This window comes from Maniola jurtina, chromosome 1 (assembly GCF_905333055.1).
Source record: "Maniola jurtina chromosome 1, ilManJurt1.1, whole genome shotgun sequence".
Lineage (NCBI taxonomy): Eukaryota > Metazoa > Arthropoda > Insecta > Lepidoptera > Nymphalidae > Maniola > Maniola jurtina.
The window spans coordinates 1,708,501-1,852,679 of NC_060029.1; the positions used below are offsets into that span (position 1 = coordinate 1,708,501).

Below are 144,179 nucleotides of genomic sequence, written 5' to 3' on the forward strand. Positions count from 1 at the left end.
CATTATGCAACCCACTATTTAAGGCTAGAGCGTATCCAGAAAAGATTTATGTGGCATCTATCATACTCAGCGAAGATCGACAAAACAGTAATTTCTTATAAAAAAAGACTAACTTATTTTAAAATGATGACACTAGAACAAAGAAGAGATTTGCTAGATTTAATGTTTTTCTATAAATTACTGAGAAATAACTTAGACTGCCCTAGCTTACTAAATAAAATCAATTTCAGAGCACCTAAAAGATATCCCCGCCACGCTATTACTCCTTTTGTACCTCCACGCACCCGAACTGTCTTCGGTGCCAACTCCATCATCCCTCGGTTATGTAAATTATGTAACAAATTCAGTCAGTCACTCGATATCAACATAAATACACCTGGTACGTTTCGAAAAATAGTTATTAGTAACTTAATCAACCAATCAAACGAATAGTGTTAAGAAACGTTCTCTGTGTACCTACTAATTAATGGCAGAAATTTCAATTTTTTCAAAAAAATTTTTTTTTTTACTATTCTTACTCCTAGGTTAACTTTACTTTATTATAGTTTTAGATTTATTCAATTACCATTGCACCTTGAATAATTTTTTTTATGTTTTCACTAATTCGGAAAGTTTTTAGCTACTTTTTGTATCATTTTACTAATGTGATTAATATAACTGTTCCATGTTAATTTGTGTGAATGTGCATGTAGTGTTTGCTTTAAAATGATTTTACATACAACGTCATGTAATTTAACTTTATTTAATTTAAGATAATTTTTGTAAAAATCGCTAGCGAACCTTATTAATAAAAATAAAAATAAAATAAAAAATTTTTTTAATTTGCTAATAAAACATCTGACTGACGCTAGAGGTCAACGTTGTGTAGATAGGTACCTATTGGGGTCAGTGCCACGAGGGCATTAAACCACGAGTTTTGCACGTACATGGGTTTGAAAAATACTAAATCCCTAAAACTTCAAGTACCTACCTATAATTATAAGGCAAATACTTATTGGTAGATATTGCATTGTACTTAGGCAGAGGTATACCTATCTAATAATAGCGCTAAGTTTTAGCTAGCGTTCTAATTACACCCAGTAGGTAGGTATATTTTGTAATTTTTTTTTAATTTGTAATGGTAAAATCGGGCATCTAAAACCGTTCAAGCTTACAATTTTCGAGTAAGGCCATAGTAATAAAAAAGTAAGTATGAAAATATAAACATTCAACAGTGATAAATACCGGACCTACTGTTAAGAATTAATACGGTTCAGTTGAATCAAGTGGAAAGTCACTCTAAATGGAGCTAATTTATTTATGCTTATCACTTTATCAATGCGCGAATTTGTAACGGTTTGTTAAATTCAGTTGTAAGCTACAATCGCATTTAAATCACAGTGGCAGAGCAATAAAATCGTACCTACCTGCGTACACATGTTATAAAATCTACATACGTAAAGGCCCTATATACCTATAGGTAGGTAGCATAGCGTGCCATAATCAAAATTGGTTTGTCCACGTCCCCATATGCAAAAATCATTTAGCAACATTTGAATTTCTTTTATTCGGGCACATGTACTGTGCGTCGCGAATCGATGAATAGATATTTTTTTATTGGCGATAAAAATTGTATGGTGCAGCAGTTAATTTGCGTATGGCGCATTGTAGACCGCATTGTGACGTCGCAAACACCTTCCACCGTTTGGGGCGCGACCCAGTGCCCTCGTGTCACCGAGGACATTTCATATAACGTCACATTTTACAATTCAATTATCGAACACGATTGTGCCATTCATAAACATTTTTTAAACGGCCTTGCATTTTTCGGTGGCGATGTAAATTTTTTCTGCTCATTTCAATCTGAAAAGACAGATTTTGATATGAATTTCGTTATTTCGTATCGATAACCGATTTGCATGTTTCGCATTGTCCTGTTATTGGATCATATTTTGGATGATAGACGTATGATAATTTTTCTTGAAGATTTTATTGTATGTTCAACGGTTAGTAGTTTGGAGTCGAAGGTGACTTCGTTCCCCATTCTCGTTGCGTGGATCAATACTCGAATGTTATTCTTTAATCTAGTTTCCGTTATGCCGCCTATTGATGTGAAAATTCTTCAGTATTTCTTTGTAAGCTACGCCTCTTGACCTCATATTGTAACCGTCTTTGATATGTCAGACATTGCAATGTTATTTTATTCTCCTTGCATTTCATGTGAAAACGATATCCCTACGAATGCAAATTGAATCGTCTAACTTTTTGCTTTTGTGTCTATTTAGAAATCAGAATATAGATTGCGATTTTAAAAAATAAGTAGGTATATAAAATATGCATTTGGATATGCAATCTTAAGTAGGTACCTAGTACCAGTGTATTTTATATTATTGGTACCATTTAGGTAGGTATGTTATGTATGTGTAATTAGGTATGGGTAGGTACTTAGGTAGGTGACATCGGACAGTTAAAAATTGTATAAGTTGTATTTGGTTACTAAATATTTCCATTTATCTAGTACCTAATTAGGTTGGTTTAGGTTGGTTAAGTAGGTAGCTAATTTAGTTGAATCAGCATTAGGAACATATAAAAATCTAAGTTACTGAAGCTGTAATCCAGTATTAGATATTAATTGGTGATTTACCAGTATGTACTAGCTATCTAATCTAAACCCGGAATTCAACCCCATAGTAAATCTTTCGGAAGAAATTCTAGCATTTCACCACAGAACGATTATGGCTCACGGTAGGCATCATTCACAAAAATTTGCGATTAAATAAACGTGTTAGCAATTTGTCTATAATATCTCCTGTCACAGATACTTATACCTATACCTACTTACCTACCTGTCATCTATGCCTGTCATTACGAAATTATTAATTAAAATTTAACTAAGTATACTTCTAGGTAGGTGACTACGTACATCAGTATTACTCTTTCCACCTATTAATAAAATATTAAACCGAATAAAATCATTAATGCCTTACCTATATCATCTAGTGTCATATTCGATTTATCTTCTTCTAAATACAATAAAAGGAAAAGGTGACTAGGTGGCACAGATCAAACTACCTACTGGAAGAATTGGGCTAGACATTCACAATGGATTTTTGAAAATTCAACCCTTAAGGGGCTAACCTAACTAAGTTAAGCTGACCCCTCTTTGGGTTTGAAATTTGTATACTTAGTTCACGCGAACGAAGTCCCGCGGATAAACTAGTGTAAGTATAAATAGAAATAATTTCTGGTTCTCAATGTACCTAATCCTTTTTTAACAATATTATTTTAAAGCAACTTTGTATTTAAGGTAGTTTGCAAAAATATTTTTTTGCTTTAACTGAACACAGTGAAATCCACTTTCAGTTAGCAGGTGTGAAAGTACCATTAAGTGCAATCTAGACGCCCACATTACTTAAGCTAAAGAAAACAAAGGGTGACTTACGAAGTAACTATAAAATATTAATGTCATATTATATTTATTTATTCAGGACTTTAAACAAAACGTTCAACATACAACAAAGCTCGGAGACCACGCCGCAACCAATTTGCATTGTGACTCGGCTGGTAAACGCTTAAATTCTTATTTTGAATTCCGAACAGTTGGTCTCCTTCTGCATAATAACATCCGTAAGGCAATGGCAGTTGCTTGACCAATGGGAGCGCTCGGTTCGTTTTCGTGGGCGTATTGCGGCGCTGTGATTGGTGGAGCCGCGCCGGTTTATCACTCGATTTGTTAGCAGCGCCGTCACCACAGTCGCGCCGCACGATTGTCGATTGTCGCCATTGTGGCGAGCGGCGTTCGTATGACGGTCGTACTGATTCGCGATACGCGTTTTTATCGATAACAATATAAATAATTGGTCTCTGAATACCCAGTTATGAATAAAAGTAATAAAATAATGGTACAGTTTCGTTTGTTTTGAGTTTCACGAACAGTGTAGTTAGCTAGCAACTAGTTTACCGAGTGAAGTGAAGCGAACTTTTTGACTAAACGTGATTTGAAGTTTTAAAAGTGGATCTAGAGTTACACCAACGCGCCAGCGGGCACTTGATGAGGTAAAGTACTCGAAAATAAGAACTGTTACAGTTAAGAGCATGTTTTTTAGACAGTTACATTATTCACGCCCCGTGGTTCTCCCATTTTAGAGTCAACGAACTTGTGAGTACCTACCTAGGTACCTAGTCTATCATAGTTCAGTGAGCTTTTGATCTTTTTGGTTCTCATGGAAGCTTATGTTTGAAAAAGAAGACTAGAATCATTGAGATTGGTATTACCTTGAGGGTAAATAAAGTAGATACCTACATTCTGTATTCTACAATACATAGGTAAGTACTAAGTACTACAATGACTTGAATAAAAGACATTACTTACTTATGCCTATAAGTACCTAGGCATTCACTCAAAGATCTAGGTACACTTTTAGCAGGTAGGTGCCTAGGTAGTTAAAAAAATCATAGGTTATAAAGAGTAATCATGCCTAGACTTCGAGTAAGTACCTTCTTACTTAAGTACTAGCTTCAGGCATCATTTTGTTACATACCTACCCACCAGACCTATTTAGGTATGATATTAACCGAAGTGAAAAATGTTTAAGTACCTACTTAGGTACTTACCTACTACTTATCTACTTTACTTCTGACAATAAGCCAGAGCTTGACAGGCCGGAGTAGGTACTTACAAGTCTTATTAGATTTAATACTTTTAATTTCAGTTCTTATTTAGGTAGGTAAGTGCCTACCTACTAGGTAGATTCTCATAAGAAATGTTTAAGTAGTTCTTAAGAATTTATTGTGCGTAAAGATAGAGATACTTCGGCCGTTCTGCCATCCTTTTACTAAAAGTGGCTAGGTACTAAGTAGGCACCTACTTATCTAGATCCTACTCTTTTTTTTTCTCTCTCGTCTGGCTTTACACAGATTAGCCACTGTCAAGTTTGTAGTTATTTACAATTTAGGGAAACTATATGTATAAGTATGGACTCCGTCTGTGCCGGCGCCCGCCGACATACACGCGACGCCCCTTTAGAGCGCTTTCCAGTCAGTTCCACCACCAATAAACACCAGCAGAACACAAAAACCGGCCACTTCTAACAAAAAAACACTCCAAAAAGGCACAACACGCGCGCCAGCTAACGCCATCACAGACGAAGTCCAAGATCCTACTCACTACCAAAAGAAAAGCGGTCAAGTGCGAGTCGAACTTGCACACGAAGGGTCCCGTAGGTAGGTACCATCGTAAAAGATATAGGTACCTACGTAACACTTAATACGTGCGATACTGCAAGTAGGTAAATTATGGACATCGCCATCTATGATGTGATTTAAGTAGTAAACTAATAATGATATTAGGTATGTTCGTGAACATCATAACAACGAAGTGATCCTATAATGAAAAATCGGCCAAGTGTGAGTCAGAGTCGCGCACCGAGGGTTCCGTACTCGGGTAATTTTTCCGACATTTTGCACGATAAATCAAAAACTATTATGCATAAAAATAAATAAAAATCTGTTTTAGAATATACAGCTAAATCCCTTTTATATGATACCCCACTTGGTATAGTTATCTTAATTTGAAAATTGAAACACATTTTAATTTTTTTTAATGATGTAACCACAAATTCACGGTTTTCGGATTTATTCCTTTAATTGTACTATAAGACCTACCTGCCAAATTTCATGATTGTAGGTCAATGGGAAGTACCTAGGTACCCTACAGGTTTCTTGACAGACACGACGGACGGACGGACGGCAAATGGGTTTATTATGCTGATGATGAGGTAGGTAGGTAGGGGACGATGGGGGAATTGCGGACGCTGAAGGGAAATTGCGTATAAAACCCATACTATTAGAAATAATCAATCAGTCTTTATTAATTATAAAACTTTAGTTATTCAAGTACAAAATTAACATTAACTATTCTAGGAGATCAATCAACGACTACAAATTTTCATTGAAAAACAAAACCTTGTCTGTCCGTAATTACCCGTAGCCCTTGGGGCAAATACGGACGTGTGTTTCTTGAATTTTTTATTCTTGAATTCTTGAATTTTATTAAAAGTTGACTTTATGCCTTTTTTGGAACAGCCCTTTTTCACTTTGTCAAGAAGTGTAGACTTCGGAATTCTGTATTCTCTTCCGCCTGACGAAAAGTTATATGTTCATCCTTTATTTCTTGTAGGGCTTTTTGCAAGGTTGCGATGGTGTTGTACGTTCGTTCTTTTTTTCTGATATACTTTCGAGGCATCTGAAAATGAGCAGTAAATTGGTTTAGTTTTTGACAAATTATCTCCATCCATCCATCAGCCTGTATGCGTCCACTGCTGGACATAGGCCTTTCCAAGAGCGCGCCACCAAACACGGTCCTCCGCCTTCCTCATCCACCCGCTCCCCGCCACCTTCTTCAGGTCATCGGTCCAGCGGGCAGGAGGTCGTCCCACACTGCGCTTACCGGTACGCGGTCTCCACTCCAGAACACGTCTGCCCCATCGGCCGTCGGTTCTGCGACAGACATGACCTGCCCATTGCCACTTCAGCTTGCTAATCCTTTGAGCTATGTCGGTCGCTTTTGTTCTTCTGCGAATTTCCTCGTTCCGGATTTTATCCCTGAGAGTAATACCCAACATAGCTCGCTCCATAGCGCGCTGAGCGACCTTTAGTTTGTGGACGAGGCCAACTGTCAGTGTCCACGTTTCTGCTCCATACGTCATCACAGGTAGGACGCACTGATTGAAGACCTTAGTCTTAAGGCTTTGCGGTATCGACGATTCGAAGACCTGACGTAGCTTTGAAAATGCTGCCCAGCCCAGCTGAATTCTTCTGTCAGCCTCCTTGTCGAAGTTGTTCCTGCCGAGTTGTATAATCTGGCCGAGGTAGTTATATTCTTGAACAACTTCGATGCTAACATTCCCGACGGTGACGGGTCTTGAGAAAGCGTGCTCGTTAAACATTACTTTCGTTTTGTCTATGTTCATCTCAAGACCTACTCGTCTGGAAGAACAGCTAAGCTCGATCAGCATTTCCTCAAGGTCCTGCAGCGATTCAGCCAATAGAACTATGTCGTCCGCAAATCGCAAGTGTGAGATATTTTCGCCATTCACGTTTATGCCTCGACCTTTCCAGTCCAATTCCTTAAACGCGTCTTCTAAGGCACAGGTGAAAAGTTTTGGGGATATTACATCTCCCTGCCTCACACCTCTTCGTATAGGGATTGGATTGGTTTGTTGGTCTTGGACTTGGACGGACATGGTGGCGGAGTCATACAAACATCTCAACACTTGGATATAATGCCAGTCGACTTGGCACCGCTGCAATGAATCCAGAACAGCCCAGGTCTCGATGGAATCGAAGGCTTTCTCGTAGTCCACAAACGCTAGACAGAGGGGTAGATTATACTCTTGGGTCTTCTGTATAATCTGCCGTAGCGTGTGGATGTGATCTACGGTACTGTAGCCCTGTCGAAACCCCGCCTGCTCCGGAGGCTGAAATTCGTCAAGTCTTCGGGCGAGACAAATTATCTAGTCAAGGGTAATTACGGACGTCCGTAAGTAGTGTTGAATTGGGGATCCTGTATCAAAATCCATGGGGATTTTGGATCACTCTCGCTAACGCTCGTTCGCTACGCTCACCGTGATACAAAATCCCCATGAATTTTGATACAGGATCCCCAATGTAGGCTACTGTCCACAACAACACATTAAATAAAATGGAGTATACCTAAATCCAAGCAACAATTAATCACTATCAACAGTGAGACAAAATCCTCAATGACTAGTTATTGCGGATCCTATATCATACGCCCGCACCGCACAGTGGATGATATAATACGATGAGTTCGACGAGACTGCGGCATTCATAAGAAATGCGAACGAGCCCATATGCATGATAATTTTACGTCTAAAAGTTTGCTCTCGCATAGTTAACCATTTGATTTGTTGCGCTCAAATTATTTTTGTATATTGATCGTGTTTCTGCTTAATCCGGCATTGCTGTATTCATTAGTATGAATTTCGATCGATTGATTCGAGGCTTGCGCATACTTATAATAGGTTGGATAAAGGTAGACTCTTTAAATGTTTATAGCTCATCAGAAATATATTCGTATTACATTAACGATTGCTTTTCCACATATCGGACATAACATTTTATCCAACGATAAAGCACATTTAGTACACGTTATAGCATGACCACATGGTATATAACACGCAGCTACTTCTTCTACAAGACAAATTTTGCAGCAAAGTGTTTCTTTAATATTTTCAACACATAATATGTTTCTGTCTGCAAAAGAACTTATTATATTGTTATTTACAAATTGTTCAGATACTTTTGATGCACCACAAACATCTTTGCTATCACTTTGTAGGTATGTTTCACCCTTCACAAGTAAAACATAGGGACAGGACGGAAACCAGCGTGCGTGCTCCGACCATGGATGATCTTCGATGCCCCAGTCTTTGAGCCTGCCATCACAAAAGTAACAAATCACGCGATCACTATCTCCTGTATAAAAAAAACCAGCATCAGCCATTTCTTGAGGTTTTTGATTTAAATCTTGAGGCCAGGTATCAAAACTTCGCAATCTTGCGATTTGAGTTGCATAGCGAGGATATTTAGGATATATTAACTCCATTCTGATCTACAAACAATGAATTTTGGATAAAGATTTATTAGTAAAAATATATTATAGCAGATTTCTAGTAAGGTGTGCAAGCTTATCATACATTATTATTTATCGAAAATTAATTCTTTAATGATGAATTTAGACACATTTCCCGCTATTTAAATATATTTCGATTGTTATAAATACTTTGATAAATAGAGATTAATGGACGAAAAAAATACGTACAATGCGTACTAATATAATAAATTCGCTGATGCCCCCACGACTTCATCTGCATGGATTTAGGTTTTTAAATCCTGCGGGAACTCTATGATTTTCCGAGATAAAAAGTTGTCTAGATCTCTCCAGTTCTTTTACTATACCCACGAAAAATCATGTCGATTCGTTGCTCCGTTGCGACGTGATTGAAGGACGAACCAATAAACAAACAAACAGACACACTTTAGCATTTATAATAAGTATGATTAGTGATGCAAAAAGGCGTCTGTCTAAACTAAAGACTAACGGCTGAATCTTGCCGAAATTTGATACACAGACAATTCACATCTTGGAGACGGATCCAGGATATTTTTTGACGTCGAAAATTAAAGGATTTCCACTCAAGTTTTAAATCAAATTCGCAAGGAAGAAGATTGAAGCATCAAATAGGAGCAAATATTATTAGACCTTTCACAAATTTTATACCTACCTATGGAAAGTAGTAAAATGTATAACCTTTTAACATTTTAACTATCGCGAGTCCGACGCATACCATTCCTTTTACGGTTAGATCTCAATTCACTGCGTAACTATAAACAACAGCGTCTTCCATGCTTCAAAATCGAACACCTATAGCTGATGCGGCAATAATTTATACGTAAGACAGTGTTCATACGAATGTATAAATCTAGTCTGATTACTTTCGCAAATATAAGTTTTATGTTGTGATGATTTAGTGTTTAAAGTTACATGCGCAAATGTTTAAATCTAATTTATTTCAATCCATTTCGTTTATTATGAAAGAGGTTTTAGAATTCGAGCGTATAAATAGGTCGATCCTAAGCGTCACCATTCCTTTCTTTCCGAGTTTTGGATACGACGACAACAACAGTCGAAATAAAGTATGTAAGTATTTTTATTTTATATGTTTATTTTTGAATTAAGCAACTAGGTACCTATTGAATTTTTATTTGGAGTTTTCATGTTGATAGTTACTTAAATTGTTTTTCAGGGCCTCTTCATCTTTCATCAATCCATTTGACGAAGACGAAGACCCCATCGCTTTGGTGCAGCCCCCATCAACATCGAAGTCTCTTAAGAAGAAACGTGAGGTGAAGCGGAAGAAGACGATCAAGAAAAAGGAGGTGACTTCTTCTGCTCCGAAGAATCCGTTCGAATCGAGCGGATCGGAATCTGAACCCGAAACGTCTCCAAATACACCTACGAGTCCATCTGTTAAGCGGAGGAGGTTTATTACCGAATCTGAGGTGAGTTGTCTTATTTATATTTTATTGGATTAAAGCTTTTAAAAGACTTCCCAATAAGAATGTTGTTAGGCAATTGGTCTGTATATAAATTTATGAATATAGTTTGTTAAAGTTATTATTTTGTTAGGGATCATATCCGAAGGGTACCAGTGGGATCCTATTACTAAGCTACCGCTGTCCGCCCGGACGTCTGTCTGTCAGCGGGCTTTATCTCATGAACCATAATAGGTAGAGAGTTGAAATTATCGCAGATGATACTAAATTGAATATTTTTCAATTTCAGGATGAATCTACTAGCAAGCCAGTGCGCGCTGCGAAATTGAGAAGTTTTCTCAGTCGGCGCGTTGCGTCGGGGTATACATCCCAATCAGACCCATCGAAGAAAGGCAGCTACTACTTCGAGCTGCGCGTCTACAACTCTGAAGAAGTGGAGAAACTCGCGAACAATGAGCGTTGGAAGCATGCCATCTGCACACTAAAACTTGCAACTGATTTAAATTCGGTGGTATGGAAGTCCCTCACCAAATTAATTGATGATAGTAAGGCTGAACTAAAAAATATTCAGCCCATTTTATACCCTGCAAATGAAAATAATTTCTAAGATAAATTTTGTAAATTAAATTTTGTAAATCTTAGAAATTATTTTCATAAATAAATTCAAAAAATATTTCATCTGCAACATATTGTATATAATAAGTATGACAATTAAATTACTATCTTTATGTTTGTGCCTGTAAATATTTTTTAACGTGTTTTTTTTACAGAAATTACAAAGCCTAAACCATACAAAGCCTAGACCATACAAAGCCTAGATCATACAAAGCCTAGACCATACAAAACCTAGACCATACAAAGCCTAGACCATATGAAACTAGAAACATAAAAACTAGAACCATATGAAACTAGAACCATATAAAATTAAATTAACGTGTTTTTTTTACAGAAATTACAAAGCCTAAACCATACAAAGCCTAGACCATACAAAGCCTAGATCATACAAAGCCTAGACCATACAAAACCTAGACCATACAAAGCCTAGACCATATGAAACCAGAAACATAAAAACTAGAACGATATGAAACTAGAACCATATAAAATTAAATAAAAATGTCTAAATGTTCATATCGAAAGATTTGAAGTTGGGATATTAATAACGTGATACTTACAGCCCTTATACTCTTACTAAGTCTGCACATTGTCTGAAAATAACTAGATTACTTTATTTTAATACAGTCATCTCATAACTATCCAAAATTTATAATCTAGAACTGAGAAACTAGAACCATACAAACTAGATACTTGACATGTTTGAATGTTGATATTGAAACATCGCATTACTTCCATTCTATTAATAACTGTTTACTGTTTATTAGCCAATAGCTTGATTTATTATTTAGCTGTATTTCCTTACCGATTTTTTATACACAGAATATTAAAACCAGAACTGAGAAACTAGATACTAAATAGATAAACAAGATAAGCAATTCTATGAAATTGAAAATGTTTTTCTGCAAAGAGTGTAACCTTTATGTTAAAACATCTATATCGTCACATAACAGAACAAATACTCATAAATCTAATAGTTTATTTCAATCTAGATATGAGAATGTGCAAATTATAAAAACGGCTTTTAGAAACAGAATAATCAGTTACAAAGTAAATCCGACCTCTACAACTTTAGTTCCAGAGAGTTTTTTTTCACAAATATTTAAAACCACACGCGAGATCATAAATATATCTCTAAAGAAACACACTGCCATTAAAGTAAATTTCGAGTTATTTGTTTCGTATATTTTACCAAAAAATTTTGAAAAGTCTATTAAATCTTTCAGTACTAAATATGGTATTATAGTCCAAAGTACTGATATTGATAATTTTTTATTACAATGTGCTCAAAAGTTAACTTGCAAATGCGCAGAATTCGAACAGTCAGAATCTGGTTGGACAATTGATTCTATCAGTCATTTGGAGATAAATATTAATAAATATAATCCTCTGAAAGGTGGATCATATTTGGCATTACCATCACATATAAGAAATACAAAATCATGTCTAAATATTCATAATTTCGATGATTGTTGCTTTTTATGGTGCATTGCTGCTAAAATGTATCCTACAAAACTTAATTCCAATAGAGTTTCATCATATCCTCATTATTCATTGCTTTTTGACATAAGAAATATGACATTTCCTCCGGGAATTGAAGATATTAAAACCTTTGAGAAGAACAATCCAACTATTAGTGTAAATGTTTATGGGTTAGAAGCCAATAATACAGTTACAGGTCCTTTGTATGTGACTTTAGCTCGAAAACTTACCCATGTTAATTTATTATATATTACTAAAAATGACAAAGCCCATTACTGTTTGATTAAAGACTTTGGCCGACTTGTGCGAAGGCAATTAACAAAACACAAGTCTAAAATATTTTTATGTGATGAATGTTTTTTATATTTCGCAAATGAACAAAAACTACACAATCACGATTGTGCTAAAAGACAAACTGTACTTCCAGAAGATGGTAGTAAGTTGCATTTTTCAAACTATGAGAGAACTCAAAGAATTCCTATCGTGATATATGGCGATTTTGAGAGCTTGCTTTGTAAATATTCAAACGAAAATAAATCTCTTTATACTGAAGATATACAAACACATGAACCATCTTGTTTCGCTTATTACATATGTTGCCATTCTAAACCTGAGCTTAATGACTTTGTAAGCTATCGCGGACCAAACTGTGGTAAAAAATTTGTTGAAAGCATTACGCGAGATGTAAAAAGATTGCACGGTATTTTAAATACAAATAATCCAATGTTTCCTCTTACTACCGAAGAGTTGACTTCATATAATGAAGCAAAAATTTGCTGCATCTGTAAAACAATGTTTAAAAAATATGATATAATAGTAAAGGATCATGACCATTTTACAGGTAAATACCGAGGCCCTGCTCACAACACTTGTAACATAAATGCAAAAAAATGTACGTTTATACCGATCATTTTTCATAACTTGAGTGGTTATGATTGCCACTTATTTATTAAAGAATTATCAGAAATTACCGGAAAAACGAGCTTGATACCAAAATCTAAAGAAAAATATATATCATTCACAAAATTTTTACCTATTGATAAAACAAATGCTGCTCAACTGAAGTTTATCGATTCATTTAATTTTTTGAGTTCGGGTTTGGATAAACTGGCAAAGAGTCTTCATCCGAATGATTTTCAGCATATGCGTGTATTTATTAAGGATGAACACTTATTCAATTTGGCCTGTAAAAAGGGTGTCTATTGTTATGATTATATGGATGCATGGGAGAAATATAATGAAACAAAGTTACCAAAACATTCGATTTTTTTTAATAAACTCACAGGTGAAAATATTTCCATTGAGGATTACGAACACGCTTTAAAAATATGGAAAACTTTTGGTATAAAAAACTTAGGAGAGTATACAGATTTATACTTACAATGCGATGTCTTATTACTATGCGACGTTTTTGAAAAGTTCAGAAATATGAGTTTAGACTATTATAATTTAGACCCCTGCTATTATGTATCATCTCCATCTTTAAGTTGGGACGCAATGTTGTTATATACTAAAGTTGAGCTTGATTTGATTTCTGATGTGGATATGTATCAGATGTTAGAAAAAGGTATTCGAGGTGGTTTAGCCCAGTGTTCATTGAGATATGCTGAAGCAAACAATAAATATTTACCATCCTACAATAAAAATGAGTCAAGTACGTACTTAATTTATTTAGACTGTGTCAACCTTTACGGTTTTGCTATGATGCAAAAAATGCCAATGCGTGACTTTAAATTTTTAAATGAAAATGAAATTAAAAATTTTGATGTAAGGAACATTTCTAAAAAAAGTCAGTGTGGATATATTCTCGAGGTAGATTTATGTTATCCGGATAATATTCATGATGCTCATTCAGACCTACCATTTGCTGCGGAAAAATATTCTCCTGCTCAAAATCAAAGCAAAAAATTGGTGGCAAATTTATATAATAAACATCGTTTTGTTATTCATTATATGCACTTGCAAGAATGCTTAAAGAATGGTTTATTGCTTTTAAAAATATACAGAGTGCTATCTTTTTATCAGGACAACTTTTTAGAGCCTTATATTTTTTTAAACACAAGTCTCAGACAAAATGCCAAGTCTGATTTTGAGAAAGACTTTTTTAAAAAGCAGAACAATTCTATTTTTGGAAAAACGATAGAAAACAAAAGGAAGCAGGTTGACGTAAAACTAGTAAACGTTTGGAGAGATACTACAAATAATACTAATAAATTGAATGGAGCGGAAAAATATATTAGTGCACCACATTTTCACAGTTTATCAATTTTTTCTGAAAACTTAGTAGCTATTCAATTGAAAAAAACAAAAATTGTCTTAGATCGACCAATATATATTGGATTCACGATTCTTGAACTGTCGAAAACGCATTTGTATCATTTTCATTATTCGGTCATAAAAAGAATCTATGGAAATAATGTTCAGTTATGTTATACGGATACTGATAGTTTACTATATCTTGTAAAAACTGATGATTTTTATGAAGATATGAAAGATAACATTCATTATTTTGATACTAGCAATTTTGAAGATGATAATATTTTTAATATGCCGAAAGCTAATATGAAAATACCTGGATATTTTAAAGACGAAATGGGAGGAGAAATCATTTCTAAATTTGTTGGTTTACGCGCAAAATTATATTGTTTACTTTCTGAGAAAAAAACTATCAGTAAAGCAAAGGGTATCACGAAGCCTGTGACAAAAAAATTAAACTTTGAGAAATATAAGAAAGCCTTATTTTGCAATGAAAATATAAGAGATGATATGTTTGTCATACGATCAAAAAATCATCAGGTTTTTACTCAGAAAATTAATAAATTAGTATTAAATAGTGATGATAATAAAAGGCAAATAATGGAAAATGATTTTAAAACTTTGCCTTGGGGGCATTACAGCACGATTCTTTAGTAAAAATATTATGCTAAGTACCTATGTATTTTACAAATTTTTATGTGTCTAATTTTAATATTAGTTTTAATGGTAATTTAGCATTTAATAAATTTGATTAAGTTTACCACAGTGTTTTATTTCAAATAAAATCACAACATATTTTATATTCCCTTTATTAATTCAACCAATTATTTACATTACTTCATAAACTTAGTACTTAACATAAGATTAACGTATTATAAAAACTTACTAATTACTTAATGGAAAATATTCGGACTACAACTTACTTGCATGATATGAAAATATAAAATATACTTTATACTTTAATTAGAACTCATTTATGCTTTTTATTTTTACAATCGCAAAATAACAATAAAATAATATTAAATTTAACTATTCAGGCACACTTAGCTTTTGTATAATCCTATTAATTAAATCTTCTGTAGCATCCATCATATTGTCATAATTATCACTCACTATGTACTGTACACTCAAATTAGTCTTTGCACTGTTCTCCTGTTCTTTACTATCAATTTCAAGTATTTCAATTTTTATAATGTGGCTTCCCTTTGCTTTATTTTTCCGTATAACAAAAGATGAATCTGGAGCTGGTGAAATCACATGATCTATTTTTGGAAGCTTCTTTTTTAAAGACAATTTATTTTTCTTTTTTATGGTTTTCAAACTGGTGTTATTTTCAAGTGTTTCATTATTTTTTTGCTCACGTAAAGCTTTCAATCTATTCTCTTCTTCTCTTTCTAAAATAGCATCCAAGTCTTGAGCTCCATAAAATGGATTATTCATACTTGTGTTTCTTTCGTCATCCGTGAAATAAAAGTCCGACATGATGCTGTAACAAAATACAAAATTTTATAAATATAACAATAAAACAACATTTATAAAAATATCAATAAACAAATTCTAAAATAGAAAAGAATACAGTCAAAATATTATATAAGTAATTTTTTTCACTAACCAGAAGCGAGTGAGTTCCTTGCGTGAGAAGATCTGGGAATGAAAATTGTTTAGTAACAAATCTATGGAGTCAAGTTTTCAAAACAATTGTATATACTTGTATGACATTCGTCCGCATTATGCAATCTCTAGCGACATGTTAGAACCTGTTTAATATTAAGTTCTTACGAATTTCAATTTCATACTATTATCACAAGGTTTAAATTAAAATGTATACCTACATTTTAATATAATCATCGACAAATAATAGTGCGCTAGACAAGTGCGAAGTGAAACACGAATGTGATACCTACAAGCAATACCTTAAAATTTAAATCAACTAGCAATAATATGAAGTTATTTAATAAGTTGCATTTTTAAAATTATCATCAATCAGTAATATGAAGTTGATAAAACAGGCTGAATCATTAAAAATAAATTATATAGATGTTGAAACACCACCACCATGCTTTAGCCGACATAGTAAACTTCTACCAAACACAATTCGATGCATAATTTGCGGACCCTCCAACTGTGGGAAAACAAATATTATGATAAACTTATTATTGCACGAAAATGGACTTAAATTCCAAAATGTTTATATTTACTCAAAGTCCACTTTTCAATCTAAATATTGTTTCCTACAAAATGTTTTTCAAAATACTCCAGATGTTAAATTTATTATGTTCAAAAATAGTGAAGAAGTTATTTCGCCAACTGAAGCCTTAAGAAATTCTATTTTCATTTTTGACGACGTGACTTGTGAAAATCAAGTTAATATTCGAAATTATTTTTCGATGGGCAGACACAAACAAATTGATTGCTTTTACTTGACCCAAACATATTCAAAAATTCCTAAGCAATTAATACGTGACAATGTTAACTTTTTAATTATTTTCAAGCAAGATGATATAAACTTAAAACATATATATAAGGAACATGTTAATTCTGATATGAGCTGGCATGTCTTTAAACAATTGTGTGCAAGTATTTGGAAAGATCCGTTTATGTTTTTATCAATCAACAAAGATTGCGAACTAAATAACGGTCGGTACAGAAAAACATTTGACATATTCGTGAAATTCGACTAACAATTTTACAATTATATACCACATACGAGACACAAATTTAGTCAGTCAAATGAGAGCACTGGTAAGAATACCTACCCATATTTAATTTAAAAATGGAAGCCGTTGTAAAGAAACAATTAATTAAATCAATTGAAACCATCAAAAAGAAAGCAAAACAAATGCGTGAAGAAGAAGATGATTTAGAACTAAAAAGGCGCAAACTTTTTAAATCCATAACGGATCCATTAGAATCCATAGTATTGCAAAAAAAAGAAAATAAAAACAATAGTCACCATGATTTACCAGATACATGTTCACCTTCAACTTCTGATAAAATTAAAAACATAGAAAATGATGATAAAAATTATGTAACACCAAAACCAATAACTTCTACCCAAAATTTTGAAGAAATCGAAGAATTCTATACTCCATCTCCAACGCCTGAAAAAAGCAATGAAATCTATAATTTGAATGTACCTTTTGGTGTACGTAATGAAAATAGTAATTTAATGATTGGAAATACAAAAGTAACATTTTCAGATGGTGATGCTCATAGCAAAAATATGATGGCTAAAATAGGAAATAGATCCTATGAAGTAACCCCAGGTTTGGCAGAATTATTATTTCAGAGTAAACCAGATGTAAAGATTGTATCTGATCAAGATAAATTAGTATATAAAGATATTTTATGCAATACTAGTGCACATAGGAGAGATTATAACCCTGCGAATCAGATTAAAGGCGATAAAGGGACAAAATATACTAAAATTGTGAAACCTCTCTTTACTGATAGTGAATTAAAAGAAAAAAAACAAGGTGGTTTTATGCCAACTCTTAAAACTTTGAAAAAAAATACAGATTTCATATACTGGGATGATCCGAATGAGTTAGTAGATAGATTGAAAATTTTAATTGCTTCAAAAGATGCTGGCAACACTAGTCATGACAATGAGATTATATCAATAATTGAAGAACTTAAAGAAGCTGGTATAATAAAATAAGTATATAAAAATAAAACCTGGTTACATTTTTGCTTAGTTCTATAAACACTGTTGAACATGAATGTCAACAAGTTTGGTCATCATGTACACAAGAAACTGAAAATGGATAGCTCTGCCTTAGAAAATATCTTTGATGCTCAACATAAAATCATCAAACATGTTGGTACACCCATTGACCCAAACGACTGTGCTACTAAACTATATGTTGACAAATTCTTAGATGGGCTCTATATACGATTAAAAACAGTAGAGGAAACATTGTTGCAGTTAAAATCAGAAATAAATAGTCTAAAAAGGAATATAGAAGGTGTAAGTCGTAAATTCAAAAAATGAGCAAAGATAGTGTAGTAAATGAAATACATAAAAATGTTAGGAAAAATTTTCCTCGAAGACATGTTATACTTAAAGACATTGATGATGTATGGCAGGCCGATTTAGTTGATATGCAATCATTCTCAAAAGATAATTCACAATATAAATATATTTTAACAGTCATCGATGCTTTTTCAAAGTATGCATGGGCATATCCGCTTAAACTTAAAAATAAAGAAACTGTGACTGAAGCATTTAGTAAGTTACTAGAAAAAGGTCGTGTTCCCAAAAATCTACAAACTGATTTAGGAACAGAATTTTATAATAGTTGTTTCAAAAAATTATTACAAAAATATGGTATAAATCATTATTCCACTTATTCCACTAAAAAGGCGTCAATAGTAGAAAGATTTATAAGAACGTTGAAAACTAAAATGTACAAGCAATTTAGCTTGCAAGGGAATTACAAATGGAATGATGGAACCCTCGAGCACATCATGAAAAAATATAACTCCACATTTCACAGAACAATTGGTACAGCTCCAGATAAAGTTAATGAAAAGAATAAACAAAATATACTAAAAAGATACAGACTACTACAATTATCAGCACCATCGCAGAAACGTTCAAAATTCAAAATTGGAGATTATGTAAGAATAAGCAAATACAAAGGAACTTTTGACAAAGGATATACTCCCAACTGGTCAACTGAAATTTTTAATATAGCTCAAGTTCAAAACACTCATCCAATTACTTACCTTCTAAAAGATGCAAGACAGCGACCTATTTTAGGATCATTCTATACTGAAGAATTACAAAAAACAAAACATCCTGATATATATCTTATTGAAAAGGTTTTAAAAACAAAAGGAAATAAATTATATGTCAAATGGTTAGGTCTGCCGCCTAGTGAAAACAGTTGGATAGATAAACTAAATCTTTTATAAACACATTTTATGTTAACAACTTTCAGTCTCTTATTATCTACGACACTGAGCAGAGTTCTCTTTTATTAAAAATGGAGAAACAACCATCCAAGCGTAAAATGACTTTGAGAAGAAAATCTAACAATTTGAAAACAAGTAATTCTGGTGCTGGTTTTAAGAAAAGCTTTAAGGATATTGTATCTCGCGCGAAAAAACATATCCATAAATTGAAACCTAAATGCAAAAAAGCTGCAATCGAATTAGCTCTTGCTGCTGCTAAGGAATTAGCAGCGGCATCTTCAGTTAATGTACCGCGTATAATACCCATACCAAAGACAGGTGGGGTTTTGCCACTAGTCCCCATATTTGCAGGATTGTCTGCCGCGGGCAGCTTAGCGGGTGGTACTGCTAGTATAGTGAAAGCAGTCAATGCTATTAATTTAATGAAAAAAAAATTTCAAGAACTAAAGAGACATAACGAGAAGATGGAAACATTGTGTATCGGAAAAGGATTATTTATAAAGCCCTATGGTAATGGTTTGGGAATATACACAGCAAAGGAAAAAAACTGATTCGGCGGCTACCTAATCGTGCTCTAAGTAACTTGGATATTCTAAAAATTTCAAAAAATATTCCTTATTTCAGAGGTGTATTTATGAGAAATGAACTTCCAAAATATCCTTTTAAAAAAGAGTGTGGTATCATCAACTTAGATAGCTCTCAAAATCCTGGAACTCATTGGGTAGCCTATGCAAAAATAAATAATTACATTGAATACTTTGATAGTTATGGTAATTTGAAACCGCCTAAAGAATTTGTAAAATATGTGGGAGCGAATATTAATTATAATTATGACAATTATCAAGGATCTAATTCTTATAACTGTGGCCATCTATGTATCAAATTTCTTATTAATTTTTGGAATAAAAATTGAAAATAAATAGATGATACAAAAATATGTAAGCTCATTTAACCATCATGTCTATTACACTCACGATCGTGGGTGAAAAATCTATTCTAGAATCATTTTACGCCCCTCCTCTTATTTTGGAAGACGAATATGAGTGTGGCTTAGTATATTTTTCTGCATTTAATTCAATTCCAAATGTAGACTATAGTAATAATGTGTTTGAATATGGAGAAGAGAAAAAAAGAATTCTTATTCAACCAGGTGCTTACGATTTACAAGATTTGTATGAATACCTAAAAGAAAGAGTTGAAAATTGTGAATTACAAATAAAATCTAACATCAATACAATGACATGCTCTTTGTACTGTACTGAAACTATAAACTTTAATTCAGAAAATAGTATTGGACCTATGCTAGGTTTTTCTAACGAAAAACTAAAAGCAAATAAATGGCATGAATCTACAGAATCCGTTAACATTCTACCACTGTCTGTCATAAGGATCGAATGTGATCTTGTACAGAGTTCGTACACTAACGGTTCTCCTTCACATATTATTTATGAGTTTGTGCCAAACATTCCTCCAGGTCATAGATTTATAGAATCTCCAAGTAATGTGATATATTTTCCGGTCAAAAGAAAGATAATTTCATCAATAACAATAAAAATTTTGGATTTGGAAGGCAATAATATAAATTTTAAGGGCGAAACTATTGTTTTGTGTCTTCATTTGAAAAAGTCAAAATGATCGTATTTAACAAAAGTAATTATTATAAAGAGTATAACCCAACTATTAAGAAAGTTATTACCAAGGAAAGTGTAAAACAAAGAAGACGTGTTAGAGTATATAAAAAAATTCATCAGAGTAATAAACAATTTCTTAAAGCCCTCGGCTTCAAAGTATGAGCCTCCTTCAGATCAACGAATTACCTGAATTCGATAACTCTATCGAGAGTTATGAGGTTCATACATATAATCCATACAATAACAGTTTCAATGAAAATGATGAAATTCGGATACCTATTCACCAGCAAGATATTTACGTGTTACCATCAGCCAGTTCCATTTACATTGAAGGAAAAGTTTCGGTGACTCATAAAGATCAAGCTGGCAAAGTTCAAAAGAAAAGTGTTGACTTCAGTAATAATGCAATTGCATTTCTTTTTCAAGATATCCGATACGAAATGAATGGTGTTGAAATCGATCGTATTAGAAATGCTGGAATAACTACAACCATAAAATCTTTCATTTCAATGAATAGCGGTGACAGTAAAGCGGCTGCTGCTTGGGGTTGGAATATAGACGGATTTAAAAATCAAAATGGAAATTTTAATGCTTTGATACCCTTAAATAAGATTTTAGGTTTTGCTGAAGACTACAATAAAATAATAATAAACTGTAAACATGAACTCATACTTAACAGAGGTAGTACTAACATAAATAGTGTTGTCATGGGTAGCGATGATATTGTAGACATTGATATACAGAGAATCCAATGGCGAGTACCACATATTAAAGTATCAGATCAGCAAAGATTAATACTTTTAAGGAAATTAGAAAAAGATAATCCCGTACAAATAGCATTTAGAAATTGGGATTTGTATGAATATCCATTATTGCCAAAAACTACCAAACATTCATGGGCGTTAAAGACTGCTTCTCAATTAGAAAAACCTCGATATGTTATATTTGGTTTGCAAACTAATAGAAAAAACGTTAAAAACAGAGACAGCACAATATTCGATCATTGTACATTAACCAATGTCACATTATTCCTGAATTCCCACTATTATCCGTATGATGCTTTAAATCTCAAGTTTGAGGAAAATAAATACAGTATATTATACGACATGTACACCAAGTTTCGTCAGTCGTTTTACAACCTTCCTATTGATCCACTGCTTGATCTTCATACATTTAAAGAAATAGCGCCTTTATTTGTCATAGATTGTTCCAGACAAAATGAAAATTTAAAAACTGGTCCAGTTGATGTTCGTCTGGAAATAGAAACGTCTCAGGAAATTCCAAGCAATACCAGCGCTTACTGTTTAATCATAAACGATCGTCTTGTGGAGTATAGGCCGCTGAGTAACATTGTTCGAAAACTATCATGAAAATTATTGTGGACGTTCAAGGTTTTAAAAATGATCAAAATTACTTTCTGCCTAAAGAGATTGCTATAGTGTATAGTGATCGAGTTCAAGTTTTGTTAATAAAACCACCATATCCCTATGAATGGCTAACAGACACAGAAAAGAAACAAGTTAAATGGATTGAAAAGAATAGAAAAATATTATGGAGCGAGGGAATCGTGCCTTACGAGACCTATAAATACCATCTAATAGATATTTTAAAAAATAATGATATTTATTGTAAAGGCCTTGAAAAGCAGTTATGGTTAAAAGATATATTAAGTAATCCTAACGTACATAATTTAGAAGATAAAGGATGTCCTCGTTTATTAACATTGTATGAGTTGTATAATTCACATTCTGACATATATAGTTGTGTTTATCATCCGACCATCTGTGCGCTGAAAAATGTAACTTGTTTAAAAAAGTGGTGTATGAATAATAAAGTTTTAGATGATTAAATATGCTTGTTTAATTTCCATATACCTGCTTCTTTTATTTAATTTACTGATTATACTCGTATTGAAAACACAATATTTGGTGTAGGTTGTTATAGCCAAATAGTTGTTTTTCATGTTGTAAAAATATTACATTTGAAGAGTAATTTTAAAATTCAAGGTTTCTTAGTACCTATCTAGTTTTATCACCATATTTGCTCGTGCAAATAGAATGAATATTTCGTTCTTAAACCATGTGAATAGTTTGTTCAAAATGCGGATAGTTGATTAATTTTTGCTTGGATTTAGCTACACTCCATTTATTTAATGTGTTGTTGAGGACAGTAGTTTAGAATTGGGGAATTCTGTATCAAAATTGGTGGCGATTTTGGATCACGGCGAGCGAAGCGAGCGAGCGTAGCGAGAGTGATCCAAAATCCCCACCAATTTTGATACAGAATCCCCAATTCAACACTACTTCCGTATTCACCCCAACGAGCTTGTCCGCAATTAACCCAACCAGATCCAAAAAAAAAGTTGGCAATAATTTGTAGGTAACAAAATTTCTCATCGAAAGTTATTTGTGTAATCTATTCTATATGAACGAGGCAATCGATAGAAAATATAGCTTTTTATTGTCACTTATTTTACAGACATAACACTCAAAATAGTAAACACTACAAATTAGATCAAAACTCACAAAAACGTTTGAGTTTATTTACCTTAAAAATGGTGCACAGCCTTCCGTCGCGAATGTTTCCCTGGCACTGAAGATGGCGGAAAGTAACTAGTGATCGTGGTGGACGGGCACGGGGGAAAGGGATTGAGTAGATATCTGCTAGTCCGTATTTACCCCGTGTCCGCAATTCCCCCATCGTCCCCTATCTGCCTAAGGACAAAGGATTATACTAAATTGGTAGGTAGGTATAGGTAGGTATTCTAAAGATCTGCAATCTGCATTCGGATTGTAAAGTTAAACACCGTCGGCATATCAAAGCGGGGCCGCTATTGTAAAAGTGTAAAAATATAAAGGGCTTTATGGTGCCCACTATAAATATTGCAGCGATTGTGCCTTCATTAGGCACCTAATTGCTTCTATAAAGGCGCAGACCGGATTTGCAGAATTCAAAGTTTAATGTCGTTGCCTATAACTTATACTTAGGTCCTTTAGGTAGGTAGTTAGGGTATGTAGGTACAATTACTTAGGTACTAGAGGATGCCCGCGACTTCGTCCGCGTGGATTTAGGTTTTTAAAGATCCCGTGGGAACTGTTTGATTTTCCGGGATAAAAAGTAGCCTATGTCCGTCCCCGGGATAAAAGCTAACCCTGTACCAAATTACGTCAGAATCGGTTAAACTGTTGGGCCGTGAAAAGGTAGCAGTCAGCAGACAGACAGACAGACAGACACACTTTCGCATTTATAATATTAGTATAGTATGGATGGATTATGGAAATTGTGCCTTAATACTTACTTACAACGGAATTAGCTACTACTAGAGACCGATTTTAATTTAGTTTTTTTTTTGTTTGAAAGGTGGCTTGATCGAGAGTGTTCTCAGCTATAATCCAAGAAAATCGGTTCAGCCGTTTGAAAGTTATCAGCTCTTTTCTAGTTACTGTAACCTTCACTTGTCGGGGGTGTTATAATTTTTTAATTTACACTTGTTACTTGTTGTTGACATTTAGCGGCAGTTATAAAAGCCCTAGCTACTAAAGACTACCGCCTTGTGCTCGCTGACATACTTAGTACTCATACTTCTATGTACACTTCTTGCCGACAGCATAGGTAGGTAGGTACATGGTTATCCACATTTGTTCATTGAATTATCGACACTGTTTGATTTTACTTGAATATGCCGACTTAGTAGGTAGGTGCCTAATTGATAAATCAAACTTCCTTATAAAATGCAAAGGATTAGCAAGCTGAAGTGGCAATGGGCAGGCCATGTGTGTCGCAGAATCGACGGCCGTTGGGGCAGACGTGTTCTGGAGTGGAGACCGCGTACCGGTAAGCGCAGTGTGGGACGAGCTCCAGCCCGCTGGACCGATGACCTGAAGAAGGTAGCAGGGAGCGGGTGGATGAGGAAGGCGGAGGACCGTGTTTGGTGGCGCGCTCTTGGAAAGGCCTATGTCCATCAGTGGACGCTTACAGGCTGATGGATTGGATTGGATTATAAAATGTAAGTACCTAATAGGTAGTACCTACTTACTACTTAGGTTCTTACATTTTATAGACACGGACTCATTATGATTGTATAGACAGCTAGAGAAAATCTGAGAGGACCGTAATTTGAGAACAGCAAACTTGGATCGTCCTTTTAGAAAATGCTCTAGGTACTTAAGTACTAAGTAGTTATATACTTAAATTATAGTTATTTAAATTATACTGTCTAATTGCGGTATATTTATGGAAAGCATATAATGTACTAATACACACACACACACACACACACACACATCCACACTTCATACGCTCACCATAGCAATCAAAAATACTAATAGAGAAATACTTACTAACATTAAATTAATACTAGATATAAAATGTAAATAACTTAAAAAATAATATGTAAATAATTAGGATTAAGATAAGATAAGGAGTAAATAAAGGCTTTGAAATTGAATACACACGAGGTATCTGACTGAAAAACTTACAAGCTCTTGGTAAAGTGAAGGACAAGATCTCCTTATGATCACTGAGCCAGCGTATGTTAATAATTAATTAATTAATAACTCAAAATTTAAAAAACCCCCGACACAAAAACCTCTATAAACTAGAAAAGAGCTGATAACTTTCAAACAGCTGAACCGATTTTCTTCGATTATAGCTAAGAACACTCTCGATCAAGCCACCTTTCAAACAAAAAAAACTAAATTAAAATCGGTTCATTCATTTAGGACCTAGGTACGATGCTACAGACAGATATACACGTCAAACTTATAACACCCCTCTTTTTGGGTCGGGGGTTAAAAATACGTTGGCTATAATACTTCCCGTTCAGCTGGCTTGCTGGCTGGCTTTCGGCTGGCTGGCTGGCTTTCGGCTGTAAAAAATAAGGTAGATACATCTCAGCCTACGTAATCGAAAACCCGCTAACAACCCGCGGTATGACACTACGACCATAAAGAAAACGATGATGTCTCCTCTAACAGACGACAATGAGATAAATCAATAGTGATAAAAAATTACGTATGTTTCGACTACCGTGATATTCCCGAGGTGGTAATTGGTTAGACAAAGCATCAGCGGCGTCTCGTCTCTTAACGTATAGGTACGGTAGCTTGTTTGGACACCGCGGATTTCGCTGACATGCCAGGGCACTTTGTTAGGGTTCCGTACCTCAAAAGGAAAAACGGAACCCTTATAGGATCACTTTTTTGCTTTCTTTACGTTTGTATGGGTACCTAGAATCAAGCGTTTTGCGGAAGTCCATGATATACAAAGACTCAAAAGCTTTATTTGCTATAATCCTCTGAAACAGAAAAATCTGTATGGTGCAACATCTAGCATGCGATATGCACCGCCCGCTCTCCCACTGCTAAACATGCAGAAAAAGCCAGCCACCAAGCAAGCAATACTTACGCACAACCACGCAGCACAACACAAAATCCTACTAAACACACTCGACGCACGTTTCGCTCCAACACCAGAGCATCCTCAGGAAATGTTGGACTTACAATGCACAATTCTACATTTCCTGAGGATCCTTGGGTGTCGGAGCAAATTATATATTATATTAGTACCTATATATTATGAACTTGCGCCACTTATTCGTAACTTCGTAACTAAGTAGGTATTTGACCAGTGGGTAGTTCACGAACTACTGTGAAATCGTTATATGTGCCTTGTTTCTTGTGGAGCAAACTGTCCACTTTAGAGAAGCCTTTGAGAATGATTATCACAGTTTTGTTAGCTTCAGTTAGGGTTCCGTGTTCATAAAAACCATCTTATTAATACTTATTATGGTTTCTTACGTTTCATTGAGTTCTACTGAACTTTAAGTTTCTCCTTTGGATGTTCGCTTTATTCTGTAAACTTTTTGTTTGTTTGATTTTGTTGTTTTAGTTTTCTTATTTTCTTGATGATTAGGAAATATTTGGTGTTAGGTACTTCGGAACTGTTATTTTCTTACTTGGTTTAAAGCATTTCTCATAAATTATTATAATACTTAGTTGGTAAATCGTGTTGTTGTGATTTTGTTCGATAACTATGTGCTATTTTGACATTTTGACAATTAGGTAAACCTTTGGTTCCTTATACTATAACATTGGACTTTCGCAAAGTACCTAACGCGTACCTACTTCTATAAAACATAATTTTATGTCATCAATGTTTACAAAAATATTTAAATAGGTACGTATACATCTAATAGCTTCGATAGCTCAACGGTTGAGGAGCGGACTGAATTCCAAAAGGTCGGCGGTTCAAACCTCACCCGTTGCACTATTGTCGTACCTACTCCTGGCACAAGCTTTACGCTTAATTGGATGGGAAAGGGGAGTATTAGTTATGATTAGCATAGCTAATATTGTTTAAAAAAATTACGTCTACGAAATCTGGTACACATAATAGGTACCTACATACCCTTCGGTCTCCATTCCATATTCCAAAAAATAGAGTTAGGGACGAAATCGCGCTGGAGGCAGGTGACAAATATTGACATATTCCGTGAACAAACAGGGGCTTTTTGACCCAAATACATTATTCCCGGAAAAGTAAGACGAGGAGTCGGACGAGGAACGGAAATATGTTGTAGATACTCACATGAAACGTACAAAAAAGTTGTGGGGCTGTTTGTTAATCCATGATTAAATCTAATAAGAAAGGGGAACATTGGGACTTCTGTGAATCAAACAATTTTAGTAATTGGAGTGTGTGCTTTGTTGAATTAATGATATTAAGTAGTATTAAGTTGAATAATATTAAAATATAGGTATTAATCATTATGTTCGTTAGTTTTAGGTGTGTGGGTAAACAACGGATCTTTAGGACCAAAGGGCTAGGTGTTGCAATTCTATGCATTTGAACTTTGTATAGTCTTGCGTTTTATATGAAAGGATAGAGGACTCTAAGGACTGATTTTCATGACTCATTTAAAATTTACTTGGAAAATGAAAAATCGGCCCTAGTCATACACCCTCTCCTCAGCCTTTTTTTTATTCAGATACAAGTTTGCCCTTGACTGCAATCTCACCTGGTGGTAAGTGACGATGCAGTCTAAGATGGGAGCGGGCTAACCTGGAAGGGGCATGGCTGTTTTTACTAAACCCACAACCCGTTGGTTTCTACACGGCATCGTATCGGAACGTTAAATCACTGGGCGGCACGGCTTTGCTGGTACGGTGGTAACTAGCCACGGCCGAAGTCTCCCACCAGAAAAATAACCTTCCACGAATATTTGCGAATACACCACCTGTAGGTACCTACCTAGTTAAAATAATTTTGTGTTGTCAATGGATTCTGGTTTAAATCAATTTTCCCACTGACTTCAGTAGCGTAATGTAAGTTAATTACTGAAACGCCAATTTGTGGGTAGATACAAGTACCTACCGACGTTCTAATTTGTGGATTATAGAGAGGTTTACTACGGTTTTCAATTTAGTTTGAACAAGGAATAGGTAAATCACGATATGTTTAGTTAATGATTACTTAAATGTGGTTAACTGAACGAGATTAGATGTTTAACGACTGACGTGTAATTAGGGGCAATCGAAATAGATGTAGGTATTTAATCTATATTTACTTAATTAACTTAGAAGATAAACAAGTTAGTATAGCTTCTTACTGAACTGTACACAGGAAATTTTCGATCTTGTCCCCCTTTCACCATTTTACCACCGATACGCAAGACGTCTTACGAGTTGCAAGTTTCCAACCTTATGTCGTCGACATTCCATCTACACGCACGAAACGTTTTGCGCCATCATTCCTCATACGCATGGCTAAGGCACAGGCTAAGGTTTGGAATATTCTTCCGCGATCTGAGTTTTCTACCAATTAGGTACAATCCGGGTATATTTAAAACAAGAGTGAATAGGCATCTTCTAGGTAAACGCGTCCCGTCTTAGGCTACATCATCATTTTCCATCAGATGTGATTGCGGTCAAGCGCTTGCCTATGATGAAATAATTACCTATAATTTTGTTGTGTACAATTAAAGCATGTTCATTCATTCATTCAATTAAAAAAAATGCGCACTTAGGTATAAGTAACGCACTATAGGTACACCGCCCATACGATCTTGTTACCGCGTACTTAGGTACCTATCTACTATCTACTGATAGTGAATTTTCGTAGATAGGCATAACGAAGGTCAGACTTTCATACAAACTTTCACCCCATATCCCTTATCCCTTTAGGGATGGAATTTCCAAAAAATCATTTCCTAGTGATTGCCTACGTGACGTAATAAAATACATAAATCTACTGTCAAAATTTCAGATTTACTACCCCAAAATGGCTTAGGGCTTAGGCTGTGCGTTGATATAGATCAGTCAGATAGAATTACTCTAATAGGTATTCAGTAAAAATTATAACAGAATTGAACCCAAAATATCCTTGTATCCAATTTGCTATGTATTCAAAATTATCGTTGCGCCGTAGACCTCGTATTCAAATAAAATAAACAGCAATATTGTAACAAATGTATAAAGAAAATCTAAATTGCCCTTTTTACTCAATTAGGTTACACTTTAATGTCCCCAAACCCAAAATCTAAGGACTCGGGGATTACTTAAAGGAATTAGAATAAGACTCTTCAGCAGGTAAGTCATTAAAAGGGGAATTGGACCAATCAGAAACAAGTATTATTTCCGTGTAGGCGAACCATCTAAGAATAAACTGATGTAGGACACTTTATATTGTTTAACAGAAAGTCAAATGTGGCTGATTCGATTGTGCAAATCAAACAGGTACCTACTGCTATCCCATTCATAATGTTTCTTGTAGAAAAGGATAGCACTAGATTTAGTTTAATTTAAAGAATTTTTCAACAGGATTAGCCACAATGTTTATTGGTTACACCAGGCGTAAAAAATCCACCCGTAACCACCTCCTCTAAAAATGTTTTTTGAGAAAATTTTAACAGAATCTAGGTATAAAAAATATTCACTCGGACGAAAAAGCTAAAAACAAAACAATGGAATCGACATTTTTTTTTTTCGACATTTGTTGTATTTTTTATGATACCTAGTGTTTTTTTTTACCTAAACTTCAAGGAAATTTCTAAACATTTAGGAAAAAATTATTTAGGAATCGACTTTATTTTAAGAAAGTTATTTTTTCATAATTTAATTAACACGATCACCCTTGTCTTAAGATTAAAAATATTGTGTTTTTTCTTTATTTTTCTACCATGGTCACCCTGTGCCGTGTCATAGGCAGGCAATTTGTAAAGAGCCCTCTTTATAATGCGTATGATATTAATATTTTCCACTTTTATGATCACAGTAATTGTCGCTCAAATATTAAAAGTTGCAATTGTTAAGGTGCACGTGGTGTTTGTTATATTTTAGGGGGGACCTGTTACAATACCATGTACCTAATATGTAAAGATATAGTATAGCTTAGCTACTAAGTAGGTATTTTTAATCATTTTATAAATGACGTGACATTTGGAGCTTAGATACATTTTCGTGTTATAGGGTAGCAGTATTGAGCAATATTGAGGTCATGATCACAATAAAATCACAACTCTTCCTTTGTCGTAGTCAGTTAAAAAGCCTGACCCGGCTGACCAGCGCGAAAAGATAGGTTTTAGGTAGGTAGGCGCCGATTCTGTTATAGGCTTTATCAACTTAATACTTACCTCAGTATGATTACTGAAGATTGTAGTTCTTACTTGATATGCCCTTCTTGATGCTACGTACCCTGCCGGTTTTCCGCCACGTGATTAACACTGTCTTCTTCTCTGTCATTCTCATTACGCTGTTGGCAGAGCGGTCGTGGTCGTCACTGCAATGCTGTGCCACCTTTATTCCTGAGGGCTGCCTTCCTTGTACACTCATGTAAGGGGACGTCCATCGCAACCCTCACCTGCCCCCCGATTGTGTAAGAAAAACGTTTTCATCGTTATCGTTATCGTCAAGTAATTCTGCCCTTTGATTGGTTCATTCGCTGTTTACCTTTTTTCACAGCCAAGCCAACTATGATTTAGCTAGGTAGTTCTCCGACTAACCTAGGTACCGGATGTACTTATTCTTAATTTCTTTATTCACAGCACATGGACCACCGGCAAATTATTCTGAACACCTAATTAAATCCTTTGCAAAGTAATTAAATTAAAAAGTGAACGACCGCAGAGTTCAAAGTCAGTGCCAACAAAATATTGCTTTCGAAATACCTACTCAAAGTTCGACAGTATTTTCGCGGTACAATGTGAAGCCTTTTTATGCTTGACCATGTAATGTAGGTACTCTTCTCTTTTCTTAAAGCCTGTATATTCTGAAACTGTTATACCTGTTGTTTTGTTAGGGTACGTTCATACAGACACATCCGATTATTTGCGGCTGTTTTATAAAATTCTTAAAAAATCATAATGTCAGCTTTTATGCGCTTCTGAAAAAGATGGAATGCAAACCGCAGTCGGTGGTTTTCGAAAACTTTTACCTAATTACTTGTTATTCTTCAAGGTTCGGTACCAAAAAGGGTGGTAAAGGGACCCTATCACTAAACCTCATCTGTCCGTCCGTCGCGTCCGTCCGTCCGTCCGTCCGTCCGTCTGTGAGCGGGCTGTACCTATTTCGTGAATAGTTTACCTACCTATTAAGTTAATAGAGTTAAAATTTTCACAGAATTTCTATTGCCGCTATATTATAGTAACCAATAGTAAAATTACAAAATGGCCGTCAAAAAATTTGAAATAATTATATAAAAAGTGTTGTTTCTTGTATACCTACGGAACCCCCCGTGTGCGAGTCCGCCTCGCACTTGGTCGATTAAATAACGATTTGTTAAATCACGTTTTCTCTGTTTCCAGTGCCGCTGGTGCAATGTGCGACCGGTCGGGCTATGGCAGCACGATGGCCCACTTCCCCATGGGCCACATGTCGGCCATGGGGGCCATCGGCACCATGGGGGCCATATCCGCGATGAACGGACAGTCACACCAGAAGAAATCACAGGAAGAACACATAAAGAGGCCCATGAACGCTTTCATGGTATGGTCCAGGCTGCAAAGGCGGAAAATAGCACAGGATAACCCTAAAATGCATAATTCGGAGATATCTAAAAGATTAGGTGAGTTGGCTGTTGTTATTATTTTGAAATTTAAAGGCGTTTGTCTACTGAAGCAAGCGGAACGGAGATGTGTTATTATTATTGAATGAAATGAAATGATGAAATGAAAAATGAAATGATGATTTATTTTGCCAAATGTGAGTATGGTACCTACATCGAGGAATGGTCTCTTTCACATTTTGATGTACTTAAAGGCAAGACTACACTCCACTCCATCTGCCTACCTATACATACCTATATATTATATAGGTAGGTACACAAATGCTAATACTAGGTGACTTGGCCCGGCTTCACTTGAGTGGAATTTTTGCAAGTCAATGAGGGGGCAAAGTTTTCAAAAATTCTGAAATAAGTAATATTTTCCCCAGAAAACAATATGGAAATGTCCACTCTTTAAATTCTAAGCCTAGCTACATTTATCTAAACTACATACCAGAAAAAAAGCAATGGAAGTATTAAAAATGTTATGAGGATTGTGCCCATCAATTTGGAAGGTCTAATCTAATTGATTCACCATACTAATTTGAAGTATCAGTTTCCAATATCAAAATCCTATTCGAAATGTTCTATTGATCCTTTTGGAGACGGCGTATTCATCAATTGGTTTAAGTAATTTAATTTGATAACATTACCTAAAGCTTATTTCCATATAGCCCCTAATAATTCCTATAGCCTCTAATATAGTCAGGGTTGCCCACTACGATCCAGCCCATTGTAAGTTTTGCAAGAACCAAAAAGTATATTAACACTAGCTGATGCCCGCGACTTTGTTCGCGTGGATGTAGGTTTTTTAAAATTCCCGTGGGAACTCTTTGATTTTCCGGGATAAAAAGTAGCCTATGTGCTAATCCAGGGTATAATCTATCTCCATTCTAAATTTCAGCCCAATCCGTCCAGTAGTTTTTGCGTGAAGGAGTAACAAACACACACACACACACACACACACACACATACACATACAAACTTTCTCCTTAAAATATTATAGTGTGATGCGATAATAATTATTCTTCATGCATAATATTTGTATAAATAAAGGAAAATAAGAATTACGACCGCATGTTATGTTGTTTTTTTTCCAAAAAAATAAATAAATTATAAGCTAGTGTCACTCAGCATGATGGAACGATTCTAACGATACATCCAAATCTGTTCAGGCATTTAGAAGTAATGGTGGATTAAAAGACAAACATACATAATTAAATATGCACGTAATATAGTATGCGACAGGTCGAGATGAGGCGTGCGGGTTTGTGGAGCGTCCTCCGGTGCATAGGCACCCCGATTGCCATATCGACCTGTCGAGTAATATACATGAACCCTGAAAACATCGCACTCCTTTTTTTAAACAGTCGTGAACCAACGTGTCAAAAGAACCGAAACCATTCTTCCTAATTTCGGAACCATTATTGGTGAAGTCCTACAATTACCTAACTATATAATTTGGTTCGAACAAAGATCACGATCTTCTTATTGATCCCTCTCAAGTAAGTATTACGAGACTACAAATAATTTTAATTATTACCTTCAAAAGACTACCAAAAGATCCTACAGACATCTACATACTCGTAAAACTGTGATACTAGACATCTACTATATTTACTCAAATGAAATTGGCAACCCTAGAAAGAGAGGTTTCATTTACATTGCAAATTGATCATTTACATCTCACCTTTGTCACGAGAAGGCTCTTAGAACATCGCCAATTCAACCCGCTTCCACAATAGTGGGATATGTTAACGACGAATAATGTTATATACTTAGACAATAGTGACTATACTCTATCCACGGAAAGAAGTTAGCATAGCTGTTACGTAATCCCATACAAATGACAGAGACGAAAATCTCAATAAGCGTTAACAATTTTAAGTCACCAACCAATGACAAACATGTTGTCAAAAAACATTGGAAATTCAATTCGAAAATGTTTGCCAAAAACATTCGCAATTCAATTGGAAAACATAGTTTCGTTTGTGATTGGTTGGTTAACGCCCACTGAGGTTTTTGTCTCTGTCATTTGTATGGGATTAGGTAACAAAGAGATCGCTCGGGAAAGTTTGTGTGTATGTATGTGTAATGTGTATTGTATGTGTGTGTGTATGTTTGTTACTCCTTCACGCAAAAACCACTGAACGGATTGGGATAGATTATACCCTGGATTAGCAGCTAGGCTTCTTTTTATCCCGGAAAATTAAAGAATTCCCTCGGGACTTTTTAAAAAAACTACATCCACGCGAATAAAGTCGCGGGCATCAGCTAGTAATTAAATAAAATTCCAAAATTGGCACCTCCACGCACGAGTTCAACAACATCTATGCGCCAACTGACCTCCACTGCTGTTCATGCTTAATTTGACAATATTTCTGCTCGCCACAGCGAACAAAAAGATTATAATCATTTATAATACAAACCTGTAGACGTAACCATTGACAAATGTCTCCTACAAAACGTGCCCACAGAATGCGGCGCGGTAAAAAAAATTGCTTACCGTAAAAAAACTGGCCAAGTGCAAGTCTGACTCGCGCACCGAGGGTTCCGTACTCGGGTATTATTTTTTCCAACATAATGCATAAAAATAAATAAAAATCTGTTTAAGAATGTACCTCCAAGTAAAGCCTTTTGATATGATACCCCACGTGGTATAATCTTACTTTGAAATTTGAAAATACTTACTAATTTTATTTGTTCACACATTTTAATTTGTTTTTGTGATATAACCACAAATTCACGATATTCGAATTTCTTCCTTCACTTGTGGTAAGTATTAGATCTACCTGCCTGCCCAATGATTCTACGTCAACGGGAAGTACCTAATAGTAAGTAGTACGGGGTTCCCTTCACAGACACGACAGACGGACAGACAGACAACAAAGTGATCCTATATAGGGGTCCCGTTTTTCCTTTTGAGGTACGGAACACTAAAAATTGCTTGCCGTTAAAAAAAGGAACGCGCAATCAAGCGGCAGAAGCCTCGCAGCGGGGTACCGGCCACCGAATTAATCAACGACCAAAAGTAAGCAAAATCCTGTCCTAACAGAGAATTTAAAAATGTTCAGAAAAGGGGAGACGCGGCCGGAAGAGTAGGGAAAAATAAAAGCTACCGCGGCAGCCATTCTGGCGGTGACGGCGAGAGGAAGCTCGCTGTTCTATTTTTCTATCCTTTTTCAACACTACCCGCTCTTATGTAGGTACAGCTGGGTTCGGGAGATTCGGAATACCTTCATAGTCTAAAACCTAAATAACTAACAGGAATAGCTTGTTTTTAATCCCCAAACGGTTGAAAGTACGTTCACGTAAATTTTATCGAACTTTCTGGCACACCTGTTTAAATATGGCAACCTCGAGTATTTAAACATTAATTTCCTGTTTATTGTCATAATATATTCTGAATTAACTCTTAGGAACGAATGAAAATCTCCTGGTTTTGGGCTTGGCTATAAAGATATCTGTGAGTTATTTATCTTTGAATAAGTGTAGTTATATTATTTTTAATCCCCAAGCCAAAAAGAGGGGTGTTATAAGTTTGACGTGTGTATCTGTGCATCTGTGTATCTCTGTGTGGCATCGTAGCTCCTAAACTAATGAACCGATTATAATTTAGTTTTTTTTGATTGAAAGGTGGCTTGGCTTTATCAAGATTCAAGAGTGTTCTTAGCTATAATCCAAGAAAATTGGTTCAGCCGTTTGAAAGTTATCAGCTCTTTTCTAGTTACTGTAACCTTCACTTGTGTTATAAATTTTTAATTTACACTTGTATATTAATCGAATGTCAATTCCAACTTTTTTCATGATCAGGATCAATTTTTACTAATCTCAAAAGATTGTTGTGAGGCTCAAACAAGTCCAAGTTTTCCCTAAAAACCAGATATTTGAAACTCGTCCAAACACATGGACGATGTACCTTTTGTGTCGCGATTTAGAATTAAACCTTATCTCAATTAGGGGTCAAAATAAAAAATTGCATCAAAAATAATCCAGTACATTCATCGCCATCATATTCCACCTGTCGCCAGATCACTACTGGTGGCAGTTCCATTATCAGAATGAGAAGGTTTTGGTCTAAAGGCTACCACGCCTGGCTAAGTGCGGATTGGCAGATTTCACACACTTTTGAGAAAATTATGCAGAACTCTTAGGCATGCAGGTTTCCTTACGAAGTTTTTCTTCACCGAAGCAAGTCATATATATTTTTTTCTCTCTCGTCTGGCTTTACAAAGATTAGCCAATGTCAAGTTTGTAGTCATTTGTAACAAGTTAGTTAAACTATACAAGTATGGACACCGTCTGTGCCGGCGCTCGCCGACACACGCACGGCACCCCCTTAGAGCGCTTTCCAGTCAGTTTTAACAAAAAAAAACACTCCAAAAAGGGCAGAGCACGCCCGCCAGCTAACACCAACACAGACGAAGTCCAGTCATATATTTAAATCCAGTATAATGACACATAATATACTATTTCAAACCATGACACAAATTCACTTCCTCAGGAGTTGCAAGTTCTAGAGCATTTTATTCACGCTAAAATCTTTTCGGAAAAACGCTGAGCGTTATGAAACACTGTGCTCTTTCCAACTGTAGTTGCAACGAGCGTATTGTGTTCCTTTAACGAACGGAGCTGGGGCGACAGCGCTTGTATTGTCCCGTTCAAACAGCGCATGTTTTATGCATACAATGTCTTTTGGATGCTGAATAGGGACGTTTGTTGGCAGAAATTACTTGTTTCGTCGCTCCGGAGGGATGGGATGAGTTGAGCTAAAAATTCTGCCCTAAATACAATATTTGCAACGTTAACAATTTCTGTTTATCTACCTGTGTATAGTTATATCAACAATTATGTAAAAACCCATACTGTACATACTTAATCTTCTTCAAGACTTATTTCTTCAGGCAAGACACGAAATAAATATATTTAGCAGATGCAGAAAACCCTTGCCTAATTTTTTTCATAAATGATTCAAGGTTTGCCAGTCGTAAGCGTATCTAATGGTTGCTAACCAACCTTCATTATAAAAGTGCAAGACAATGTTAATCCGTATATTTATAATGTGAAGAGTGATCGGCTCGTGAATAGTATATAGAGTACGACCAGTGGAGGAAAATTTCTAACCAAGCGCTAAGGTTCACTAAGGGATGTAGGGTCTAAAAATATGTTATGTTAGTTATGTTTCAACATATGGATCTAATTTGCTCCGTTTAGCTTCTCAATATCTAGTTAGACATACTAGAATGACGATCTGCACAAGATAATTCAGCCTTAGGAGTGGCCTCCATTAGGTGGTCAAACGATTTCAAGCGAGTGAATGGGAGGCGCTAGACATTAGACCGTACGGAAATCCCAAAAAAAGACTCATATGTTAAGACAACGAAGGCCTATAGGACCTCTAGTACGATCTAGTGGTAGGTGTTACTTCTAGTATTGATTGAGCTTTTAGTCAACAGCATTGTAAAGTCGAAATCTCCTGAGGATGCTCCGGTGTCGGGGCGAAACGTGCGTCGAGAGTAGTGGAAAAGTCTTGTGTGGTGGTGCATGTGAGTGGTGGTGGCAGTGCTTGTTTGGGAACTTGGCTTTATTGCTTGTTTGGCGATGTAAGCGGTGCTTAGCTTGTAACTGCATGTTTGACCATACAGATTTTTTTCTGTAGGCGGATTATAGCAAAATAATTTTTAACTGTTTCTTGCTAATCAGATATTGTTCAAGCATTAGCAAAAAGCAACAACATGCCATTTAATTTATACGACTCCAATCAGTTAAGGGACTGAGGGTAGGTATCACGTTTTCAACCAACTGGCTGTCATAGATATTATTGTACAAAGCGTGCACAGCAACAACAATGGCTCACATTGTTGGGTACCTGTCGATAATCAAGAGCGGGTGTATTGCGTAGGGCTCATTGTTTATTGGCATTAATAAATCGACGCACAAAACGCGTTCTGTTTACGAAAACCAATCGAAATGTCGCCCGACAAATGTCGATGCGCTCCACAAAGGTATTGTACTACAATGCTGGCGTATCTTTTTACCGATGCCTGCGTGACACACGATGGGAAAGTTTCCCCAACTTTTTTGCAAAGGTCGTGCTTGGGTTCACTTAACTCGTTTTGGTCTTTCTTCTTATTGACGTGATGTTGCAACCAGTGAAACATTGTAATAATCTTTTTATCCAATTTTTGCCTTGTAATATTTTAGATCTTTTTTTGTTACTTTGTCTGTATCTAGTAGATAACAATTATTTATATTCCTAAGTAGGTACCAACAAGACATTGGGTTTCTCTGACCTTTATTTCCTTTACAAACTTCTCTAAAATGCCAGATATTGTGAATTTTTTGTGTACTTTTATGTCTGCACTGCACATACCTACTGTTTTAGTCAATGCTCTGTCGGAATCTGTCTGAAAAGCACGGCTTAAACCTTTGGGTCTAGAATCGTGAAATTATGCATAGGAGTCCCTAAGTATATAATGTAGGTGTGCCGTGAGCACTAAGAAACGATTATTGAAAATTCAGCCCCTAAAGGTTGATTCATATTCGCTTCGATTTGCTCCGAACGTGAGTCATCTCTCCATCAGACCCACAGCTAATATCTTATATTTTCCTTCAAAATGATTTTCTTTTAAAACTTCTATACTTTCTATCTCAGTACAAGTACAGAATCTCAATCAAGTTGCATAGGAAAATTGAATACGAGCACTATAGTTCCCAGTCCACTGCAACCGTGTGTCCCATGTTTGTTTTCACTGCTGTCTGTTGCATTTACAACGTTCCCTACAATCCCGCCAACTGTTAGGGGCGTCGCTCGTACGCGTAGTTAATATTAATTAAGACGGGGCGGCCATTGTAGTGTTGTAATTGCTTTTCGTTTATCGACACCGCGTCAACCATTACGTGTTAGCGGCGAGACGTTCTCCTTGATTACACGTATTAGGCATTCTATCAGTGTTTCCAGTACTGAGACTATAAATGGTACTGTAGCATGCTAGAAGTCTATGGTTCGAAGAAAGATGGTTTTGTTATTTGCTTCAGAGTTAAAATGATTCGTCTTATGTTTTATCCGAAACATGGTCCTTTTATTTGATAAATAGCTACATTATAATGATTCAGCCTAAGTGATAAATGATACATGGCGCAGTCGGTAGGATACGAACCTAGGCTCCCAGAGGGAATCAGTTTTCATATCATATCATCATTAAATAATCCCGAGCTAAATTTTTGTGCAAAATAATAAACTAATCAAACAGTTACAAAATGAATTTTCGCTTTTCGGAATACAATATCAATAATTTCATGTTTTTCGAGTTTAATCGGCATTAATTTAACAGAAGAAGATATTCAGAATCGACAAGTTTTTCACAAATCATATCACTGAATTTGAATATTGATATATCGCGGCTCCCTTCGTTAAAAACTTTTAATCTATTTACCAAATTATCCACGCCCCGCGCGACGGAAGCTACATAACATATGTTGCTATCAAATTCCAATTTACAACGATTTTCCTCGCCCGCCTTTATATAGCTAACTTTTTACTCTCGACTCTTTTTTAGGGTTCCGTACTTCAAAAGAAAAAACGGAACCCTTATAGGATTACTTTGTCTGCCTGTCTGTCTGTCTGTCTGTCTATCCGTCCGTCGTGTCTGTTAAGAAAACCTATAAGGGTACTTCCGTTTAATCTAGAATCATGAAATTTAGCAGGTAGGTCTTAATAGCACAAGTAAAGGAAAAAATCCAAAAACCGTGATATTTGTGGTTACATCACAAAAAAAAATATAATGTATTCAAGAAAAAATAAATAATTAGTATTTTCAAAGTAAGATAACTATACCAAGTGGGGTATTATGTGAAAGGGCTTTACCTGTACGTTCTAAAATAGATTTTTATTTATTTTTATATACAATGATTTTTCATTTACTGTGCAAAATGTCGGAAAAATACGAGAGTACGGAACCCTCGGTGCGCGAGTCTGGCTCGCACTTGGCCTGTTTTTTGCTGCTCCTTTTTTGTTTCAAATGCTCGCACCGCTTTTTTGTGCGGCAGATGCAGTAATTAAACCACGGTGGCTTCAGTATCTAATGCCATTGGCTATTATCCAGCTCGCTGTGAAGGCATGTCCAATAGCGGCTCCGTTTATAATCGTATAAAGAACCCCGTGGTCATTTTTCAGATGTCTAATTTTTTCCTCAAAGAACTGTGTGTACCCGGCACAAATAACCAAGCATTGTGTATAAGGAATCTATTAAAAGTACTCTATAGCAACTGTTCTGATAGAATGGGTGTTTTGTGCGCTCCGAACGGGAGCTGTTTTCAAAATAAATGAGCTTTTATTTCGGTAACTGATACCGAATCGATTTATAATAGATTTTTTGTCTTCGCCGTTTCTTTAGGTACCGGTGAATGGATGGATGGATTTAGATTAGTTTGGAGTGCTCCGTTAAAGTGTTATTCGCATATCGATTTTTATCTTTTAAGTGTTTAAAGATAGGTTAGTGGTTTAACTTTTAATTTAGCCTTTAGTGGCTGCCGCGCAATACCAGTTGTAAGAAACTGAAGAAGTTATTCTACCGGCATGGTTCTGACATTCAAAAATACCGTAAGCCTTGAGAAGCAATGCAGAATCGAATTAGTATGTTGATGGTGATATTTAGCATATTATGATGAATTACCGAAGTATACCAAAATGTCATCTAAATAATTATCTTCTGAATATATTATGTTGTTCCATAACGAAAAAATACATCTACTATGGAATTCTAAAGGTCATAGACAGATATCGAAAATAATATTGCCTGCGATTTCGTCCAGGCAGATTTAGATTTTGGAAAAGCTCTTTGATTTCCCGAGCTAAAAAGTTACCTGTGTCACTCTCCTGGTCTTTGACTTCCTAATACCTATCAATGCAAAGTCTCGTTGATCTCTGTTGCGGCGTGCTTGAAAGTCAAACCAACAAACAAACACATTTTCGCAATTCGATGGCTTAGTTCACAAGTTTGATGGCTTAGTTCACAATTGCAGTGCAAGTGTGAACTAAGCCATCGGTTTTTATTGATGACATAAAATTTTCCCGGTCTTATGTTGAAAGGTTTCAAATGTGCCATTTTTTTCCAAATGGAAATATTCAACCATCAAACATCAAATTTACTCTAAAGTTCACTGACGCCGAAAATATTTAAAACTAAAGAGGACAAAAACCACATTGCATTCGTCCAACATTCATCCAATGTAGCGTAGCACAATAGCCTGTAGTAATTAAACAAGGGCACACAACCGCCCCTTTCAGCAACAACAAGGAAACAACAGTATTTTTGTAGCGTGCCCCTGACAGCCTGCGTCGGCGTGATAAGCCTCCACTCCCTACCTTCAAGTTATGTACTTACTCGTAAGTACCTACGTGCCATCGTTTTGGTGTCTGCCATGGATTTAAATTACCTTTTTATTTTCAGCTTTTCATTGTTTTCAGTTGCTTTATTAAGTGAGTTTGAATTAGTCGACTCTTTGTTGGTTGTTACATTTTATTAACCCCCGACCCAAAAAGAGGGGTGTTATAAGTTTGACGTGTGTATCTGTGTATCTGTGTGTCTGTGTATCTGTGTATCTGTGTATCTGTCTGTGGCATCGTAGCGCCTAAACGAATGAACCGATTTTAATTATGTTTTTTTTTGTTTGAAAGGTGGCTTGATCGAGAGTGTTCTTAGCTATAATCCAAAAAAATTGGTTCAGCCGTTTAAAAGTTATCAGCTATTTTCTAGTTTTCTTGTAGAAAAGAAGGTTAGATAACCCTTAGGTTCATAATATTCAAGTGTCAATTGACAAATGTCAAGCTGTCAAGATGGACGTTGCCTAGATATACATAATTATTTATTTGAAAATGATTTGTCGGGGATGTTGAAAATTTTTAATTTACACTTGTTCACTTAAACCTCCTTAAAATGGACATAATATATTGTGACCAAAAAAAAGAAGTAGGTAAGTACGCTGGAATGGTGTGCTATATAAGTATACACAAGTGTAAATTAAAAGTTTATAACACCCCCGACAAGTGAAGGTTACAGTAATTAGAAAAGAGCTGATAACTTTCAAACGGCTGAACCGATTTTCTTGGATTATAGCTAAGAACACTCTCGATCAAGCCACCTTTGAAACTAAAAAAACTAAACTTAAATCGGTTCATTAGTTTAGGAGCTATGATGCCACATACAGATACACAGATACACGCGTCAAACTTATAACACCCCTCTTTTTGGGTCGGGGGTTAAAAATGACATGGTCTTCGCATTGACACTATGTTGACAGATATCTCATCACTAACATTAATCAGTTTCGAGTACGCTCATACGTATCCAGCGCCAAAATGCTTCGAAATACGTCGGCAATCGCAAGTCCAGCGTACTTCTATTACTTAGTAGCTTTTTTCGATCTTTTCAGTTGCTTTATTAAGTGTTTATATATTTGAGTTAGACGATTCTTAGGGGGGGAACCTTTAAGAGGGCGCTCTCCGTCACTCGTTTCGTACAAACGTAGTTCCAATTTCATTTGAATATTAAGCAACCAAAGTCCATGAAATTTTGCAGACAAATTCTAGAAACTAATATCTATGTCTGTGGTTTTCCAGATTTCTGTTAAAATATTCGGTTTCAAAGTTACGCGGTCTTAAAAATTTACATACAAATCTTTGAGCCCCTGTAATTTAAAAACTACATATTTTTAGAAAAATCTAAAACACCACAGACACAGATATTAGTTTCTACAATATGTCTGCATTTCATGGACTTTGGTTGCTTAATCACACTAATATTATAAAGGCGAAAGTTTGTATGTGTGTGTGTTTGTGTGTGTGTGTGTGCGTGTATGTTTGTTACTTCTTCACGCAAAAACTACTGGACGGATTTGGCTGAAATTCGGAATGGAGATAGATAATATCCTGGATTAGCACATAGGCTACTTTTTATCCCGGATAACCAAAGAGTTCCCACGGGATTTTGAAAAACCTAAATCCACGCGGACGAAGTCGCGGGCGTCAGCTAGTATTCAAATAAAATTGGAACTACGATTGTATGAAGCGAGTGACGGAGAGAGCCCTGTTAATTAGTTCCGAGTACGCTCATACGTATCAGCGCCAAAATGCTTCAAAATAGGTCGGCAATCGCAAGTCCAGTGTACATACTTGTAGGTATTACTTAGTAGCTTTTTTTGAGCTTTTCAGTTGCTTTATCAAGTGTATTTGAGTTAGACGATTCTTTGTGGGTGGTTACCTTTAATTCGCTTAAGTACCCTTACGTAGTGAATCTCTTCGAAAGAAGAGAATTTCAAAATGCTAATTTCCGTAATTTAGACTTTTCTCCTAAAGCAAATGACAAAAGCCATCACTGATTTTCGCTTATTCAAGTTGAAGGTAATCGTTCGTTAAATATCCAATTTCTCTCAAGCGTAGCCAAGAAGTAGAGCGCGTAGTAGGCAACGAGACGATCGCCATTTCCTTTGTTTTTCCGTTCAGTTAAATTGAAACTATCTTTTAAGACTCTGTTAAGCATTAAATTTCTCAACAATCACACTTTTTAGGGTTCTCCAGAGAAAAAAGGAACACTTATAGAATCACTTTTTTGTCTGTCTGTCAAGACCCGTCAAAAAAATCAAAACCTATAAGGGTACTTCCTGTTGACCTAGAATCATGAAAGACAAGTAGTTATGTCTTATAGCACATGTACCTAAGCGAAAAAATCCGAAAACCGTGAATTTATGGTTATATCAAGTGTTATTTCTTGTACGTGATGGTACGGAAACCTTTATGTGCGAGTCAAACTTGCATTTGACTTATTTTTCATCCAAAGATCAATACTTGATGATTAAACGAACTTACCTTAAGTGAAGTTCTATCATAATTATACGAAGGCTTCGTCTGAAGAGATTAGATAACTTGTAGTAGCACGAACCATGTGGCCATTCATACACTAAGTTGAGAAATACAAAAAACAAGATAAATACTTTTTTCGTAGGTACCATAGACTATACTTCTCATAGTGACAGCACTGATCGTCATTTTCATTCGCGTTCTAGTGCCTGGCCGTTCAACACGATATTCTTAAAAGTCGTAGTGAATTTGAGTATTAATAATGCCTAAACGCAAAAATAAAAGTAGTGATGAGTATCTTCTGCGAAAAATAAAGAAACTGGAAAAAAAAGATACAAAAACGTGCTCGAAAAATATCGGATTCATCTTCGGACAATTCTAATCCGATTATATTTATATTTTTTGCTCACTACGGCAACAAAATCTGAAATTAATTCACCAATTTCTAATCCTGAAACTGTCTCCAAAAACAGCACATCAAATATTACTTCCATAGTCGAATTCTTTACACAACCATCATTACTAATGCAAACCATTCAGCCGCCCCTCGAAGACACCCGAAAAAAATCTATTAAGATTTAATAAAATCATGACCTAAATAACGTCTTACCATTTCAATTTTCCGGACGAAAGGGTGGGCTCCTTCGTCTTTGTTGCCACCCCCCACCGCCCCTCCCCCCATTGTCGCACGGCACACAAGCTTTCAGCGTAATGAAGAGCATTTTCGTCCGATTCCCAGCACAATGGCCGTTTTAATACAACGCAGAGAGGAAACTCCTTTGTCGCACTCGGCATTGTGACGAACGGGAGTGTGTTACATGCGCTGTTGTTTTTTGTCTCGCGTTTTTGTTTTTACGATTGTCGTCGACAAAGGTACGTAATGTAAAACGCGCTGTTCTCCCAGATTTGCTGATGGCATGTGCGCGATGTTTTGTCTCTTATAGCTACATAATTATTCCCATATGTAGTAGCTATAAGAGATCATATTTTAGATCTTTGTTTAATTTGCAGGTATGTACTACTACATTTAATATGATCCTTTGGCTGTGATAAATGAGACTGTGTTACATGCTCTGTTGTTGAATTTTTGTGTGATATAACCACAAAGTCACGGTATCAGATTTTTTCATTTACTTGTGCTATAAAACCTACCTACCTGCCAAATTTCATGATTCTAGGTGAGCGAGAAGTACCCTAGATAGGTTTTCGAAAGACGAACAAAAAGACAGATAGAAAACAATGTGATGCTTTAAGGGTTTCTTTTTCCTTGTGAGGTACGGAACTCTAAAAACTGAAATCATAAAGAATCCAACTACTTTATCAGAAGGCGGTGAATGGACAGATTAGTTGAATAATTTTTTTTTGTTTTTTTATTCAGATACAAGTATGAACTGGATGAATGGTTTATATTTAGTGAAAGTACAATTTGCACCGTAGAGATTTTCCAGTTAATATCGAATCGAATTACCTACTTGATTTAGGTCTGTGGTGGTCCTCTTCAAATAGTGATCATTAGGACCTAACTAAACCGTTATACCTAGGTACTTACCTATTTTGTTAACATGCGTTTGACCTGTAGGTACTTGTGGTACTTAACTTTCTAATCGCGGTTAAGTGTTGATATAATGTGATGTTAGTTTATTGTTAGTAACGCTTTCGTCTGAATAGGTCCTAAAATGAAGACTGACAACCATCAATAGCAACTCACATCTTGGTTTTTGTTTATCGAGATTTTTTCAAGACGAATAGCAGTTTTTAGTGCAGCAAAGCGCTAGTTTATAATTATTATTTTTTAAATTGGCCAAGTGCGAGTCGGACTCGCACACGAATGATTCCGTACCATCATAGGTACAAGAAAGCTCAAAGCAATATAATAAAATTATCGTCAAACATCTGTAGGTATAACACTGCAAGTTAATGACGGACGGTACCATCTTGATACGATTTAGTCATTAGTAAACTAATTATTTGGACACTAATTTATATTTTTTTTTGCGATGTGCCTAACCTACGGAGTTTTTCATTTACTCGTGTTAAAAGACATCGCCAATCAAACAAATGATTAACGGGAAGTACTTCGGAAAGACAACTGAACTATTTGAGGTAAGTAGGTACGGTACCCCAAAAAAAAGAACATCTTCCCAGCTGAAGAGATGACGTGACTTCAGTTCAACTAGAGTTCTGAATTCAGTGTCCCAATTAGTGAACCTTGTCGTTAAGATCAAATTATGGAGATCATCACGCCTTTTGCCTGTCCATACTAAATGACAGACTTACCTCAAACACAAAAAGTGTAAATTAAAAATTTATAACACCCCCGACAAGGTTACAGTAACTAGAAAAGCGCTGATAGCTTTTAAATGACTGAACCGTTTTTTTTTGGATTGTAGCTAAGAACACTCTCGATCAAGCCACCTTTCAAACAAAAAAAACTAAATTAAAATTGGTTCATTAGTTTAGGAGCTACGATGCCACAGACAGACACACAGATACACACGTCAAACTTATAACACCCCTCTTTTTGGGTCGGGGCTTAAAAAGATAGCTCTACTTCTTCTGTGAACCTATAGCGCCTTAGGTAGACATAAGTACCTATAACACATTTCCTACCTACATTGTTTCTGCATGCGATCGTTATTCAATGTTGCCATTGTTTCTCCTCGGGGCGGGATGTAGGAAATAATTATTGTAGAGTGGCAACACTCGACGCACGTGCCGGGGTAATTGTTAATTAAATTAAAATTTATATTCCGCTCGACTGAGAATACTATGAGTCGCCATTTTATTGAATCAAATGGGTCAAGTTGTTTTGTATGTGTAGCTGGTTAACAGTAGGTACCTACTATAGAAAAAAAACCTAATAATAGTAAATAGAATCTGTACCTAAAAGGTTAATTGATGGACATGTCAACGACTACAGCCTAAGCTGTTCGAGACCTAATAATCTAGAAAATGAAAATGTTCTAAACCTAGTAATCTAGAAATATGAGATTTTGCTTGTAAGTACGTTTTCTCTACGCGGGGTCTAGACTTAGAGCCTAAGAAAAGATTTTCAGTAATACGGGGCGAGTTACTTAGTATCTAGTATCCGCCTAGGTTCTAGTTACTAATCCAATACAATTCACCTTTCCGTCTATCTATACTGCATTTGCTGTTCTAAAATCAGTTTGTTAAAATTTTTCAACGCAATTTTGACGAGGTGTTTCTGTTTGAACGTATCTCGTAGACCTGTATGTGCCTATACCCGCAATGTTTATAAGATGTGTCTAGACATTTTGAGGATTCCGAACGGTTTCTCTGCAGGTAGGTATACACACCTAGCCATCACAGAAAAATCGTGTTTTAATTTAGCCACGAACGATGTGGCTTTGTTGAATAACCGTTTTCCACAGCATCATTGAATCTCTGTAATAGAACGACAAACCGTTTTGAAGGAGCATGTCCTGAAAAGGAAATTACAAAGTTTTCATATCTTCGACCAGAGTCCCGTTTGACATAACATATAATAATAGAAACCGAGTACACGATCCTTATCTTCCCTACAAAAGGCAACAGTACGCTCCCCGAAGTATTGACAATAATGAGGAACCGGGAAAAACTTCTGTAGCGGAATGAAAAGCGCAAATTCGTCATTAGGCGGCGCTTTCCGCCATTGTTGAGCCCGTCCCGTTCCCCCACGGGAAAATTCGGGTGCGAGGGAACGGGAGGAGAGATGGTCCTGCGACCGGATTGTTCCTTTCTATGTTGGCGACATTGTTTTCGCTTTTATACTCCGCTGAATCAGGATTGTCTTGTCTGTTTCAATGGCCGGTGGCGCCCCTCCACGGTATCGATGCGATGAATACAGCCTCCTATAAATGGGGGGAGACAAAGGGTTGGTTGGTCTCTTTGAATCGGGTTGGGAGACAGGTCGTTCGTGCTTTCGATTATATTGTATCGATCAAAGGCATTGTCTACGCAATGAAGGATGGTTAGAGCAAATTACTTTCTTTTTGTCCCTGTGTCATAATAGTGGGACGGATGCTTTGTTCTATCTATTCATATCCAAAACCTTTTGTTTTGTGAAACTCGCTATATTTTTCGCTATCGTCTGTTCGCAACTTAGAAAGTAATAGAAAGTCAATTAATTCTTATCTTACATAACTGGAACAATTTTGGTTTTGTGGTGTTAAAATAAGTACTTTCTATCTTTATATCATAACATAGCTCATTGCCACGAAATGCTGATTTTGTGTCTCTACTATGTACGCTGGATGTACCTAGTATTATCTACATATTATGTACAGTGCAAAAAAGTGCGCAAACTAAGTCACACTTTCGCATACTCTGCATGTTCTGATGAGATGTCCTCACGACCTGACACTTAAGTCTGACGACTCTGACACGACCCGTAAGAGATCAGGCACAAGTCTGTTTCACGGACTCTCCGAGGTACCTAGGTTGTAAGAATTTTTTGACAGAAAAACCTAATAGGTTGGTTCCTACACTTGCTCGTAAAGTGGCTCTAATTTCACCACTATTAAAACTATAAACTAAGATGTTTTAAAGTATCTACCAACTCCGATAGGATATTAAAAACTCTATTTCTTACTAACAACATGACATGAATATTAAGAACTCACATTCTAGAATGCGCGTTTGTTATTATGTTAGTAACTATTTTAAAGTTCAATTGAGGAAACATAGATGTATGGATTTAGCTCTTGGTGCACGCCTTCTGCATGGGTATTAAAATGGCGCTACGAATCTATAATATTCATCATGCCGCACTTGTAACATAAGTTCCTACCTACCTAATTATTTTGTCTCTACCCAAAACAGCTGCGCATCACCGCAGGCTAAGAAGGCATTTGGTTTCGTGACTAGCTTACGTTAGGTATACTTAACCCATTAACCAATACCTAATACCACAGGTGCAGAATGGAAACTCCTGACGGAAGACGAGAAGAGGCCCTTCATCGACGAAGCTAAAAGGCTCCGCGCGATGCACATGAAGGAGCACCCGGACTACAAGTACCGGCCGCGAAGGAAACCCAAGACCCTGAGGAAGGAGGGCTACCCCTACTCGATACCATACCCCAGTGTGCCTATGGACGCTTTGAGAGCTGGTAAGGGCCTTTAACTCCTCTCTTACTTTTAGGCAACACCGAAATTGTATGGGTTTAAAAACTGTCATACTTCTTCCAGATTAGCGCGCTTCCATCTAAGATCACTTACCACCAGGTGAGATTGCAGTCCAGGGCTAACTTGTATCTGAATAAAAAAAAAAACAATTAAATAACTAATAAACTTTGACAATCTCTCTGGCATAGTGGTGAGCGCTGTAGTCTTAGAAGCGAGAGACCTCGGGTTCGACTTCTGGCACAAGCAATTCTGGAATTTATAATTTCTAAATTGTCTTTGGTCTGGTCTAGTGGGTCTAGTAAATTATGGAGGCAAGACTTCTTATCTATATAATTGAATAGACCCCTACCCTATACCTACTTTTTGTACAACTAGATAGGTAACCTCTTAAAGTTTTAATTTTTTTTCACTTAATAAACGAGAGTTTGACTCTACAATGTCTCATTTGATTCACTTTACTCATTGACTACAAAGTCAGCTTTATTTAAACGCGACTGGTATGTTGGTATAATAAACTTGTAAAGCCCTCCTTAATTACCCACATTTAACGTTATAAAAATTTTATATGTACAAAGGGTGTGTTTTTATCAATGACAAAATTATAAGGCAAAGCAACGCCTAAGTATGTTACAATGTTAGATACTTATATGTGTAAGTTTAGTGGGTTGAAAAATTTCTTCTTATCTAATAGCATGGAAGGCAGTGTCTTTTTGCCTCTAAAAAGTGTTGCATTGTCTGTCATCATTATCTATGCCTAGTTAGCGCGTTCGATCTCTTTTGCGTTATCACTTACCATCACATGTGATTGTGTTCAACTTGTCGACAATAGAAAACTAAACGCTCGTTTACTTTTCTAAGATGTTGAACTTAACCTTTGTGAAGTCAAATCTGATTTCCTTTAATGCAAACACCGGCGTACCTACATACCAGTCGAATAGAAATTTCCAATGTCATAAACAAATCTTGACATTCGAGTGGGTTTTCTTCCTAACATTTACTTTGATGTCGTACGCAAGCAACAATATGCTTAGTATGAGATTTTTCATCTCACCGAACGTTGATAGCATTCGAGCGTCGAAGTACAATAACGTTAGAGTAAAACGAACCTAAAGATCTTTGAGTTAAAGAAAAAATTCAGTAAGTAGATACCACCGATATTAATTTCACAATGTTTCTGCTTGGATCGCTGGATGTAGATAGGTAATACTTACCTACTTTAGTTTTCCTAAGTTGACTTGTAAGATAAACGCAGAAACCTCGATGAGACACCTGAGCGACGCTATTTGCCCGGTGCTTTAGACCTTCTGTGGAGCTAGGGTTTCACTTGTATCATGATTTTATCAGTCAGTTCGCGGTAACAAAGTCCTATGGGCCGCGTATAGTGACTCTTTTACGCATTTCAGCGAGAAGCTACTTGCGTTTACCTTTTAAGTCAGCTATGGAGAAATAGACTATAATCATATGGACGAATCTGAGTTTTAAAACAAGACTATTGAGGTCCATTTTACTTTAACGGTAAAGTGTTAGGACGTTCGAATTCTATCAACGTTAGTTAGATGTAAAATCTCATACTAAGCATACAGATCTGCTTTGTAAAAGCGCTATAACTGTTAGCATCATTGGACTTTTCTAAATGAACAGAGCGTAGATATCACGAGCCTATTAGTGAAATACAAGAGATCTAACCAAAAGAAATACATCTTTTATACTAATAATAATAAAGTTTGGTACAATAGGTATTTTTTATACATCGTCACCAATTCATAGTTTAGGAGTCACGGAAAAAAGTCGTGACCGTGGACTGCTTTTTGTTGGGGCGAGTGACCGCGGTGCTTTCTATAAATGGTTACTCTTACTGTATAGAATAGAAGTACTTGGAATACGTCTATATTCCGTTAAATACTAGGTATATAATTTCCGTTAAATACTTACTAGGTACGTAAAATTAACATTGACAGGACAGCGTGAAGACTCCCTCACTAGGTGGACGGACGATATCAGGCGAGTCGCTGAAAGCAGCTGGATTCAGGCGGCGCAAGACTAGCGTTTGAAAGTCCCAATAAGACACCTATGTCCAGCTGTGGAAGTCTATCGGTTGATAATGATAATGATGATGATGATGAATATTTTTTTTCTCTCTCGTCTGGCTTTACAAAGATTAGCCAATGTTTGTAGATATTTGTAACAAGTTAGTTAAACAACAGTTATACAAGTATGGACCCCGTCCGTGCCGGCGCTCGCCGACAGACGCACGCACGGTACCCCCTTAGAGCGCTTTCCAGTCAGTTTTAACAAAAAAAAACACTCCAAAAAGGCAGAGCACGCCCGCCAGCTAACACCAACAGACGAAGTCCGATGATGAACATTGACATCAATGGTACTTTGAAACATGTGTTTCTAAGTTATCTGTGTTGTATCCTCGATTTATATATTTTTCAAATCTTTGATCACGTTAAACGGTTGCCCATCTTTCTTTTTAATCTAGCTACGGAGGGAAGTTTAGGTAGGTAGGTATATAAGGCTCTCTCTGTTACGTAATCCCATACAAAGGACAAAGACAAATAACTCAGCGGGCGTTAACCACTTTGAATGGCCAACCAAACCAACAACAAATAAGTAATAAAAATTTCAAAATGGCCGACATGAAATTTAAAAAAATTAAAAAGTGTTTTTTCTTTACTACGTTACGGAACCCTTCGCGTGCGAATCTGACTCGTACTTAACCGATTTTTTATTTAGATGAATTTTATACAAATCTGGAGAAAAATATATGCTCATTAAGTATAATTTGAGATACTCCCAATCAAAATAAATTCAAGGCTTTGATGTTTAAAAGTAAGTATAAAAGTTTGATATAACAAAAAGCTCTTTCCAATTTTCTCAAAGACTGCATTTAACCCCTAAATGCTCCAATGACAAAGAGGACTTGCATCTAAAAGATTGTTCGAGTACTTACCCTCTCTCACAAAGGACCCAAATATGAAAAGCGTTCGAAAATGGAACGTGTATAGTTTAAACCTCGTAGACTGCTTTTGACAGTTGACAGTTTTCACTGTCAAAACGGAGGCGACAATCGAACTAACCCTTAGTTTGGGGTGCGTCAAATTTCGCTCCTCGCGGGGTTACACGCGATTATGTTTATTGAAAGATGCCGCTTTTTAAAGGGATGTTATTGAATTTTGAAAGGGATGTTGTTGCGGTCGAGGATTGTCGGTGGGCTTTGGTGGGCATTACGGCTGTGCCTAATCATTCGAACGGCTTCTATGCTGTTTTCTTTAAATCTTGAATAGTGTCGATTCTGATGTTTTGCCCTAAGCTAAATTTGGAGTATCTGCATCTGAAATGAAATGAAATTGAAATTTGTTTTTCGTTACAAAATTTAAATTTAAAGATTCAAAAGCTTAGTACACTCTAATTTAAACAATAGGCTCACGACTGGTACCTAAAGTCACGAGGTTTGACAGTTCTAAATTAAATTAGGTTTGTCTGTCATATTGTTTTGTACGTGTAGTGTGAACATGGAATGAAACAATCTTTTGAGTGAGCATTCATCAAAGAGAATCGTCTGATATCACCTTAATACTGTGAAATTCCTTTAAAACAACTAAAACTATTAAACCCTATAAAACCATATAACAGTCCCGTTCGCCCCACTTTTAGTCCCACCATAAATTCGCGGCAGCAATTAAGCTAAAAGCCATTGCTTAGTGTGTCGCAGCCCTTAGTTAAGGGTCGCACACACGTGTCGGCCCCGCCCACGTTTAGACCGCAGGGACTAACTCATAACGCCTCACGGTGAAAAACTCATTTGTTTTGAGGAAGACATTTATTAGCTTTTGGATTCGATGTTGGTTTAGCCTAATCTATTAAAAACCCGCCAAGTGCGGGTCGGACTCGCACACGAAGGGTCCCGTACCATCGTACGAGATTATGTAGTACCTACTTTTTAAATTATGTGGCAGACATTTTTAAATTTTTATTAAGTAAGTGTTTTGATTTGACAAAATCAAAATCATTTATTCAAAGTAGGTACTATTTGTACTCCTTTTAATAGTCAGAATTGTTAGATTTGTAAGATGATACCGTTAATAATTAATTACGCAAACTCAAAACTAAAGCTACTAGGGTTCCAAAGGCGCCTAAGTCTGAGAAGAGCCCACAACAAACTCAGCCAGGTATTTCTACCTATATAAATACCTTCACACTGAAATTTTCGAACTCTACCTATTACGGTTTATGAGATACAGCTCGTTGACAGACAGATAGAAAGGACGGACAGACGAACGAACAGCAGTCCCGTCACCGAAAACACAGGTGATCAAAACTTGCTCGCCATCATTGTAACAACGTAGATTTTATTGCAAATCTGTTTTTATCAGAATTGCATAATATTAGCGCGGATGGTGGTGAAAACCGTCAATTTTGGTCAAACTACCCTCCTTGATTGCCGGTGGGCGGGGTTGAAGTGTGTCGTGACCCCGTTTGTCGCCACGTGCCCGCCGCGTGTGTAGTGACCCCTTAAGTAGTACTTAGAGAACTTGCATTGATTTTTAACATTATTTTTGATACTAGATGTAGCCCGCCACTTCATCTATACTGTTGGTAACTAAGTTAGCAGGCGGCGGTCTCTCCATCACTAGCCCCATACAAACGTAGTTTGGTTCTCATTTGAATGTTAACCAATCAAACTCGATATACTTAATTTTGTAAACACGTTCTAGAAACCAATATCTGTGACTGTGTTTATCCCATTTCCGTAAAAAACCTAGTTTAAGAGCGGTTGCGCACTCATCCGATCCGAGTCCATGAAAATACGGATAAAGTGGTCTGTGTACGGATATAAAAAACTCAGACCTAACTCGGACATTGAAAGAAAGAAAGAAAGAAAGAAATCCGAGGCACATCACATCACACTAATATTATAAAGGCGAAAGTTTGTATGTGTGTGTGTGTGTGTGTGTGTGTGTGTATGTTTGTTACTCTTTCACGCAATAACTACTGAATGGATTTGGCTGCAATTTGGAATGGAGATAGATAATATCCTGGATTAGCACATAAGCTACTTTTTATCCCGGAAAATCAAAGAACTCCTACGGGATTTTAAAAAACCGAAATCCACGCGGGCGAAGCTGCGGGCATCTTCTAGTCCGAGATATTCTCATTTCTCACGGATGACGTAGAGAACTCGGATTACGGAGGTCGGAGCTAGTGCGTACGCTACCATACAGATAGTTCTATGACTACTTTGGAACGTATTTTCACGGATTCGGATTGGATGCAGTGAGTAATCGCCCTTATTAAGTACACGGGTTTAAGGATTTGTATGGAAATTCTTAAGACCGTGTATCTAACATTGAAACTTCATTGATTTGATTGGCTAGTAGTCAAAATGGAGCTAAACTACGTTTGTTTGGAGTGCACTACGTAATGCAGAGAATTGAGTGGCATATTATAACAAGATTCACTTTTCAATAAAAGCCTTCACGTTACGCTAGTTTCGACTATAATAGGTTGTTATAATAGGTTGCTGCTGTTATCGTGATAGCAGGTAGGTATATTAGTTGCTCAGCTGAGTAAACAATGCCTGTGTCGCTCTGTTTGTTGCGACGTACCTTCTAAACTAAACTCATAATATTATACCTACAGCGTGTTCGATAAATCATACATTACATAATATTATAATATGACAATGAGGCAGGTATGTAGTACCGAATAGATAGTATCGTACATTTTGTCGAGCATTACGCACTCATCCGAACCGAATCTGTGAAAATACGTAGGTACCTACTAGGTATATAAATCTTGAACTGAATTTGGACATTTTTTTAATGTTTTCCTTTCTTTTTTTTAACCCCCGACCCAAAAAGAGGGGTGTTATAAGTTTGACGTGTGTATCTGTGTATCTGTGTGTCTGTGTATCTGTGTATCTGTCTGTGGCACCGTAGCGCCTAAACTTATGAACCGATTTTAATTTCGTTTTTTTTTTGTTTGAAAGGTGGCTTGATCGAGAGTGTTCTTAGCTATAATCCAAGAAAATCGGTTCAGCCGTTTGAAAGTTATCAGCTCTTTTCTAGTTACTGTAACCTTCACTTGTCGGGGGTGTTATTAATTTTTAATTTACACTTGTCTAACATGGCGGTCGGAGACTGTTGTAGGTCGGTATTATCAATTCTCTTTTTTTTATTTATTTGGATATTGCTTATGCACTAATCTATTCCGAGATCCAAATCCAAGCTATTCAATGGACACCTTTGACAAATCTACGTTATATTATGTCCGATTTGAATCCGAGGCACATCCGAGATATTCTCACGGATGACGGACAGAACTTGGATAACGGATGTCGGGTGTAGTGCGTAAGCTGCCATACAAATAGTTCCATGATTACTTCGGAACGTAGTTTCACGCAATCGGATAGAATGTAATACGTAACCGCCCCAAGTATGTAGGTACTTAGGTAAAATTAGGTACAATAGAACTCCGAGGTAGTGAAAAACATACTTATTGAGTGAAATATACTTAAATGATTATGCATATTATTTCCATTCAACCAAAAACAAATATTAGTAATAAATTAACATAATATAAAGGCCACACTTATGTTTTTCATTCGCCCATTGTCTTTTAATAATGAGCAAAATGTAGAGAATGAGGCAATTCACGTAAATCAGACAATAAACTTTCAATTGGTATCTGTTCATTATTGACACAGCCTTATTGTTCAGTGGATTCAGTTTTGTAAATAGGTAGGTCCCTAGCTATTAAACAGTTGCGTATGTGTACGTATTAAAATTTGAACAATTGGTGTTGAATCGGAAAAACAAAAGTAAACGTTTATGAATAGTGCTTTCACTTTTTCACAAAACGCTTGTAATAGGGTTCCATTATTTTGTTCCCATTTGTTCCAATTTGTTTCCAGTAAATTGGAACGATATTAAGTACATTAAGCTAATATCAAAAAGATTCTTCTCCACTCCGTCTGTTTGCGCTGCCTGTTAGGTGATTTTGTATGATGACTACAAGTCAAATCAGCGACTTTTTATCAAACGTCAAAACGCTCGCTTAGTGAGGGAGCTTGTATGAAATGCACAGATGTGACGTCTTATACTTTTGACGTAATTTGACGCACTTTTTTAGTTAAATCGATTATTTAGAATGGTTAACAAACTTAAAACTAGCAGTGAATGTGGATTTAACGAATTTTTGGAGACCCACTAATTTAATAATTACTAAGAAATAATTTATTTTTGACCTAGGAATCATCCCCTTTGCCAGGCTGTGATTTATGGATAATCTACCGTCTATGACTGACGCCGATTGCTAATATTATGACAAAATATAACATCTAGATAATTTTCTACTTCACTCATGACTAACATAGTTTACTAATGCTGAAGTTAGTCTTGAACCAATTTGTAGGTCTATCTGTCTGTCGTGTCTGTCGAGAAACCTATAGGGTACTTCCCGTTGACCTAGAATCTTGAAATCAGGTCATGCAAACTGACACCCCCGTATGATCTCTGCATGACCTTCAAACTTACGGCAAATTGGAAGGTGTGTAACTGCTTTACAGATAATAACCTAGACAAAGGTAACTACTCTATTGAGAAAAGTTTCAGAACAAATCATAAATACACGTTTATAGGCAAAGCGCGTAAATTATTTTTACCTACAAGGTACAAAAACGTGGAGTAACATTATTTTATTACATACAACACGCAATGCAACAATAAATTCTGGGTTCGGCATCTTAATAGCAGTTCATACTCCGCTGGAACTGAAATTGTCCATATTACCTACCTATAATATTATATGAAAACTGCTCACATAACGCCCTCCTTAGGTCAAATGCCACAAATAAACCTACCAGAATTTGGATCCGGGTGATTTGATTTGTTTCTGGCAATCAGAAAGTTACAGATATCCATACAAAATGAGACATGATGAGAACAACTCTAGACGATTTGTTTTTAGGGTTCCGTATCTCAACACTTCGTTGCCTGTCTGTCTGTCTGTCGTGTCTGTCAAGAAACCCATAGGGTGCTTCCCGTTGACCTAGAATCACGAAATTTGGCAGGTAGGTAGGTCTTATAGCGCACGTAAGGCCATAGACTGCCACGCTGGGCCAAGTGTGGATTGGCAGACTTCACACACCTTTAAGAACAAAGAGAACTCTTAAGCATGCTTATTTATTATGCTCTATTTTTCATTACATCTCTGAAATAATAAACATCCATATAAAGTCAAATTCTTTCCCTAATTCACGACCATAATCCAATAAATCGCCTCATCACGATTAGCATATTATACTAATACCAGTAGTTTGTAACTGAACGGAAGTGACCAATCGCGTGCGCCGCCGGAAGCCCCACCCCGCGCCGATCAACTTCCGGTCACGTGACGTCATTTACATGACAGTCGCGCGCGAGACGTCGGGAATGGAGGGTGCATGTATCGTTAGCTAGGAAATGACTCTTATTTTTTTTAGTCGCTTCAGCTATTAGATAATAAATATGTAACTTTTCATAACTTTTATTTTATCTAAATAGTTATAGAAGGGCCATAAAACGATACAAAAACTCGCAGCTCGCTTTAGCAATGCGCGGAATGAATAGAGGAATAAATAAACTGAATTTTTTAAAAGAGCAACTGCCGAGTTTCTTGCTGATTCTCTGTAGGAAGCTAATGGTGGATTCACTTGACAATTTACAAAATTACAAAAAGCGTTTGTAAAAGTTTAAAAAATCTTTCTTTTTCTAGGACCGGAAAGATGCCATAAATAATAAGACATTAGGTATAAGTCTTACCGTCAAAATATAAGGTAATTCGTATCTGCTGACTTCTAAACATTCATCACATGTGGCACATGAGTAAAAATCCCTACTTGTAGCTTTTGCCAAACACACTTCACAATCTCAAATTGAGAGGGGTCTCTCCGTCACTCGCTCCATACAAACGAAGTTCCAATTTCATTTGAATATTAAGCAACCAAAGTCTATGAAATATATTCTAGAAACTAACATCTATGCCTGTGGTTTTCCAGATTTAATAAATTAAAATATTCGGTTAAAATATTCGGTTTCAAAGTTACGCGGTCTTAAAAATTCACATACAAATCTTTAAGCCCCTGTAATTTTAAAACTACATATTTTTAGAAAAATCTAAAACACCACAGGCACAGATATTAGTATTTAGAATATGTCTGCAAAATTTCATGGATTTTGGTTGCTTAATATTCAAATGAAATTGGAACTACGATTGTATGGAGTAAGTGACGGAGAGAGCCCTGTTAAAATCTTTATCATAAAAATAAATCGAAGATCTTTACGTATTGCTACAAACAAATCCATCCATTAATATCCATCGCAATATTAAGTGGTCATAGTATATCAATGAATACTGCTCATCTTTATTTTATCTATAAAAAACATAAGTTTAGTCATATCCGATTCGCAAGTGAGTAGTGTTGCTAATCAATCACTTTATCCATGGTTTGTTAGCTGCAACCCTGAACACAAGTAGGGTGAATCTTTACTACAATATCGCGAAAATCCCTGCGTCACGTTGTAGGCTGTAACTTAACTTAAACTTATTTTTAGGGTTCCGTTCTTCAAAAGGAAATAAAAAGATACCCTGATGGAACCATTTCGTGGTCTATCTGTCGTGTCTTTCAAGATACCTGAAAGGTACCTACTTCCAGTTGACCTAGGATCATGAAATTTGACAGGTAGGTAGGTCTAATAACACAGGCAAAAGGAAAAATCCGTAAACCGTGTGGTTACATCACACAAAAAAAATCGAATGTATAATAATAGATATAAGTAATTAGTATTTTCAATTTTAAAGTAAGATTAATAGATCAAGTGAGGTATCATATGAAAGGACCTGTATAATAGTGTATATCCTAAAACATATTTTTATTTAATTTTGTGCATAATAGTTTTTGATACCTACTGGAAGAGGTATTTGATACTCATAATATTATTGTCATAACTTTGTCAACCTTAATTGCAGGATGACTTGGACGTATTTTTGGTACACAAGTTTACACACAAAAAGTCAATTTTTAATCGAATTAACATATTTTTTCGCACACCAAGTAAAAACTAAAAGGGTAGTCACTAGTCATATCCGCCGATTCAAAAGCGGATAATTCGCAAGTAGTGTTGCTAATCGATTGCTTATTATAATCTAAACGATCAATTTAACCATGGTTACTTATCGAGTTGCGACTTTGTGTCCGACTTAGGTGCGTTGTTAGGGTTCTGTACCCGAAAGAAACCAACGGGACCCTATTACTATCCGTCCATCTGTCCGTCCGTTTGTCTGTCAGCAAGCTGTACCTCGCGAACTGTAATAGGTAGAGAGTTGAAATTTTCACAGAATGTGTTGGATTTCTAAAAATTCAAAAAATGTATATTTCGATATTACGGAACCCTTCGTGCGCGATACCGACTCCCACCTGACCGATTTTTATAATCTCGTTCAATTTGACCATGGTTACTTAGTTGTGAGTTGTGACTTTGTGATAGTGTAAGGCGCGTTTTAATGATTTGCTATGTCACCTCATTTGCTATGTCTTTGTTTTAAGTCGGATTCGTGATGTGTGAAATCAGGTTACGTTTAATTTAATTTCACAGAAGTTCAACTAATTCCAGCGCATCGTAATTAGTGAACGATACAAAAAGAACAAAAGCCTCCTTATGACGACCTCGAGAGGTCCCGGGTTCGATTCCCGGCAGGGGTTTGGAATTTTATAATTTCTAAATCTCTGGTCTGTCAAGAGGCTTCGGCCTTGGCTAGTTACCACCTTACGAGCAAAGCCGTGCCGCCAAGCGATTTGGCGTTCCCAAAACCAAACCAAGGTAAATAAGTGCCTTTGACTCCTCTCTAACTTTTAAGCAACAGCAAAGGTGTAATTAATGGGTTTAGTAAAAACTGCCATACCCCTTCCAGGTTAGCCCGCTTCCATCTTAGACTGCATCATCATTTACCACCAGGTGAGATTGTGGTCAAGGGCTAACTTGTATCTGAATAAAAAAATGTGCCACTTGCGTATCGCATACGAAAATCGTTTTCAGACGTGGCTTCCTCGGTGACAAACTTCGGACGTTAGGTTGGTAGGTATAGTAAGTAGATATCGGGAAAAAATATTTCTCCAACACGGGATTTTTATTACTAAATTAAAACCGCGACTCCGTCCGCGTGGACTACACAAATTTTAAATCCATATTTTACCCTATTAGAGGTTGAATTTTCAAAATTTCTCAAATGCCGATAACGCGTTTCGGTTCCTCTGGTGCTGCGAATGTTCATGGACGGCGGTAATCACTTAACATCAGGTGACCCGAATGCTCGTTTGCTCGCTATTTTTATTTTTAAAAAACCTCTCTTAGCAGATGTCTACGTCTTTACAAGGTTACGATAAAATCTCGTGTGCGGTATACCTACGGGAAAAATGAAAATTGTTGTGAACATATCCATAATATCCTACAATGAATGCCCAGGAACCTTCCAGGAACAATTTCAATATCCATTGAAACCTCACCAGTTCAAAAGGTTAGACCATCCAAGGAGGCTATTACTTGAACCGAAATAGCGTATTCCCTCTCCGATTCATGTAGCAACAATGTCAACAAAAAGTGAAATTAATTCGCGCAAGAAAGGGTTAAATTTACTATGAGCGATGCCGCAAAAATGCCACATCAAAGGCCTTTGCTGATTTTAATTAAACGGCACGAGACTTAGGAACATAGACTAGGAGCCAACGATAAAAAAGTCACTTGATCTTATCTATAGACTAGTTATGTAAAAGAGTGACTGATATCAATGTACAATGTAGAACTTGAGATTTTTCATGCAGGTTTTCTTTGTAACGTAGACCTCCTAAGATAAGATTTTCAGACCTTTTACCAGAATAAAGCCAGGCCAGTCAGTTAGTATATTTGCATAATTTTCTTCAAAAATAACAAACGATTCGCGCTCACAGCACCCGTTCTTTTATTTACAGTTTGATCTCACCATAAATATTCGCACCTTTAGATCAAAACTGTTTGGACTCTAAAAATACTTTTCAGTAGCTAATCAATCAATCAATCCATCAATAAATCATTTATTTGCAGTGAATGTAGGTTTACAAAGGTCTTAAAATTAATTACAGAGTATCTCCAAATTTTCCATGCAATGCCGTTGCAAATTTTACATAAATGATAAATACAAACTTCATTATATGATCTGAGAATATCTGACTTATTTTTTAAACTTGAAGCAGATAGTAAAATTATTTAAAAAAAATTAGAAGGAATTATTGAGTCTTGAACATTAAATAAAGCATAGTTACTACAGTTAAGTTCTTATTAGTTAGTACAGTTAGTTGCTTAACTTTATATTGCCAAGTCAGGGATCAGAAACTGAGGGCATATCCAAAGCAAGGTTTTTCAGTTAGAACAGTTTTGATCTAGGAGGGGCAATAAGTAGTGACTTCTTGATGATTAGCTCTTTGTGTATAAAAACGAGACGACTGTTTTAACTTTGAAAAGTTACCGGCGTGCTGCACGTGTAAAGGAAAAAGTTTTAGTCAGTTTTAGTTGTTGTTAGGAGTTTTTTACGCGACTTTTTTAAGTTTCCACCCTGTTTTAGATTTACGCTAGGCTTATTTCCTTCGCAACAAATACGCTTTTATGCCATTTAAACAGCCTTTGTGGACATAACAGTAACTTGTTACATAATAATCGTTTTATGTACATGTTATAATATTATTAAGCATAATTATATTAATTGCACAATACTAATCTTGGATGAATTGAACTCTAATATTATGTAGGTAAAGTAAGTAAGTAAAAAATAAGTAAACATTTTGTATCTATTACAGTATTATATGATTATGTACAATCGTATGTAAGTATGTAAATGTATCGTGGAATTTGCCTTAGTTTGCCTCAATTTGCTTTCGACTTTTCTTTGCCCAATCTAAGGCAAATAGCAAAACTTGCATGGATGTCTATGGCACCCACTTTACTTTCCGTAAAGTCATAGTTATTAGGAACTAGCCGATGCCCGCAACTTCGCCCGCGTGGATTTAGGTTTTTCGAAATCCCATGGGAACTCTTTGATTTTCTGGGATAAAAAGTTGCCAATGTCAATTACAGGGACGCAAGCTACCTACCTCGATAATATCATACAAATCGGTTAAGCGGATGGGTCTTTAGGAATCCCGCGGGAACTGTTTGATTTTCCGGGATAAAAAGTAGCCTGTTTCCGTCCAAGGGATATAAGCTAACTCTGTACCAAACGTCAGAATCGGTTATACTGTTGGGCCGTGAAAAGGTAGCAGACAGACAGACAGACACACTTTCGCATTTATTTAGTATCCAGGATGGATAACGACGTCACACCGCACCTATCCATTCAATATCAGCTAGCATTCGCAGCGTTTTAGTATAATGGTACCCAAATGCGCCTTAAACCTGTCAGTAAGTATAGTCCGTCTAACGGATAACAAATCACCTGAGCCGATAAAACACCTGCCGGAGTACCTACAGAATGACCACTTTTCCGTGAAATTTAACACATTGAAATCGACAGCGGACGAGGGTGGTATACAAAATCCCTTTTCGGTAGCCTTAGCATAAGATGTTACATCTCAACAACGTTGATAGAATTCGAGACTCCAAATGTTTTAACGGCGCTTTCTTTTAGAGCACAAGTTTGTATTTTTATTTGGAAAACTTTATTGCACACACAAATATAGGTATACAGAAAAAAAAACATTACAAGAAACTATACTAGATGGTGCAAAGGCGGCCTTATTGCTATAGCAAACTCTTACAGGCAACCTTTGGTGTACGAATTTAGGAGCAAAAGCGCGGGATATGTTATATGTACCTATTTATCTCAGTTGCTAAATTAAAATCCGTGGTACAGTGCCACCAACTTATCTGTTCAGGTGGGCAAAATTTGAACTAGAACCGCGTCAGCCGACATTTCAAAATCCACGCGGATGAAGTCGCGAGTATCAGCTAATATTGCAATACACGTACTTTCCAGTGCGAAGCCCCCACTCTAGCACCGTAGGACCCCAACATCTAACGATTATTCGAACTATGTGCCCTGCCCATTGCCACTTAAGCCTTGCAACCCGTTGAGCTATGTCGATTGTCGGTTACTCTGTTTGTCCTACTGATTTTCTCATTTCAGATCTAATCACGTAGAGAAACTCCAAGTATAAGCTCTCTTCATCGCCCGCTGAGTGACTCTGAGCTTTCTTATGATGTCCATAGCCAAGGATCTTTGGTTCATTTTACTCTTAACGTTATTGTGTTTCGATGCTCGAATTCAATCATCGTTGGCGAGATGTAAAATCTCATACTAAACACCCGGGTGGCAGACCGTTTTCTGAATCGATCCCCGTTGCCCGTATGCACAATACCTGCTCTATATTTACGTATTAATATATTATGTTGGTAGGAAGCCGGTCATTATGCGTTGAATGGTCGCCCGGCGAAAATGGATGCATTGTGAACGAGCCTTAGGGTGGACGTATGAAATTACACTTTGTACCGGTTTTTTTTTCCTGTATTTTCCTTTTTCCTATTTTGGGGGCTTATTTGCATTTAGATGAGTATTGATTTGTTTTTTGGCAACTTGTAAGTTGCATTTTTGGAACCCTCGTTGCTTTAATTTTAAAAAAAACGTATTTAATTAGTACCTACATCAGTATCTTACAAATTCCATAATTATTGACAGTTAAAATGTCTACAATGGTACCCAAATTGAATACTTAAATGATTTGAAATTTTAGTTTTTTTGAGGGCATTATTTTACTTTCAGATGGATATTGAATTGTTTTTGTTTTTTGGCAATTTTAAGTAGCAACGCAAGTTGATTTGGATTCCAGTTTTATCTCAAACGCGGAAACAAACAGAAAATTCATAGGTAGGCACGATTTGAATGATAAAAAACAAGAACCATAGACTATGGGTCGCGATTATACCTGTATTTATTAGCTGTAATTGACAACTCTACCTTACTACTACGTGAGTTAGAACTTCAGTATCCGCGACCTAAGAATAATGATAATACCTACATACTTACCTATTCCTATTATTTCGAAATATTTGACATTTATTTACACTCATCGAAATGGGTACGGGTCCATTATTTCCAACGTGCCCCTGTCGTTTTTAAAAGAAATAAAATAAAGAAAAATATTTAAAAATGGCACCGACATGAAATGTGTGTTGGAAATTAATAAAACTCTTGAAAAAGTTCCCGGAGAGAAAAATCCATCGTTATTCACGCCAATACCAGAAGAAGACATCAGGGTACGGAGATGACAACGAATTTAATTATAAATATAATAAAAAAATCTCCATCGTCCCTTCCCAAAGCAAAGTTATAACCGCAGCTGTAAAATAGCTTGCTGAGCGAATTTGAACTCTAACTCCAATACAACACGGTGATTGTACCGTGGTTTGATGTAGGAATCATTTGGTTTACAATATATTGTAGGTTCGATTGACGTCACTACAATGAGGGTGTCTCATATATTTTTTTTTATTTAAAATTGGAATCTTTTGCGCGGGAACTGATAAGACATGGAGTGTTCGATTTACGCATGGATTTACGTGTAATTACGTCACGCTTACTGTCATGTTTTGGTATGATGACAATTCGAAATTTAAAACAATAAGTATTAAGGTTTATTTATCATTAATTATCGCAATATATTTATATTGAATAGCTATGTAATCTGTAACGTGGGAATAAATCTAGAATGGCAAGAATGATAGTACCTACTCATTAATTTATGTTTTGACATGTTAAAAATTACATACCTATTATTTTGTAGTTAACAGGGCTCTCTCCGTCACTCGTTTCATACAATCGTAGTTCCAATTTCATTTGAATATTAAGCAACCAAAGTCCATGAAATTTTGCAGACATATTCTAGAAACTAATATCTGTGTCTGTGGTGTTTTAGATTTTTCTAAAAATATGTAGTTTTAAAATTACAGGGGCTCAAAGATTTGTATGAAAATTTTTAAGACCGCGTAACTTTGAAACCGAATATTTTAACAGAAATTTGGAAAACCACAGACATAGATATTAGTTTCTAGAATATGTCTGCAAAATTTCATGGACTTTGGTTGCTTAATATTCAAATGAAATTGGAACTACGATTGTATGAAACGAGTGATGGAGGGAGCCCTCTTAAGCTAATTGAAAATTAACTTTAATTAAGCTGATATCCGTTTAGTTATTTGAAATTATTAAGTTTTAGAATCCAGTCTTAGATTATTTTGCGCCTTTAATTTCTAAGTACCTATATTATATTTAAATAGGTAGTAGGTAAGTATAGGTTATTGGTAGGTATTTCAAGAACGGAAACGCAAGAAGTAGTACGGTAATTTATGACTGGCAGTTTTATTAAATTGTATAAAATAACTAATTTATGACGGCTATTTTAACTAAACATCAATAAATTTTAACCATCAATATTAAATTCGAAATTCGAACGTATCAAATTAATAAGATCCGTTATCACTGTGCTCTTAATTTGTATTGGTTATCTGTATTGAATAGAACGCGTTCGGTATTCGAATTTCAAAACAGTTTGAATAGTAATTCAAAGTTGGAATTCACAGGTTCACACCTCAATGCAAGTGGCTGCCGTAATGGGCATAGTCTAGAGTAGACCTCTGTCCATTGAGTTCGGCTTAAGTGACCACCCGCCCAGATTATACAGGACTTTCCCAAAATCTATAAGAAGTATTGAGTAGAAACTTAATAGCGTTTTTAGCAAATATTGGGAGAGTGACAGATTATCTCTCTAGCTTATTGGAATGATTGCTTTTGAATGATGAATGATTTTTGCCGTCAGATTTTTGTGTCATTATATGTTTTGACAAATCTGAAAACTATGGTACTGTGCATCGGGATACTAGTGTGAATGTTTAACAGGGCTCTCTCCGTCACTCGCTTCATATAATCGTAGTTCCAATTTCATTTGAATATTAAGCAACCAAAGTCCATGAAATTTTGCAGACATATTCTAGAAACTAATATCTGTGTCTGTGGTGTTTTAGATTTTTCTAAAAATATGTAGTTTTAAAATTACAGGGGCTCAAAGATTTGTATGAAAATTTTTAAGACCGCGTAACTTCGAAACCGAATATTTTAACAGAAATCTGGAAAACCACAGACATAGATATTAGTTTCTAGAATATGTCTGCAAAATTTCATGGAATTTGGTTGCTTAATATTCAAATGAAATTGGAACTACGATTGTATGAAACGAGTGACGGAGAGAGCCCTCTTAAACGGGACTAGTACAGTGGATCAAGAATCAATGCTTTCAGAGGATTTTACAAGAAGATCTAAACGTAGAATGAGCAACATTAAAATTAAATAGAAGTTGAAAGTATCAGATCAGATGCAGGCGCAATTCTTCTATTATATAATGTAGCTAATTCAATGGTAGACAATTCTAAGTGAAATTAAAATGACAGGTCTAAATAATATTAATATCCCTTCCGTAATATTCCTTGCAGAAAAAGGATAACACTAGATTGTTAATGAGGTATTTTACTTTCAATTATTGAGCTTAGAGATTAAGAAAACAGACTTATGCACAATGTGCTACGGGATGCAAATACAATCCTTATTTAATATTATAAATGCGAAAGTGTGTCTGTCTGTCTGTCTTTCTGTCTGTCTGTCTGTCTGTCTGTCTGTCTGTCTGTCTTATTTTAATGAAATTTGGTACAGACTTGGGATACATCCCGGGGAAGGACATAGGCTACTTTTTATCCCGGAAAATTGGAGATTTCCTACAGAATTTAAAAGAACTAAAATCCACGCGGGCGAGGCCGCGGGCATCCTCTAGTAGAATATTTTTTTTTTTCTACTTAATAAACTATTACAAGTACCTATTTTTGAATCGTCAAATGCGTCTACCACTGGCACTGGTTTGGAATGGTATGTTTTGCTCCCGTGTCCTGATTTTACAAACTACGTCATATCAACCCGAGGTCCAGTACAACATTCATAATGGCGAGCCGGGACCTCCGATTTGAGCACCAATTAATTATTTCATTGTTGTGTGAATAATCCCGCCGGCCCTCGAGAGCTATTAACCGACGCCGGTCAGTTCCTTAGCGCTGAGGTGTTTATTAAACTCGCCTTAGTTTGGGGTCAGTTGTATACGGGATGAAATATCGTTCTGTAAACTTTACTCGGGATGAAATATCGTTTTGAAGATCTGTAGTACACATCTACAGGGTACTTCCGGTTGACCTAGAACCTAGAACTTGGCAGGTAGGTAGGTCTTAATGTTTTATGGGGACTATTTCTTTCTTGTATCAATAATCTCGCTGGTCCTCGCGTGCTCGCCGGTCAGTTTCTTATACCTGAGGTGTTTATTAAACACGCCTTAGTTTGGGTTGTACATTGCACAGGGTGAAATATCGTTCTGAAGATCTGTATTGGTTTATGTACTCGTTCTTACTTGTTTAAAGTGAGTTTTACTAAGTAAATTAGTGATATTTCAGTGATCCGGTATGTATAAAATGAAATGTAAACCTAGATTCTGCATCGTATTCAGGATGTGCCACACTTGCTTTACTGTTTTGGACTTATCTAGTTTTGAAATATTAACTACCATCTGCACTGATATATTATGTACCTACCTCATAATATTATAATGTATCCAGTACCTATACCTACTATATTAAAAGCCATTGACCAATCCATACCAATCAATTAGAATTTTTGAGTTTATAGTCATCTCAATTTTCGTGGTTTTTTTCACTGAGCAGTAGATAGGTACTTTTCTTGTCTGGTAGGTACCTCCTTCAAACATTATTTTGGAAGAGATCCCATTTCATAAAGTCATTGGTGACATTGGCTCTTAAAATCACTTTTGTTTCCAGGTATGGCCGGCGGTGGCATGACGCAGGCCATGGGCGGCTACTACGGTGCCGCCTACGGGCCGCTCGGCGCCAGCATGGCTGCTGCGGCGGCCGCGGCGGCGCAGCAGAACGCTATATCAGCGGCTCTACAGCCTAATGCACAGGTAATAGAAACGATTCCAAATGCTAGAACCCAGAGCCGCAGGTAAATTAAAAAAAAGTAGGTACTTAGTGAAACAAGTTGCCATACGACTTCGTCTGTGGTGGCGTTTGCTGGCGCGCGTGTTGTAACTTTTTGGAGTGTTTTTTTTTTGTTAAAACTGACTGGAAAGCGCTATAAGGGGGTGCCGTGCGTAGGTATGTCGGTGAGCGCCGGCACAAAAGGGGTCCATACTTGTATAGTTTAACTAACTTGTTACAAATAACTACAAACTTGACATTGGCTAATCATTGTAAAAGCCAGACAAGAGAGAAAAAAAAAAGTTGCCATACCTATATGCTTTTTAACCCCCAACCCAAAAAGAGGGGTGTTATAAGTTTGACGTGTGTATCTGTGTATCTGTCTGTGGCATTGTAGCTCCTAAACGAATGAACCGATTTTAATTTTGTTTTGAAAGGTGGCTTGATCGAGAATGTTCTTAGCTATAGGTAATCCAAGAAAATCGGTTGAGCCGTTGGAAAGTTATCAGCTCTTTTCTAGTTAATGTAACCTTCACCTGTCGGGGGTGTTATAAATTTTTATAGTTTAATAAAAAGTTCGGGAATGAAGGGTGCCAACTTATTCTTATTTTATTATATTGCGGCCAATGATTCATACCTTTTAAGACTATACCAGATTAACAGAAAACAAGCAATGGCACAAGAAACAATTTAATTATGCAATCTGGTTGAAAAGAGCTTAAGCTTAGAGTTAACTTCAACATCCGTTTAACTACAATATTGTTTTAAAAAGCTCATAATACCTAAATTGATCAATACAGAAAGTAAAATATATTTTTACTCGAACATTTTCACGTCATTTGTACCAAAATGTTATTCATTTAGCAATGTCCATAAAACACAACAGTTTAATAGACAGATTTTAAGGTCAAGCGAGACCTTAATATAAAAGGATTATAACCGTGTAATAGGCAACTCAAAAATCTCTCCATCATCTCACTAATGACTTAACACGAAACTTATTTAATAAATTCTTAACTAACCGAATCAAAACCTAAAAAAAGTTTCCTTAATAAGACATGAACTCACATAACTTTCAAAATTAAAAAAAATCGAACCATAAGTAATTAACACATGATAGTAGGTAAATAATTTTCAAAATAAGCGCCCCCGTTGAAAATTTAATATGCGTGTAATGAAATGGGAATGAGTTTACTTTTTATATTAGCGAATCATCATTTTGCTACAAAAAGATCCTAATTTGACACGGAAACGTAATAGGGGAGTGGTAACTATTTTTTTTTTTAAATTTTAATGTTCCGACCTAAAGAAGTGGACCCTATTAAAAAGGAAGCCCAAGATCTAAACTGCGTGCTTTGACTTTGCGATTAACGCACTGCATCCGATCCGAATCTATAGTTTTTCCAAAACAAATTAAAATTTTGAAGATATATACAAAAAGTTTGGACTGCCTTCTTATTTATACGGGTTTTTAACACCAAAAAAACGTTGAAGACGCAAAAATTATAAAAACAGTGGGATATGTACCTACATACCAAATAGGGCCATTGGCCATAAAAAAGCATACTTGAAGATGATATACTTAATAATATAATTAGTACATAGTAGTTATTATAATACATTTGTACTTACTTTGTAATTTTAAGGGTTATGGCAAAGCTCTTTCAATAATAAGCTGCAAAATGCAATTAATCATTAGCCAATATTGATGAAACCTGTTTTATAAAGTGTCCAGATGTTATAAATATGCCGAATAATCAACATTGTACAATGATAATAAAAAACCACCTTCAAATAAGTTTAATTGTATAGGTGTGAAAATAAACAAAAGCTGTCAAAGTTATAAAGATGTAATTTTTGCGCACCATGTATGGTGAAGGAATTCATGAGTTGCCGGTTCATTTAAAATGACTATATTTTAATTTGGTTAGGTATTTTAAGTATTCGCAGTCATTTATTTTTATTGAGTTAAAAAGGGTGATTGACCCTCTACGATAGCTTAAATGCATTTAAGTATCTCTTTCTAAATTTTTACATTCGCCCAACACTGGGCCTACATGTCCAATAATGAATAAACAAAGGCTAAATGTTAGTACATAAAAATTCAATGAGCGACCGCACCGATGGTTCCGTACTCGGGTAATTTTTCCGACATTTTACACGATAAATTAAAAACTATTAGGTATGTAGGTATAAAAATAAATAAAAATCTGTTTTAGAAGATGCAGGTAAAGTACCTACCCTATAGGTTTTATTAGCAGATACGACGGACGGACAGACGGACGGACAGACGGACGGACGAACGGACGAACGGACGGATGGACAGACAGACAGACAACAAAATGATCCTATGAGGGTTTCGTTCTTTCTTTTGAGGTACGGAACCCTAAAAACCAGTCAAGTGCGAGTCGGACTCGCACACAAAGGGTTCCGTACCGTCGTCGTACAAGATATACGTGGATCCCCATTGAGAATGTAGCAATTGGATAATAACAACCTGCTACTGTTAAATCTTTGCAAGATGACATTACATTTCGATTTGCACATTAATCTAAAAGATGATTCAATAAACGTTAACCCTACGAGTATCTGGCAACGTTGAGTAGATACCTATTAGACCCCCTGTTACCATTGTTTACAATCGGAAGCGGTGAGACGACTCAAAATAATTAGCGAGGGTACGAACGGCCCCCTCCTTTCCGATTATAACACCATATTGGCGTGAATATCTTTTAACGGTTAATACGTGAATATTTTGAATAATATTTTTAAAAACATCGGGTATTTTCTAGCCATCTTTGAATTAGATTTTTAGGTGGGAGGCTTCGGCCAAAGCTAGTAACCACCCTACCGGCAAAGCCGTGCCGTCAAGCGATTTATAGCATTCCGGTACGATGCCGTGTAGCCGAACACCTTCCAGTTTGGCCCGAGAAGATGGAATCTTAGACTGCACCATCACTTATCACCAGGTGAAATTGCAGTCAAAGGGTAGCTCGTATCTGAATAAAAATTATTTTACATAAATTCCTATTTCCTAAATTTTATGGGTGGGTATGGTTTATACGTAGATATATTGTGACACAGCTTTTAAAATAGCTTAGGTAAGTACCTACCTACTAGGCGTGCGTCAAATTTTTCTCTAGATAAACCTAAAGGGCGTCAGGACAAAGGAAATCTTGAACCTAAAATACTACCTGTGCAATGCGGAAAACTGCATCATAATCAGCCCATTAGTTTTTCAGCTATATTATAATGAAAAAACGCATACACACATCCTTTAACGCTCAACTCATAAATATGACCAGCTATCACACTAATATTATAAAGGCGAAAGTTTGTATGTGTGTGTGTGTGTATGTTTGTTACTCCTTCACGCAAAAACTACTAGACGGATTTGATTGAAATTTGGAATGGAGATAGATAATATCCTAAATTAGTACATAGGCTACTTTTTATGCCGGAAAATCAAAGAGTTCCCACGGGATTTTGAAAACCTACATCCACGCGGGCGAAGTCGCGGGCATCGGCTAGTTTCGTTACACTCATATTATAAGTAAAAAATATAATTCAGACAAATCGACTTAACGACTAATCTAACCCTAAACAAAATAAAAACGTAATACAAATCAATGTTATTCCAACCCTAAATAACTAGGGTTGTCCCTTGGCCCTTAAATAAAAACGTAATCGATTAAAACACTACTCGGAACACGAGCTCGCGCAATTAACTCCCCAGATAGGGTTGCCATCCATCCGGGTTTCCCCGGATCTATCCTACTCGAAACTAGGATTAGTTTAGTTTGGAGGAGGATCCTAGTAGGATGTCCAGGTAAGGTTTTGTATACTGTCCTTCAATTAAATTTGTCGGGTTTCCGATGAAAGTTTTTCTTTACTGGAGTAATGGACGAAAGAAAACTTAAATTTTTAAATACCAATAGCCCAAGTACTATAACGGGTATAGCTACCAAAGTTTACGGTATTTTGCGATAAAAATAAGAATACTTTATTGCACACACATTTTATGTTACTAAATGGATAAAAAATGTTCCGGTAAAATCCGGAGTTTTAGAGCCCCTTGTCCTAATTTATACATTTTGCAGATGGCAACCCTATCCCCAGAGGGCCCCAGAGGACTTGCCCTCCGAAAAGAATCCTCTTCGATCTTCCCTCCGACGCCTAATCCGCTGCTACTGACGTTGATGCGTTAAATATGTACCGAAATAAGTATTTGATCCAAAATTTATCTCTATTAGGGTTATTCTTTGCTTGGAATAAAATGGGTTATAATGTTCTGATAAGCAATGCACACGATTTAGGTCCTTATCACTGACATGGACATAATAATCACGCTGGAAATGCGCCATACGAAATAAGAGTACCTACCCCACCGAGCGTACCGGGTATTAAAATTGACACTCTGTCAAATAGTCTTCGTGTTGACACTATGTTGACAGATATCATGTCATCACCAAGATTTAGTTCCGGGTTCCGAGTACCTACGCTCCGAACGCCTGACTGATTCTATCGCCAAAAGTGCGAAAGTCAAGTTACTCCAAAAACAGGTCGGCAATTGCAAGTCCAGCGTACTCCTACCTACTTGTATTAGTAAACGTCAGCGGCCCTTAGATAGGTACTAATAAAAAAAATACACACTATTTACCTATAAATAGGTACATGGCTTTATGCACGGCAATGTATGACAAAGATGTCAGTATAATATTTTTATTACTAGAAGTGCAAATTAAAAATTTATAACACTCCCGACAAGTAAAGGTTACAGTAACTAGAAAAGAGCTGATAACTTTCAAACGGCTGAACCGATTTTCTTGGATTATAGCTAAGAACACACGATCAAGCCACATTTCAAACAAAAAAAAACTAAATTAAAATCGGTTCATTAGTTTAGAAGCTACGATGCCACAGACAGATACACATGTCAAACTTATAACACCCCTCTTTTTGGGTCGGGGGTTAATTATGAAAATTACTTAACATTCTTGTAAGTCAAGTATACTATAGGTACCTACTACGAGAAAGATTCTCTAAAATATAGTTCGCTTAACTTAGCTATTAGTTATCAATCGATTCGGCCGCTGCCCTTCCGATCCATCAGGATCATTGTCCCGTCTCAATAGAGTGGAACTATCGTCGGCAGTCCGAGTAGGTAGTCGGTACGTATCAGATGAAAACGCACTTTTTCGATTAACGTGTCGAATCACACCCCAAAAACGGTAGAAAACAATATAATCAGCTACCATTCAACGCATACTATCAACACGTATGTTTGGGGCGCAGTCCTCAGACAATATTGTATTGAGACAAAATATACTTACGACAAACCCGATTAAGGAAACGAAAGAACGGCTTAACCTTTGGTAATATTATGAAATTATTAGTGGTAAGAGAGGGCGGACCAACAAATTCCTGAAAGGCTGGCAACGCATTGGTGGTACCTCTGGTGCTGCAAATGTTCATGGGCGGCGGTAATCACTTAACACCAGGTGACCCGCCTGCTCGTTTGCTCGGTATGTTTTAACAACAAAAAATCGGCTAGCAAAAAATTAAAAGGTTATTAGACTTTAGCAATAAAAAAAAATTAAATTGTGAATCATAGCTATGGGTTAGGATTGTAAATATGGGTACTTACCTACCTACTTAATTTTTAGACCAAAATTTAAAAAAAAAATTTCATCAGCGCTTGCGTCAATTTGGCCTAATGTCTGTGACACCGGCCGATATTAAAAACGGTGATTGTGCATTTTGGCGGGCAGGTATGGAAACGGTTTAACGAACCATTGTGATTTTTGGATTCGATTATCTTGATCGATGATTTATCCGTCCCCGCTTGTTGGGCGTTCACGGCTAATGTTCGGTTGTTCTTTACTTTGCCTTGTCTAATTGTGCAATGTTGTATGTATAATATTGTACCTATATCAAATCTTTGAAAAGAGCAACCGTCGAGTTTCTCGCTGGCTCTTCACGGTCGGAAAAAGGTAGGAAGAGCAACCGTCGAGTTTCTTGCTGGCTCTTCACGGTAGGAAAAAGGTAGGAAGAGCAACCGTCGAGTTTCTTGCTGGCTCTTTACGGTAGGAAAAGGTAGATGCATTTGACGATTCAAAGTACTTGTAAAAGTTTAATTGAATATTTTTTTAATGAGAGAAATTATGGCAATGTCCATAATGTGCCCGTTGTGCCAAATCCCATCCGCGCTGTTCCCACTAGATTACAACATGGGGTTATTTAACAAATTCCTGAAAGGCTGACACCGCGTCGGCCGTTTCTCGGGTGCTGCAAATGTTCATGGGCGGCGTTAATCACTTAACATCAGGTGACCCGCCTGCTTGTTTGCTCGTTATTTTTATTTATAAAAAAACTACATAAGAACGTCTCCGCTGTCCGTCTGTCTGTCTGTCAGCGGGCAGTTTCTCATGAACTGTAATAGGTAGAGAGTCCAAAATTTTCACGGAGTGTGTATTTTTATTGCCGCTATAACAACAAATGATAAAAGTCCAGGATGGCAAATTTCAAAATAACCGCCATTCAAGTTAAAAAGAATTCGCTAGTCTATAGGTATACTTAATTAAACAAGTGTAAATTAAAAATTTATAACACCCCCGACAAGAGAAGGTTACAGTAACTAGAAAAGAGCTGATAACTTTCAAACCGTTTTTCTTGGATTATAGCTAAGAACACTCTCGATCAAGCCACCTATCGAACAAAAAAAACTAAATAAATTCGGTTCAGTTTAGGAGCTACGATGCCACAGACAGATACACACGTCAAACTATAACACCCCTATTTTTGGATCGGGGGTTAAAAATTTAGATTCTATTATTTCCTTTTCTTATTCTGATTTTTCTAATAAAAAAAAGAAAAACCATTAGGTATGGACTTGTTTCAAATATGAATCCCACACATTTATTTACAATCGATATTTATTTTTACCTTTTAAATATAATACATTTCTCCTTTTATATTTCATTTTATATCACATTATTGTCCCTTCATGTTGTCATTTCATTTCATTTCATGAGAATATATCAACCATTGAATATTATACGGTGCATTTATGCCCACATATACATCACCTCTATTTATAAAGGGCTTCACAGTTTCATCGGCGAGCAAAGATCGAAGTGTCTCGTTTATAACTCAGGTGTAATAAAATAGAGGGCCGCGAGCCGTAAACCCCGCGCTTGATGTCGCCTGTCCCACTAATCCTGATTTAGCGCTCTAGTGTGACCGCCGCGCGTATGTTATACGTTAACATGCTATACTCACTGCCTTGGAGAGTGACCAACATGCTCTACACACTGCCTTGGAGAATGAATAACTTTTACACACTGCCTTGGAGAACAAATAACAAGTTCAAAACATTATACACACTACCATAGAGACTGAAAAATAATTTAAAGTTATTCAGTGCCGTCTAAACACACAAAGTATGCAAAATAACAAACTTTATGTTGACAGTTAAAATGTGCTTTCTCATGTTTCTGTTTCGACTACCTTGGTAGACTAGCTTATTAATCAAGAGTGCCTTATTAATAAAATAGAGGGCCGCGAGTCGTAAACCCCGCACTTGATGTCGCCTGTCCCACTACTCCTGATTAAGCACTCTAGTGTGACCGCCGCGCGTATGTTATACGTTAACATGCTATACACACTGCCATGGAGAATGACCAACATGCTCTTAATACTGCCTTAGAGAATGACCAACATGCTCTACCCACTGCCTTGGAGAATGAAGAACAAATTTAATATGTTACACACTCCCCTGGAGGCTGAAAAACATGAATTTCTGAATACATTTAAATGTATTCAGAAAACACTAACTTGTAGAACAAACAAATAAAATAATCTACACTCCTTTCATATCGCTTGTCATTGTGTCTGTATTTTTAGGTGTGCTTTAAAGTTTCAGAATATTTGGACACACTTTTAAGCTAAATAAATATAAACATTAATCAATAACATACGCACTTTTCAAAGCAATTAGTTATACAAAGTTAAAAATTATACGTCAATTTATACAAATAAAAATAAAACCGTCAGCAACAAACAATTTGTGTTGTGTTGTATAAATCATTTTCTCCAGCTCTCAGAACATAATGGCAGTGTGTGTCGCGTCAAAGCATATTTTCCTCACAATATTGTGTACGGCTCACTTCATTAAAAAAATTTAAACTCCGAGCATTATTCCAGGCTTTTGTAACGTTTGATTTGTTTGTCTGCTTGTATGAAGTACAAAACATTAGGGCTTAAACACACTATACACTTTTAGCAGCAGCGATCGGCAATTTTTAGGAAGCTCAATAAACGATTGGACTATACAAGTACATATTATATACTAGCTGATCCACCCCGGCTTCTCTCGAGTAAAATTTTGTAAATCTGGTGGCAAGCCAAACATTCTGGAAAGTGTAAGTCCAAATACCAGTTTTCATGGAAATAACTTGAACAAGTGTAAATTAAAATTTATAACACCCCCGACAAGTGAAGGTTACAGTAACTAGAAAAGAGCTAATAACTTTCAAACGGCTGAAACGATTTTCTTGGATTAAGTATAGCTAAGAACTCTCGATCAAGCCACCTTTCAAACAAAAAAAAACTAAATTAAAATCGGTTCATTAGTTTAGGAGCACAGAGTTGTCTGTGTTTAGGAGCTACGATGCCACAGATAGATACACAGATACACACGTCAAACTTATAACACCCCTCTTTTTGAGTTGGAGGTTAAAAAGTATTAAGTGTGCTCGGGTCCTAAACCACAATACATTAAATTTTCATATGCACCCATAGTCTATTCAATTTTAAATCCAATTTCTATGTGTGCAGAGTTCTATTTAACAATTGTATTGTGTTCCGTTTGCGGGGGAGTATTCAATTTTCAGTAGATCGAGTATTTTGGAGATAGAATAACAAATATTATAATCGGCTTACGAAAATATTTGAGGTGCTGATTTGTCAATGTTTTGACTTTATAAATGATGAGCTTGGACGCAAGATGGACTGGTCCCTTGTGGTGTGAATTGCTAATAACATTTTTGGCCTAGAATGGTTCTAGGTTAATTAAAGATGAATGAGACGGTTTTTTTGTCATTGCCATAGTACGAATGATGTTATAACAACTATCCACTGAACTCTACTAATACAAGTACGCTGGATATGCGATTGCCGATCTGTTTTTGAAGCAACTTATTTTTCGCCATTTTGGCGCTGATAGCAGTAGTACTTACTCGGTACTAAAATTGTAAGTGATGAGCAGCGTTAATGAGATCATAGTGTGAGATCTGTTAACATAGAGTGTCCCTAAACACCGTTAAAGGCATGCCGGAATCACAGCACGCCATCCAACACGAGGACCGTACTGTGGTGAGCTATGGACTGCCCCGTGTCCATCACCTACAGGTCCCCTTACAGGCCAGAGCTCGCGGGGAGGGCGATTCCCTCTCCATGTTTCCCATCCTCAATATCCCCGGCGAGCAATGCTTGCCTTCCACATGGGTGCTTCTACTGCACCCTCTGCTCGGGACACTCAGAGGGAAAAACAGCGCCCTTCCTACCAGGTCAATTTGGCTAACAATATCCCACGAAGAGAAATTGTTACCCATGTTACTTACCGGGGTACACCGGCCCAAGCATTGCTCTTCCCCCCCGGACGTATCTGAAAGGAACTCTCAACACTCAGGCTTTGCTTACCTATTGGTTGCCTAGCTGCTACTCCCTATAATTTCCAAACCTAACCAAACTTTCCTTGTTTCAGATGGGCTCTACAATGGACATGTCCAAGTACTCTATCGAGGACAAATACAGGAGCTACGGCATGTACCCCGACCCCTCACGCGGCTACCTGGACTCCGCGACTCTATCCAAAGCTTACATGTACATGGACCAACAACAGCAGAGGTCTTACCCGATGGACATTAGCAAAATGTACTCCGAAGCATCCGCGGCTATGGTAGGGTTAAGTTCAACTGTAAACTCCGCGTCCAGTTTGTCCCCACGTTCCCCAGCAGAATCCCCAGACACCCAAAAGACCCAAGACCGCGCAGAAGGCAGCTCCTCATCCGGGTCAAACCCGTCCCCGTCCCTATCCTATTACCAGTCATCCACGGGGCTATTGATGCCCCAATATCCAGGTCAATATCCCCAAAATCCGCAAGGAGGACCGGAATTTCGGAGGCCGTTAACAGTCATATTCTGACCTGATGTTTAGTCGCATTGAATATCTGATTGTTTTGTTTTTTTTTTTTTGTTGTAAATAAATGGAAAAGCTGTAATGTTGTTTTGATTGTTGTACGCAGAGGTCGTGGCTTTCCATTGGCTTGCTTGCAGAAATTGTGATTTATGTTACAGGAAATTAAAAAATCTAGTTTATTAGAAAAAGTTAAATTACACTTGAATTTTTTTTTATAGATTTGCAACTTTGTGCAGAATAATATTTAGGATTTTAAAATTGTTCAAATCTTCAGCAGTAGATAAAAGCAACCGTTTATTTATATCAATAACTATTTGTAATATTGCGTGGTTCACTCCTAATTTTCCTTACAAAATGTAAACAAGTCTACGAATTGAAAAGTAATATGTTTGAAACAATAGAAACTTCGAAGTAGTTAGAATAATACCTGAGTATTTAGAATTTTTTATTATTTCATGAGTTTTTTCTAAAGAATTGCCCTGTTTTGATAAACTGGAATTTTTAATTTTCCTATGACATCTCGTGTTAAATTTTTATTGAAATTTAAGAGGGCTCTCTCCGTCACTCGTTTCCACTCGTTTCATACAATCGTAGTTCCAATTTCATTTGAATATTAAGCAACCAAAGTCCATGAAATTTTGCAGACATATTCTAGAAACTAATATCTATGTCTGTGGTTTTCCAGATTTCTGTTAAAATATTCGATTTCAAAGTTACGCGGTCTTAAAATTTTCATACAAATCTTGGAGCCCCTGTAATTTTAAAACTACATATTTTTAGAAAAATCTAAAACACCACAGACACAGATATTAGTTTGTAGAATATGTCTGCAAAATTTCATGGACTTTGGTTGCTTAATATTCAAATGAAATTGGAACTACGATTGTATGAAACGAGTGGAAACGAGTGACGGAGAGAGCCCTGTTAAGTGATTTTTTTTTGGTTTTCCTCACATCAAAATTATGAATGCGTAATTTGAAAATCGCTTTTATTTTCACGGCTTTACGTGATCTTCTTTTTTAAAGTTCCTTGATTGTTTAGTTTACTTAATAGCATTTAAAATACTTGTAATTTTAGGTAGATAATAAATACATACATTCCGATTTTCATGTAAATTGTAAATACATTTATAAAGTACTCTGATGCTTAATAGGTAAGTACTTTTAATATAGCGAATGTTTCACGATTAAAAGTTATTATGACATTCTTTAAACTTATTTCTTAAAAGAGCAACCGCCGAGTTTCTTGCTGGTTCTTCTCGGTACGATTCAAAAGCACTTGTTAAAGTTTATTTGATAAAAATACATGGTTTATACTTTCAATAAAAAATACGACATACTTAGAGAGAAATTTCTCTTTTTCAATGTTGTTGAAAAATATTATGTCATAGTAACTTTTAATCGTTGATTATATGAAAAAGTCCAAGCTACAACGACTTGCTAGGTAAATACTTATAACCTTTAAATTATTGTAAATATACTTAATAGGATTTAAAAGTTTTGTCGCTTAGATACGTTTTTTGTGAAATATGTTTTCCATGTAGACTGATTTAAAGCATAAAATTGTTAAAGCTTCAATTTTCTTTACTATAACTGCATATAAACCTTAGGCCGAATCGGTAAACTATTTGTTCAAAGTGTTTATTTTATACCAATTTTTGTTTTTACAAGCCTAAAAAAAAATAAGTATGTAGGTATTGAGTTTCTTTAACTATAAAAAAAAATCAATATCGCAGAACATCGTGTTTTTTAATCATTCACTTGTTAATAATTTAATTCTATGACTCTTAAAGTCGATTTTTTTTAAATAAATAGTTTCGTATTATTTTTTTATTTTAATTTTTTTGGAGATGGGGCACAAGTCCTCAAAAATTTCTTATTAGGTAGGCACATTTTTTGCGACTTCCTAAAAAAGGATGAGTCTAATTTAACATTTTAAAGCATTCCTCAAGTTGGTTAAAGAATCAAAATATTTGCTTTATTGAATAATAGAATTAATCGAGAGAAACCTTGCATTTATTTGAGATGCCATACTTTAATTTAATTTAATAAAGAAAAAATATCTGTTTTTGTTTTACTTTTCGAATAGGATCTCTTGTTTTGTTTTATCCAGTGTTTTTTTCTAAACTAGTTTAAATATTGTTAAGTGTGAATTATTTGGAATTAAATTGTTTATGCCCTCATTTCTGACCAATTGATTGCTTAATATTAGTCAGGTCACTGGTACACACTCACAGGTACATCACGTAACAAGTGTACCTAAATTAAAAATTTATAACACCCCCGACGATCCAAAGTATCTGAGTTTTCCAAAACATCATTTTCAAATAAATAATTATGTATTTAGGCAACGTCCATCTTGACAGCTTGACATTTGTCTATTGACATAATATTATGAACCTAACGGTTATCTAACCTTCTTTTCTACAAGAAAACTAGAAAAGAGCTGATAACTCTTAAACGGCTGAACCAATTTTTTTAGATTATAGCTAAGAACACTCGATCAAGCCACCTTTCAAACAAAAAAAAACTAAATTAAAATCGGTTCATTCGTTTAGGCGCTACGATGCCACAGACAGATACACAGATACACAGACACACAGATACACACGTCAAACTTATAACACCCCTCTTTTTGGGTCGGGGGTTAAAAAGACCGCTTAGCATCATTGAAAGGAATATGTTCTTACCAACAGCCCGCGAAATGAAAGGTTGACTAAACGAACCGATGTGCGGCCGAATAGACGCGGGCGGCGTCGGCCCTAATTCATTGCCAAATAGATCAATAAATCAACAACCAAGCAATACAAGGTCATCGGTCTTTGAACGTGAAATAAACTGGACGTTATTATTGGGTGTGTCCACACTTAGGCCGAGATCTGGAGCGTACTTTGACTTTTCTCTGATTTATGTTCAGTTAAATCGGGATAGATTAAAGGCCGATTCACACCAATTGCGTACACGTGACACGTGCGTAGTGACGCGCGTAAACCCCTAACACACCGGGTTACGCATACGTCCACGCTTTACGCAAGCGGTGTGCCATGTTTCATACAGTTCCATACATTACAACGCATTGGTACGCGCTTTCGTACGGTTCCAACAACAACAACGTACAACACAATGGTACGCGGTACGTCTACGCTTACGCAGTCTGTGTGAACGAGCTATTATACCAGCGACATAGAATATGCAATAGTACACCAGTACTTAACAGTGTCTTAAATCTGAGCAAAGACAAAGTGCGCTCTATGTAAATCTCAACCTAAGCAGGCTCACGAAGCATATGTTGGGTCGATGTGGACCGAGTTGTCGTCGGTCCCTAATTATAGATCAAGACGTGTTAAATATACGTAGATATGTAGGTATATTTAATAGTTGAGCAGCAAATGGCAATGTGCGTGTGGTGCGTACGAACAACCCCTAAGCACGTTCATATCGACTGTACATTTGGTTTATAACTTTATAATGCTGTCGCTTGGTATGGATATCACACGTTAAGGTACAGAGCACGGGTCTGCCCGCGAAATTCAAATTTAATTTGGTTTTTCGCAATTTGTAAACTAATACGACAAAGTAGGCTTATGGCATTCTAATAGCGCCAATGGCAGTATCGTCTCTACAGATTTATATAAAAAAACTTTACTTGAAAGTGTTCAGTTTAAGAAATTAGTCAAAATAATGACCTTCTACTGGACACTTGAAAGTGTCCAGTAGAAGAAATTAGTCAGAGTATCGTATCGTACATTTTTATATACACCTGTGGAAATGATATTGCCATTCGCGCTATTGGAATGCCATAAGCATGTTTTGTCGCATTAATTTACAAATTGCGAAAAGCCAAATTAAATTTGAATTTCGCGGGCAGACCCGTGCCCTGCACCTTAACTAAACGACCTTTTTTTTAAACAATCTGACTACCAATAAGCGAACAGTGAAAAGAGACGAGTAATATTCGCTATCAAATGTTACAGAAAGAGGGATAATAATGAGAATATGTGTAGCTATAACGAATATGTACAATGAGACTTAGAAGTTATTATAATTATTGAAAATTACGTAATACATCATTAAATATTTGAAAAACTGCCTTTTGATTTTTATTTTAAATTTACTTACACCTGCTCATGTGAAGAAGCTGCTGAAGGTAAAGAACCAGCTTCAACAGTTTACAAAAGACTAGTTGAACTAGTGGGAATTTTTATTCCCACTAGTTCAACTCTTAAGAGGACTTAGACACAGTTGAACTAATCAGTGTAACTAGTGGGAACGAGCGCCATATTTTGAGTTCTACTCTTAGACTACCTATGTTACTAGTTTACACGACTGCCCAGAAAACAAGTGTAAATTAAAAATTTATAACACCCCCGACGATCCAAAGTATTTGAGTTTTCCAAAACATCATTTTCAAATAAATAATTATATGTATTTAGGCAACGTCCATCTTGATAGCTTGACATTTGTCTATTGACATAATATTATGAAACTAACGGTTATCTAACCTTCTTTTCTACAAGAAAACTAGAAAAGAGCTGATAACTCTTAAACGGCTGAACCAATTTTTTTAGATTATTATAGCTAAGAACACTCTCGATCAAGCCACCTTTCCAACAAAAAAAACTAAATTAAAATCGGTTCATTCGTTTAGGCGCTACGATAGATACACAGATACACAGACAGATACACAGATACACAGACACACAGATACACAGACACACAGATACACACGTCAAACTTATAACACCCCTCTTTTTGGGTCGGGGGTTAAAAAAAAAGATTTCAGAATTCATGTAAGTATGAAACTTTCCGAGTTTCTTTATTCCACCATAACTTGTAAATTTCTGAACAGATTTAGATGTATGGGGTATCGTTAGAATCCTTACATCATCCTGAGTGACACTATGAATATAACTTTTTTGAAAAACAAATCAATATGGCGCCATTTTCAAATATGATTTTTTCTCTTTATAGTTAGTTCGTTTTATAAATACTTGGCAGTCGTGTTTTTCATTTCTGGCCTCCGTAACTCCAATGAGTTAATTATTATTAATAATTTCAACTTGAGCGTTCCTGAGAAAAGGAGTCTTGATAGACAGACAGTCAGACAACGAAGTGATCCTATAAGGGTTCCGATTTTCCTTTTGAGGTACGGAACCCTAAAAATTAATTAGAGAAACCTTATCTAGCAGACAGCATGTTATCATGAATGATATTATGCATGGCTAAGTGTGCGAGTAAAGCAGCGTGTATTGATTAGTGTGGAGTTGTTTGTTGTGAAAACAATCGCAGCCTGCATCCGACACCGTTGATTTTATTTATTTTCCTTCGTTTTATCATAATACCCGGGGAGTTGCTCCGTTTTGATACGGGGTGATTTTAATTGTAAGTATAATATTTTGAAATAAACTGCCATTGATTCTCGAAAGCAGGTATTTTGACTAACGGCATTTTTACCTCAAATTAATAATATACCTCAAATAAATAGCAATAAACCTCATCGTTGCTCTGTGTCTCAGGCACGGTTGTCGTCAAGCGTAAGCCTATCAAACAATAAAATAAAATTTTCATTGCACGCTGGGATCTTGTAAAGCTGAAGAGTTATCAGCTCTTTTTTGCATCCTGTCGACTCTGCATCCAAAAGCCTTCTGAAGAATTGTTTTACTTTAAACAGATACCACCGTCCCGTTAAATACTTAAATAACATTTATCAGTTACGTTTTGAAATTTTCCCTCCAATTAAGCGTAAAGCTTGTGCCAGGAGTGTGTACGACAATAGTGCAACGGGTGGGGTTTGAACCGTCGACCTTTCGGAATTCAGTCCGCTCCTTAACCGTTGAGCTATCGAGGCACGTGATGATTATTGAGAATGGAGACGCTTTTCGGAACACGCTGTACATTCTCACCTACTACAGGAGAGGGTACGCGCTTTGTTTATGTTATTCCACCGTATTTTGCCCAACAAAGGCAGCCCAGTTGTTTACTTTCTGCCAAATCACTACCCCGCTGTGAGTACCTACGCAATGATATCTATCGAGTGCGCATATTTCATTAAAAAATAAAGGGGATCGTTCAACCTTACTCTGTGGACAATTTTTTAAAACTACCCGCAAAAGAAAATGACCTCTAATATCATTAAATTAGGGTTGCGTGGAATTGCGACGATTTGCTAACAGCTTGATTGAATTTTATTATTTTAGCGGTCCCAAAAAGTGGAATGTGTCATAATGACGTTATGATAAAAGTGTCGTTAATGATCCTAAACAAACATTGTTGAATTATAGCACTTTTTAAAAATTACTCATAGGGGTAGTTAACTACTGTATCACTAGCTTATGCCCGCGACTTCGTCCACTGCATGGATTATACAAACCCTACACACAACCCCCTGTTGTCCAACACTTAGACTATGGAATATCAAAAATCCTTTCTTAGCGGATGTCTTCGTCGTAAAAGCTCATATGCATGCTTTTCAACCCGATCCGTGGCATGCAGGTTTCCTCACGATGTTTTTATTTACAAGTGATATTTAATTGCTTTAACTCATATAATAATCCTTAATGATATTATATACCTACTTTACTTGTATCGTCATTATTGTACCATATAATATTATGGTCATTAATGATATTAATGTTATGAAAGAGTGATATTCCAACGGGTAGCGAGTGAGGTTATTTACCCCCTTAAATTTTTCAGCTTGTGTAACTTAAATAAACGACCGACATAATCATAGGAAATTGTCAGAAATTATATACAAAATCCGTAGCTGCTATTTACACGGGTTTATTTGTCGCCACTCCACACTTCACTCCACACGTGTTATTTCTCATACATTTTATAATTACTGTTTTCCGTAGTCAATTATTGTGAGTTATGACATGAAGTGTTGCGGTATAATGACACAATTAGTGTACACTAATTGTGCCATTATGCTTTTCCTTTATAATAGCTTGTAGGCATCTGCCTATCATACACAGTGACATTGTCGTAGGTATCTTACGTTGTCACTATAAGAAAGAAAGAAAATACCTACGTTTATTCTTTGAAAGTTGTGCCATATTACCGGTTTTGGTTTGGTTGAAGGAGCGCTGGAATAAACAGCTATAGCTAGATAGGTATTAGATATTTTATGAATGACTAGGGTAGGCAGGTACTTACGTACCACGATGGATCGTGGTCAAAGCAGTATTATAACAGCATCATCGTCAACCGATAGATGCCCACTGCTATATATGAGGTCCTTGTAGAGTCTCCCACGTGCCACGCCGCTCCGTCTGAGCCAGCGGCTGTCAGCGACTTTGTGTCGTCCGTCCACCAAGTGGGAGGCCTACCAACGCTGCGCTTGGGACATTGACAGACTCCCTTTGGCATTTTCACCACGCTGACTTCACACACCTGTGATAATATATAACTTTTCTTTCTTTTTCTCTTTATTGTTACAGCTTTCTGGTACAAATACAAAAAAATATGTTAAGGGAACTTACAGGCATGCAGGTTTCCGGTTACTAGGCCACAGAGTACATTGCACTAGGCTTATAACATCACGGCTATGTTACAAGTTACCTACAACTTATGTCAATAGAACTAATTCCAAGAACAAAAACAACTGACCACAGTTTTCTTTATCGCTTATTTGAATTTGACATTTGACGTGTCAGCTGTCAAACGCGCACGTGTCGACGCGTGCGGCGGCGCTTTAAACTTATCGGTTTGACAGGACATGTCAAAAGTGTCAAAAGGTTGTGCAATTGTGGCCAGTGGTGATTGTCGGGCGTGATTCGTTATTGTTGGTGTAATTGAATTTTATTATGAGGAAAATTCTGTAGAGTAGGGATTTACCTACCTAGTTTAATTGTTTTGTTTCTCTTTGTTAGCAAAGTTAGATAATAATTATTGGCTATTTTAGATAAAAATAAGAAGCAGATAAGTCTAACGAATCTCCAAATCAGTCCATTTTTTTCTGCCCGCCGTAATTTAAAATAAAAATAACTACCTACCTACCTAAGTAGGTACATAAAATTTCCATTTAACTAATTACACTAGGTATACAGTGTAAGTACTAATATAATATTAGTAAATACACGTACATGTACCTATCTACGAGAACAAACCCCTTTTTCTTTCTCAATACTTCATAAAGTATAAGTAGGTAGCTACATATAAGCCAAATTCTACCCTTTTTTCTCTACATAAATGATTTAAACCCCCAACAAAAATTGAAAAGCGTACTGAAACTAACGAAACAGGATTCAATAAATTATCAATGTCCCAACTTCAAGCTCGAAGCGGGAAGTTTCGCCCGGCTCTAGGAAAACCAGCAAAAGTAGGAAAACACATAATTTTTCGGCTTGACAGGCGATGTGAGGTGGGTGTAGGGCTGCCAACTGCACGGTCACGGGTTGCCCTAGTTTTGAAGTATTATTTAGAAGATCTTTGGCTACCCCTTTGGCCTAAAAAAAAAAAGCCTAAAAATAGGTAAGTGCTAGTCGGACTTCCACACGAAGGGTTCCGTATCATTGTACAAGAAATAACACTTTTTTTCACGGGTTTTCTTTCTACATTGCTACTTGCCAAATTTCTAGACTGTAGGTCAACGGGAAGTAGGTACTTAACAGGGCTCTCTCCGTCACTCGCTTCATACAATCGTAGTTCCAATTTCATTTGAATATTAAGCAACCAAAGGCCATGAAATTTTGCAGACATATTCTAGGAACTAATATCTGTGTCTTTGCGAAAATTCTGAAAAGGATCAGTTGCCAGCCCTAGACTGAGGGCTGTTTATACGAAAAACACGTATTGTTATCAACCCCCGAGGAGTTTAAAGCCCTCGGTTATTTCTTTAAGATTATACCCTCTTCAATCGAGATATTGATTACGGCAGGTATTGTTTGATTATTGACATTCGCCATTGTTGACGATGACGCATGTCGGAAACGAGCACTGAAATGAAAATGAAAATACCTATCCCGCCTACCTTCATTTTAAAAAATCTGATAGGTAAGTATTTTTATGGGGCTTTTATCATATAGGTGACCTATATTTGTGCCATCGAATGTTGCAAACTAAATTGAAATCAAACTAAATAAGTATACAATAATATTATATCTAAAACTTTATACCTACCTTCATTTTGAGTGTTCTACCTTTGAAAAGGGGTATGGTACCTCCTTACGTATACAAACGAAAAAAAGCGGTAACGAGTACAGGCAGTGTTCGATCTTGAACACACTAACTTTTCAGTTAGTTACTTATAAAATAATATGTGCATTTAAAGTCATTAAACTATATCACTTTGGAAAACAATGTGAGGAATGTTTCCATGCCTGACAGTTCTCCATCTATGTCAGTTTTTTCCTACTTAGTCCGCGCTCGACCAGCGCGGTGGATTATGGCATATCCCTTTCTCATTCTGAGAGGAGACTTCTGCTCTTAGAAAATGATAACTTAGAAAACGATGACTTAGAAAATGATATAAGCCTGTGTTTTATGTCAAAGAAAAATAGATTAATTGTATGAAAAAATAGGTTCGAATATAGGTACTTAAGTACCTATACTTACCAACTTGCTTTAGTTTTCCTTAGTTACTTAAAAGGTAAAATGAGCAAGAGGCGCACTATACATAGGTACCAATATACGGAGCCTATATTATGTCCTTGTTACCGCAAACTGACAATAAAGTCATGGTGAAAAACCTCTCCCTGAAAAAACTCCAAAAGGTCTTAAGTGTCGAACAAAACGCGTCGCTTACACGTTTCTCTGGGAAAGTTTGTTTGTTTATATTTTTTAAGCAAACTTAGGATAAATAAATTAAGTAGGTATATCTATTAGTATTCCAAATTCTTTTTGTAACATAGTTTCAATTACAAAAGATGTTATCGTCATATTTTTGTTTGTCCTGCCATTATGCAGGGTGACAATGATTAGAAGATCCGTCAGAAAGGGGCGTGATAATAAACATAATTAAAATCCACACCAACACGCGACAGATACGCATCGCTATACATAATAATAAGACTGTCTGTCTGTGCTGATGTGATATGAAAGATGAGTCCCATTCAAAGAATGGAGGGTGCTTGCTACTCGCTAATATTATCATGCAGCATGTATCAAAACCAGTTCGCGATCTCTTAAAGAATATTTAATTTGCTGTTAAATAGGTATAGGTACGTTTATACTAGCTGTGATAGCCTAGTAGTTAAGTAAGACGTCCTGTTCGGGAGTTAGGGGGTTTGATCCCGGCCAGGCACTTTGGAGATTTTATTTGCTTGAACGGTGAAGGAAAATATCGAGAGGAAACCTGCATGCCTGACAGTTCTAAATAATATTCTCAAAGGCGTGTGAAGTCTGCCAATCTGGTGCCAGCGTAATGGACTATGGCTTAAACCTTTATCATTCTGAGAGGAGACCCGTCAGTAGAAGACCTGCGATCCATTGAAATGATATTTTTTACGTTCCTACTTAGTATCTAGGAATAGCTACCTACAGCTACTATTCCTAGATACTAGGAAACGTATAGGTCAATAGATCTTGAAAAGATCTATCTACAGTAACATAATGTTGTGCTCTATTAAAATACAATAGGAAGGTAGGTATGCTATAGGATTTTTTTTTCTCTCTGTTCTGGCTTTACAAAGATTAGCCAATGTCAAGTTTGTAGTTATTTGTAACAAGTTAGTTAAACTATACAAGTATGGACCCCGCCTGTGCCGGCGCTCGCCGACATACGCACAGCACCCCTTTAGAGCGCTTTCCAGTCAGTTTTAACAAAAAAAAAACACTCCAAAAAGGCAGGGCACGCCCGCCAGCTAACACCAACACAGACGAAGTCCGCTATAGGATTTAGGTAGGTACATAAAATCCAAAATCAAAAACGCTATATGCGCGAGCACAGATAGAGGCAACAATTGTTCGCGACATTCGCGTGTGTAAGTATAGCACATTGTCACTTGTGATATTATTCACTTTGATGTATGACTACATATACTACTACCAGCGTAGGCGTAGAGCTGCTGGATAAGACAGATTCTGCGTGCTACGCTACGCGCACCACCAGTCACTATGTGTGAATACACTACGTGGCGACAGTGGCGAAAAAAAGGCCACGGCATGCAACTACTGGATATGTCACATTCCTACAGTACGACAGGTAGTCACGCCGCGTTACCTGTCGCTCTGTGTGATTACACTACGTGGCAACATTGGGTCCCGTGGATTGTTTGTGATATTCGCGTGTGTAAAAGTACAGCATATTGTTACTTGTAGAATAGAATAGAATAAAATTTATTCGTTGAAACCGACACATAAACATAGTATTACAAATAATGACGCTTATACAAAACTAAAAATAAAAAATAAAAATAAAAAATATAAACCCTAAAATATAAAATTTAAAATATAAAACTTAAAAACTAACTTAACTTAAACAGTGTATTATGTATGTATTATGTGTCGTGCCAACGAAAGGGCCCGAACTCAGCTTGATGTTGTGGATACACAATGTACCCACAACGCTGGTATTCTGTTCTTGTGGTATTATTCACTTTCGTGTATGACTACATGTACTCCTCAGACCACTGGATAAGACAGATTCCGCAAGCTACGCCACCATCTGCCACTGTCAGACCACGGCAGAAGCTACCTACTGGATAAGACAGATTCCGCAAGCTACGCCACCACTTGCGACTCTGTGTGACACCCTACTGTGTGGGCTGTGGCGACAAAAATCGCGGCATGGAGCTACTGCATAGGACACATTCCTACAGTTACTTCACACCACCTGCCACTCTCCGTGCCGAGTGGAGGTCTATCGATTGTAATATTTATTTAAATGGACTATGGAAAAGTAATGCCTAGTTTTATCCATTTGACATTTTAGGTTAATAATGTTTATAAAATTAATTGTATTTAAAACGCTTTCAGTGGTTCTAATTCCGTGTATTATATACGAACGCGATGAAAGGCGTATGTCATGTCGCTCTGAAAACGCTCGCATGTGTAATGGAGGCTTTAGGCGATTGTGTGTTTATTGTACGTAGCCATTGTCGGCGCGTCGAGCCGCCGAACTTGCGGATTGTATGAAACAATCGGTTTCATACAAACATTCATACAATCATATAGAGATACCTACCTTGTGAGTTGTAGTTATAGTGTATCTACCTAAACCTTTGGAAACGCTGCTCAAGTGACTCACCCAATCGGTCACCCCTCCAGTTTCCGGCTTGTGTCAACGTTGCTTACAAAATATTGCATTTTGTAAGCAACGTTGACACAAGCCGGTCATTTGATGTCACAACTGTGGCAGATTCTATACTCAACCCTGTTGTAGGTATCACCTTAAGAGGGCTCTCTCCGTCACTCGTTTCATACAATCGTAGTTCCAATTTCATTTGAATATTAAACAACTAAAGTCCATGAAATTTTGCAGACATATTCTAGAAACTAATATCTATGTCTGTGGTTTTCCAGATTTCTGTTAAAATAATCGGTTTCAAAGTTACGCGGTCTTAAAAATTTTCATACAAATCTTTGAGCCCGTGTAATTTTAAAACTACATATTTTCAGAAAAATCTAAAACACCACAGACACAGATATTAGTTTCTAGAATATGTCTACAAAATTTCATAGACTTTGGTTGCTTAATAATCAAATGAAATGGGAACTACGATTGTATCAAACGAGTGACGGAGAGAGCCCTGTTAAACAAAAAAAACTTAGCTTCCTGTCAAAAACAATAAACATAAGCTACAACAATACTTATTATTCTGAAATCTAGAACTTGTACAGTCGAATCCAGTAATACTTGCATAATACATGGGCGAAGAGACTTGGATTTGCCTGACAAAGCGCCTAACGCGACGCGTCTCAGGCGGGGGTAGACGTACTAGCTACCCCAAGCTAGGGTGACCATATCGCATTGAATGATTATGATTGTTGTCATAGCGGCAACTAGAGGATACCCGCGACTTCGTCCGCGAAGATTTTGATTTTTGAACTGATTGATTTTCCGGGATAAAAAGTTGCCTATGTCAATTACAGGGACACAAGCTACCTCGGTAACAAATTTCATACAAATCGGTTAAGCGGATGAGTTTTTGGGAATCCCGTGGGTAGGTACTTTTTGATTTTCCGAGATAGAAAGTAGCCTATGTCCGTCCCCGGGATATAAGCTAACCCTGTACCAAATTTTGTCAGAATCGGTTAATTTGTTGAGCCGTGAAAAGTTAGCAGACAGACAGACACACTTTCGCATATTTTATAATATTATAGTATAAATATACAGTCGAACCCAGTATAACTTGCATAATATTGTTGGGCATTGAGAGAACCGTGCTCAGAAATAGGTTACATACATAATAGTTCTAAAATCTCAAGAATGTCCTGAAAATTCGCCCAATTATGGTGTTCCTAGCACGGGAGCGGCGGGGGCGGGCGGGGAGTCTATTCACAAAGGCCCTGCGTAATAATATAATCGGGGCGACGACGCCACTTGTTATTAATTAAATTTAAAATTTTCATTGCTGTAGGTGCGACTCACGAACTGTGCACAGTACCTACTCGTACCTACCTACCTACTGTAGGTATATAGGTATATCTTGCACCATTCTGATGGCATTGTCTCGAAAAGTTTTTGAGCGTTATTAAAAAAAAACCAGCCAAGTGCGAGTCGGACTCGCACACGAAGGGTTCCCTACCATCGTACAAGATACATAATATAGCATTTTTTTTTTAATTTTCGTGGCTACTATTTGGATTTTTTTTATTATCTCTTGTTATATAGCGTCTATAGAATAAAGTCAAACATTCTGTGAAAATTTCAACTCTGCCTATACGGTTCATGAAATACGGCCCGCTGACAGACAGACGAGATAAGCGTGTTTTGACACGCAATCAATCAGCTGGTGGGTAGGTAATAGGAAAAGCTGCATCATTGATTATTACAATCCCAACTGTTGTTGTTGATTGGCTAAATTTATGGTATTCTTGCTGCAAGTGAACTCAAATCAGAAATGAGGGTAGGAGAACCAGAGCAACCGACATATCACATAGCTTAGCTGAAGTGGCAATGGGCAGGGCACATAGTTCGAAAAACTGATGAACGTTGGGGTCCCAAGGTGCTGGAATGGCGACCTCGCGCCAGAAAGCGCAGCGTTGGTAGATCATCCCTTAGGTGGATGGGTGACATCAGGCAAGTGCAGGGAGGCAGTGGATTCAAGAGATCTACTTATGTCCATCGGTGTTGGTTGTTGGCGATGGTAATGATTGCTGCAAGAATAGAATAGAATAGGTATAAGTATTTTTATTAACCCCCGACCCAAAAAGAGGGGTGTTATAAGTTTGACGTGTGTATCAGTGTATCTGTGTGTCTGTGTATCTGTGTATCTGTGTATCTGTGTATCTGTGTATCTGTCTGTGGCATCGTAGCGCCTAAACGAATGAACCGATTTTAATTTACTTTTTTTTGTTTGAAAGGTGGCTTGATCGAGAGTGTTCTTAGCTATAATCCAAAAAAATTGGTTTAGCCGTTTAAAAGTTATCAGCTATTTTCTAGTTTTCTTGTAGAAAAGAAGGTTAGATAACCCTTAGGTTCATAATATTCAAGTGTCAATTGACAATTGTCAAGCTATCAAGATGGACGTTGCCTAGATATACATAATTATTTATTTGAAAATGATTTGTCGGGGGTGTTCAAAATTTTTAATTTACACTTCTTCTTCTTCTTCTTCTTCTCTCTGGGCTGGTTTCCGCACTTAAACGTTTCCGTCTGTTGTGCGTGCGTTGCCCCTCCCCGCCGAAGTCTTCACTCCAGCCATCCAAGCTCGCTCCAGAAGCCAAGTAGACCGCCCAGGTTGCCGAGGGCTTCATGAAGTGAGGTTGGGGATCCCAGATGGCGTTCTCGATGTTCTGCTACGCTTGCACACTCCAGGAGCACGTGCGTCGGTGTTTCATCGACCTCCATGCAGGCCCTGCACAGAGGACTGTCGGTAACACCTATAACGAAAAGGTGTTTGTTTAGTGGGCTATGCCCTGTTATGAGTCCCACCACCTTCCTAAGTTTACCTTTGTCCAGGCGGAGTAGTTTGTTAGTTTGTCGTATATCTATGTTAGGGAAAGCCTCTTTGGCTTGCCTGCAGTCAGTTGCGTTTGCCCATAGATGAGAATGCTCTTTAAGTGTTAGTTCGTGTAACCAAGTTTTATACTCACTGAAGGGTATGGGTACCATAGGCTCTGGCCCTGTCACCTTCAGCGTCGTAGCCTTGCGTGCTAATGCGTCCGCTGCCTCGTTTCCCTGGTCCCCATCATGTCCTTTGACCCACCGTAGGGTGATGTCATTCGACATGGCGAGTGTTTCCAGAGCCTTGTGGCAGTCTTGTATGAGTTCAGAGGTTGTCGAAAATCTAGCCAAGGCTTTGAGAACAGCTCGGCTATCCGAGTTAATGTTTATCTTAAAATTTGTTACCTGTCGGTTTGCCATTGCTATGGCTGCAGTTGTAATGCCTACACACTCTGCTTGGAAGACAGAGTTGTCCTTACCGAGTGCGTGACTTATTCTCATGTTTAGTTCTTGGCAGTAGGCCCCTGCTCCTGTGCCAGTTTTTGTTTTGGATCCGTCGGTGTACACTTCTATTGCATCTTGTGTTGGCTTCGGATCTATGTTTATCTCTGGATTTATTCTATATGGTTTGTCCAGTATGTATTTTTTCCTGGTTCTATCGCATTTCCACTCCAGGCGTGGTTCTTTTGTTATGCTTTGCACTAGAATTTTAGTGTGCCTTGTGTTCTGTTCTTTCCACAGACCTGAGGTTTTCAGTCTCAAGGCTGCGAGCGTTGCTTCTTCTCTGACTTGTAAGTACAGGGGCGGGATCCCCAGTATAATTTCAAGTGCTGTTGTAGGTGTGGTACTCATGCAGCCTGTAATGGCGAGGCATGCTTGTCGTTGGAATTTCTGTAATTCATGCTGGGCGGTCGTAAGAAGAGTTCTCGGCCACCATATCAAGGCAGCATATGTTAGTGAGCTTCTTACTACCGTTAGGTATAACCATTTCATTATCTTTGGTTTGAGCCCCCATTTTTTCCCCAGCATGCGTTTGCATTGGTTTAGTATCGTAAGCGATTTATTAATTTTATCTTCTGTATGCCTTTTCCAGCTGAGCTTGCTGTCAAGAGTCACACCAAGGTACTTTACCTCAGTGGATAGTCTAAGGCTTGTGTTGAACAAAGTTGGTGGTTTGGTTAGCTCTATTTTCCTTTTGTTTGTGAACAGAATCATCTCTGTTTTCTTTGGATTTACAGTAAGTTCATTTTCATTGCACCATCTTTCGATTAAGCGCATAATTTACACTTGTTCAAGTAAACTTTTACAAGTGCTTTTGAATCGTCAAATAATTAACCACTGGTTCGGAATGCCGTTCCTACCGAGAAGAACCAGCAAGAAACTCGGCAAGGATGCATTGTAGCCAATACTTACTAAGCGAGTGTCAGCCAATCGACAGATGATTGTTATCATCGCACTGGAGCTGTCAAATGGCAGCCAGGTAGGCCCTCAGGCCCTCAGTTTTATTAATTAAATTTATTTCAGCCAACTGTGAACAGTGCTACTGTATCTTGCGCCATTCAAATGTCATTGTCCCGAATGGCTTTCATGCGTAAACGACGGCCATTGTGGTGGCAGAGAAAGAAAGGTAAAGTAATTGAAATAGACAATGATGACAGTTAACTCCAGTCTGGAAGCTTTATAGTGGCTTTATAATGGTTTTTTGTACCTACCTTACTTTATTTACTAGGAAAGTTTACTTACATGTTGAAAATCAGTGTCAAACAAGTGTAAATTAAATAACACCCTGACAAGTGAAGGTTACAGTAACTAGAAAAGAGCTGATAACTTTCAAACGGCTGAACCGAATTTCTTGGATTATAGCTAAGAACACTGTCGATCAAGCCACCTTTTAAAAAAAAACCTAAATTATAATCGGTTGATTAGCTTAGGAGCTACGATGCCATAGACAGATACACAAATACACAGATATACACGTCAAACTTATAACACCCCTCTTTTTGGGTCGGGGGTTAAAAATATAAGGTTAGGCAGCTAAGTAAGTAAATATATCTAATAATTTTTTGAAGCGATGGTAACCTAGCTAAGTCTATCTACATATCTAATTAGATACTTAAATGAGATGTTCTCATATTGTTTTCTATAAGTATTACATTCTCTAAGAATTTGGGTAAGTATCTAAGTTTGTACCTATAGGTAGGTCCTAAAGTAAAATTCCTACAACACGCTCTATCTAGGTAAGTAGGTATATTATCTTAGGCAAGTGTATAACATAGGTAGGTACTTAATTGTTATTTTGTTGCATTTCTATCCTTCAACCTCATCATTTTACAACAATAGAACATTTTGATTATAATATCCATTAAGGATCACGAAGTAGCGTCATCATTAGAAATGAAAAGCCGAGCCATTTTATCTAAACCATCTCATTGACACAATCGCTGACTCACACCAAAATGGTTTCCACAAGGACATTTGGTTACGGCTGCCTAAAACACCAAAAAACCCATGGGAGCCGAAAATTCCTCGCCACCATCTCGTTCTGTTATGAATGATCTTTTTTATTGCACCTCCTTCGTTCGAACGATTAGTTTCATTACAACCTGCCAGTTAGCATCAATAACGAAGAAAAAACCAGTCAAGTTCCAGTCGGACTCATACACGAAGGGTTCAGTACCATACTACAATAAATAACACTTGTACTTAGGGTTTCGCACCTCAAAAGGAAAAATGGAACCTAAACTAATTAAATATATCACTCGAAAAGGAAATTTTTTTCGGCGTATGCTTTTCATATTTAGAAAGTACTAATCCTAATGTTTTTTTTGAAATTAAAAATAGGCCTCGGTGTATAATAAGTGGTAATAAGTTTTTAGAACTACTGAATTACAACCCTACAGCTCCTGCAGTTTATTTTGAAAATGGCTGTAACAAACAGACATACGGACAAACGGCCTGGACGAAATTTTAAAGGTTCCTTGTTTCACAACGGAATCCTAAAAACAAATTGTCTATGAATTTTATCTTGGAAAGGTTTAAGTTGAGAATCGAACACCAAACTTCGGAATCATCCTAACCTCCCTGTGTTAACAAAATAATAATGTCAATGAATAAAAAAATAGGGTCAAACTAGCCCAAAGGACGGCCGAAGGTGTTTTATGGAGTTGCCGATGGGTTTTTTCTCACTTCCTCTCCTTTCATGGATTTATTCTTTTTTATTTTTTTTATTTGTAACATATTGCGATAATAAATGGACAGGTGGTATTTATGGCCACATGATTAGGCATAGAGGCACATCAGCTCATGTGGTAGAGGTGCGTGTTGTTAGTTTGTTGAATGAATGTTGCCGAGGTTGCCTATTTATGATCGGCAGCCATATTTTTTTCATAGATGATGAGATTCTGATTCTATTCATCTAAAAACATGTAAATGCAAGCAACTTATTTAATCCATAACTACTTATACCTATTTTATAAATGAGAAAGTGTTTATCTGCATATTGTGCTGGCTTTTCATGGCCAATCCGTTTACGAAATTAGATACCTACCTGTAGAGATAGCTTGCATTTTGGGCAATGACATAGACTAATTTTGGTCCCGGAAAGTCAAAAAGTTCCCACGGGATTTCAAAAATCCTAAATCCACATGGACGAAGTTGTAGGCGTCATCTAAGTACTTAGGTACTTACTTACTTGGTACCTATATACTTATATGGTTTGCATCCTGAAGACGGACATAGAGTACATATTCTGGAGAATCAGAGATTTTTAAAAACCTAAATCCACGCGGGTAAAGTCGCGAGCATCAGCTAGTCAGCTAATTTTAAGTACATAATATAGTAGGTAAGTAAGTACCTACATTCGATATAAAAAAAAATGTTTATTCCATTCTTAGGTACCAAGGGCTGATTTTTCAATGTCAAAATCATTTTTATCTGAGGAATAAATTTGAGGTTTTGACGTCGCTTTCTATAAAAAATCAAAAAAATCTGTCAAAACGTCAAAATTCCTTAGATAAAAGTTATTTGACGATCGAAAAATCGGCCCTTAGCATAGGAGCTTACACTAATAAAATGGTTATGAAACAGTGTAGGTAAAATAAAATAGGAAAATTGAATGAAAAATAAACAAATGAAAAACATAAAAGTCCTTCGCAAGCCATCACGTTTTAACTAAAGTTCATTTGTTTATTTCTCATCCCATCTCGGTTCCGGTTGTTTTAATCAATTGCCAATTAGGCGCGGCGCATTGTCGCTCTCGTGAAAACTTTGATTGGCCAGACTCTCAGAATACGACCAATTATGCCAAATGCCAATACAACGTGCCAATTATATCGAGTTAGGGTCGCCATGGATTCGCTAGTCTAGAATGCTTTTTGAAAGTTTAGAAGTGGTGCTAAATGCGGTTGTGAAACCGGCCAAGTGCGAGTCAGACTCGCGCACCGAGGGTTCCGTAGGTACTGGACATTTTGCATGATAAATCAAGAACTATTAAGCCATAAAAACAAAAAATCTGTTTTAGAATGAACAGGTAAAGCCCTTTCATAACTGATACCTAACTAAAATAGTTATCTTACTTTGAAAATCTATACTAATAAATAAAATTGGAGTGTCTGTCTGTAATTTCGAAATAACTACCTCATATTAAGCTCATAGGGTTATTTGAACGATACCTTAACTGAATCACACGTTTTTAAAATTTTTGTCTGTCTGTCTGTCTGTTTGAAAAGGCTAATCTTGGAACGGCTGAACCGATTTTGACGGGATTTTCACTGACAAGTAGAGGATTGACCAGGGTGTAACATAGGCTACTTTTTTAACCGACTTTCAAAAAGGGAGTTGTGTTTTTCTACCTATGTACACCGAAATCTCTGAGATTTCTGAACCGATTTGCGTAATTTTTTTTTTAATCGATAGAGGAACTTTGCGACATTGTTTCATAAAAAATTTGGATTCCAACTCCTCAATCCTGATGCTGCAGGGGATCTGACCAATCCACGCGGGCGAAGCTGCGGGCATCAGCTAGTTGAAAATATACCTACTCATTATTATTTCATGAACACATTTTAATTTTAATTTTTTGATGTAACCACAAATTCACGGTTTACGGATTTTTTCCCTTAAGTAGGTACTTGTGCTATAGGACCGATTTTTTTCCTCGGGATACAAAAAATGTCGAGAACATGCTAGAAGAAAGCAAAATGGTGACCCTATCAAGTTTCCCAGCACGCCAGCGGCAGGCTGGGCCAGCACTCAACGGCACAATAATCAAACCGCACCGGAGATCTTGAAGAACTCGCTTTTTAATTAATTGGATTGTTCTAGCTGCTCTGTAATGCGAACGAGCGCTAGTTTATTGAATGCCCGATTGTTTTCCTTCTCGATTGTAGATCGATTAGGTTTACAATTAAAATGATTGATTATTTATTTCTCGTGGTGGATTCTTACTTGATTGTTTTTCGAATGCCAAGTACGAATACCTACTTCATTGGGTAACTTCTATAAGTAGGTAGGTCCCATGTAAGTAGAGCTATAGGTAGGTAGATAGGTACTTACCTCTTACTTCTTTCTTATTTTCCACTTTCTTTCATTTTTATTATATCTTCTACACTAAGCTTGCCTGGAAGCGATCGCTACTTTACTTTTACCTAATACTTAAATACCTAAGTACTAAGTACGAGATTGTTATTTATTATATGACTAGCTAATGCCGGTGACTCCGGCTCCGTCCGCGTGGATCAAGTTTTTCAAAAATCCTCTTGGAACTCTTTGATTTCTTTTGAAAAATTAGACTAGATTTTCAACCTTACTACCCTAATCTACCCTATATTTACCTTCTTTTATATTCAAATACAAGTTAGCCATTGACTGCAGTCTCACCTGGTGGTAAGTGATGATCAGTGACGTGCATCTCATAGAGGTATAGAAGTACTGCCTACCCTAGTTGTAATAAATCAACACCTATTCTCCATTATGACCTGCAAGAAAATAACTGCATACCTTAATGCTTACCGTGGCTTTAAACCCTGAGCACGCCACTGGTGATGATACAGTGTAAGATAGAAGTGGGCTAACCTGGAAGGGATATGGTAGTTTTTATTAAACCCATACTTAAGTACCTAAGTAGGTACCCCTTAGGTACGTTTCTACACGGCATCATACCGGAACGCTAAATCGCTTGGCGGCATGGCTTTGCCGGTGCCACGGCCGAAGCCTCCCACCAGACCGGACCAGTGATTGAAAAATCCTGCCGGGAATCGAACCCTGGACCTCCTACTAATAAGATCACAGCGCTCACCACTGCGGAGGTCGTCAAACATCGCCTATTTTGATCTAGCCCAAAAGTTTTTAATTTTCCATAGCATGTAGGAACTAGAAGCAGTACAATAGACCAGTAGATGCAGCCCGGAGTCTGAACGTACGTAAATAGTACAAAGGGGCAATAAAACGACGCAGCCAGACAATGATATCGATCCAGCTACGGAACCGGCGACACCGGCTACCCAGCTAGGCGCTACCCCGCCCGGGTGTACCTACCCCACTACCCCTACCCGCTAGTGTTTATTACATCTTTATAGTTCGCATTTGAATGTGGCCTAGTTGTGATAACGCATATCGATCACGCTGGTTAAGCTACGTTGACACAGGTTGGTTATTGGATGGGTGACCGACTTAGGAAGCCACGTCTTTTTCGGTTTCTCCTTGATTAAACCGTTGATCACTAACATCAATAGGTAAGTTAGTGGAGTGCATATACCTTTACCCGCTAGTGTTTATAACACCTTTATTCCTACTTAGTTGACATTTGAGTGTAGCCTAGAGTGGACAACGCATATCAATCTTGCTGGTTGAGCAACGTTGACTCAGTTTGATTTTTGGATGGGTGACCGATTCGATTTTGGTCTTTTTCGTTTCTGCTTTGATTAGGTAAGCCGTCGATCTCGGTTACCTCTTTGATATCACTCACATCGATATTATAAGTAGCTCTTAACCTGAAAGTCGAAATTTTGTTCTTGAAGTTTTTAGGTAGGTAAGAAAACTTCTAATGTGGAAAGGGGGTTTTCTCCCTGAAACAAACTAAGTAAGTACAGTACCTACTACCTACTTATATCAAAGTATCAAAATTAATGTAAGTATTATGTCCTAACGAAATATCTGTCACAACTAAGTAAGCCACACGTTCCTCTTGTTCAACTTTAGATTTAAAGGAAACCCCAATACGGTGGCTGTTTTTCTACATGAAACAAAACCGCCTTAGCGGTGGGCGGGGCCCGGCATTGTCTCGTACAATGGGAAGAGAGTATTTCCTTTGTGCCCATTGTGCGGGCGATTGTTCGCCTCGCGCGGCCGTGTGAGGCGAATCGCGGCTAGAGGTGTGGTTTGCGCTCAAATCCACCGCTTTTTTGCCTAGATCGCTTTCATTGGCCATGGATTATGGATAACTTGATGATGCCTGCGATTTAATCCGCGTGGATTTAGGTTTTATGAAAATCCCATGAGAACTCTTTGATTTTCAAGGATAAAGAAGCCTATGTCCTTCCCCGGGATGTACCTATCCCAAGTCTGTACCAAACATTAAAATCGATTCAGTGGTTAGGCCGTGAAAACGTAGCAGACAGACAGACAGACAGGAAATCAGACATACACACTTTCGCATTTAGGTATAGGTACCTAATATTAGTATGGATGTATCTAATACAATAATGTAGCCGATGCCTGCTAACTCAAACTCAAATTCAAAATCATTTATTCAAAGTCAGTGCGTAATAAGTATGCTCCAGCCCGCTGGACCTATGACTTGAAGAAGGTGGCGGGGAGCGGGTGGATGAGGTAGGCGGAAGACTGTGTTTGGTGGCGCGCTCTTACAAATCTAACAATCCTTATGGTCAGAATTGTTAGATTTGTAAGATGATAATAATATACTTAGTGGTGATAATTAATTAGTTACGTAAACTTAAACTCAAAACTAAGACTAAGAGGTTTCCAAACGCGCCCAGCTCTGAGAAGAGCCCAAAACAAACTCAGCCGGATAAGTATTGACGCAAAAATAGGTACCTACTTACCTATTACTTATCTACATTCCAAACAGTCCAATCCTCAAGTTGTTTTTGCGTGAAAGAGTGACAAACATACACACATAAATACACACATACCTTAAGTAAATAGGTCCTACCTACTTAAGTACTAACAAACTTTCGCCTTTAGTATTAGTGTGATAGTAGATATAATGTGAAATGTGATCATTTGATTATTTCAGCTAGGTAGATAAGTAGGTTACTTACCTACCTAGGCTTAACTTTAAACAACTCGTCTCCTGTAAAATCGGCAATTGTGCACTAAGCCATCGTTATGTAAGTACCCACTACCTAGAAGACAGGCAGTCGACAGTTTTGTATGATACCCATCATGCGAAAGGAAATACAGTGTTCTCATTGTAGGGAATAATGGAGGCCCCGCCCACAACAAAGGCGGCATTGTTTCATGTACACTACCGCCTTCCCCATTGGTGGAGACGAGACTTGATCAACGTCTCATGCACGACCACCCGCGGCCCGCTGAAGAATGTGATCGAAAAAATGATCATTTTGTACTAGGGCTGGCTCACTGGAGAAAATATTTTGTCTTTTACTTTATTGTGAGACTAGATGATGCCCGTAGCTTCGCCCGCGTGGCTTGGTCAGATCCCCTGTAGCATCAGGACTGAGGAGTTGGAATCCAAATTTTTTATGGAACCATGTCGCAAAGTTACCTTAACAATTAAAAAAATTACGCAAATCGGTTCAGAAATCTCTGAGATATCGTTAGAAAAACACAACTCCATGTTTCAAAGTCGGTTAAAGAAGTAGCCTAATATGTTACTCCTTGGTTAATCCTCTACCTATATGTCTGTGAAAGTCCCGTCAAAATAGGTTTCCGAAAATTAGCCCAGATTCAAACAGACACAACAGTTCAATTTTATTTATTAGTAGGTACCTATAGATAGGCTTGAATTTGATGGCAACCCATATTGGTTAGGTATGCGAATGTATGTTTGTTTGTTGGTTTGCCCTTCAATCACGTCGCAACGGAGCAACGGATCCACGTGATTTTGTCTCTGGTCTGATCAACCCATTGCCAGCCCACTACCGAGTACAGGTCTCCTCTCAGAATGAGAAGGGTTTAGGCCATAGTCTGCCACGCTGGCCCAATGCGGATTGGCAGACTTCACACATCTTTGAGAACATGAAGAACTCTCAGGCATGCAGGTTTTCTCACGATGTTTTCCTTCACCATTAAAGCAAGTGATAAATAACTGTAAAGTTAGTGGTGCATGCCCGGGATCGAACCCCCGACCTCAGATTAGGAGGCGGACATTCTAACCACTAGGCTATCACGTGCTTTTTTTGTGTGCCGCACGGCAATGTGAATGCCGTTGTAAAATTCTCGCGACACCTACGGTTAACGGCCATTAACGCGTTTATCAACGGCGTTGCCCGTTAATGTAGCTGGAGCATCAAGACTATAAGTAATGCCCATAATTCTACTTATTTCAAGCTCAAACTAAACTTGAAGGTAACAGGGAACTAAAAATAAATAAAATACTTGCTTTTAAATAAACTTCTTTATTCTTTTTTTAATAAAGCATAAAAGGTAACAAACTATGCCACAATGATTATGCATGTGGCAGCCCTAGATTGTTATCATTCTGGCTACTTAAATTCTTTCCCCAACATAAAATAAACCTTATCGTAACATGCTTGGGTTGTTTTTCGAGTGGTTTTCGATCACGCATATGCCAGATGCTTTTAATGGAGCTTGCTAGTCGTTGATCGGAGGTAAATTGACAGGAGGTATAAATAATGCGGTATAGGTACCCATTACCTACTGATGATTTCGATTTTTTGAATGAACGTGTTTATTTTTTATTAGTATTTGACCACCTTTACCGGCCAAGTGTGAGTCAGACTCGCGCAACGAGAGTTCCATACTCGGATATTTTTTACATTTTGCACGATAAATCAGAAACTGCTATGCATAAAAATAAATAAAAAACTGTTTTAGAATGTACCTACAATTGTACAAGTAAAGCCCTTTCATAATATGACACCCCACTTGGTATAAGTACCTACCTACCTACTTTGAAAATTGAAAATACTAATAAATTAGTACTTTTGAGTTAGGTACAGAACCCTAAAAATCGGTGAAGTGCGTGTCGGCCACTCGCAGGGTACGGTTCCGTAGTTGCGAGTGTTTTACATAACTAAGAATGTCATCTAATAGGTATAAGTACTTTAAAGCTTAATATTTCGTAAACGGATCTCTGTATTGAAAAATACGTTTTTACGCTCATATTTTTGAAAGACCTATCCGACGAGGAAAAAAAACGTCATTTTACGTGTAGGTCAATCTATCTACCCAAAAATATTTGTACCATACCTACTTACCTACTTAGATAGGTAGATATTTGAGAACATTTTCGAAGGTAAGTATTTAGAAGAACATTTCCAAGGGTAACGGGGCTAAAATCATTAGGCCCCTCAGTGGCAGGTTGGGCAGCGAGTCGAGAGGCAATTTTCCGCGGTCGGGGAACACTCATGCGGATGTGTTTGCCCCTTAGCTTCCGTCCTTGCTCCTTAGCTCGCCAATTTTGCTATTTCCAAGAGCTTTCTCTGCCCCTAATATTATTTGCGATAGGTACCTAAAGTAGGTATTTTCGAGTCTGTTACATTTTAGAGATAACTTGCTGTTGCTTTACCGGATACCAAAAGTATTAAACTAAGCAAATAGGTAGGTAGGTATCTACAAGTATCGATAGTAGGTGGGTAGATACCTAATTTATATATAGAGGAAATCAAAAATATTTCTCATATAAGCATTTAGACTATTTTCAAGGGTAACGGGGCTAAAATAATTAGGCCCCTCAGTGGCAGGTTGGGCAGCGAGTCGAGAGGCAATTTGCCGCGGTCGGGAAACACTCATGCGGATGTGTTTGCCCCTTAGCTTCCGTCCTTGCTCCTTAGCTCGCCAATTTTGCTATTTCCAAGAGCTTTCTCTGCTCCTTAAGTAGACGAGACCTTAAGTAGGCAGATTAGGTATTTTCGGGTCCGAGATTTTGCTACCTTTAAACGGCGGAAGAGTTCCATTTTACTGTACAAATAAAATAAATAATAACTGGGTAAGTATCTACATTATGAGTAACTATATCTCATCTCATATAGGTACTTTTCTAATGTTTCTCAAAATATCATTCGGTACCTACCCACCTAAAAATACCTAAATCATAAATGGAACCTACTTAGTTAGAAAAATTGATTAGGTATTTATTCAACTGAAGTAAAGACATTAGATCATCTTATAGACTCATTCTCAGATCTCATTACCCCAATGCACCTTGCCTAGTGGAAGAAAAACTAGGGAGGTGCCTACCTACCTAAGTACCTACCTACCTATTTTTTAAACTTTTTCAAAGTCATGTTTCTCACCGGCTCTCCTTAGAAAAATCTGTTTCTAAACTGGTGGTAAAGTCTTAACTCTAAAATTAGAAAAGTCCTAATGGCACTAGTTTCTCCAGAGACATGAAAATAATAAGATTATATTAATATTTTAAAAGACATTTTATTATAACATTTTAGCCTGCTAGCGCCATCTATTGAAATGAGATTAAAGCATTACCTATGCAAACAATGGAATGGAGCCTGTACAGGTATATTTGTACAGATATTTGATGTATATATAGCGCCGTGTTCTCTACCAGGGTAGTAATAAAAACAAAAGAAATGAACACTAAAAAATATATATATTATAATTCACTATTTAAAGTTACAATTCTTGTAGACTACCACACAATACAACGGGCTAGATGCAACTAACGAATTACGCTACGTCGTGGCACGCGTAGCTTCTAAAATGATTACTCGCAGTGCCTCTACATCACACCACCCCAAATTTTTATCTTAATAAAAATTAAACAAATACAAATTTCCGCAACCTTAATTTAATTTCACAATATTCGTTCTTTATTTTTCGACAACCCTAGCAATGTTTCCGATCCGCTTACCCAACAAATCATAATTTAAACACGTCACCCAGTTAAAGTGTTCCTTTGATTCGATGCATGGTACATCTCTTAACACATCATACTTGAGATGAGGTCACTACAACTTGAGCGGGTGGCGACGGGGTCGCTGTGGCAATACCACGTTCAATTGTTGCTATTCCCACGCCATCCAGCCTTCGTTGCACTCAACGCTTCGAATGTTGGTTACATTACATTTTACATTTACACACTATCCAATAAATTATAACAATCGTCAACCACTCTAACACTCTCAATAATAAGGTTTAGTTATGACTTCTAATAAAAAATAATACATGAATAAAATAAAAAATAATATATGCGGATCGGGGCCATTTTACAATACTTATTTCGTAATACTTATTGCTTAATTGCTAGTTGATACTCAAATTATTCTACTGATACCTAACGGGCGTTTTGCTGACTCTCCCACTCCGAGTAGTACGGATTGTATGAGTCGGCAAAACGTCATCGTCACTAAATCTACATTTTTTCTTACATGACGTTTCACCCGGCGTTTGTCGTGGATTTTCGATATCCAGGACAAAAGCCGGTTTCAACCTGTCAATAGAAATAAGGGCCTGTCTATTGGGTAACTGTACTAAGTATGCTTTTTCCAACCGCTTTATGACGTCATAGGGACCGTCATACGGTGGTTGTAGACACTTACGCATTACATCGTTTCTAACAAAAACTTTTTTACAGTCTTTTAAAGCAGGGTGCACAAAAATAGTTCGAGAGTCTCTCTGTGTCTCGGGTTTCGGTCTTAAATTACTAATTACCTGTTTCAACTGCTTTAGGTACTCCTCACCGTCCGTTATCTTACTATCCGATGGTTCGAAAAATTCTCCAGGGAGCCTCAGAGTTCGCCCAAAGGTTAATTCCGCGGCACTTACCCCTGTGTCACTGCGTGGTGCTGCACGTAGTCCCATCATAATGGTGTGCATTTCTTCAACCCACGATCTATTGTCCTTTAATCTCGCCATTAAGGCGGCCTTAAAACTACGATGCCATCGTTCGATCATGCCATTACTTTGTGGATGGTACGGTGTCGTCCTAAACTTATGAACTCCTAAATAATTCATTAAATGCCTAAAGAGACTGCTCTCAAATTGTTTTCCTTGATCTGAGCTCAAATTAATAAAACACCCATGTCTAGTAATCCATCCTTCATACACGAGTTTGGCTACTGTCTTCGCACAAATATCTTTAATTGGAAATGCTTCCGGCCAACCTGTTTCCCTATCAATCATTGTAAGACAATACCTGTAGCCTTCCTCTGAAATAGTAAATGGACCTGTAATGTCAATGTGTAAATGACACATTCTATCTACTTTTGCAAATTGCCCTAAAGGTGACATAGTGTGTCTGTGAACCTTTGCTTTTTGACACTCTATGCACGACCTAGCCCAAATACCTATATCTTTATTCATCCCAGGCCAAAAATAATTATTAGTTACCATTTTCCTTGTTGTTCTAATGCCTGGATGGCTGAGGTTATGTATTGTTTCGTATGCGATACGCCTAAACTGTTTTGGTAAGTAAGGCCTAGCCTTATCGCCTCGCAAGTTACAAACAATCGGCTTATTTACACTCGGCAAGTCAATTTTTATTAGTCTCGTATTACCGTTTTTTGTTCCTAGCAATTCTGTGAGCTCTTTGTCGTTCGCTTGCGCAATAGCCACTTCTGTGAAGTCAAGTACAGACGGGCACGAAATTGTTTCAACGCGCGATAACGCGTCCGCGGGCGCGTTCTCTTCGCCTTTTGTATAGCGTATATCCGTCGTGAACTCACTAATAAATAATAACTGACGGGTCCTTCGCGGCGTTTCTTTACTACTACTTAGCTTTTTAAACGCAAACGTTAACGGCTTATGATCTGTATACAAAACGAGATCTCTACCTTCGAACATGTTCCTAAAATATTGCACTGACAAATAAAGCGAAAGTAACTCCCTGTCGTAGGTACTGTACTTTTGTTGCGTGTCAGTCAATTTTTTCGAAAAATAACCTAACGGAACCCATTCGTTATTTACTCTTTGTTGCAATGTGCCTCCAACGCAAGTATTTGACGCGTCTGCCATTATAGCAAGCACTTGACCTGTTATCGGATACGCTACCAAAGCAGCGTTCTGTAAATTCAACTTGCATTGTTCGAAAGCTTGAACAGCACTTTCTGTCCACACTATACTACTTTTGTCACGTTTCTTTGCTCCGTGAAGATACTTATTTAATTCAGCTTGATATTCGGCTGCCTGACGCAAATGACTTCTATAGAAATTTACCATGCCTAAAAATCTACGAAGTTCCTCTACCGTTTTCGGTCTGGGAAAGTCTACAATGGCTTGGACCTTGCTTGGCAACGGTCTTAAGCCACTGGCTGAGACCTCATGACCCAGAAACTCAACTTTATCCTGCGAAAACGCACACTTTGCTAAATTAATAGTTAACCCAACTTGTTGTAGTCTTTCAAAAACGGCCTCTAAATGTTTTTCGTGGAGCGAACTATTTTCGCTAGCTATTATTAAATCATCTAAGTATGAAAAAACAAATTCTGCTTTATAATTCGCACAATCCGGGTTATTTTGTTGAAAATTTGCCTCTAAATCCTGTAAGACATAATTATTCATGAAACGTTGAAACGTCTGTGCTGCGTTTCTTAAACCGAAAGACATACATGGCCATTCAAATAAACCAAAAGGTGTAATGATTGCTGTTTTCTCCACGTCATCCTCTGCTATCGGAATAAAATGATACGCTCGGTTAATATCAATCCTGCTAAATACTTTCTTATCGGCTAAAATAAACGTAAAATTCTTTATGTGAGGAATTGGGTATCTATCAGGCTTCGTAATTGCATTCAGCGCTCTATAGTCTCCACACGGCCTTATATTACCATCTTTTTTAGGTACAACGTGTAGAGGACTCGCCCACGCACTCTTTGACGGGCGGCAAATACCCATTTCCTGCATAAGGCGAAATTCTTCTCTTACCTTTTTAAATCGGTCCGGCGGCAGCGGCCTTGGGCGCGCATGCACCGGAGGTCCTGAAGTCTCGATGTGGTGTCTTACGCTGTGACGTGGTGGTTCTTTGAACGTCGCTGGCATTGTCAATTCTGGGAACCTACTTAGGAGAGAATAACATGGATGCGACTCGGCTATAGTAAAAATGGATGAATGCTCCGAGTTTACTATAGTGGAAATTACATACATGTTAGTTTCTTTATCTAACAATCGTCTGTTTCTTAAGTCTACTAACAAATTATACTTAGCTAAAAAATCCGCTCCTAAAATGGGTTGTTTAACGTCGGCTATTACAAAAGTCCACTTAAACGCACGACGCAATCTTAAATTTAACACTAGAGTCTTTGTTCCGAAAGTTTGTATTTCACTACCATTCGCGGCATAAAGTTTGTATTTATTATTCATTGCACTGTCACACACTGATTTATAACTTTTAGGCAACACTGAAATGTTCGCACCTGTGTCTATTAAATAGCGTATGCCATTTTCCTTATCCGTAATACATAAACGGTGGTTCCCTAATTCGACGCAGGTACCCACCGGTTCCACCTGCATCTTTACTAGTTTTCCTGCTTCGTATTCCAGGTGCACGGCTGTTCACAGCGATTAGCTCTCTGCCTGTATCTAAAATGATGCACGCAGAGCCAGTCCGGGCTATCCGGGGTACGTCTGGACCTGCTGTCCTCTCGTCCTCGGGAACGCGAACGACCACGGAACCTTCCGCGACCTCGCCTGCCTCGCCAACTGTCTCTGGACCTGTCCAGCTGGTCCAACCTCGCATGGATCCTGGCTATTTCAGCTGCCATCGACGAATTTCCGGGTACCGTCTCCTTTGCTGCCACTTCTGCTACTGGTTGGGACTTCAGAGTTTCCATTACTTTGTCAGCAATCACGGCTAGTCTGTCTAGATCTTTAGCTTCTGTCGCAGCCAGAACGCCTCGTGCTGCTGCTGGTAGCAGATTCTGCCATAAAACACTTAGGGTCTCATTATTAATTTTACCCCTGGCCAGATCCTGCATTTTCCGGAGGAGGTGGCTGGGTTTCTGATCACCCAGTTCCATCTCCCCGATGAGCTTCTGTATCTGGCGGTTCTCCGACTCTTCATATATGTTCAGCAACCTTTCTTTAAGTACCTCGTACTTACGCTCTTCCGGAGGATTGATGAGGATGTCCGTCACTTGTTGTATGACATCCTTACCCAGCTTGGATACCACTATATTATACCTGGATGCGTCTCCTTGTTTTTGTGGTGCCAGTATTGCTTCCAGCTGGATAAACCAGACCCTAGGTTGGTCGGTCCAAAACTCCGGGATCTTCGACGTGATAGATATCGACGCTAAATACGTGTCTTCATCCTTCACTACTGTCGTAGGTTGCGCCATTTTTAAAGTTTTTTAGTTTTTCACTTCCTTACACGTGTTAACTTGAGTTGCCCTAGCTCACGTTACGTTACTATTTTAATAAAATTAACACGCGCTACCCTGGTAGTTCAAAGTCCGAGTCACCAATGTACAGGTATATTTGTACAGATATTTGATGTATATATAGCGCCGTGTTCTCTACCAGGGTAGTAATAAAAACAAAAGAAATGAACACTAAAAAATATATATATTATAATTCACTATTTAAAGTTACAATTCTTGTAGACTACCACACAATACAACGGGCTAGATGCAACTAACGAATTACGCTACGTCGTGGCACGCGTAGCTTCTAAAATGATTACTCGCAGTGCCTCTACAGAGCCAATGGAAATGGGGGAACGGCTTGACACGAAACTGTGTTTTTATAGTACTAAACAACCACGTAAGATGTCTCTGTACAAGTTTTTAGAGATTCCGTCCTCTGGAGCTCAGAGAAAAAAACTAATAAAATCATTTTGTTTCTTCAGTTTGTACATCAGTGTGTAGTGCAAAGAGGGTGTCAAATGTGTATCGGGAACTAGGAACAACTTTTTTGAACTCTAATTTTGATTACATTTGTATTTAAATACATAAAAGTTCTGATTTATTTTTTCAGATTTAACAGTAGATTTAAATTTTTCACCTTATTTTTATACTAATACGCAGTAAAAACTAAATAATTCTACAAAATAAAGATAAAGAATGAACAATAAATTGGCGTACGTAACTAAAACCACCTAAAACCTTGAACCATTGTAATTTATGAGAAAATCAATAAAAATAAGTTTCATTTCTTATTTTTCGCACTTGTTAATGTAGACCGTGTGGCCTAATGGATAAGGCGTCGGACTTCGGATCCGAAGATTGCAGGTTCGAGTCCTGTCACGGTCGCGTCTTATAATCATTTTGCTTTTTTTATATAAAAACGTGCACATAAAATGTATAATTTTTTATTTCTTATACATTAATTTAAATACTTTCTTTGCAACACCTAACATCTTCAAATTCGCAATAAAAAAATATTTATACTATGTATAAATGTGGAGTATTATTAAATGTCATTATTATTATTCAATCCTCTCGGCTAGAAATTAAGTCAAATGGCCTAAAGTCCACGGAAAGTCGAACATAAACTTTTTTTTGTTTACTTTTCATCATTTTCATCTGAGCTGTACAAATTAGGTAGACTAGATACGAATTCCATTTGGCGGATTACAAGGTCATCTTTTGTGAAAAAATCCGGACTGTAGGGGGTCTTGGTTAGTACTCTATAATCCGACAAATTCGATAGTTCGACAATGCCGGAATGTCGGATTACCGGGGGTCCACTGTAATTTGAACCTACTTGTTATCTCCCAAAGTCACCACGATCCGAACTTCACATTCGCTGAGAGTTCCTCCCTGTATTGGGAATAATATACATGGAGAAATTTTCAGCTTTTATAAAATAACGAAGGTCTAGCAAGCGCTGGCTCTCTCTCTAAATAATATATATACTTCCTATAATTATTATACATCCATGATATCATGTATATGTTGAATGAACTTCAGTTTCCCGATTTGACCACAATTTGATTGTTCAAAGAGATCGAATGTAGGAAAAATATGTCAAGCAGAATAAAATTGATCGAGAATAAAATTATTTTTTAATAAGTATAAGCGCCATCTATATTCATATGTTTGAACTCCGTAGTTGCTTCAGTATGGTCGCGACAGGGTGGGACTTTTGGTCTCGATGCGCGGTCTCATAGTAGTTTTAAGATGATAATATAGATGTCACTTTTTAACGATTCGAATTTGACTTGGATGCAAAAAATATTGTAAAGTTTTTAATTTTTAACATAAATTAAGAATTTGTAGGTATTTTATGCTTATTTTCAAAAATGTTATTATTATTTACGTAGGTACGAAGTAGAGAAAAAATTTAAGTAAGTAATAATATTATATAAGTATTTTGGTAAATAACACTCGTGATTTCTTATGTAATGTTACTATTATAATATTTTGTGATAATGTTTACATAATTAATAATTATTATTATAAATTATTATAATCACTTAGAAAATAATTAATCTATACAATTTTTTTGATCAAGTACTCGCCAACGTCCATACCATGTTGAATACACCGGTTCTCGTCCGATCACCGAAGTTAAGCAACATCGGGCGTGGTCAGTACTTGGATGGGTGACCGCCTGGGAACACCACGTGATGTTGGCCTTTTGCTTCATAATTCTTTGATAATAATATTATTATTATTTTCATGCGCTTACATTGGCGTTACACAAACTACATAGATCGTAATTTTTTAATTTTTTGTTTTTAATATCGATGTAAGTATATATTATCTACTCTTGACCACTTATTTTTTTTACAGCACCCGCAGCTTCCGTTATAGGCATCGATGTACCTATAGTTAAAGGTAACTGCGTAATTTGAATATAAACAAAACATGCATGCATGATGATTGATGCAGGTTTTCCGCAATTGAGCAGCTGATTTCAGGGTTAACTGGATAAACGTGCAATGTGCGCGGTCACCCGGACGGCAAACGGTCAAACGGCTCATATCCGGGGCGCAACCCGGTCAAGCATGCGGCGGTTTGATCGAAAAATCCCTCATAAATCCCAACTTCATAAACCCGATTGCGATCGTCTTCATAAACGCTGCAATTTTTTTTTCTGTCGCTCGGTATATCTTAATGTTGTAGTACATTCTCATGAGCTCAGATTTTTTTCCTCTTTCAGTTTATATCCCACTCGATACAATAGCAAAAAAAATAATTTGTAGATCCCCACTGTTCTATGGTGGTTCTATGTAACATCCGTTAGGTCAAGTTTTTGACGTGACAACGTCTTATAATTCGATAGAGCCGGCTGCACGCACGAAAAACATGACTCATGCGGCGTTACCTCGCTCTGAGGCGTTCCATGTAAGGCTTGAAGTGCAAGCGAGAGCGCGGAACGAGCGACAAAGAAGCACAATCGGCCTTTGTTGTCACGTTCAACTAAAGTCAGTAAATCGACTTTACAGACAACCAATTTTTTTTCGTTAAAAATATAACCTATGTCACCCGGACCTTTACAACGAATCAATTGCCACCTCATTCATCAAAATCGGCTCAGTAGTTTAGGCACTACGGTGGAACACACAGAATCTGGATACAAACATACATATACATAGACTGCTAAAACCATAACCCTTCCTTTTGGCTTTGCCGCAGTCGGGTAAAAAATTAAAACCAGCGCAACACAGCAATATAAAAACTATGAAAGATGAAAATACTAGTACTAGACCTAAACGATGAAAGTAAAACAAAACCCATGCATCATCAGCAAAAAAAGATATTCTATAAAAGCAACAATCGCAATAAAAATAACACGTAGGCTTCAAAGTTGTGTTAACATTGAATACGGCGGCATAACGAACAGGGATAACCCTAAATATTACAGAACTCGGGCACGTACTGGGCGAAAATTTGCCGTTCTCAGATCAACAAGAGATCTCGCTGAAAATCATCGACGCGAAAAAACATACCGGTCGACCGCGGTACAAGTTGTAAGCTTCTGAATTTTTAATTAAAAAAAAAAAGATTCCGACGAATTGAGAACCTCCTCCTTTTTTCGAAGTCGGTTAATAAGGTCCTTTCTATATTTTTTCGGCGACAAAGTTTGGCTGATTTGTAGTCATTTTCAAGTTCTCTTTACATCGTAATAATTCCTTGTTCATAAATGCTCAGATTGTGAAATCTGACCCATTATAGCCTAGCGGTGCCATAATATTATGACACCATAAGACTTACCATGTAAATACTAGACACCACAAGTTTATGTCCCATCAGTGCTGAATCGGCAAAACCGTCGACGGGTGCAACGGGAGCAAGAATACGGTGGCACTGGGAATGGGAATAAACAAAAGGATGGGGCTTAAATCTTATTTTTTTTTAATTCAGATACAAGCCAACCCACCTCAATTAACCAATCTCGCCTGGTGGTAAGTGATGATGCAGTCTAAGATGGAAGCGGGCTAACTTGGAAGGGCTATGGCAGTTTGTATTAAACCCATACCCTTTTGGTTTCTACACGGCGTCGTACCGGTACGCTAAATTGCTTGGCGGCACGATTTTGCCGGTAGGGTGGTAACTAGTCACGGCCGAAGCCTCCCACCAGACCAGACCAGGCCACAGCGCTTACCACAGCGCCAGGGAGGCCGTCAATTGTTGTGAGTTGGGCCACACCCCGTCATTCCTCTCACGTCGCCAAAGGTATCCCGGTCAAAAAGTTAACTCGTGCGTTCCCGGCCGACGCAGCGCATGACAACCATCCCTTTGAGAAATCATGGATTTTTTACTTAGGCACCTTCTGTTTGGCGGGAGGGGACGTGCTGAATAATGTTTTGTGGCCGGCCTGCTTGTGAATTTTAAAGAGTTGAGGCTGAAACTTTTGTAGTAAGCCAACCTTAGCTCGTAGTTTACACAATGGTATCGCTAAGTGACGACTTCCCTGCGTAGTTAGTAGTGAGCGCTGTGGTATAAGTGGGAGGTCCCGGGTTCGATTTTTAGGGTTCCGAACCTCAAAAGGAAAAACGAAACCCTTATAGGATCCCTTTGTTGTCTGTCAGTCTGTCTGTCCGTCTGTCCGTATGTCCGTCGGTTCGTCTGTCGTGTCTGTCAAGAAAATTTATAGGACACTTTCCGTTGACCTAGGTTTTATAGCACAAGTAAAGAAAAAAAAACTGAATTCGTGGCTACATCACAAAAAAATTATTAAAATATGTTGTGTTGAAAATTAAAAAATAACCCTAAGTATAGTTTACATAGTAATAAAATATCAAAAAAGGAAAGAGCTATTCTATTATTATTATTCTTTGTCTGTAGTAGAGTATTGGAAGAAACCTAGAGCTCGCTTCGTTAGATATTGTATTACAAAACAAACTAGGCAAAACAAACCCTTAGAAATTAGATCATTAGGTATTTCTTAACATTTATCCAACGTACCTACTAAAACAAATTGTTATGAGCAAAGATAAATGTTTGGATTACACTAACATAAGGTCGGTATCATTACTTAGACTCTGAAGATAATCCTGTATCCTCAATTTAAAAGCCACACAACAAATGAGGGTAGTCGGAATAACTAAGCGCAGTGGTCGGTTCCCCGGCCGAAAAACATCAGTCTCGCTTCGACCGTTGAGAGAGACTGACCTTGGGATTGCTATTAAAAATTTAAACCGAAATGTTCGTGCGATTTATCGCCACTAAAGTTTATTTATGGTTGGGTATGGCTCTCAGAAGATTAGTTTGCAGATCTGTATCTTATATTATAAACTGACCCAATTGCTGGTCAATATGTCTTCCAGATTTAGTGATTGCATTGATATTTCATATTTAGGTTATGTAATGGAATTTTTTGAGGTTTAAAAATATTAAGATTGAAACAAAGACGTCTTATAGATTGATCTTAGTTCCAAGAAAATATCTACATTGAGTTATTCAAGCAAGAGCCTATATGCGTTTGACTGGAGAGCACTACGAAATTAGTTGGGCTAGTAATACGATGGGCTCCGAGATTTTTCATACCTTTATTTTACACACAACTCAGAATGAAGAAGATAAAACGATAAATATGTCACATACTCGGTTCCACTATTTCAAATAAAACGGGACAAAAATGTAGAGCTCCAAGGGGACATAATATTATTATTCCACTCTAGAAACCGTCTTCCCAATATAACACGAGGCTCAGAACAAGGCTGAGGTGTTGACAGTGATAAAACGCTTCACTATACGTGTAGGTAAACAATATTATAATACAATTCCCGAAAGTAACTCCGAGACAACGATAAATACGCCAAAGAGTAGACTTAGACTCTCTTCCTATACAAAACTTACCTTCACATGACACTTTGAGTACACCCCCGACACTCCATAGTTACAAGCGAACTGATTGTAAATACCTGTAACTACTACCGGAACACCACCATGTCCGCACACAATCAGTGTGAGTGGATAACAGTAGGGCTGAGGTCTGAACGAAGCGATAATCGAGCTTGAAAGTTAAGTAACGTCAGGGCTTATCACTTGTAAGGCAACAAGGTGAGAACTGAGTGACGTCAGCATGGCAGTGCCAGTAGCTGTGCCATTACGTTGCACGCGAGGTCGGAATGTACATAGTAATAATTGTTGAGCCTATTTTGTACTTTTATTACCTACCCACAAGTTTAAATTTAAAGTGTACCTACCCATTCTTTTAGTTCTTATTGATCTACCTACACTGTGTTAATAGTAACACAATGCACAGTAAAACCGGCTGTGATTTTTGTCGCACTTAATGTAGTAAAAATAATATAATATATACGTCTAATTAAACTCAAAATAGATTACAGAGACATATTATCTAATAATATGACGGCTAAATTCGTATTTGACCAAGCGGCCCAGTATATTGAGCGAGCGCTTGCGTGTATCACCTCTCCCTCAAGAGACTTAGTTGCTTTTGCCATGTACCGACGAAATGAAAATAACTGATAACTGAAAATGTCATGTTTTTCATCTTACGCCACTTTGATATTGGATCTATTGAAAAACAAGACGCGTACCTAATTCTATTTGGGTAATGTATTAGATATATCTACCTATCTAGGTATAGTATTATTTTTGATAAAAGTTCGAAAGTTACCTCAACCTACTTGAAAATATAAATCCTTTATTAAAGTCAAAGTCAAAGTCAAAATCATTTATTCAAGGTAGGTACAATTTACAAGGTAGGTATTTTTGATGGCCGAAATTGTTAAATTTGTACGATAATTAGTGGTGATAATTAATTACGTAACTTAAAACTAAAGCTACGAGGGTTCCAAAGGCGCCCAAGTCTGAGAAGAATTAAAAACTACGCACCTGCAACTTACTACGCCTAAAAGCTTACATCCATTGATTTATTTAGGTCTCTGCTTACATCACGTAAAATTTTAAGTTACTAGATGTATGAATTTCAAGCAGACAGTTTTTCTTTTAATTTATACATTAGGTACTATAGGAAATTATTATTCTTTATTTTGCATAACGGACAATGTTCCAAAAATTAGTAATTATTCTTTTCAAAGATTTTGCCCCCAAAGCCCCCAAAAAGAGGGGTGTTATAAGTTTGATGTGTGTATCTGTGTATCTGTCTGTGGCATCGTAGCTCCTAAACTAATGAACCGATTTTAATTTTGTTTTTTTTTTGTTTGAAAGGTGGCTTGATCGAGAGTGTTCTTAGCTATAATCCAAGAAAATCGGTTCAGCCGTTTGAAAGTTATCAGTTTTTTTCTAGTAACTGTAACCTTCACTTGTCGGGGGTGTTATATATTTTTCATTAACGTCTTGTAGTCAGTCATAGCAGTTGCTGTGGAAAACTGACAGAAGAACCTATGGTGTAGGACGTAGGTAATGGCGAAGTTTCATCGATGGATATGGATAGGCCCTTCGAAGTTAAAAAACGCGCTCAAAAAGTCAATAGAATTTGCAAAAGTCTATTGACTTTGTTAATGACGATGACGTAAGATTCAAGCGTATTTTTGCGGACGGAATTGTATGGGAAAAGCTAATCCATATACATCGATGCGAAGTTTTGAACTTTATTTTGTTAAACATTGTTGAGACTAGGTTTTGTAGTATTTCACCCCACCTTGTTCAATATAATGTAGTAGCGAGGAAAATTGTATGTAATCTGTAACGCAGCCATTTCGCCTGAAATACGACCCCGTAGGATCGTAAGCGCAATCGACGCCGGCGATATACCTATATAGCGTTTTTGCAAAGATAAGCTTATTTACAGACGGTATAACAAGATACTAAGTAAGGTTTATGCCTACAACTATGACTCTTTCATTATTGTATAGCGAGGAAAACTGTCCCTAGCCATATTTTAAAATATTTATTTAATTAATCACTACTTATAATATTATAAATGCGAAAGTTTGTTTGTTTATTGGTTTGTCCTTCAATGACGCCGCAACCGAGTAACGAATCGACGTCCTTTTTGGTATGAATATATGTAGTTAAAAACCTGGAAAGTAATATAGGCTAGTTCTTGTCCTGGAAAATTTAAAAGTTTCCACGGGATTTTTAAAAATCACATCAAAATAATAGGTTCAGTTCACTGCTTATGCTTCGTGCATGTTCGATGTACCGCATCTGTTGTCTTGATGCGGTTAGTCTGTGGCCGCAGCGCAAAATGGTTAATATTCATGACAGTCTGCGGGCGGCGAGTGAAATTGGTTCACATTTTTTATGTCTGCCGACACTCCTTGCCTTCACCGCTAGACAAAAGGCTTTGCTGTACTTTTTATTCTAGATCTCCACCAGAGTGGAGACTTTGTCTTTTTGCCGGATGTCCTGCTCATTATATCATTCATAATTATTATCCACTTCATTTTTTTATTCCATCATTTTGCGCTTGACCTAGTATAATAATAAAAATATAATAATTAAAATAGTAATTGGTAATTCCCTTTGGAAACCATGAATTTGTGGTTTAAAAAAAAAGTGTTATTTCTTGTCCATTGGTCCTTCGTGTGCAAGTCGTTGCCATAAGTATTTACCTACAAGCAGTTCAATTGAAAGGTAAGGAAGGGAAAATATAACGTCCTCATTATATTTTTGTTACTTAAATTCATCATCGTCATCACTATCAATCGAGAGACGTCCATTTCTGGACACATATAATTATAGGTCTCTTGTAAAGACAATCCAATCCTCCGACTCGTTTGATGTCATTGTCCACACTCCATCTAGTGGGGTGGATAGACGAAACCAAATGAGTAGCAGTTGTCTTCCAAAGCCACATTCCGGTGCGAGGTCACTATTGTAGCTCCTCAGGACCCTAGCATCTATCAGTCTTCGACCTATGTGCACTGCTTATTGCCATTTCAGCTTCGCAACCCGAAGAGCTGTATACATTTAATAGCAGAGCCTTAACCTTCTGCGTCACTCAGGACACATCTTGGGGATGTCGCTAGTCAAACACAGTTCTTCTGTTTCTACTATTGTATATTCAAGACATTAAGCTCATCACCGTTACTTAGATATTCACAACTGCGTCCTTATTCTAAGATTCACAATGATATTATTCTATTCTACATGCATTTTACATATAGCTTTTTCCCAATCGCTTTTCTAATAATTTAATTTACTCGACTCCTAACTGTCACCCTGTTGACAGCTGACATCTCTCCCATGTTACCATCGCGAAGGGTTGCCACGTTTCTAACACTACAAATTGTATACATTATTTTATAATGCTTGCATTTATTTATGATATCTAACACATTATTTGAGAGAAACTCTGGACTCCCATCAAAGCAAAAGAGCACCGTGTAAAACTAAACTCTATTCTCATATTGGCTTACAGACATTTAGTTGCACGACATTTTCTTAGTGCGATCATAGCCTTAACTCAAGATGCTTCCTTTAAATTGTGTATACCCACTCTTTTGGACCGACAAACAAGACGTTTTATGTGAATGTATTCCTATACCTACCACGTGTGTCTGCAATTTTCCTTTTGGAATTTGGACTCAGGAATTGAAGTGGACGGTATTCCAATAAATTGTTTAAATTATAAGCAACAACAAGCTTTTAAGCGAGAAGGTGAAAATATTTTGTATTGAGAAACACTATCAGCATACAATATGAACGTATATTATTATTTATAGTGCGCGACAGATTGATATGGCAACCACTGTGAGGACCGCCTCATACCCCGATTGCCATCTCTACCTGTCGCGTATTATAGGTACCTACTAGCTGATGCGGCCTGCGAATTCTTGTGCTAATTTTAAGATTTTTAAAATTCAAGTGGGAACGCTTTGATTTTTTTGGGATACAAAATAGCCTATGACTAGATATCTAATAATATAAAAAAATCACACGGATCTGTTGTTCTGTTGCGACGTGATTGAAGGAGAAACCATCAAACAAATAGGTACACTTTCGCATTTATCATATGGGTAGCTACAACTTACAGCTGTTTATTTTCAAATAAATGATGTAATTCACCTGAAGAAATTTTTTATTATAAATACCGTGGGGACTTTTTGATTTTTCTGGGCTAAAATATGCCTGAGTACCTTTATCTTTGTCATCGAGCCGTAATAGCCTTGTGGTTAAAACGTTTACCTTCAAGTTGGAATATCGGTGTTTCGATTCCGGGGACGCACCTCTATTTTGTTTGGAGTTATATACGTTTTGAGCAATTAAATATCACTTGTTTTAATGGCGGCGAATGAAAACATCATGAGGAAACCTGCATGTCTGAGAGTTCCTCATCTCTCAAAGGTGTCTATACGCATATCATATCTACCTTGCATGCGTAGCTTGCATGTGTAAATACAATGGTAAAAGCTGTCAGAACTAGGTCACAAAAGGGACACACATTATGTGACAATGTGACATAATTCAAAATGGCCCCATTAGCATACAAGCGGTTATCGCCGCGCGGCAGATTTGATGGAATTTCCGCTCACTCGTAAGAGGCGTTCAGTGACCGGATATTACGGAGCGGCGGGAACGGCTGACCGAACCAAATGGGTCACTGCGAATCATTCATTCGTTGATCGTTCAGATGCCTACAAGATTGCGTGTTTAGAATGATGACGCGGAAAAATGATGCGTTCTCTCAATTTTATATTCATATTCATTCACTTATTGCAAGATTGTAAGTACAAAAAAGATGTTACATAAGTAAATTATTAATATTTATCACAATCTGCCATGAAATGGCGTGCAAAATTTACTAGCTTGATCTAGATTTTCGATAAGTTTATAATAGATATTAAGATAATGTTTTATTTATATTCAGCGATTTTATACTTAGTATTTCTTTTTTGTTACATACCGTATTTTAATTACAGCCCATAGTTAAGTGTTATCGCTAAAAATATTGGTTCTAAAAAAAATTGCTTAAAAATGAAGAAATTAAAAACTAAGTAAGTAAGTATCATGGACATACCTACATCGCATTTTTAGAAACATTACTTTACTTCTAATTCGATATTATGAACTTTAAGTAAGTATTTACTTTTTAGAATATTCCTCTCTGAGCATAAAAAGCGAAATTTAGTAATTTTTCACGGAACGTAAATTTACGTGGTTTCATAAGTGCAAGTGTAAAAAAAAGTTACTAAAAAATCACCAGTGAAATCACTGAAGGAAAAAATTTACCCAAAGAAAATGGTTTAAAAGAAGCAATATATTCTCTAATGAGTTGTATGGATAAAGATCAAGCCGTAAATGTCTGTCCATGTCAGCCATCTTATCTTATAAACAGTGGCTTGGTGTAATGACGTAATAAACTAAATCCACCACCTGCCGACGACTTCTATCTGAAATTTTAATGAAATCGCCATCTTATTCTAGGGGCAGTGTTGCTATTGTTAAGGAAAAGCTCAGAAAATAATATGAAGGTAACAATTTTTTGAGGATTATTTCAAAACTTATTTACACAGATCAAGTAAAAGGAGAAATTATATTAAATAAAATAGAAATTACTTATTATAGTACACCTTCAACCGACGAGTTGCAAAAGAGCAACCGCCGAGTTTCTTACTGGTTCTTCTCGGTAGGAACGGCATTCCGAACCAGTGGTAAATTATTTTGACGATTCAAAAGTACTTGTAAAAGTCTACTTGAATAAAAATCTATTCTATTCTATTCTATTCAAGTTTATAATTTTAAATAAAAGAAAAACTTTATAATAATATCCGGCATAGTTCTGGTACGATGCCGTGTAGAAACTAAAGGAGTGTGGGTTTAATGAAAACTGCCATACCCCTTCCAGGTTAGCCCGCTTCCATCTTAGACTGTATCATCACTTACCACCAGGTGAGATTGCAGTCATGGGCTAACTTGTATCTGAATTTAAAAAAATATGTATTCAACCAGAAATATTAAGATTTTTCTTAATTTGATACTGTCACTGGCTGTTTTGTGGCTGGATGTGGAAGGCTGAGGCCGGGTGTGGTGGCGCTCTATAGGAAAGGCCTATGTCCAGCTGTGGACGTCCACAGGCTGATGATGATGATACTGTAACAGTTTAAAATGAAAAGAAATAGTTCCGAAAAGCAATATTTTTCCACTATCAATACCAAGGATCGGTCTACTTGACTGGAACGGCCATTAGGCTGGCAACACTGGCCGGCAATAATCCCAACGGATATATAGAGCAGCCTTATTGGTGGAATGCCCTTTCAGATAAATCAAAGACGAAAGTTCCGACTTTACGGTTCAGTAAGATGGTATCATATTTGGAAATGTTTTCAGTCCCTTTTCTCTAATGCTTTTGGAGGATCGTAGATATTTGTATTTGGAATGTCCTATTTTTTTAAACTGGTTATTTTTGGGGTTCCGTATCTTAAGAGAAAAATTTATGGAACCCTTATAGGATTCGTTGTCTGTCTGTCATATCTGACAGTTCGAGGGAATCAAAAACTTAGTAAGTTTGTTTCCCGTTGACCTAAAATCATGGGCATGTAGCAATGTCTTAAATATGGCACAAGTAAAGGAAAAATTCGTAAACCGTGAATTTGAGGTTGGTTACACAAAAAAATTAAAGCTTTGTGCTAGTACCTAGCTCTTCGTAGGAGAACCAGAGTTTTTTTAAATTCTTATACAAGTTAACTCTTGATTGCAATCTCACCTGGTGGTAAGTGATGATGTATAGTCTAAGATGGAAGCGGGCTAACCTGGAAGGGGTATGACAGTTTTTTATTAAACCCTGACCCCTTTGGTTTCTTCACGGCACCGCACCGGAACGCTTAATCGCTTGGTGGCATGGCTTCACCGGTAGGGAGGTGACTAGCCACGGCCGAAGCCTCACACTAGATAAAATATCTCAGCGAATTGTGGACTAAAAGCTAGTTCATACTTAATCAAACTGTCAAAACTCGAACCCACATCTAAGCTATGGAGCCCAAGTAAAACCATTAACTGTCTTAAGCTCTCTCACCTCAAATTAACACTGCCATTGTGTCATTAAATGTACTCCAATAAGCTTTACGGACCATTCAGAATGAAGGGCGTAATAATTGAGCGCTTAAAATGATGATTACCAGCGTATTTATTATCACACACTTGTTCTTCGGGGGCGGAAAAATTTGCAAAAATCATTTTCATAAAATTTTAAAGGTTATTTTAATTTTTTTTTTTATTCAGATACAAGTTAGCCCATGACCGCAATCTCACCGGGTGGTAAGTGATGATGCGGTCTAAGATGGAAGCGGGCTAACCTGGAAGGGATATGGCAGTTTTTATTAACCCTTTGGTTTCTACATGGAATCGTACCGAAACGCCAAATCGCTTGGCGGCACGGCGTTGCCGGTTACCAGACTTTGCACCTTTGAGAACATTGCAGATTTTATCACGATGTTTTCGCAAATGATATTCTTAAACTTATAACAAATTATTCGTAAGCTTATAACGCAAATATAAACTATTTACTAAACTTTTTACAGAAATCTGGAAATTACAGATACAGGTATTAATTTTTAGAACTTGTCTATAATATTTTAATTGCGTTTGATTGGTTAGTATTCAAAATAATTATAACTAAACTATGTTTGTTTGAAGGATGTTATATGAATAAACCTCTGTTAGTTTGTAAAGGACGTTTTATTTATTAACGATTAAACATTTTGTCCAATGAAATTATTTCCTAGTAGTAGTTTGACAATATTATACATAAGCTAAAAGCATAAAACGAACTTCGAATTTATGAAATGTATTTTGAATGTTAGAGCGTAGGTACAAATAAATGATGCACAAAAAAGCAACTATTCAATCCGACCAATTACTCGGTAAAAAAGAGAGACTAAACGCAGATTTTTATCAGAATTGGGGCAAAACATTTCGAAAACTAAATTCCAATTTGCAAATTGATATTTTAGTGTGAAGCGCACACATACGCTTCAAATGTCTGTATCGAAGATATTGCGGCCGCATGGAATAAAACATTCCGTTTGTGTGAAGTGGACTTATCGGGTCCAAGTGAAGAGAATTGGCGGTGAACATCAGTCTTGGACCTTACAACTTTAAAATTGCAGGTTCGATAAGAGCCAGGTAGCTGCACGGAAGTACGATATTATGATCGGTAGTATGTATAGTGTATACCTACGTGTTTTATGGAGAAACAATTGTAGTATCCATACTGAAAATCACAATGTGCGACATTGTCTAGTCCAATCGATTTATGTGTGTTTCAGCGCCGTCCAGAACTTTTTCTGATCAAACAGAAGTCTCTTTAAGCTCGATAAAATAAATGGATTTGGTAATTTATCCTATAACGGCGCGGCGTGCTTAATATTATAGCTCTTTTAAAATTTGAATAGATTACTATCATCCAATTTAATTGTTATATCCTTTCCAGTTAGCCCAGCTTCATTATTATTGGTTTTTAAAGTGTGTGGTATTGTACCGAAACCCTAAATCACTTGACCGCACATTTTCCCGGTAGTGGTAGTTACCACAACTAGCCAAGGTTTTCTATCTTCTGTATCTGTTAAATTAGATATTAAGTATTATGTGCCCGTAGGATCTTGAACGCAAAATTTCCATTTAGGCAGCCTTCTCTTCTAATTGATAGAAGATGTCGTCAAGCGCAAGCAAGTTGATTCGAAGTTCATCTCTTCAGCCTCTCCCTTGTACCACACACACGCAACCCCGTACATACAGGCGCGCCGGACGCGCATAACGAATGTCCAAACATTGAATAGCTGATGAACAATTTGCATACGCGAATCGGTTTAAATCACTGCGACAATCATTTCACCGTGCCAAGCGAGTTTATTGGCTTTATTAGCTGTCTTGTATCGAAGCTTGATTATTGGTGATTGCCTCGCATTGCTCGTTGCCTCTAGACTCCTAGACCAAGCACATAATAATATGAATCACGTATGAATAACCAAGAAAATATCAGATATTTTTTGTATGTTTCATCAAATTCAAATTCAAATTCAAAATGTTTTTATTCAATTAGACTTTTACAAGTTCTTTCGAATCGTCAAAAGCATCTACCACTGGTTCGGAATGCCTTTCCTACCGAGAAGAACCAGCAAGAAACTCGGCGGTTGCTCTTTTCAAAGATTTGATATACAATATTATGCCATGTATAAAAGCAATTGAAGTCCTGCGCATTGCTGGAGCGAATCGAAGTTCAAATCCACGCTTTTTTATCATTTACATAATCTTCGATAGTATAATATGCTTTTCTCAAGAGCATATTTTTAATAGATTTTTTGAACCTGTGTAAAGGCAAGTCCAAAATTGACTGAGGAATTTTGTTATAGAAGATTATACCCATTCCCACAAATGACTTTTGGACCTTCCTGAGACGGAGTGTAGGAGTCGCAAGCCTGTTACGGTGTCTAGTCAGCCTGTTGTGTAGATCGCCAACCTTCTTGTAACTAAGAATATTTTGTCTTACAAAAATTATGTTGTTGTAAATATATTGAGAGGCTACGGTAAGGATACCTATTTCCTTAAATTTTTCTCGAAGTGAATCGCGTGGTTTTAAGTTATAAATTGCGCGTATTGCCCTTTTTTGTAATACAAAAATTCTCCCAATATCTGCCGCTCTACCCCATATTAAGATTCCATAAGACATAATACTATGAAAATAAGCAAAATATACTATCTTTGCGGTCTCCACGTCAGTTAATTGTCGAATCTTTCTAACCGCGTAAGCAGCAGAGCTTAGTTTGCCAGCAAGAGTTGATATATGGGTGCCCCATTGCAGCTTCGCATCTAAGGTTATCCCCAAAAATGTAGTAGTCTCTTCTATTTTCAAAATATCATTATTTATCATTAAATTAATGTTACTTGTGTTCTTGGTATTGGGCAGTGCGAATTCAATACACTTAGTTTTTTTTGCATTTAAAAGTAGATTATTTACAGTAAACCAGTGAGTTACCTGAGATATGGCACCATTTATATCGTCAAAATTGTCCTTATTTCTATCGACTTTAAAAATCAAAGACGTATCGTCAGCAAATAGTACGATATCGCAAATATTTTGGACTACATATGGTAAATCGTTTATGTATACTAAGAACATGAAAGGACCTAGAATAGAGCCTTGAGGAACACCCATTAGTGAGGCTGATCCGGATGACTTCACATCATTCACACATACTGTTTGAATACGATCACTAAGATAGGACGCAATGAGACCAAGCGCAGTGTCTTTGATTCCATAGTGGCTCAATTTAACTAAAAGAGTCTCGTGCTCAACGCAATCAAATGCCTTGGATAAATCACAGAAAATACCAATGGCATTCTGTGACCCCTCCCACGCATTGAATATATGCTTTAACAGCATTGCGGCCGCGTCGGTTGTTGATCGACCTTTAGTGAAGCCATACTGTTCAGAATGGAGTAGCTTATTTAAATTGAAATGCTGAAGCAGTTGGTTGAGCATGATTTTCTCAAATATCTTGCTCAGTGTTGGCAAAATTGAAATTGGCCTGTAATTGTTTGGGTCACTTTTGCTACCCGATTTAAAAAGAGGTATCAATTTACTACATTTCATGAGATCTGGAAAAGCGCCTGTATCCACAGACTCATTAAAAATTAAGGCTAGATATGGCGCAATAATATCAATAATATTGTTAATTATTTTTACTGATATTCCCCACAGATCTCCGGTTTTTTTGCTTTGTAAAGATTTGAACACTTTAACAATGTCATATGGAGTAACGTATTCAAACCTAAACAACACACCGCATTCAGTGACATTGGCCCTGAGAAGATCATAGGCTTCTGTTGGTGAAGAGCTAAGGGAACTAGTAGTGATGACTGGAATGTTCTGGAAAAAATTCTCAAATGTATTTGCAATTTCAATATTGGAGTCAATAATACGGTTATTAATTTTTAGCTCCAATTTATTGTTATGCACTTTTTGTTTCCCAGTTTCATCCGTGATGATATCCCAAGCTGCTTTAATTTTATTATCAGAATTAATAATTTTTTGCTTTATGCAGAGTGACTTTGCTTGTATGCAAACCTTTTTGAATAATTTTGAATAATTTTTTACATATTCAACAAATGTGGGAGTGCAGTTATATTGTTTTTCTGCATACAAGTCGAACAACTTATTTCTACTTTTATAGATGCCAACAGTAGCCCAGTCACTAAATTTAAGATTTTTAAACAGTTTTTTTTCTACAATTTTAAAGGTAGAATTAAATTGAGAGTTTATGAGATCAAAAAAAGCATTATAGTGTTCATCCGGACCACCCTGAGTAAAGTCAAGTTTAGGTAAAGCAGTTAAAACCTTTAGTTTGAACTGCTTTACCTTTTTAGTGGTTACTGGCCTATACTTTATTAACTTTGTTATGTCTTGATTATCACTGGGAACAGATATCATTTGTCCACAGTGATCGGATCTTAGATTCGTCATGATCGATTTTGCGACAATCTTACAGTCACAGAAAATGTTATCTATACAAGTGGCTGAATTTGCAGTTATCCGTGTTGGTTCATTGAAAATTTTCTGTAAATTAAAGCTTTTAAATAAATTGAGTAATCTGTCAGTAAAAGAAGTGTGAAGCAAAATATCAATATTGAAGTCTCCACAAACTAATATCTTTTTTGATGACCTACATATCCGCCTCAAGGCCTCTTCCATAACGTCCTCAAACAGAACAAAGTCACCTGAGGGGGGTCGGTACACGCAGACGACAATATAGCGCTCCAGCTCAACACAGGACAGCTCAATAGTGCGTTCCAATGAAAGATTAACAATGTCTTTCCGTTCTTTATAATTGATATTGTTGCGGGTTAATATTAAAGACCCTCCGCGTATAGCTTTCTTTCTAGAGAACGCACTTGACAATTGATAATGTTTTAAATTTACTATTAATTGATAACTATTGAGCCAATGCTCAGTGAGGCATAAGATGTCAATATCAAATTTTTTAATAAATAGTTCTATCTCATCTCATCAGTAAATATCAGAGATTTTATGTATGTTTTCTGGACCTAATTACCTAATGTTGTAGGTAGTCATAATGCATGGTCTTGCACCGCCTGAATCCAGCAGCTCTGCGCCTGTTCGTTTCATGTTGTCTGTCTTCTTAGTGAGGGGTCTTTCAACGCTGCGCTTTCAGGTACGAGGTCGCTATTCTAGCACATTGAGACCCCAACGTCTACCAATGTTTGGAACTAAGTATGTGTATTCAGCCCATTGCCACTTCAGCTTCGCAACCCAATAAGGTATGTTGGTTCCTCTTGTTTTCCTACAGATCTCCTCATTTTTGATTCGATTTGATCGATTGATTGCGTAGAGAAATTACAAGTAATGTCGGTCGCCTGCTAAATGACTCTGAGACATCGATGCTCTGAGCTTTTTTCTTATAAGGTCATAGTTAGCGACCATGTCTCGGATCTATATTATGTCAAAACTCACTGTTAAAAGACTTTGGTCTTCAAGCATTGAGGAGTTTTTGACGAGAAGACATTGACGGAGTAACGGCCTCGTATCTAAAAAAAAAGTTAGGTTGGATACCAGTGTGTGTTCACCCTTACGAAATATTATCTAATAAATCTTTTAATAATTAATTTGCGCATCTCTTAACATATCATTATTCATACGCATTGTGATGTACCTTTATAACGCGGGGTCCAAACGACCCACTGGGGTCCAGGTTGTATCATAAAATAACACTTTAAACCGTAACCCTTCTACGATAGAGGTGTTGCAGAAATGTTCTTACGCCGGTAGGGTTGTCACTCCAAATGGTTTTTTTAAATTGATTTATTTTGCGTCGTACTATTCCTCTTATTTATATCATTTCACAGTTCAACAGTTATAATAGGTATTAAGTATTCTTTGGAAATTAATTTTAATAAATTACTATTGTTTTTAGCAGCAGTCACAACAAAAAACTTTGAAGTTTAGGACCTACATTAACTAACTTTAGCTGGATTCTTTTGCAACATTAATTACACACTTTTAACACACAAATCATTACAAAACAACATCATGTTTAACGCATCGCCAGCGCACTACTAAGCACTGGTCACCTCTCAGAATGAGAAAGCTTAAGCTATAGTATGCCACGCAGCAAGCTGTTCACGTACGGATTAGCAGGCTTTGAGAATATTATGGAGAACTCTCAATCATGCAGCCTTACGATGTTTTCCTTCGATGCTAAAGCAAATGGTTTTTTTAAATTCTTTTACAACTTAGCCCTTGACTGCAATCTCATCTGGTGGTAAGTGATGATGCAGTCTAAGATCGTGAAGTCGTCATTTAGTGTGTACCTATAATGTGTGTGTGTGTGTGTTATGTGTGTAAGTGATATTTAATTGCTTAAAAACACAACTCCGAAAAGGTGTGGCCATTTATATTGGAATCTTATTTGATAAACCTACGCATAACGAAACTAACAATGTGAATTTCTTCTCGGCTCTTCTCAAGTTATAAACTAACGGCAGGTTGGCAGCCCTAGGGCGGAGGGGTATAATGTACCGTTGTTCAAAGTTACATGAAATGGGAGTGGCCGGTCGCAAGTTAGTTGCGATGGCTCTCCGGGGTGCGGGCTGCTGTGTCGACGTGATACCTATTATACTAATGGTTTATAGTGATTTCATTAAACTATGCTCAAGAAGTAAAATAAACCTACTATTTTGTTTTTAATCGACAATGCTATAGTCGAAGGATTCGCATTATTCTGAAAGAAAAGTGATAATTTCTATATTTCTTCTATAAACACCTGAGTATACCTACATATTCACCATCAATCTCATTTAGAAAAATTAAACAGCTTTGGACACGTCTTAGAATTGTCAATACTACAGAGGTACCTACTTAGCTAAAATAAATAGCTTTTTTAAAATAAAAATAAAAAGAATATTAACCATGCTAATCATGACCAATACTCCCCTTTTCCCTTCAATTAAGAGTAAAGCTTGTGCTAGGAGTGGGTACGATAATAGTGCAACGGGTGGGGTTTGAACCGCCGACCTTTCAGAATTCATATCGCTTTTCAACCGTTGAGCTATCGAGGCTCTGTTTAGGTACTAATACTTACGTGCGGCCCATAAGATGCAGTATATAACTCTAAAATTCCAAACGACATTTAGACCATTTTGAAAATATCTCCTACAAAATTTATTTAAGCATAAGATTATTCCGAGCAAAAGTTACATGCAGAGGAAGTCGTCACGTGCGCCGCGGCTCACCGAAGCGCGCTCGCCTACATACTGCGTATACCTACTCCATGCCTTACCTCCTTTATCCTTTCTATATAATATCTTTATTCTGTGATAAAATGTATAAGAAAGCGAGAAAATTCTATATTTGGGGCAGCTTCTGCACAAAAACTTGTAAGATAAAAACATAAAACCTAGTTTGTACAAGGGTACCTATTTATATAAATAAATGAACAAATAATATTGAAGGTATTGAAGATGATTTTTCATATTTTGGAAATACAGCCGCCATATTGAATTTTTGTCAAAAATTTACACCTGGTGTCACTCGGGATTGTGTAAAAATTATAACGATAGTCGATACCCTGTAGTTGTACGTTTAATTTTAGAAGTAATCGTGGAATAAAGAAACTTCCTCATAAATGGTTGGTTTTAAAAATTCATTAACGCTTGAACACAATAGCTCAACGGTTAAGGAGAGGACTCAATTCCGAAAGGTCGTTGGTTCAAACCCACCCGTTGCACTATATGTCGTACCTACATCTAGCACAAGTTTTGCGCTTAATTGGAGGGCAAAGGGGAAAATTAGTCATGTAAACATGTTTAATATTCTTTTTTTTTTACAAAAAAAAAATTATTACACCTTATGGCAAGGGATGTGGCCTAAGATGGGATGCATTTACCTAGATGTCCTAGAAGTTGTTTCTAAACTGCAAAGATAGCTATGTATTCGTACCTTTAGGAAACGCTCATATAACATTCAGTAGGTATTTAATAATGTAGGATAAATTTAAAGCCTCGATAGCTCAACGGCTGAGGAGCGGACTGGATTCCGAAAGGTCGGCGGTTCAAACCCCACCTGTTGCACTACTGTGGTCCACTCCTGGCACAAGCTTACGCTTAATTGGAGGGGAAAGGGGAGTATTAGTCATGATTAGCATGGCTAATATTCTTTAAAAAAAAATGTTTTGCCGCTATCCCAGATTTATTCAACACATCCTAGTGGCATTCTTCAACAGATAAACGAAATTACGAGTATTTGACGTACGCTTCTAGTAAACATTTTCCCCTCCGAAATGAAATTCATGAATTTGCGGCGGCCTCGCTGTTTGCTTGGTGTTTTTTGGCCGTAACTCATTATATATTTATTAAGACTAACCGCCAGCATCAGCGCGATGTTGCTCTCATTAATTCAAATAAGGTCTCTAAGTTCTAACCTTACTCGGAATATTTTCGCTTTGAGGTGAATAAATGTAAATATCGAGACCGGAATTTTGGAGTGGCTATTAATTTTCTTAGTTGCAAGGCCGCTCTACAAACCACCGTCATCATCATCGTCAGCCAAAAAACGTCCACCGGTGGACATAGACCTCTTGAAGGGACTTCCACACGACGCGACCTTGCGCCGCTTGGATCTAGCGAGCCGTTCGCTTGCGACTTCTTTGATGACATCTTGTCTTGTTGCTACGGAAAATGTCACCTGCAAAAAGTAGTATACAATGAATCAGGTTTTTTACTATTCTTTAGTTGAGGTATTTTTAACTAGGCTAGAATTAAGTAACACTGTGTATTAGTATTTTTTACGATAAGTATTAGTAACTAGGTAATAACTAATAGGTAACTGAAGAAGTAAAGCGCAGACGTACGCATTGAGGGTCAAACCCACAGATGAGAGAATTACTCATCTGTGGTCAGACCTCTGTCACTATCTGATATTGAATTGTTTCTGTACTTATATTAATAACTAGGGGATGCCCGCGGCTTCGCCCGCGTGGATTTCGATTTTTTTAGATTCCATGGGAACTCTTTGATTTTGCGGGATAAAAAGTAGCCTATGTCCTTCCCCGGAATGTATTCCAAGTCTGTACCAAATTTCATTAAAATCGGTTCAGCGGTTGGGCCGTGAAAACGTAGCAGACAGACAGACAGACACACTTTCGCATTTATAGTATTAGTATGGATATTTATTTTCTAAAAACTGTCCTAGTTCAGTCAGTGATAAGTAACTTGTATTAACAGCTAATCTCTGATCTAGTGAAGAGTCAGCCAAACGCTACGTTTTCCAGTACATTTACGTAGCACATTTTATCTAAGTCGATTATAGCCACATAACATTGTTTTCCTGATGAGTTCTGGATTCATGGACTTGCATAAAGTAACGCCGATTTCTATAGAATATTTGTTGACGTATCACGGGTAAACCTTGATCCAGAAATTAGTTTCGAACTTAAACTGAGCAATTCACTGTAAACACTGTTGAAATGTGAAGAAAATTATAACCCATTAACCTTCCTAAGTACTCAAAGTTTAATAAATGTCGTAGGTTTATATGATGTCATCTAGGAAGAGAGTCCTGAGGTTGAATAATAGAAGACAAACGAGCGTGTGATTAAAACTTTAACCCCACGGAGAGAGGGCTACGCGTAATTGTATGAGCTATAAACATTCATATTTTAGAGAGAGTACGTTCCATGCTAGTTAACTTAGGTATTATATAATGTACAAGGCACCAAAAGTATAATTTGCTACTATCCGCTGAAACAGACAATCCTCCAATCCCAGAAAATCTTAACCCACGTGGACGAAGTCGCGGGAATCAGTTAGTAGTTAACAAAAACTTCTTTATTAAATTAATTAGGGGTTTAGCTTGAATAAAGACTTTGATAATACTATATCAGTTAATTATTTAAATTTTTTTTGTGGAACAAAAATTAATTAAGTAATTAATTGATTACTTAAATAAATAAAACTAGTTTTAATTGAAATTCATTTAAAATGCTCGTTACTGCTAATAGTCTCATAGTTTAATCAAAAATCAAATTAGCGTCGTCGTCGAGGTAATTAATGAATCAATAGCGGCGCGGGACGCGATCAAAAGCCTCTAATTATATCAATTGGGAAATTAATTTCATCAAATTTGTGTCCCTTAGTATTTACCAAACCTACGTATTATTATACCTATTATATATTATTATGCGTATTAAAAAATCGGTCAAGTGCGATCTAGACTCTGACACGAAGGGTTCCGTAACATTCTTTAAGACTTAGTGCTTATAGTATAGTTATACTAGTGCTTACTTAATTTCGTTTTTAGTATAGTTTTTTTCAACTTTCATGATTTTTTTTTTATTTTATTTGTGGCTATAGTGGCAATACAATGCCTATTCTGGAAAATTTCAACTCTGCCTAAAACGGTTCACGAGATACAGTCCGCTGAAGACAAACGGGTGGACGGGCGGACAGATGGACAGCGGAGGCTTAGTAATAAGGGTCCCATTGGCACACTTCGGCTCCGGAACCCTAAAAATGAAATAAAATAAAATTATTTTTTATCCGGTATGTACCTATTATTATGGATTCTAGGTATATTATTAGAATAAATAAACAAAAAATCTAAATATCACACTTCACACTAATATTATAAAGGCGAAAGTTTGTATGTGTGTGTGTGTGTGTGTGTGTGTGTGTATGTTTGTTACTCCTTCACGCAAAAACTACTGGACGGATTTGGCTGAAATTCAGAATGGAGATAGATAATATCCTGGATTAGCACATAGGCTACTTTTTATCCCGGAAAACCAAAGAGTTCCTACGGGATTTCGAAAAACCTAAATCCATGCGGACAAAGTCGCGGGCGTCAGCTAGTAAAATATAAAAGACAAAGCTGACTATCTGACTGACTGATCTATCAACGTACAGCCAAAACTACTGGACGGATTGGGAATTTTGGCATGCAGGTAGATAGCTATTTTGACGTAGGCATCCGTTAACAAGGCTCTCTCCGTCACTCGCTTGTTTCTAGAATATGTGTGCAAAATTTCATGGACTTTGGTTGTTTAATTTTCAAATGAAATTGGAACTACGTTTGTATGAAGCGAGTGACGGAGAGACCCCTCTTAAGAAAGGATTTTTGTAAATTCAACCCGTAAGAGGCGAAATAGTGGTTTGAAATTTGAATAATCCACGCGAACGAAGTCGCGGGCATCAGCTAGTTTAACGAATAAATACAAAATAGAAATCATATCTACTAATAGATACAAAACAATCGTTAATCAGGCGCGATTATCAGTAATTTGAATACTAATACGGTAATGCATTACACGCCAAATCTGCTATTACATTAGTGTTTGTTTCCGCTGAATTTATGGCGGCTCGTATTGTTTACTGAAATTCTAATTTCAGGTAATGTTTTGTTTTTAACAAGGTTTCGCTCACGGCTTTGCGTGTGGAAAAAACCAGTGCGTGTGTTAAAAAAACGGGCAAGTGCGAGTCAGACTCGCGCACTAAGGGTTCCGTAGTCGGGTATTTAAGACCTACCTACCTACCAAATTTCATGATTCTGGGTCAACAGTAAGTACCCTATAGGTTTCTTGACAGACAGACAGACAGAGAGACGACAAAGTGATCCTATAAGGGTTCCGTTTTTCCTTTTGAGGTACGGAACCCTAAAAATAAATGAATCAAATTGTATTTTGTTAAACTGTTCATTCTCAAATTAATTGCTTGGTTTTGGCCTGATGTTCTTGGTCAAAGAAGACTTTTTTTACGAGTTCGCCCTTGAGTGCAATCTCACCTGGTGGTGAGTGATGATGAAGTCTGAGATGGAAGCGGGCTAACCTGGAAGGGGTATGGCAGTTTTTAGTAAACTCATATCTCTTTGGTTTCTACACGGCCTTGTACCACTAAATCGCTTGGCGGCTTTGCCGGTAGGGTGGTAACAAGCCACGGCCGAAGCCTCCCAGACTAGAAATTTCGAAATCATAAAATTTCGAACCCCTGCCGGGAATCGATCCCGGGACCTCCCCCTAATAAGACCACAGCGTTTATCACTGCGCTAGGGAAGTTGTCAAAAATGTTGTTGCTTATGGTTCCCTTTGGGTATTTCTAGAAATATTTAGCACAGGAATCCAAATAAAACTCACATATTATCATTTTAAATTTTCATATCATGAAGATTTCCACGAAAACCCTGCACAAAGCGACTCGGCCGAGCGTCCAACATTGCCTACTTCATAAGCATCGCGTAAGCAGATGCACTCTGTTTTATTAAAGCTTGTGCTGAGCGCCGGCGTATGCAGATAACACGGTTTTACATGTTTTAGGTTTAGACATTTAAAACATATATCATTTCTAATGTTACCTTTGAACTGTACATTCGTTTGGATCATGGTGGCTTTGGAAGATAGCAGGTAATAAAGGTGTAAAAAAAATTACGTCAAAGTATAAAGTACTTACAAGAAACAAGAACAAAGTGTCTCCTAATAGAAATTCACTAAAACAAGTCAATGGACCGATTCTTAGTTATAACTACGTTAATAAGTTTAGGTTAATATAATATTACTTATTAGCTCCATTCATAGGCTAGATTGTAATTTTACTAGATTGCCAACGGTCAAGAAAAAAAAAGTATTAGTTTACTAATACTTTTTTTTTGTATTTTTTATAGTCTATTTTTTTTTTGTATTTTTTTCCTTAATAGTATTGAAATCAGGTCATGCATTGCCAGACACTTAGTATCGTGACAATCCCCTGCCATACATCCGGCAGGGGATTGCCACGACTTTGTGTCTGGCAATGCATGACATGATTTCTAATACTATACTGAAGAAAAAAAATTGAATTTGAACTATACTACCTACTTTATTAACCCCCGACCAAAAAAGAGGGGTGTTATAAGTATGACGTGTGTATCTGTGTATCTGTCTGTGGCATCGTAGCTCCTAAACTAATGAACCGATTTTAATTTTTTTTTTTGTTTGAAAGCTTTTTGAAAGGTGGCCTGGCTTGATCGAGAGTGTTTTTAGCTATAATCCAAGAAAATCGGTTCAGCCGTTTGAAAGTTATCAGCTCTTTTCTAGTTACTGTAACCTTCACTTGTCGGGGGTGTTATAAATTGTCTAGTCAGGCACGAGCTGGCTCTATCCTCTATCAAAGGTGTTATCCTCATGGTAGTTATAGGTATACCTAAACAGTGTGAGTGCAGAGTAACTGGCGCATAGAACATAGATCATAACTGAAGCGTAGCACAATAATTGCGTTATACATTTCAAATGCATCGCCTGATTGTTGTTTATGACGTACGGACGCTGCAAATGATGACATTACTCTGTGTACACGATGACGTCATAACAGCACTGTATTATTATTATTCCTCCCCGTGCTTCGCAGAGCACGTTAAGCCATTAGCCTCAGTTATTATCAATTAACGCCTGAAGACAATAATTTTGTTAACCTTGCCTATCTAATATATTCAACAGGTCAAGATGGCAATTGGGATAACTCCCGCGCTAACGCGGTCGGGATAACGCAGGTGCTGTGCGGGTGTGCGAGGCGTTCCTCCGCCTCATGCCCCGATTGCCATCTCGTTCTGTCGCATAATATATGTATTCATATAGATTTTTTAAAGAGGGATACCTACTTACATTTTTTATTGATACATTATCACCATGGTTTCGGTTCTCCTCTCAGAATGAGAAAGGTTTAGGTCAAAGTCCACCACGCTGGTCAGATGAAGAAGGCGGAGGACCGTGTTTGGTGGCGCGCTCTTGGAAAGGCGGCTGATGGAATGGAATGGAAATATATAGTTGAAGTAGAAAAGCTCCAATGTTTTTCAGTGGAAACCAATCTTTCATACAAATGTTCGTACGATTTTTTATTTCCACCAAATGTTTTGTACACATCGACGAATCGTAGACGCTCATTTACGTTCGTAAAATGGGAAACCTAGGAAACAGAACCATAAAACTCGGACTATTGCGCCAAAAAGAAAAAAATGCTGTCTCACAATCTTTATCACGAAGGATTAAGGTTTAATTTTGTTTAAATTGGCGGCGAAATAGATGAATTAGGATTACACACTCGCGCAATTGAAAGTGCCAACTTTACGATCAAGTATCGTAAAGTTGGCACTTTCGACTGTAGACGTGACGAGTTTGTTAATATTTTTACTGTAACTGTAAATCAACACCCTGGGCGGTAAAATGAAGGGCGAGGAAGAGAGAGAAGATAGGATAGAGGCCGTTGGAGTGAAGAAGAGATGGATATGGGGGTTCTTGGCAGTGTTGATATCAGCACGAGACCTATCCTAATAATATAAATAACAAAAATGTTTCTGCCTATGTCTGTTATAGATTGAAACCATCCTACCGATGTGCCCCATACCAGTTTCATTAGAAAGGCAATAATGCAAAGATGGTTTTAGATCACTAAAACAATGCATTAGACATTTTTGATAGAAACAATGAATAATTATTTTAAATCTGTGCTATACATTACTATGGTATCAGCTCTCCTTTCAGAATGAGAAGGGTTTTGGCCATAGTCCACCACGCTGGCCAAGTGCGGATTGGCAGACTTCACACACCTTTGAGAACATAATGGAGATATCTCAGGCATGCAGGTTTCCTCACGGATTACTCCTTCACCGTTAAATCAAGTGATATTAAATTACTTAAAAGTTAAAATATATCTAGCTCCGAAAAGTTAGAGTTGCGTGCCCGGGATCGAACTCGCGACCTCCCGAATGGAAGGCGGACGTTTTAACTACTAGGTTATCACCGCTCTTTACCTATAGGTAAGTACATCTATACTAATAAATAAAATTGGAGTGTCTGTCTGTAATTTCGAAATAACTACCGCATATTAAGGTCATATGGTTATTTGAACGATACTATAACTGAATCACACGTTTTTAAAATTTTTGTCTGTCTGTCTGTCTGTCTGTCTGTCTGTCTGTTTGAAAAGGCTAATCTTGGGAACGGCTGAACAGATTTTGACGGGATTTTCACAGACAAGTAGAGAATTGACCAGGGAGTAACATAGGCTACTTTTTTAACCGACTTTCAAAAAGGGAGTTGTGTTTTTCTACCTATGTACACCGAAATCTCCGAGATTTCTGAACCGATTTGCGTCATTTCTTTTTTAATCGATAGAGGAATTTTGCGACATTGTTTCATAAAAAATTTGGAGTCCAACTCCTCAATCCTGATGCTGCAGGGGATCTGACCAATCCACGCGGGCGAAGCTGCGGGCATCAGCTAGTAAATAATATTTTAAAGTTTGTACGATCCAGCAACACATTAGGCAAGTGTCCACTCCGTACAGAGCGCCACGCAGAGCGCACTTCATACTAGTAAGTGCACAAACGCCGAAAAGGGGATTCCGCGGGCCCCGGTGATGCAGTGCATAATTGCAACGCGGTGGTACCGTGACCCATTTGCACTGTTCCATAAATCATGTTGCACTGTGATACTGCTTAAACTTTAGACGCCAAACGCGTTTTGAGATTTTCTTGTTGAAAAGAATAATACAGAACCAGAGTAACCGACATAGCTCAACGGGTTGCATAGCTGAAGTGGCTAAAGGCAGGGCACGTATAGTTTCAAATGACCCTAGATAAGCAAAGCCAAATGAGAGAGGTGAAACGCCGAATCCGACTCGGATGGGCTGCTTTCAGCAAACTATCCGACGACTTAAAGATAAGAACCCCATCTATCTCAAGCTGCGTATGTTCGAACAATGTGTCCTACCAGTCATAACGTACGCTTCGAAAATATGGACACTGACAAAACAAATGACATCCAAGCTGCAAGTGGCACAGCGAGCCATGGAGCGGGACATGCTGGGTATAACACTGATTGACCGTGTGCCAAACGCCACAATCAGGAAAAGAACGGGACTAAATGATACTGTTTTGAAAGTGTCCAGGTCGAAATAGAGATCCGCAGGGCATGTCTGTAGGACTACAGATGACCGATGGACCGATGGATCATTTTCTACTCACGTATCAGACTGTTAATTTTGTTTGTGTCCGCAGTAGGTAAGTATGGTTTCCATACTTCATTGAAAGGTAAACGTCAGCCCGATTCGTCTAGGAGTTTGAACTGTGCGTTGATAGATCAGTGAGTTAGTCAGTCAGCCACTGTGGCCACAGTGTCCTTTTACTCGTATATATTCAGATGTTATAAATATAATACGAATAATTACTAGTAATCCTGCCCCAGTTTCACTTGGGTCATAGTTCAAGTTTCTAAATTCAGCACAGCGATTTTAGCTTTACTTTGATGTCAGTCAGTCAGTTTCTCCTTTTATAAATATAGTAGATCAAAGTGTAAGTACAACAATTCTTTTCCATTTCATAAAACAAAAGGCCACATTTGCGAGTCGGAGCGATGACACACTTGACAGCAAATGACGAGGCAAAGTAGGTAATGGGTTGGAAAAGGTTGAAACATATAAAAAGGCGCAAGTCCTCAGTTAGTGAAGTGGCAGCGGTAGGTTTTAAAATGGATGACAACTTGCTTTGCTTTGTGGGACCGCGATGAATGACGCTGCAATTTGGACCTCTCCGGTGCTGATGCTGTATCTGAGAGTGAGCAGGAAAATGCTAAAAATGCATACATTTTAACCTGGATTTATTTTAATAAATATAGGTACATTGTTGTAGGACGAAGCGATGGGCATCTATTGCTACGTAGGTCTCTACGAAGGTCGTTGCGAAAAGCGCATAACTCCGATGAATCTGAAATCTATACATTTATATTATACTAGCCGATGCCCGCGACTTCGCCCGCGTGGATTTAGGTTTTTTGAAATCCCGTGGGAACTCTTTGATTTTCCGAGATAAAAAGTAGCCTATGTGCTAATCCAGGATATTATCTATCTCCATTCTAAATTTCAGCCAAATCCGTCCTGTAGTTTTTGCGTGAAGGAGTAACAAACATACACACACACACACACACACACACATACAAACTTTCGCCTTTATAATATTAGTGTGATAAAAGGAAAAGTTGAATAACTGACTGACTGTTCTATCAACGCACAGCTCAAACTACTGGACGGATAAGGCTGGAATGTGGCATGTCTCTGCTGATATCTTCTGCTAAGACAGGATTTTTGTAAATTCGAACCCTAAGGGGATAAAGTAGGGGTTCGAAATTTGTGTGGCCCACGTGGACGAAGTTTTGGTATCAAATGTCTATGAGGCAGTTGTCCGTCATAAATTACATAATTTGAAATAGTCTCAAATTGAACCGATTTGATTCCTAATAAAACTAATACACTAAAAACATTTTGCAGAAGCATTTAATTTTTTTGCAGAAACATTTTTAACATTTTCTAGTAGAAAATATGTTTCACCTTACACATAAACAGGCAAAATTAGTATCTACTAGAAAATTAACAAGTATACCTATTCAAGAGTAAAGTTGATTTCAAACTACGGAATATAATATAATATATAAATATCGCTCACCTTATTATCGATATATTATATATATTATATTATATTTCCGTAGTTTGAAGGCAACTTAACAAAAGGTCAATGACACAAAATCTTTATTTACCTACTCGATAGCTCATTCAAAGACCAAGATCAGCAGAAACGTTTCTCAAGTCGTAAATAGAGGTTTACATTTTTAAAATCGCAAGAAAGTATTCTTGCTATTTCTTATTGTTTCGTAAAAGGAGTGGCGCTAATACCGAGATTGTGCTCGTAGATCTTTGGGAGCCGGATTACGTTGATCCCGGTATTAAAAACCGATGCTAAGCCGACGGCTACCGGTGGGTAATACCGCTCAAATTGTTCTAGAATTTCGTAGATACTTGTGATTTATCAAGTATTCGGTCTTTGATTTTATTTTGCTGCATTGTGAATGGCCATGTAATTCGGAGGGAAGAAAATCATGTCATTAGAAGAATGTTAAATATGCATGTGGAAGGAAAAAGGGGAGAGGAAGACAAAAAAAAGGTGGATGGATTGTGTGAAAGAGGATATGTGTGGAGGATATGTATAAAGGGGTGGAAAATGCGTTGACGTATGACAGAAATGAGTGGAAGAAAAAGACGTGCCGACGCCACATAGCTTGAGATAAAGGATAAGAAGAAGAAGAAGTGAATGCTTAACTTGGTAAACCATTGTCATCATCATTGTCAACCGATAGACGTCCACTGCCTGACATAGGTCTCTTGAAGACCTTCCACACGCCACGGTTTTGCGACGCCTGAATCTAGCGCCTCCTTGGGGCGCGTTTGATGTCGTATACTTGGTAGACTGTAGAAGTGTAGAGAATCTGCCAATGCTGCGATTTTTGGTGGATTTTTCATTTCGCCATTTTAGGATCCGAATGTCTATCGATTCTTCGAACTGTATGCCCTGCTATTAGCCACTTCAGCTTCGCAACCCGGGATTCTTTCTTATGAGGCGCATAGATAGCTAGCGACCATTAATGTGCACGTCCATAGCCGACTGCACTGCTGCTGCCTTACTGAATATTTCTATGAAATATGAAGCACCGAGGAGTAAACTATATTGGTTAAATAGTCTGTGTCTGTAAGGTATTTCATAGAAATAGGTAGGTACATAGAAATCAGGAAAAGTCGTGGCGACACGTCGGCTACTGCTGCTGCCTGCATTCGGCAACGAACTCGTACCTTTAGCTCGGTTAGCTTAAGTACAACTATTTTATATTTTTAAAACATCATCACTGCTTTACCCGCTGAAAAAGGAAATAAACAGCTAACGCCAGCCTTTGACCAAGTGGGCTATCAAAATCAACGGGCGCTCCAATTTCGCGATGCATATTTGATTTTTGCTAAAAGCCCTTGCCAGCTAAAAGCTGCCGTAATACTGCGGTTGCGCCAAAGGTCGTGTTTAGCCGAAAGCAAAAAGGCTGGCCTAATGCTGATCACACATTAGGTACAGCACTAGCCAAATGCACTACTAATACTGTATTTTTCAGCTAATTGTATGACTTAACTGCGCTGACCTGAGAGTCATGTGAGGATACTGGAAGGAACTCGGCTAGCTAGAGTGATCCGACGGGCAGCTGCTCCAGTGGTCTCATGTACTTGTACCTACACGTATAGTTACTACGTCTAAGTAATAATAATTTCAAAAGAGACCATTAATTGAAAAGAGTTTTCATAGGATTTTTAAAAAACCTAAACAAACGCGGACGAAGCTGCTAGTTTTAAACAAAAAAACAAAGGTTTTAATTTTTTCTATTAGCGATCAACTGGAGTGACAGAGTGATATAAAATGATTTTGGCACGTACGGTGCTGGAAGCTATTTCGGTGCGTGCGTATGTATGTGTGACCGACACTAATGTGCGGCCAAAAGTAAAAAAGTCCAGCCTAAAATGTGCGCCGCACAATTTTATTAATACATCTTTAAGCGATAGTGCACTTTGCATAATGAACCGCGCTTTTGTTAAGCGTGCAGAGCACTTAAACGTTCACAAAATAGTTTTAAGTACGGTAAGAAATTTTCAAAATACGAGTAAATTTTATTTTGAGAGATTCGGCGAGTTCAGACTATGCTGGACTGGATTTTTTTGAACTATCGATTTTTAACCCCCGACCCAAAAAGAGGGGTGTTATAAGTTTGACGTGTGTATCTGTGTGTCTGTGTATCTGTGTATCTGTCTGTGGCATCGTAGCGCCTAAACGAATGAACCGATTTTAATTTAGTTTTTTTTTGTTTGAAAGGTGGCTTGATCGAGAGTGTTCTTAGCTATAATCCAAAAAAATTGGTTCAGCCGTTTAAAAGTTATCAGCTCTTTTCTAGTTTTCTTGTAGAAAAGAAGGTTAGATAACCCTTAGGTTCATAATATTCAAGTGTCAATTGACAAATGTCAAGCTGTCAAGATGGACGTTGCCTAGATATACATAATTATTTGTTTGAAAATGATGTTTTAATAAATGAAAACAATAAAAAAATACAAACGGATAGAGTACCTGATTTAGTCGCCAGGAAACCAAGGAGCCAATCAAAGTTTTAAATGCTCTCTGGTTTTCCAAGACCCAGGTACCTACCCATTTCTTAAATCTAGCTTAATATCTTTTTTGGGTGAACAGGGCGCTGCTTTAGCTTGATGCATCAGTCAGTCGACTTCAGCGCTGGTTCTCAGGCATGACTCCTAGGTCATAGGCTGATCGGGATATCATAATTATTATTAACAACCGTAAAAGGCTTCATCTTTAAGAAAACTTTTCAGCATGCATCCATACGACCGTTGTTTAGTGAAAAGAGTTGTGTAACGTTAGGCGACATGTTTATGCAATTATTTGAATAGTGTAAAGGCAATTTGCAATGCAGACAGGCTGGTTGAGAGCAAATGCAAATACTCGTAGGCCCTCCTATTGTAAGTGGTGCATGCTACGTATAATATTATAATCGTGATGGAGTTTTTTAGCAAAACTTTGAGATTGCATGACGATACTTTTAGGCTAAAGGTATCATGTATCATGGCCGATGTTGCCAAATTTTTACAGAACGAGGAAATTCGCAGCGAAACAAAAGCGACTGAGATAGCTCAAAGGATTAGCAAGCTGAAGTGGCAATGGGCAGGTTATGTCAGAAGCGACGGCTGATGCCGAGGCAAACGTGTTCTGGAGTGGAGACCGCGTACCGGCAAGCACAGCGCGAACTCCAGCTCGCTGGACCAATGACCTAAAGAAGATGGTAGGGAGCGGGTGGATGAGGAAAGCGGAGGACCATGTTTGGTGGCGCGCTCGTGGAAAGGCGTATGTCCAGCATTGGACGGATACAGGCTGATGGAATGGATGCTAAAATCGTGTGTACTTAGGCCCTTACAATAGTCGTCGTGAACAGACGTCCACTGCTGGACATTGTTCCTTCTAGAGACTTCCACACGCCATGCTCGTGCAGCCTGAATCCAGCAGCTCTCTGCAACTCATTTGATGTCGTTTGTATACCTAGTAGGGGATCTGCAAACGCTGCTCTTTGCAGTGCAAGCTCACCTTCCCAGCATCTTAGGACCACAACATTCATCAGTTCTTCGAACTTATAGTTCGAAGGAATATGTGCTTGCGCATTGCCACTTTAGCTTCGGGACACGTTGTGCTATGTCGGTTACTATGGTTCTTCTATGGATCTCCCTGATATACTCCGAGAAGAGCTCTCTCCATCGCCCATTAAATGAGTTTGAGCTTTCATATATGGTACATAGTTAGCGAACATGTGTCATCACACGCACTGTTCGAAGACTTTGGTCTTAAAGCACTGTGGAATTTTGAACGAGAATATACCTTTCAATATAAGCTGTACCTATCACTTAATAAGTAAGTCTGTATAAACAAACAAGTTTAAATATCTTAACTCAGCAATCCAACAACAGAGTTCGCCATGTTTCCATCTAATTGAAAGTGTATGTACAGTAGTATAGGAT

The 144,179-nt window shown here is 37.2% G+C and overlaps 1 protein-coding gene and 2 non-coding genes across 3 annotated transcripts; all 3 read left to right on the forward strand.

Annotated features, from left to right (window-relative positions):
- Nucleotides 1–3,756: 3,756 nt before the first annotated feature.
- On the forward strand, nt 3,757–78,815 carry LOC123866148 (transcription factor Sox-21-like). The gene is made up of 5 exons (XM_045907518.1): nt 3,757–4,035; nt 31,762–32,021; nt 48,771–48,965; nt 67,914–68,056; nt 77,839–78,815. The coding sequence occupies exons 1-5, from the start codon at nt 4,031–4,033 to the stop codon at nt 78,277–78,279; spliced, it is 1,044 nt and encodes a 347-aa protein (XP_045763474.1). The 5' UTR covers nt 3,757–4,030; the 3' UTR covers nt 78,280–78,815.
- A 31,805-nt stretch (nt 78,816–110,620) lies between these two features.
- Trnar-ucg lies at nt 110,621–110,693 on the forward strand. The gene has a single exon. It is a non-coding gene; the product is annotated as a tRNA-Arg (tRNA).
- A 1,209-nt stretch (nt 110,694–111,902) lies between these two features.
- LOC123869494 lies at nt 111,903–112,021 on the forward strand. The gene has a single exon (XR_006796904.1). It is a non-coding gene; the product is annotated as a 5S ribosomal RNA (ribosomal RNA).
- The last annotated feature ends 32,158 nt before the right edge of the window (nt 112,022–144,179 follow it).

What these genes read in the sequence shown, in the direction of transcription:
- LOC123866148 (XM_045907518.1), top strand. An exon ending in GGAGATATCTAAAAGATTAG is followed by an intron (nt 32,022 to 48,770) that starts GTGAGTTGGCTG and finishes CTAATACCACAG; the next exon opens with GTGCAGAATGGAAACTCCTG. An exon ending in TATGGACGCTTTGAGAGCTG is followed by an intron (nt 48,966 to 67,913) that starts GTAAGGGCCTTT and finishes TTTTGTTTCCAG; the next exon opens with GTATGGCCGGCGGTGGCATG.